This window comes from Perognathus longimembris, chromosome 2 (genome assembly GCF_023159225.1).
Source record: "Perognathus longimembris pacificus isolate PPM17 chromosome 2, ASM2315922v1, whole genome shotgun sequence".
Taxonomy (NCBI): domain Eukaryota; kingdom Metazoa; phylum Chordata; class Mammalia; order Rodentia; family Heteromyidae; genus Perognathus; species Perognathus longimembris.
In genome coordinates, this window is record NC_063162.1 from 118,194,284 (window position 1) to 118,338,462 (window position 144,179).

A 144,179-nucleotide genomic window follows, 5' to 3' on the forward strand; every position below is an offset into this window, starting at 1 on the left:
TGTAAGTTTTATCACCTGAAAAAAATTCTGCCTCATGAAACAATTGAAAAAGAAAGATGATAGCATTTCTCTGTGGTTTGGAAGCATTTGTGTCTTCCACAAAAGATGCCCAAATAAGTTTTACTCTGATATTTTAACTCAAACCCAAAATTACATAGTCCTATTTAAATTTGATTAAGTTAACTGTAAATGACAAACATATCAATATTTTTATTTGATTTGCATAAACTGGTTTGTAAACCATAAAAGTGGTAGATGATAGAGACACACAGGTAATTAAATATCACAAAACCTCAGGTAGCACCTTTATAATAGACAATAAAAACTAATGTATCAACATTTGCAATTTCTAGAGTGCCCCTCTCTTTAAAGTAGGACTTATCATTCTGGCTGTCTTACGAGAACAAGTTGGAATTTAAATTCTAAAGATAAAACTATATAATATTAAAATAGTACAATTAAAATTGAATTCATTTGTGCTTGAACTAAATTATATTTTATATCTGATTTTGTTAACGAGAATTGATGGATAAGAAGTCATGTTATCATGTATGTCAAATGTCTTATTTAAGAATTGAAGATACTTTCCAGCTACTTAATCATACAATTCTTCAGGGGGAAATAAAATGTTTAACAGATTTTTTTACCCTTGCTTAAGTTGAGATGAACCACTGTTCTCTAACCTCAGATTTTCTGAAACAAATTTTGTTCAGAAATTAACCATATAGCTCCAAAGCCATAAATGAACCATATAACTCCCAAAGTTGTTTGCTTGACCTGATTCTATGTAAATCTTTCTCTATTTCCTGAACCCAACTGTTGCGTTTCTGTGGCTAGCCAAAGAAATATTAGAAATTCACCCCAGGCCAGGCATTGGTAGCCTACACTTTCAATCGAGCTACTTAGGAGATCTAAGGATAATGGTTCAAAACCAGCTCAGGCTGGGGCTTGGGATATAGCCTAGTAGCAAGAGTGCCTGCCTCGGATACACGAGGCCCTAGGTTCGATTCCCCAGCACCACATATACAGAAAAAACGGCCAGAAGCGGCGCTGTGGCTCAAGTGGCAGAGTGCTGGCCTTGAGCGGGAAGAAGCCAGGGACAGTGCTCAGGCCCTGAGTCCAAGGCCCAGGACTGGCAAAAAAAAAAAAAAACAGCTCAGGCTGGAAAGTCAGTTAGGCTCTTATCTCCAAAAATCTGCTCAGTAAAAGGTGGAAGTGATACCGTGGCTCAAGTGGTAGAGCATTAGCACTAAGAAAAAGAATGTCAGAGACAGTAACCAGGCCCTGAGTTCAAGCCCCAGGACCAGCACACACACACACACACAAAATCACCCCACACCAAAATCATTTATTGTATCTACATGTTAGATCATATTCACTTTAGGTGCTGGTATTAAAATAACGACATCTGACTGTTTCATTGTGTTAACAATGGAAAATGTGACATTGTGACAACAGTGGGTCAATTTTTCCCTCTCAAATTATTTCAAGTTTCAGCTTATCTTGATAGAGCTTTTCACAATATCAACATTTCTTCTTATATGAAACCCAGCTCCCCAGGTGCCATGATTTTATTTCCCCTTCATCCTTTGTTCCCACTCTTCTAGTCTGTCTGAATCTAACTTCTAATCACATGATTTTCTTAATATTTGTTGCCAGTCCTGAGGCTTGAAATCAGAGCTTCATAATCTTGTTTATTTTTTTACTTACAGTTGGTACTCAACTATCTGGCCCATACCTCCACTTGTGCCTTTTTGCTGTTAATTGGAGATAAAATCATTTATTTTGATTTGTGCATCCATCTAGCTTTGAATTACTATCCTTGGCTCTCAGCCTCCTAAAGAGCTAGGATCGGTATGAGCCACTACTTATGTGCCCACCTTCTAACTTACTTTTTAAAAGTTGAATATGCAGTTCTTTTTTTTTCTGTGAAACCAAATACTTTATGCACTTTTAAACTAGCTAAATATTACTTCTTCTGGACCCAATGTCATATCTTACATTCCTTTGGTAAAATTACAAGTCCGGAGGGAAGGTATGTCTTTGAAGGCCATAGTGCACAAAGTAAATACAGAAAGCTTACGCCATCAGTAAGAATTTCCACCTTTATTTCTTCCATTCTTGGAAAACAGAATTCCTCTTTGCCCTTTTGCCCCCCAAGCTGATACTTCATCTATCTTCTACATCCCAAACAGCTCTTGTCAACACCAACAGGAACCTTCGTACTGCTATGTCCACCAATCATGTCTCAATCACCATCCTATTCCACCTGTGAGCAGCTTCTAACAAGGCTGCTTTTCTGCCTCTCTTTTCAGCTCATGCTTCTCCCTGCCTCTGTACCACCAATATTACCCCCACCCTCCTTGCACTTTGGTAAGCTATGTCTTTGACATCATTTGATCATTTCTTGACCTCTACACTACAATTTCCAAAGCTCAGTGCAAACTCCTATATATACCAACTCCTTAAATAGCTGAGGACTGCAAAAGTTATATTTATTTTGAAGATCTTTGCTAAAACTCAGACTCACCTATCCATCTGTTCACTTCATTCTATGAAGATATTCAAATACCTTATACTTTGGAAGCCTAAAGTCTCCTAAGCTGCCTCACACAGACAGTCTTCATCATCTTAGCAAATAGTAACTACATAGTTACTGTTTGGCCTTTTTGATCAAATATCATGTCACAGAGTTTACTAAATCTTACTAACTTCCTTTTCAAAATATGTCCATAACTTGGGTGCTTTCCAACTTTACTTAAATTTCCTCTTTTTCCACCTACTTTGCTGAAAATAATAAGACCATTCTTTGTGTGATTGAATAAATACACCATCATGTATATATGCAATGTTTTCATTATCCATTCATCCACTCATGGGTACCTAGAGGGATTACATACCTTGCTTATTGTGAATAGTGCTACAATACAATATGGTTATGGACACAAGGATATATATATATATGTGTGTGTGTGTGTGTGTGTGTGTGTGTGTGTGTGTGTGTGTACTGAATAGAAAAGCATAGAAACAAACAGTAGAAAATATATTAAAATAAGGTAATTTAGAATTACTAGAGAAAAATATTTTTTAAATGTAAAAAATTAATTTTCTGGGGGCTGGGTAAATGGCCTAGTAGCAAGAGTGCTTGCCTCGTATACATGAAGCCCTGGGTTCAATTCCCTAGCACCACATATAAGGAAAACAGCCAGAGGTGACACTGTGGCTCAAGGGGCAGAGTGCTAGCCTTGAGCGGGAAGAAGCCAGGGACACTGCTCAGGCCCTGAGTCCAAGGCCCAGGACTGGCCAAAAAAAATAAAAATAAATAAAATAAATAAAATAAAATGGCAACATTTAAAAATAATAATAATAATAATTTTTCTTTAAGTAGTTGTGCAAAGGTCTTGCCAATCAACAAAGCAGTTTATGAACACAGTGCCTCCATCAATATCACCCCTTTGAATGCTCCTACACTGTTGGTGGGGATGCAAACTGATACAACCATTCTGGAAAGCAGAATGGAGTTTCCTCAAAAGACTAAACATAGAACTCCTCTATGATACAGCAATCCCACTTCTGGGCATTTATCCAAATGCCATACTAAAGTTATCAGCACAAACACAAACATGTTCATTGCAGCACTACTTACCATACCAGATGCACCAAATCAGATGCACCTCAGTAGATGAATGGATCAAGAAGATGTGATATATATGTATATATATGTATATGTATATATACACATATGTGTATGTATATACATGTATATATATATCACATATATATGAATTCTATGCCTCCATCAGAAAGAATGACATTGCCCCATTCATAAGGAAATGGAAAGATGGAAAGATCTGGAAAAACTTATAATTAAGTGAAGTAAGCCAAATGCAAAGAAAAGTAGGTTGCATGGCTTCCCTCATCTGTAAGAACTAGAATATGCCTATGATATTCTCAACAGGGAATCTCAACAATCCAATTGCTTAATACACAAGGCTATCTATAATGAAGTGTCCCAACACGAACTCCCAAGATATGGAAACAAGAGATTCTTATTATGTATTATTCCTTACTTATGTAACTGTAACTCCCTGCCCATCACCTTTTCAATAAAGACAAAATTTTTAAATATAAATTAAAAAAAGAATTCAGGATTATGCCATAAGAACAACATTGGGAGGTGGTTTATAATATCTGTGCTTACAAATATATGCTTTATCTGAGCTACTATCCAATTTTGTAATTTTTAATAGAGCTTTAAATTTTTAAGAAGTAACTGAAAATGAAGTCCTTTATGAAATAAAATAAAAGCAATTTATGTCTCAGAAAAAAAATCACCCCTTTTTGAAAGGTGTAAATATTCTTAAATTATCCTGTGACAATTATGGAGGTGAAGCAGTAAATTCCCATTTCTACTCTTTATATCCAAAGAAATGTAAAATGATCAATAGATTCGAAGATACAGAAAAGAAAACAGAAGTAGAAAATCGAGTGAAAATCTCATCCCTAGAAGAGAAATAACCCATTAAAGATAAATCAAGTGGTAAAGCCAGAATTGCCACAATCCATTACATGAAAACTGAAAACTTAAGTATGCCAAAAGACAAATAGAAAAAAAAGACAACCTGGAAAGATTTAGAGCATGAATATCTGACAGAAATTTAATATCCTGAGTGTAGAGAGAGCTTTTATAGTCTAGAAGTGTCAAGGTGTTTTCCAAATTCCATTTGGTTCCTAATTCTGTACAGAAGGTCACTTCATTCAGACACCTTGATGTACATTACATAAATAATTTTACTTGGAAGAACTTCAGGAAACCAGAGTACCCAAACTAGGATTTCTATAGATGTTTGGGGAGAACAGGGGAGAGGAGGCAGTATTTCCAGTGACCAGTATGTTTAGTTATGCCTTCCTTAAACATTTTCCAGACTAAAATTAATTAAGACAGAGTTATATTGGGCAGAAATTTGGAACATAAATGGCCCATCTGTCTGTGTTAGTGCACAGATTTTTTTTTCCTAAAGGGAATCTTGACCTACCTTTTACTGTTAGACTCTTATTAATTTTCCCCAAAAGATGTCGCTCCTGTACCAGCCCAAAGTTCCTTTAAGTCCATGTTTTCTTTTAAAGTTCTATGCGGATTATTTAAGTACTCCATGTCTTAGATATACAGTGTTGACATCAGCTAGCTAATAATATTTATTATCTTGGATTTGGCTGTGGAAAACACTTTATAATGGAACTTTATAAATGGAACAACCATTTGTTGTTCATCATTATCTCAGATTCTTTACAGAGTATATTGCAGAACTAAGTCAGCACCTAGCAAAGATCGCCTGGACAATAACCTCCCAACTAATTCCTGGAATTTTTCTTGTGTTTACAGCCATGGGTGTGCATGGCGCAACAACCCACAAAACAGTCCTATGAAATTCATTATGTTGATTGTGTTACTTACATAATGAGCCCTTTTTGTGGGTTTTCAATTATATCATTCAGGTTTTATTGACATACGCATGCTGCTTCCACACAGTCTCTTTGCTTCTGTCTTATGAAGTCTGTGACTTAAATTTTTAATTTTCATTTAAAAACTAGAAAGAATCTTTCATCCCAAAGAACGAGACATTCTGGTGTTCGTTATATTAGCCTTATTCCTGGATACTCTTTTTCATCTACTTCAGATAATGTTGTGTGGCCCTACTTTGCCTTGTGTTTCCTTTCATAAAATGAAGCAGAGTGGTGGTTTTCAGTATTTCTTCATACTATTCCAGTCACGATGAGCCAAGGGGTCATATTATACAGACAGTATTTTCACTATATTTGGACACTTAATTCATATAGCTCCCTATTATCATTATGCTTGCCTATAAAACGTACCAAAAGCAAATGCTAATAGTTCTCTGAAATTCTCTTCATAAAAGCAAGCTCTAGAAGTTCTCTTTGCCCAGTTCATCTCATGTGTTCCTTCTCAGCCCACATTGTCCTCTTTTTTTTTTTTCACCATAAATTCTACTTGTATCTCTGCTTCTTTCTTCCAAATTGCCAACTCAACTTCGTTTGCAAGGTAGTTGTTCTGACGACCGGATGCCAGGTCCCTGCCTTGAGATGGTGATGCTTCCTTGCCCCACTGTCGGGTAGAGACCTCTGATCACTGCCACCTCTTCCTGCTGTTGCCTGAGAGTGGCTTTAATTTAGACCATGAGTCCGATATCAGTGGAATGTCATCCCAACTTCCCTTATTGCTTCACACCAGAGAATGCTTTAGGATTCAGAAAAATTCCTACTCTTGTGCCTTGTTTTCCCTCACCCGTCAGAGTTATATGACATATTCTAAGAAACTCGTATGATGGTGCCTGGGTTCAGTAAGGTCTTACCCCTGTTTGATCCTCCTCTACAAAGGGAACTTTGAAGACAGAATAGTATTGCCTTCAGAATGGTTCAAATCTCTGACTGTCCAGTCTATGACAGTGGCCGATGGCAGAGAAGATAGGAGTAAGAAAGAACATAGAGCTTGGAGGAAGAGTTGACGGGACCCCTCAAGAGGTTTATGCTGTTTAGTTTTGCAAAGGATTTCCCCAGTTGCTACTTGCCTTCTATTTTGACTTATTTTAATTTCTGACATGATTTTCTTGTTAATGTTTTTGTTTGTTTGTTATTTTCAGTACCAGGATTTGAACTCAGGCTTGAGCTCTAGCTAAGCTTTCTTGTTCATGACTAGCCTTCTATCACACAAGTCACTCTAGCCCAGTTTTTGCTGACTAATTAAAGATGGGTCTCATGGATTTTTCTGCTGAGGCTGGATCCCCCAAATTTCAGTCTCCTGAGTAGCTAGGAGGACAGGGGTAAGCCACCAGTGCCTTTCAAATTTTATCTTTTGCAAGTCTTTCCATTTCCTTATGAATACAGCAATGCCATTCTTTCTGATAGAAGCATAGAATTCCATTGTGTATATATACCACAATTTCTTGATTGAGTAAACCAACTGTACAACTCCAGGGTAGAAGGAGGGTGGGGAGTTGGGGAGGAGGGAAAAATGAGGAAGGAGGTAATAAGTTTGATAAGAAATGTACTCACTACCTTATTATGTAAACTGCAACCCCTCTGTATATCACCTTTTTACAGTAACAGTAAATAACAGTAAAATAAAATAATCTTTTTTAAAACAAGATCCCTATATATATTTCTAGAATGGCACAGCCCTTTTCTATTAGGACCCTTCAAAAGTCAGCTGCCTTTTCTTGTCACTTGATGGGTGGCTAGTGCAGTATCCATAGATGTGGAATGTGTGCCCTCTAGAATTCTTGACTTCCTTCTTTGTAGTAGAGAATATATCATGCACAGTGTGCTTCTCATTTTGATGGGCATGTCTGGGCACACCACTAACTTCTGGACTTCTAAAACATTTACTTAAGAAATTTATCGATTTTTTTTTCATGGTTTATTTCCTATACTCTAGAGTATATCTTTTTTTTTTTTCTTTTGGCCAGTCCTGGGCCTTGGACTCAGGGCCTGAGCACTGTCCCTGGCTTCTCTTTGCTCAAGGCTAGCACTCTGCCACTCGAGCCACAGCGCCACTTCTGGCCGTTTTCTATATATGTGGTGCAGGGGAATGGAACCCAGAGGCTTCATGTATGCAAGGCAAGTACTCTTGCCACTAGGCTATATTCCCAGCCTCTAGAGTATATCTATCTTACCAAGATCTTGAGTGTGGTAGCCACTTTGTCAGCATAATATCTTTAATGTAATAAATAAATGTGGTACTCCTTTGGTGGTTAGTCTAGAACTTCAGACTACCTAATGACACAGGGAAAAAGAGTTACCATAGTCCAGGTACAAATGAGTATTGTCACTCTTTTGTGAACCCCACCAGTTTCTAGTTAGGATATAAAGCACATACATGTGGGCTCTCTCGACTTCCCCTCGCTTGGGGGGGAAAGGGGCTTGTCCGCCCCTTCCTGGGTGGCCCTTTATGGCTCTCACGTGGGAGCGATGGCCACAGGTAGCCTCATCTCTCTCTCGACTTCCCCTCACTTGGGGGGGGAGGGAAGGGGCTTGTCCGCCCCTTCCTGGGTGGTCCATTATCGCTCACGCGGGAGCGATGGCCACGGGTAGCCTCGGTGGCGTGTGGTCGCAGGGTGCCCCAAGCCGCCAAGAACGACACGGACCCGTGGGTCCCTGGAGAAAACCTCCAGGGCTTCTGTTTATTCAAATGAGGAGCCTCCCAGATATACCCCAAAGGTGGGCACAAGAGAGGGGCCCCTGATTGGTCCCAAGGGGCTGTCCCTCAAGTGATGTCAGACTTCCTTCTCTTCCTGTTAAAGACAGGAAGGGGAGGGACAGGCTGAGGTCAGCTGTGGCCCCTTAAAGGTGCAGCTGACCCCAACACATACATATTCACCAAACCAGTGGAAATGTTGAAGCCTTACCAGTGGCTATTGTTATCGATCCAGCAATGAAACTGTCTAGCACAGCAGAGGGAATCCTAGTTACCAAATGGGTCATACCCAAGCCGTGGTTGCAGCTGACCTTAAACCTTGAAGCATTGATCCAGAAACCTCTAAGACAGCGAGTCAAATAAATCATCCTCTTTTAAACTTATTTACTCAAGTGTTTGTCACAGTGATGACAAGTGACTAACACAGAAAATATAGTCTCTGCACCCTGTGGAACTTAAGTAGTTGTACAAGTACCTGCCATCAACCCTGAGATAAGAAATGGCTCATTCCTAATTTACTATTCTATCCAGTGGAGGGTAAGTTGCTAATTGCCTTCAATTGTCTTCCACTTGCCTTGTCCTCTGTGCTCTTCCGCCGCCCCCCCCCCACAAATTTCTCAACTGGGGCTAACTCCAGCTTCCAGATATGTGCATTCCAATGGTTCACTCGGTGAAATGGATACCAGGTGGGTCTGTGGATGCAGGGAACTCATTTTAGGAAGGCCCTCATTTACTACATAACCCCTGGCTATGCCACCTCCAGAACCATGATGATACTTTAGGTCTCTGAGTAGCCCTATAATATAATCCTTAAAATTGCTAAACCTTTTTACATAGTGGCCAGCCCATCTATTTCCCCCCTAGGAACACTACGTTCTGTTATACATCTCTGCTACTGCTTATCAAGACTCTCTGGCCCTCCCTAGGACTTTGATGGTTATAGTAGTTTCTGGTAGTTGTGTGACACCACCTGGACTCTACTGCTTTGGAGCCAATAATCATTCTCATGTATAGCACGCGTACCTCTCTTTACATTTCCCTAACTCATATTTCAGGGTCCCAACTTTCCCATGCAGATCCTGACACGGTGAGTTCAGCTGAGCATTTTAAGATCCTAGGGGTTCTGTCACTCAAGTTAGTGAATCTTCAATGGACTCCTCAGCTGTGCTGCAGGATGTAGAACCTCTTTATAGGCTACCAAACAAGGCTCTCTGGTTGTAACCTCATGTCTGAGAATTACCCTCAGTTTCTCAACATCCACTGCAAAATGAATTCAACTGAGTATCAATCCACTACTCTGCTTTTTCTATAAGTGATATTCTTCTCTGAGTTTCATATTCCTCAATTATCACACTGGTATGGGTCCTTTCCTTTACCAGGTTATTTGTCCAAATCACCATGAATGAAAACCATCTGCAACTGAATCATCATCTTATGCCAAAGACTTCATTGTCTATACTGGACTTAGTATTGGATCCTCATTGCTAGCTAAGTAGAAGGGAACCAGCATTTAACATCATTTAATCATGTACATCCTCAGCTCACCTCCATGTGACAACTATATCAGTTTGGGGCCGCCAGAAGTAGACAGAATTAGGTATGAGATAGATGTGCTAGAGGAAGTACTTATGAAGAATAAAGGAGAAAAGAGGCATCAAATTCAGCAGATAAAGCCATTGGGCCACAACACAGGCCTGACATTTGCTCTCAGATGCCCATGTGGGTGTGGCATCTGCAGAAAGGAAGGTGGTTAAGGAATCCTTCAGATTGCATGTGGTGTTAAGGAAGTTGTGGCTAGGAGAATGGGAAACTTCAGAACTAATAACACCCATCAGAGATGTCAAGCATTGAGCAACACTACTAGGCTGGTGCTACTACTGCTGCTATGCCATTGTTGTCTGGGATCAAAGCCCAGAGAGAAGCAGAACATCTCTGAACACTAAGGCAGATGCCCAGTTCCATGAGGTGGAGATTGTCTATTGGTTCCCTTGTTCACAGTGGACATTGTGAAGGGAGATCTGAGGAGTGCACTTCCATGATAATCACAAGGAATAATGAAGTAGAACCCAGAAAGTTACAATAAATTCATATGCTTCATCAAAGAGGCAAAGGAAAAACTGGGAATAGGATATATGCATATATAGTCATAAATCATGTATGTATGAAAATTCATAATATAATGAGCATAGAATTTTAACAAGCAAGGGGAGGAAAGAAACTATATAATTTAATTCCAATTAATTTCTGATAGTGAAAGAATAGCTATGTATATAAAAAGAAAGCAAGAGGTGAAGTGGCTCAAGTGCTAGAGTACCTGCCTAGCAAGTATAGGGCCCTAAGTTCAACCACCAGTACTGCCAAAAATCAAATTAAAAAAAAAAGCAAGATGTATATGATTATAATATTCACTTATAAATGGTGAAATATTTTTCTTCATCAAAATAAATGCCATAAACAAACTAAAAGGCAAAATGACAAAAATGTATTGAAAAATGAGCAGACCTACTTTTAGTATCTTTACATGAGGAACTCTAACTTAAAAAAAAAAAAAAAAAAAAAAAAAGATGTTCCCAGAGAGCCTGCACTTGAAAGGGATGGGTAGAGTCAAGGGGAAGGGAAATGGCTGATTGGAGAGAAGAAGGGAGGAGAATGTAATTTTAAAAATCCAGTATAGGGCTGGGAATATGGCCTAGTAGCAAGAGTGCTTGCCTGGCATACATGAAGCCCTGGGTTCGATTCCCCAGCACCACATATATAGAAAATGGCCAGAAGTGGCATTGTGGCTCAAGTGGCAGAGTGCTAGCCTTGAGCAAAAAGAAGCCAGGGACAGTGCTCAGGCCCTGAGTCCAAGGCCCAGGACTGGCCAAAAAGAAAAAAAAAAAATCAAATATATTTCTTAACAGATTAAGAAAAGTGAGAGAAAGGGTATGTTAGGAAGGATGGGTGAGAATAGTGAAAGGGGTGACATTGATCAAGACTCAGAAACTGTTGAATAACCAAGAGTTGTTATTCTTTGTATAACAACTTAGAGATTGTGTCATTTTTTTAAAAAATTTTATTGTCAAGGCAATGTACAGAGGGGTTGCAGTTACATACAGAAAGTAGTGAAGAGATCATTTAACCTAAAAATAATATTTTAAAAAATAAAACAAAGTTTATGTTGTTCCATGTAGGTCCTCATTCAATTCCACTTCTATGTTTTTATTTCATAGTTTAACTTGGAGGATACATCAGGAAGTAACAGCGCTCACAGACAGTCATTTATGGAAACTGCATTGTGTTTTCTTTTTTTAATGTGCTATGGTGGGTGTTTTGGTTATACTTTCCTTAAACATTTTGTGGCATAAAATTATGGAGTTCATGCCATATGGAGATGAACTGTGATTCTTCGATGACCCATCTGTCTGTTATTAAGAACAAATTCTGTGGGGTTTTTTGGTGGGGGTGAGGGGAGATCCGATTAGCTCATCATCCTGTGACAGCCATGATAGCTTTTCTGGTAGGAGTTTTAATATAGAAAAATCAGAGAAAATCTTAATAGAGAAAAATCTTTCTCCTAATGCTGCATCCTTTAGCATCTAATGCCTAGATTTGCACTGAAAGTCAACAAAACAGAATAATTGTCTATTAGCTATTGGCCAGAGGAGATTTATATTTTAAATTTTATTCTGATAGCGATAATTTTTGGCCTTACTACTTCCTTTTAAAAGTATCCTTCAATTTTGTGATTTATGTTCTCTCTTTTATTTCCTTTTATTTTTGGCCATGCTGGGGTTTGAATGGAGGACCTTATGCTTGTAAGGCTAGTGCTCTACCACTTGCACCACACCTCCAGCTCTCCTCTTTTGTTATTTGTTTTGGAAACTTTCCTGCCCAGGCTTGCTTCCAACTACACTCTTCCATTTCTCAGCCTCTTGCACGGCTGGGATACCAGGCATAAGCCATCTGTGCCAACATAGTTTTCTCTTTTCTAACATGTTGTAATTGTGTAATGTGGTTTATTTTCTATTCCTTGGATCCTTCCATATTCTGCTTCTCTCTTACCACTTCTAATATTTTCTGAGCAGGATTATGGATAGAGAACAGCCATTAGGGAATAAAATTGTGACAAGCCCATCGTTTCCATGATGTTTGCTTCATATTTGGAAATAGCTTTGAAAATACCAATGGAGTTATATGGGGAGATGAGAAAGAAGCCACCACAGGGTTGGTAGCCTTCTTTCTCCCTCAGCATTCTGGTCATCCTTAAAATACTAGGAGAGCTATGCAAAGATAGCAGAAATAGGAATGCACACGGGCACATTTTTTTTTCTTTCAAGGGCAAGATCCTGACATTTCTTTTTGAAATACTTATTTTTGAACAAAGGATATATTTAGATGGTTCAAACGACAAAACTATTAAAGGTAAATAGTGAAAAGAATTTTATTTTTCCTTCACAGTCCCTCATCTACCTGGTTCTCATGACTGCCACCACTAGCTACATGTGCCCTCACAGACTAGGTTTTTGTATTCTTATAAAATTTTGTTATACACTAAGTGGAAATAAAACATCTGTTTGCTATTCATCCTTTCCTAGCACAAACTGTACCAGACTTCCCCCCCCCCTTTTTTTAAACCTACAGATATTGCTTGGAATCTTTCTATCTCATTGATTATCATCCATTTTTTGTCACCATTGAAATGGCATGTGGGATGGCTGCTACATTATTCAACAACAGCCTGGGTAGCACTTTGTCACCACCATTCCCTTATTAACAATACCAGTTCTAACCAAAAAATATTCAAAGTAATACTATACTGAGCACCCTTATTTTTTTACCATGTCCCACTAATATAAGTACATGTGTAAGATAAGTTACCATATCATTTTAATAGTTACAGCTAAACTGCTTTCTATTGGGACCCTAGGAATCTGTAGTTCCAACAGTTATGAATCAGTGTTACCTCCCTAACATATAACAGCTTCCCCCAACACTGTGTGCTATCAATTTGCATTTTGTCATATAGTTAAGAACTATCAATTGTTTCCTCTCTGTGAAAAACTATCCCATTCTGTTTTCCTCTGTTGTAGTACATTTGAGCTGCTACAACAAACTATTATAGACTAGTTGGCTCCCAAACAACACCATTTTATTTCTCCTATTTCCAAAGGCTGGGGAACTCCAGCATCAAAGCATTGGCAGATTCAGTGTTTGGTGTCTTGTTTCCTGGTTCCAGAGACAGCTGTCTTCCCACTGGGTTCTCACATGGTAGAGGGGGCAACAAGTATCTCTGGGGTCTCCTTTTATATGACCACTAATCCCATTAATAAGGGCTCTGCCTTTATGACCTAGTTACCTTCCAAAGATCTCCCCTCCTAACACAACCATGGTCAGATTGGGGATGAAAGTTCAACTAGGAATTAGAGATGGTACATATTTGTGAAATCAGCTGTGTGTCTAGAAGAAGCTTATGTTTTTACTCTGTACAAAAGAAAGAGAGGGACAGATACTTTAAAATATATAGATCAATCTTTTCTCTCATGATCTTCTGGATTTTGAATAGTTTTATATAAAGTGGATTTCTCTATTTCTAATAAATTAAAAGTCATATGAAAGCAACCCACATTTTTTGTGTACTTTCTTCAGAGAAAAATCCATTGAGGTCCTGCACCAATTTTTGCATTGTGGTTGTTAATACTTTTGTTGTTGAGTTGTAGGAATTTTTTTAATAAGGTACAGATAGATTATTTGCAAATATTTTCTCCAATTCTGTGAGTTTCTTTTTAGTCTCTTAATGGCGGCTTTTTATGAATATTGGAAATTTTGATGAAGTACAATTTTTCTAATTTTTAAGAACTGATAGTCTATATTTTAAGTTCAAGTGTGATTCATTTTGAATTTTTAAAAAGTGTAGTGCAAAATAAGAGCCAAACCTCTTTTTATTTTAGTGCTGAAGATTAAACCCCAAGACTTCATGTATACTAGGAAAGTGCACTGCTGCTAAACTCCATCTCTATCCCTTTAAAAATTTTATTTTGAGATCACATCTTGTTCAAGTGGCTAAGCACTAAAGGATTATGTATGTTACACACACACACACACACACACACACACACATACACACACACCCTTAGATTCCAAAGTTTTCCTTCTATGTGGCTTTGTTATGTTATTTACATTACAAATTAAATATTTGTATACTATGTAATCAACAGCATGGATTACCAAATAATCCTTTAAATCGTATAGGAATTAAAAAGTTGAGCTAGCAACCAAAGGTACAGCAGTACTGACTTTATATTTCCCTATGTGTTTATTGTCATTGGTGATATTTATTTCTTTATACGGCTTCAAATTACTGTTCTGTGTCAATTTATTGTAACCTGAAGGACACTAGTATTTCTTGTCGTGGCAGGTCTAATGCTCATAACTACCCCCACTTTTGACTTTGGTTTGTCTCTAGTTCTTACTAGGTTTTGGAGAATAGATTTGATAGTCACAGAATTCTCAACTAACAGGTTGGTTTGTTTGCTGGTTTTGGATTGCTGTCATTCTAAGGAATATGATAGAAAAAGACTAAATTGCTTTAAACTGATTTCTAGTAAAAAAAAAATCTGTGCTTTTAGGGACACTACTAGTGGTGAATGCTAAAAGTAGAAGCAGATTATTTGAAATGGTGGAAGTCCTTGTAATGGTCTGTCTATATATCTCCTGCTTCATTCCTAAACAAAATAACTTTCAGAAATTAATGTCCCTATTTCTCCATTCTGTGTTGAGTTATGAGAGAGGGAAAAATATTAATAGTTTTAGTATATGACTCCAAATAAGAGCAGCCACAATGAATAGACCCATTTAAAGCTGGTATAGCTCTTGTGTGATTCATGAGAATTTGGGGATCTTGATGAGATTGTAGGTGGGGAGAAATGAATAAGTAAAGCTAGTATACTATTTGTCAGTGATTACATCGATGGCTCCATTAATAAAATCCCCACATTCACAGTGTATAACTGTGTAACTCTATATCCCTTGCACTGCACTCAGATTTAAAGCTCAATCAGTTTACTTGATTTGGGCCCATGAGATACTAGCAAATAAAGACTTGAAAGAATACATACAAACTCTGCTTATCTGATATATGATGAAGTGTCTGAGTAAACCTCAATTCAGAAACACTTGGAAGAAATTAGGTTTCCACACTATCTCACCTGAAGCCATCCTACCTCAGTCAACAAATACAGTAGTTATCCAACCCCAAGACATACAAGGAAATGCAGCTAAGACCAGAAGGTACTTCTACATACCTTATGAAGAGCTGAGCCATAAAGTGCTCAAATGGTTATTATTTGAAGCTGAGTTCTAGGTGATTGTTAGATGTCAGATTTGTAGCAGTTGACAAGCAACATATCAATAAATACAGTACATATCATAAGCTATTTCAGAAATGTATTCTCTGTCTCTTAATTTTTTTTTCTTTAGTACTTGGAATTTCTCATGAAATACTTCTAGCCTTGTAAGCCACGGAGGAGCAGTCAGTAGGCATGGTGGGTTTCATTTCTTGTAGCAAAGCCATGGTTACCATCTAGCAACAATGCACCAATGTGCATTGTTTTGTAGCACCAGGAGTTGCAGGGACGACTCTACTTGGCTTCGGCTGAGAGCTCATGGGCTCAGCATTCACATATCTGAGCACAAAAAAAAAAGAAGCAAGCTTAACTGGTTTGAATTTTCCAATCATTTTCAGAAATGAGAAATCAATGGAGATGAATTAGCTCAAAACTATTTACTTTTGAAGTGTGTTTGCTCCTCTTGAGGTTTGTCTAAGATAGTCCTGTGTTACACATTCACCTGACACAAGACCCCTGGACTTCATTATCTTTAGCTACACAAGAACCTTTGGACACTGTGTTCTGATATGGACATTACTAAGTATTAGAATACATGGCTAGTTAATGTGTGACTATCTGTTGTAGCCCACAAAATTGTTTCAGAGGATTACCACAAACTTATATACACAAACATTTGGCATATGGTGTTGAAAACTCTTGAGATGACACGTCTACCCTTTCTTGTCCTAGAAAGATGTGGCCTTTGTAACTAAAAAAAATGCTCAAAACTAAACTCTTGATTTTATCCTTGAAAATTGTTCTGACTCTGGATTTCACAAATTGAGTACACGAATTTCAAAATATATATACCTAGGAAATAAAGCCATAATTCTTGAGAACATCTTGATTTCTCATTCTCCTTACATTTCCTTTATCTAATCCATTTTGTAATTTCTATCCAGTCTATATTCAAACTTCTTCTGAAAGGCAAATGTTTCTCTTCCTTTCTTCTTTACCACACTGAGAATAAGAGCAATGGTTCTTCGGCTTTCTCAGTATTAACTTCTTGTGTTTTCATCTATTCTTTATATTTGAGTTGCTATATTTTTTTCATCTTGAGATACCTTAACATCTGCAGGAAATTCAAATATAGTACTACCATCCCCACACAGATTTACAAAATCTGAGTGTTGTTTTGCATTGGCATTTATATAAATCCATCCATCTTGAAAAGTTATTCTAAAATAACATAGAAGTCACAAGCACGGTTTCTTCTGGCCACCAAATCTTTTTTGGTAAATTGTTAAAAAGAAAACCACTTTATTATATAATCTCAGTTGAGTGATCAAAGCCAAGAACTTATCATTGATACAATCCTATCATCTAATTTTCAGATCTTGTCCAAATTTTATGACTAGTTGTAATAAAGGACTTTTCCTGATTTAGAACTCAGTTCTAGATCACATATTGTCATGTGATGTCTCAGTGTTCTTTTTTTCTTTTTTTAAATTTAATTTTATTGCCAAGTTGATGTGCAGAGGGGTTACAATTACATATGTAAGGTAGTGAGTACATTTATTGTCAAAATTAATTCAGAGTTCCTAAGTTTGGTCTTTATGAGCTTTATCGCTTAGAAGATTCAGGCTGTTTTATAGACTGCCCTTAAATTTGACATTACTGGATATCTTCTTGTTCAGATGTCGTTAGGCATTTTGGGCAGAACAGCCACAAAAAATGATATTCTGTTTAGTGCATCTTCTCAGAAAGTACATGGAATCAGTTGGTCTCATTTTGTGTCATAGAACCTTAAACACTAGGTTAAATAATGTTTTCCAGGTTTCTTCCCAGTAAAATTAGTATTTTTCCCTTATATTAGCTGTAAGTTGAATTTTGTTCACCCAAAATATATGTTGACAGAAAACAAGCAGAATCACAATGAACCTCTGGGTTCATTGCAATGGCCAAGAAAAAGCATCCCAAATGTCCATAGACAAATGTGTTATTTTAGAAATGTGAAGAATGAATACACTGGAGTATTATGTAATCTGAAGAAACTCTGCTGTGTGCTAAAACATGAATGAACCTTGAAAACATTATGCTAAAAGAAATAATCCTGAAAGTACAAATACTGTATGATTTTATTCATAAGAAGATTTTAAAAGGGCAAAGTATAAAAGTAGTTAAAAAGGGTGTAAAGAGGGGTAATTTATTGCTTACTGGGTTTCAGTAATCTAGTTTCAGTTTTCAAAATGAGAAAGCTCTAGAAAACTATGTGAATGTATTTAATCATATTACAATAACAGTAATTATGACAACAAGGCTGGCTCTTTTAGAATGGTTAAGACAGTAAATATAATATTTTAACAACAATAATAATTTTAAAATGAGTAAAATGATATGAGAAGTTACTCATCCATAGTGGAAATAAAAGAAACAGTGATTGGAACCAGCACTTTCAGTGAATGATATCATTTTTGTCATCTTGCCAACCCATCTTCACATAGTTTAAAATTTGATGTACTATTACCTTTTTGAAAGCTATGTTACTAAGATTTTTTTTTTAACCACTGTAACAAATTCTATAGAGGAACAGTTTAGAAGAGGGAACAATTTATTTTGGCTCATGGCTTCAGAGGCTTGAGTCCATAGTTGGCTGGTTTCATTGTTTCTGGGCTTGGGGAGGCAGAACATCATGTAGATGATATTACAGAGAAAAGTTGTTCACCTCATTGCAGTGAGGATAAAAGAAGATTAACAAGAAAGGGCCAGAATCAACACATATCCATCTAAGACACCATCCCTAGAGACCCAATTCCTCCAACCAAGCCTTACCTTTCATAGTTCCACCACCTTCCAGTAGTCTATTGAAACGTTGACTTCATCAAGGAATGAAACCACTAGTTAAGAGCTCTTATGGCCTAACATCTCTGGAAATCTAGATGTATGCTTCCGTCTCCTAAGCATCTCAATCTAAGGAAGTTGGTAATCAAGAATAGTAACCATCACAGACTATTCAGCAATAATTTAAATGTGAAAAAATATATGAAGTCTTAACCTTTAGTACCTAAAAATATCAACTTATTTGGAAATGAGATTATCACTAATGTAGTTAACGAAGATGAAGTCCTATTGGACTTGGGTGTGCTCTTAGTCATGAGAAGAAGAGCTAAAAATGTACAAGAGATGAGCAATAGGAGAAATGTCATGTGATGTCAGATGAAGAGTGAAGTGCCTTAGATACAAGCTAACAAAAGCCAAGGGTTTCTGTGAATCACAATCCAGAAAAAGACAGGGAAGGATTGTCCCCTAGACTTCAGAAAAAAACACATCCCTGCTGACACCTTCATTTCAGACTTCCAGCTTCCATACTGTGATAACACACATACCTGCTGTAGGTATACCCTGGGAAATGAATGAGTGATATTTTGAGACTATATGACTAACCTATTTTGCACATGTACCATGTTACTACAATAGTGAAAGATGCATGTATGTATTCATACGCTTATATACTTTCTGGCTTTATCCATAAGGCTTAGAAATAAAATACCTCACAATACCTAGTACCCAAATCTTGGTTTATACGAAGCCAAAACTTAGAAGAAATGGGCTAATTTCAAGGCTGAGGTAAAGAAAATATTAGATGTGCCTGACATCTACTTTAGGAAAAGAAAATGCTCAAAGAATGGACATTTATCCATAGAACTCAGGAGCCAATCAGAAGGGGTATGCAATGGCCAAATATGTGATAATTTGATTAGTAAGATTTGAATAATAATGTATTATAAACTATAGGTAGGAGTACCAGCAAATATACAGATGAATGTCTGCACACATGCACACATCTATCAGTTGGTTAATAAAAAAAACCACACATAGGTTCACATTTGCAAGTACAGTCCAATAACAGAATTCATTTTAGTGTTTCTTCTTTCCATATTTGTGACCCCTTCACCAAAGGTGAGAAATGTGAATCCCACTGTCCACAAAATTCTTGCTTGCACAATCCTTAAAGGAAGTTTTAAGTATTATTAGGTAAGTATTTCAGGGAATGATTGCCTACAGAAAGACATGTACAGTCGCCCCAAGAGGAGTGAGTGGCTATTGACCGGACAGAGATTACCACCATCTACTTCCCTTACATAGCCTAGGGTATGGGCTCACACAGTTTGACCTGACAAGACTAATGTTAAGCATGCCTGGTGTGTGCTCATCCTTCAAATGCTATCATAAATGCTTTTTCTTCAGACAGACCAATGCTTATCCTGCAATTCTTTACTACAACAGTATTTTAACCTTCATAACCTTTAAATTAGAAATGAGGTTAATTCCCTACACAAATACTTATTTAACACCAACAAAGGCCAGACAGTATACTAGACCTTCTTTTTTCAAAGGTCTTTCACAACATGTCATACCTGTTTTGTTTACCACTGTATAACTCAATAAAAAAAAATCCAGTCCATGAATAAATGTAATGGCTCTAAAACTCAATTCAAAAAAATTAATTTCAGATGTTTTCAGAAAGAAAACAGGGGTCTATTACTCTGCTAGACCACTTTATTTTAACCATTCCTCGTCATGTTAACACTTTTAAAAAAACATTTATATACCCTCAAATTAAAGTAATGAGGATATTTAATCACACAAAAATTAAACAATATAAAAAGTACATAAAAACAAAGATGAACTGTACTCAAGTGAAGGTACGATCTGATCACAGAAATGAGGTAGATCATAAAATATAATGGATTTTTTTATAAAGAAGTAGGCAATACTATAGTTTTGTAAAACGTTAATAAAATACCATCCTGATCAAAAGAATCTGAAACGTATCCAACTGCACGTATCCTATCCTTCTGGCAAAACAACTATGGCCTGCTTTGGTTGAGCAACAGCCAAGGAATGTGCAGGTAACTGAGTATCAGTTTTCTCATCAATTCCTTTGGCTTCAAAGACTAGATGCCCCAAGTGACCCAGTTCAGACCTTTAATCTTAATCTGAAAATTCATGTGTTGACCTGTCTGCTTCTCATACCCGGAATATCTGGATTCTGTGTTCGAGTTTACGAAATCGCCAGGTCAAGGGCCGACTGCAGTCCACTGTTAAAAAGGTGGTTGGGAGGTCTGTGGAGGACTCAGAATTCACCTAAGGCTGGATAGCTAAAATAGAAATCCTCATCCTGTAGCAGAATCCCTATGTAAAAAACAATTAAAACAACAAAATAAGGACTAAGGGTGCAGCAACAACAGAGGGGAATTTATTTGGATTATTTCTTCTAAGCGAAATGTAAAAGGCAAATTCACTTGTTCAGAAGGATCTATTCAGACTAAGGCCATTTTCCTTGATTTGTGAGATGCTAGCCATTGATGTCATTTCCATTCAGTTCCTCGGTGTGCTCAGTACAAAAGCCAGAGCAAACTCCAAATACATTTTCTAGTACCCACCATGGTTATTTATTTAATAAAAGGAGAGAATTTCCTGACTCCTAATCTAATGTTTATCATCAACTGCTTTACTTTGTTCCTATTCATTTAGTTGACATGAACAATTCGACTTCACCTGGCAGAGGCCATATATTTATATTTTCTCTGAACCTGTATCCCAGTACAGTCATCTGGTCCTGACAATCTTTCCTTCCTCCTACAATAAGACCCTGGCAGATTACATTCACATCTTCAAATTGATCAACCTGAGAGAACAGCAAGTGACAATGTCCTAGCTGTCTTGAAGAGGAGAGAGAGACAGACAGAGAGAGAGAGAGAAAGAGAGAGAGAGCACTAAGTGGTGGGAGAGTTGGTAATGTTGGCACTTAGGAGGTTGGAGAAGTATGGTAGGTTCAAAGGCAGCCTGGAATATATGGTGAGACTTTTTCAAAGGAAGAGAAAGTAGAGAAGAGGAGAGGGGAAGAGAAAGAAAGGAGGGAAGGAGAAGAGAGTAGAGTGGAGAGAGGAAGGGTGGGGAGAGGAAAGGAGAGAGAGAGAAGGGAGGGAAGAGGAAAGGAGAGGAGGGAAAGGAGAAGAGGAGAGAGGAGGAGAGGAGAGGGAAAGAGAGGAGAGGAGAGGGAAGAGGAGAGAAGAGGAGAGAGGAGGAAAAGAACCAACATTCTGTTAGGTCTGAGAAAAAAGTTGAGGCAGAGTTTTAAAACCAGTCATTTTTGAGCATTCCTCCTAATGAAGACAAAAGCCAGCCCAAAGAAAACAATATAAGGTTTTCCTGCTGGTCCAGTCCACAATAAAGATGCCATGTCAACTGATCTGATGGGTACGTGGATCCAACAGTGCCCAAGATGCAAGAAACAGACCAAGAGAGGAAACTCTCTTAACTCTTGAACATTAAATTTAGCACATTTAGAGCCAAGTTATATCACTATTAATAACTACTCTCTTTCAGTGTAACAGTTTCTGGTTTGGTTCTAGGACCAAAAATCTGATTTTGGCTTCAACTCAGTACACAACCTGAGCTGTATGTACTACATGAACTGTGTGTTACCAGCCCACAATGCATAAACACTAAATGTACTCTAAAACATCCCAGGAAGCCTAACATAAAACAACAGGCTATACAGTCTACAAGACTTAAAATATTATTTAAATAGATATCTCTCTTGGAGCACAGAAGCTTAGACACTTCATTATTCATAGGAAGTGCTTAATAAAATCTTGTCGAATGACGATGAACATGTGAACCTGTTCATAGCAACTAAGATTTCTACCAAATAGGAGGCAATCAAGTACTTGTCTGAAGTAAATTTTACACGGCATTAGACTTCATTAATATTTATTTTAAAGATCACTTTTTATTGTAACAAATATAAAGTTATTAGTGTCTTACAAATTGTCAAAAAATGCTTTAAGTACAAAAGAAATACATTAGTAAAATGAAAATCACGTTGTATTATTTGGTATGTACTTAATACTGTCAACATGCATACTGTATGCCAGAAAGCTCATGCATTACTGGAAGAGAAAGGAAGTAGAACATGATTGTTGTGCCGCTTGATTATAAATTCATTGCTTCAGTCAGTTTTCTTTCTTCAGGGATACCATTTACCTGCAACATGGAGGAATGAATATGAGTGTGAGTTTGGGCAAGATTTAAACACCTTTAGATTTTGTGTATAAGTAACTATGGCAAAGAGAAATTTTCTATCTTTTAAACATAATTTAAAATAATTACATGCACTATTTCTTTGCGTTTTCTTAAAAAAAAAAAAAGAACAAGGGGCTAGGGATATGGCCTAGTGGCAAGAGTGCTTGCCTCGTATACATGAGGCCCTGGGTTCAATTCCACAGCACCACATATACAGAAAACGGCCAGAAGTGGCGCTGTGGCTCAAGTGGCAGAGTGCTAGCCTTGAGCAAAAAGAAGCCAGGGACAGTGCTCAGGCCCTGAGTCCAAGCCCCAGGACTGGCCAAAGCTGTAATGTTTTCTATTTCTCAAAAAGTATGGCCAGAAAAATCCCTCCCACCATAAACAAACAGAATGAAGTTGCCTGCAGGATATACGGCTGTACCTTTTAATCATGTCCTTAAAAAAAAAAAAAAAGAAATACCATGTGGGCTGTAAGGGCAGAGAAAATGAGAAAACCGGAAGGGGCATCAAACCTAATGGTTTCAGCTTAATCCAAAAGGTAGTGCTATTGTCTGCTTCTAACTGCTCTATTATCCTAGCTAGCACCCAAGCCCAGAAACACAACACAGTTAGTTCACTTAAACTTTTGATTAGAATTTAAAAGAAAACAACCAACCACAGGAGACAAGATTCAAATTCTACCCTCCCTTGATAAAAGTTTATAAAGGTAGCTACAAAAAAAACCCAACTTGCTTTCAAAGAGACAAACTCAGTGGCCCAATTACCTTTATAGGGCAAACATTTTGAGACACCAGCGCAGTAGTGGGGGTGATTAGAAAAAGACAGTTTCCATTTCTTAATAATCATGCACAAATGTAACTGAGTCTTTACAGTACTGGATAACAGAAAAGTTTAACTGTACTCATGAAAATACCCAAAGAGCACAAACAAAATTCATGCATGTGCAGATAAAACAGAATAATTTAGAAACAAGGAAACACCATTTCACATGTAAATGAATAGAAGGGAATAAAGAATAAAACTGTCCCTTCTCTCCCTCTCTAAGAAGCAGATTGGCAATAGTGTTAAATACAGTCAGAGGCAGAAGCATGACAATCTCTCATAATTATACCAAATGCTAGAGTAGTCTCTCTCCCTTTAGCTCTTAAGACATTCTAAAGACTCATGGATGACATAACAATAACAAAGCAACTAAGAAGAGACAGTGCATTTTTGTCAACAACACAATCCAAATAGTAGAAAAACTCAAGAAAACAAGAAGCTAATAAGCTACAGTACTAACTAGAAAAGGAAATCAAAGCTATCTTGTTTAAGCAAAGTTTCTGCTCCCCCAAACCTGTTTTTAGAAAAATAATTCCGGAAAATAAGTTGAACAGCCTAAAAGCCCCTGAGGGAAAGTATGTGGCTCTTATCACATCTGCTCAGGCAAGAATTCTCCTTGTAGGGAAGTTTCTCCATTTCTAAAATGCAGTAAACAAGTCTACTTGCTAAAAATCCATTTGACTATCAAACAGGTAACATCATCTATCACTGTCATTCCTAATATCATCTACTCAAGATTTCTATTTCTGTTCATGGGGAAATAAGTAAAATTTGGATTTAAGAAATGCTCAGAATGATATTTACAATATTTCTAGAAACTATCTCCCTTCTCTTAATTCCATACCTGAAACAATGAAAAATTAGAAGACAGACATCTCAGGGGAGATAGAAAGTCCACAAAATTAATGAGAAAGAGGTTCTTCCATTTCTATGGTAGAAATATTCCTTTAATTTTTTAACTTCCTTAAAAAACAGCAATGTAATTAATGACAAGTAAGGATTCCTTTTCTTTTTCTTCAAGTGACACATAGATTAAAAAAAAGTTTATTTCTTCATCAGTCTCTTGAATGAACAAAGAAGCCTTACCATATCAATATATTGAACAATCTTGAATCATGTCAGCATTTAATTAAAACAAGTAATCAAAATTGTGGGGAAAATGTGATAAACATTATCTCATAATTAAAATCTGATGAAAAGCTTCATTTATACTTGCCTCAAATCTTTGAAAAGTTGTCAAACGAAAATCTCCTTAAATTCCCGAAAGCAGCAATAGAGAAGATAATTTCCAAATGAAAACATCCAATATATTTCTATATGTGCCTGAAGTTTTTAACAGAATACTAATTTAAGAGATTCCCTACCACAATGCCCCTATTCATACTTAGAATTCCGTACCCAACTTACGTTTTAAAACTTCTCTTGCTTTTCCAAAAGAGCTACAAAGGCATTACCGGTTGCCTGGCAATTAGAACTAGGAATCAACCACTAATTAGAAGACAATCATGAATAAGTTATCTACTTGTTACTGACATGAATGAAATAATTGGCGGTGGAAAATTTTTAGGGATACTTGAAAGAAATAAACTTAAAGAAAGCAAGTCTTAGGAAAATAGAATAGCCTGGGGGAAATTGTCTACCATCTTGTTGTCACTGGTCATGTTATAACAGCTTTTTAAAGCCGCTTTAAAACCAGACTAACCATTTCTCATTTATCCCCCAGAAGCCTCGGTGATTAGTCACAATGGTTTCCTTTTGTAAGAGTCAGTTTCAAGCTGCTCACTTACTGAGACAAATCCTGGATGCATCCAAGCTAAAAATCTTTCATTTTAAGGGAAAGAATAGGGAGGTCCACCCAAGGAAGGAGATTTTATTCAGTCTTCCTTAATTAGACAGGACCTCCATGGGTGCTTCTGCACTAAGATCATTTACCCCATGTTTAACATTCTGATGCCAATCTATGCAATAAGCTAAGCTATTATTCTGAGGTTCTAAGTCTGATTAAGGAATGATACAACAGTTTTGCTTTCCTTGGTAAAGCTAAGGCTTTGTAACGTATACAATGCTATAATTATCTTTTAACCTATTAGCTTCCTCCATAAACATCCACTTAGTATTTTTAGTACTCACCTGTAGTCTGTTGTTGGGGAATCTGAGTCTGGTGTGGCAAGTTCCTAGAAATGATTAAAATTATTGAGTAAAACTGTGCTTAAACGTATGTAAATAAAGAACAGACATATTAGCATTAAAATACACACAACTTCATCTCCTCCTTTGTGAGTTTATGGATAAGGAAACCAGTATCTGAGGTGGATAAATAATAACCATGTTTGATAAGATTCATGGAATTCTTGGAGACTCACTGATGAAACAATAATAACAAAGCAGCTAAGAGGAGACAGTGCACTTTTTGTCAATAGCACAATCCAAATTACAAAAAAAGAAGAAAAAAAATCCATGCAAGAAAGGAAGACGCTAACAAGCTATAGTACAGAGACAGACAGACAGACAGAGAGAGAGAGAAAGACAAGAGAGAGAGAGAGAGAGAGATCAAAGTTAATCTTTCCTCAGCAAAAAATCTCTACTCTCCAGAACCTGTTTTAAAAAAATAATTCAGGAAAATAATTTGAACAGCTTAAAATCCCCCAGGGAAAGTCTTTGGCTCTTATGTAGGTTCAGGCATAAATTCTCCTTGTAGGGAATTTCCCCATTACTAAAACACAGCACAATAACAACTCTACTTGCTATGCTCTAGACTCCCTCACTACAACCCTGAGAGGCAGGTATTATTGTTTTTCCCACTTTACAGATGATGAAATTGCCTTAGAGATGAAGTCCACACAGCTAGAAGAAGGTGAATAAAGACGTGATCATGGTGATCACTTTTTCAGGTCTAGGTCTGCAGGAACAGATTGTCACTGCTCATGTTGTAACAGCTTTTTGGGGGGTGGGGCTGGGCTTTGTTTATCAGTAGAGAGTTGTACAAAGAGGTTATAATTACAGTAGTCAGGTTATGAGTACAGTGCATCTTGATCAACATAACAGCTTTGAAAAGCCTATCACTATATTTCCTCACTACTTCATAGTAGGGAATGGCTACTCATCCAACTACACTTAGGCAGAATGCAGAAGTCATCCTTGACTCTTCTCTTTCTATCTTCACAGTCTCACTTGGAAATTGAAGACATTTCTCTTCATTTTCAATAAAATCTGTCTTCTTCTCTATCTCTGTTGCTAACTTGGCTAAGCTTTCATCATTTCTCACTTGGATCCTTATAACTTGTTTGATTTATTTCCTCATTTACATTCTTGTTTCTTGATAATCCACTCTGTGTATTGCTGTCAGAATGATCTCCTAAGACATAAATCTGATTGTGTCATGAAAATAACATGTTTCAATATTTCCTGAAATCTATCTGAAAATTAAGTTTCAGGTGTGGCCTAGGCAGCTATCAATCTCTCTTGTCCCTAAATGGAGTACCCTACTTGCTACGAACAAAATAACCAACCCTTACAGCGACTACCTTATCCTACATTCAATGACTTTGTACTTGTCCTTGCAAACATATCTCCAAGTTCGTTACAAGCAACTTTGAATAAATTCCCACAAATACTGTTAAAGTTTTAAGTATAATTTTTAATTAAAAATAACATCTCGGGGCTGGGGATATAGCCTAGTGGCAAGAGTGCCTGCCTCGGATACACGGGGCCCTAGGTTCGATTCCCCAGCACCACATATACAGAAAACGGCCAGAAGCGGCGCTGTGGCTCAAGTGGCAGAGTGCTAGCCTTGAGTGGGAAGAAGCCAGGGACAGTGCTCAGGCCCTGAGTCCAAGGCCCAGGACTGGCCAAAAAATAAAAAATAAAAATAAATAAATAAAATAAAATAACATCTCATCCAACACCTATTCTATATTTCACCTCTCTCTGAGCATCCCCTCTCTCAATTAGGTTGCCGTTTAGCATGCAACAAGACACAGGCTGATTGTCATTGGTTTTCTCGGTATGTAACATTTAGTGGCCCCAAATGCCATACTAGTAAGAATTATCCTATTTTTCTTAGTATCTCCAACAAAGAAACATGTAGTATTTTCTTCAAAGACTTATCATTAACACACGTGTTCATTAACTTGAAGATGTACTCATTTCGCATTAGTATCAGTTTAGGAATATTTACAGTGTTAAGTTCTATGAAAAAAAAACAACTCTAAGAGTAAGGCCCTAGCTCCAAAGTAAGACTTGAGCCAAGTCAGAGATTTTCAGTCTTTTGTTTGTCTTTGGCAGTGGAATTCCTTTTCATTGAAAGTCTCAACAGAACTCTAATGTACAAAAGAGATAAATGTGAGGTTTCCTGGTTGAGACAAAGGAGCTAGAAATTCTTGCTTTGTTTCCTTTTCCCCACTTGCTGGACTAAGAAACTTCCAGGACAGAGTTTGAAAATCATTGATATGAATCATTTCAGCTAGGCAAATATTGTTTCAAATACAAGGATCTAACATGAAAAACAGTGCTTGTTAGTTGAATAGTGTTCAAACTCCTTATCTCACGTTAATGCCTTTGAGTAATTCAAAAAAATGCAGGTTTGTTTAAAATATATCGTTAAGAAAATAAACCAATTCTAAATCAGTTTAAATGAATTATTTATTTATTTAATAATTTGTCCCAATAATTACTTTTTTTGCTATTATGTATTAGGTAGGTTTATCTTCATTTGGCCTAAATTAGTATTTCCTTTGGTTTGTTCTATTTCATACCACATATTTATATTGGTTTTTAAAGCCATAATTAGGAGAAATTGAGTTCTAGCCTTTAATAAAGATAGAAAAGACCTTTGCTACAGAAATCAAACTGCATGGGCATTTGAAGTGGGATGTGGGGTGTGTTTCATTTTAACTCCTTAAGCATAACTGGCTGGTCTATTCCACATTCCAAACTAATGCAGGAGTTTTTCCACACGCCTGTACATACCACATAGAAGTACTTCCTCATTCTCTATCTCCTCTGTCTCTAACATGCCTCTTAACAGATTAAACCAATATATTTCCAAGACAAGATAAATACACAGGACAAAGAAAACATAAAATGTAGGTTATTCTGATATAGATGATGACTGGTATGCAAAGACAGTGGTTTCTCAAAAAAAAAAACAAAAAACAAAAAAATCCCCAAAAAACTAGATCAAGGATTTCCCCTGAGTACAAAATCAATACCTGGATGATATGACTGGAACCCTCCCCCCCTTTTTAAAAATCCTCTCAATGTGTTCTGTGGAGTTAAAGACAATTCAAGTCCTTGAGCCTCCACTTTTTTTTTCTTCCAGTACATTACCAACCTTTTAAAATCATAAATAGGCTTTCCTAGGAGATGAGAAATGGTTGGCTATGAAAGTGTCATAAGACACAATAGCAAGAAATTAGGAAAAGACATGAGAAAGTAATTGTGTATTACAAAGTTTGGGGGCTTTAGAAGTATCTGAAGTTGTATGTTGCAGTTGGCTAAGTTTAAATTAAGCATGTGCTCTTCTTGAGATTTCCAGTGAAAATTTAGATGAATTACAGGAAAAGTGCTTATGTGTGGAAAATAAAATAGTGCTAAACTAGAAAAAAATGTGGAGATTCAACTTCCCCCAAGTCTCCAAAATATATGCACAAAGCTCTGTTTTTGTGGCTGTCACAACGTTGATTACTTGTGAGCATTAGAGAGTTAATGATGGACATATTTAAAGTTGAGTATTCCACTGAAGAGTTCAATGGCGGTACCCATCAGGGCACTGCTTCAAGCATACTGGGGGAAAAAAAGCCTACAATGCACTGTGCTGGAGTTAAGATGCTGAGAACTCAGGAAGAGTGGGAACATTCCTGTCTCTGGTGAAAGCCAACCACTAAAGTCCACTAAAGGCAATTAGAGTGGGGGCAGACATCAAATGGAGAGCCCATAATCCTCCAAAGAAAGAACATTTATAAAGGCATAAAACCATTTAAAGTAATTAAGTTATTAATGGACTAACTGAAAGGTCAAAATGTATAAGCTATGGCATTATAGAGAAAATTAAGAAAAACTATTTCTCTGAATTATTAGCACTAATTATTTTCCAATTTTGTTGCCATTAATTATATGCATTTAAGTAGAAAATTGTATAAATTAGTTATTCCAAAAAGTTCATTCTTTAAGAAAGCCAAGGTAATAACCTGCAAATTAGTAAATAAGTGATTTGGGGGAGGGGAGTACAAATTATTTGTTATTTGTGCAACTCCTTCAAGGTAATTTAACATTCTTGAATGCCCTGTAGAGAAATTCTATAAGTAAGGTAGATGATTAATCAACTGATTATGCTGCTACTGCTTGAAGATTCAAAAGCAAAGTGATCTGCATAAAGCCAAGAATCCATGCCAGAGGTGAAAGAAAATGACATTAGTTATGTGGAATATAAAACAGTTCTCTTGAAACACTATGAGGGCATTTAACAATAAGAAATAGTGACACATTTTTAGAACTGTTCAGTTATGTCAGGCAAAAGATATTGCTCAAACCTTGAATTTTCTACAAATGTTTTTCTGCCAAAATAACTTGGATCTATAACTACTTTTGCTAAGGGATTGGGCTATGATCTAGAGAGAGGAAAAAGAAAGGCAAGGAAGGTCAGAAAGAAATCGGAAATGTCATTACCATTTCAAATATCCTCCAACTCTAATTTTAACCCAAATCAATTTAACATTGTATATGATATATAAAGGTGGAAGGAAGCACTGTCCACAAACAAATGTACTCCTTATCTAACTTATATAACAGTAACCCCTCACTTTTATAATAATAAAAAATTCTAATAAAAAGTTGGAAGGAAGTAGTCACTTGTTTCTTTTAATTTTTCTCTTTGCTCATATAAAGCCCAAAGTAAATCTATCACAGCTTTAAATTGAAACAGTACCAAGATCTATCAAGCGATATTACATCTATCACTTTTAGGGTTTATTTGCTGAATTAAAAGACAATGGGTCTGAAATATGGTTGGCTGCTGACAACTCTGTCAACAGGAGACCATCACCATGCTCTCCTGAAATAGTCTCCTCTGCTTTTTGTACCTTTTATTAAAACTTCATTTTTTGTGTATGGAATTTTACCATGAAGTTGGATCTCATTATCACCAAAGGAAAGAAAAGTGGAAAAACTTAAATAAAAGCTACAAATGATTAGTTATTATCTTTAATTATTAGACTTGATTCAACTTTTATACTTGCTAATTTGCCAAAGATTAAGTACAACCTACCTCCTGTTTTGATGGACACCCAATTATCCTGGATTAGGTATTATATTTAGTATAATGAATAAAGAAAATTTTTGTAGAGCCAATTAAAATCTTCCTGGAAAATATATGGGGCACTTTCCCATATTATTCATTATGTAAGGGTCCTCCATGAAGATGTTTCCCACTTAGGAAAATCAACTAGTATTGATGTAGTTATAAAAAAAAGAAGAATAAAGAGGCAGGTCTTCTGCCTAAAAGACAACATAACTCCTCACAAATCTCAGAGTACATTCCTTTTTAGAAAACAGAGTATTTGCGATCTTCCACTCAACTCCTGTTCCCAAAGGATAAGATTGCAAACTGCACTTTCTAAGTGGTTTTTAGCCTTTCAGGGTTTAACATTTTTCTGCCCCATTCAGACACTGCTTTCTAATCAGCACTAATCTCTGCTTTACACAGCATTTTTCTAAAGCAGTTTTAAGGAACTGCGGAAAGTTTACAGATTGATATGCACAAAAACTCACTAACAGCCCAAACTTTTTTAGATTAAACACAATGGGCCTACCCCTCTCTCCTACTTTCACACATATTCATCAGAGGCATTTAGGAAAAACTGTTCTTCGTTTACAACTCAGGTAGAAGTGTGGAAGTACAATCATCTCCCCTCCCTTACTACCTCCCCCTCCTCCATCCCCTTCCCATTGCTACTACATCCCTATGGAAAATACCAGAGATTCTGGATTGCCCAATCCTAAAACTTAAGTCCTGCAAATCACTAAATTAGGGATTCAAAACCTTTTACCTGCTCAGCTCAGCTTATAATGTACACTTCTATCAGCCTCCAAATCCCCACTGGACTGGAATCTGCATCCCAAGAGCTCACAGTGATTAGGAAAAGGAATGTAGTTGGGGAAACTACATTATACTTCCTCAAATTGAGGACCTAAAATTCTGAAACCAGGAATTTATTTTTTTTTCCATTGCAATGGTTATGAAGGTTTATGGCTGGGGTACATAAACAATATCTATAATAAGTTTTTATGGTTAAGCCTTTGTTCACAAGTATAATGCCCAATAACAATGATTTGTTGTACCCAGGCAATTCATATTTAATAGTTACTTTAAAATGTGATTGCCAGAAATGCATTGTAATAAGGGCACTGTCTGTATTAAAAAATCTTCCTAATATCAGTGATAACAGTTATTTATTGAGCATAGATGCAGAAATCCTGACTAGGTAAGGGAATGGGGTTCATGCTACAGAACACTTGTCTAAAGCTTATCAATACTCTCAAGGACAAGAGACATAAGGAAGGTACAAGAAACTGCGCAGACCGGGGGACACTAAGGACACATGAGTATTATCATGTTCTAGAACACAAAAAGAACATGAATGTTAAAACTGGTAAAATTTGGGGGCTGGGAATATGGCCTAGTGGTAGAGTGCTTGCCTCGTATACATGAAGCCCTGGGTTTGTTTCCTCAGCACCACATATATAGACCAAGTTGGAAGTGGCACTGTGACTTAAGGGCTAGAGTGCTACCTTTGAACAACAACAACAACAACAAAAAACCTGGTAAAATTTGGAAAAATTTAATGTACCAATTCTTGGTTCTTAATTGTGACCATGTATGTTCTATATAGTACTTATTGTAAGGTGTTAATAATGAAACTGTATGATAACCAAAAAGTATGCAGTATCATCCCTCTAACTTCATCCCCAAATTATGTGTTTATGTATAAGTTCATTAGCAAAGATCAGGTAGACTTCATTTCTAGACTTCATGTCTAGAAAGGCAAAAGGAACCTTTTACCAAATGAACCCCCTTCCTTCTGAGCATATGCTTTGCCTCCTATTCTTCCCAATTCAGTTTCTGCTAACTCATTCATTTTCCTTGTAAGCAGGAACACAGATCCATCTGAGGCCAGTGAGGACACCATCTATCCAATAGTAGATGTCAAAATGATATCAGAAAGAGTAAATAATCTAATTTGTTGATCAAATATAGGTCTGTCAGTACTTTAATTTATCATTTACAAGTGATTACATATTTTAACTGGATAATTTATGGTGCCAGCCTGAAGCCCTGTGAAGAATTTTATCAAAAAGGAAAAGAAAAGAAAGGAGACAAGGAGGACAGAAGGAGAAAGAAAGTATTTCTAAGTAACTGACAATTACCACATGACCATATTACACTGCCTTTCAAGTTCTTTCTTCCCCTGAGTTGAGTCAACTTGTTTAAAAGCCCATTCAGCTTTGAAAGAAAGCTTTGAATATTCCTGAATCTTGCTTAGAAGTCCATATTCATGTTTGGCCATATCTTCATGCCTGAATATTTCTGGTGTTAAGTTTGAAGAATAAACACGTGAAACTGTATAGATGACCGAATTATTTACAAATGGTATCAATTCACTTAGTATAAATATCTGAAGGTAAAGCGCATACCTTTTCAGGAAGAGTTCATTAGGAAGTACAAGGCAGCATTTTCCAAGCATATGCCCAGTCAGGAAGCACTGTAATGCTTCATCAAACATAATAACTTGTTTTAAACTTGAGAATTCAGTTCTAGCCAAATAACCAAAATATTTATATGTATCTATATGGTGTTGAAACAAAACTTTAAAAAGAGCTGTCTTTTTCAGTTAAAGTGAGAAGTTGAATTTTTGTAAAGAACAGCTATGATGAACCCTATACAACAAATTCTCTATTATCTAGCATGGTTGGAAAATGAGGTTAATCACATATTCTGGCTTATAGGGAGTTACCATAGAGACTGTGCACATATTATCCATTTCCAAGAATAAAAGAAAGATAATATACACTCAACACTGAAATGACACCAAATGTAATTTAATTTTTCTCTGATGAGTCAGATGCACTTGATGATACTGCAGTGCCTCAGAATAATCATTGGGAACATCATCAATTATCTATGCACCCTATTTATATAGGAGTGCTAGTTAATGGCGCTTTGCCATTAGCAGAAATCTGAATAATATAAAAGTTTTCTGGACTTCAGAACATACATATGTTGAAATTGTTGAAAATGTAATATAATAACCTATTGCATTTGCAAATAGAGAGCTCTAACCAACATAATAGTGGTTGGGTTGAGATTATGCATGGACCAGGCAGATGCACTTCTCTATAAACTAGACAGGAGATTTTGTTTTGCTTATATGTAGCATACATTAGTAGTAATGTTACAAAGTCCTGACCAAAAGGAACTGAAATAATTTTTAAGGATCTTACTCTCAACATATATGATAACAAAGGTTTCTTCAAAACTCAGAGAAGATGGTCTTTTCTTTCTCCCTTAGAGTTGATCAGAATGAAGTTTTACAGATTTTCAAACATACTCATTATATAATGAACACTGTTATAGCACTATGACTCTGTCAGTAGAATTCCCAAACTATGTTCTTTGAAGATTTAGCTATTTTGGTTTTCCCCCATGATTTGCAAAGTCTCTCAACACATTGAATGGACTGAGAACTCTTGTAGTTTGAAAAAGTAATCCCTGGGTTACAAGTATATTTGACCATTCCATACTGATCAACATTATACTAGAACACTAAGCAATGTAAGAAAGACTAGTTTCAAAGAGTTAAGTGCAAACCTTTTCATTTTAAAATGAATAATAAGGTTATCTACAACTGTTATCTCAGAAAACCAGGAGATATGTCAAATTGTATATTATTATGTTATTCTTGCAGTTGTACAATTTTTCCTCTTTGATATCTAATTTTAATACACAGAGTCTTGGTATGGCACATAACAAATGGACCAATGATTTTTATTGAGCATAGAAATCCATCCTTTCTGTTCACTACAAGTATATTATGTGACCTTAAATACTTTTTGTTTTGTTTTGCACCAGTCCTGGGGCTTGAACTCAGGGCCTGAGCACTGTCCGTGGCTTCTTTTTTTGCTCAGGGCTAGCACTCTACCACTTGAGCCACAGCGCCACTTCCGGCTTTTCCTATATATGTGGTGCTAAGGAATCGAACCCAGGGCTTCATATATACTAAGAGAGCACTTTATCACTAGGCCATATTCCCAGCCCTTAAATACTTATTTTTAACCCCTCTGTACATCACCTTGACAACAAAGTTTAAGTTTAAAAAAAATGACAAAAAATAAAAATAAAGAAAGAAATGTACTTTGTTTTTGTCAGTCCTGGGGCTTGAACTTAGGGCCTGAGCACTAGCCCTGGCTTCTTTTTGTTCAAGGCTACCACTCTACCACTTGAGCCACAGTGCCACTTTTGGCTTTGTTGTATATGTGGTACTGAGGAATCAAACCCAGGGCTTCATGAAATATGCTAGGCAAGCATTCCACCATTCCTAGTCCAATCAATGTACTTTTTACTGAACTTATATAACTGTAATCCCTCAGTACACCACTTCTACAATAACAATAGGATATATGTTTAAAAAAAAATAAAATAAATACTTATTTTTCTGTTTCAAATCCCCAAATTTTCCTGACTACTGAAAGAACCTGAATGAATTATTCAGGCATACATAGGTATACACATGAACATACCCTTAGCCTATAAAGCCCTGAGTAAAGGATGTTAAAAAGCTTTCAGAATATATTTATAATTCTTTTGGATTTTCCAAGTGTTTGGGGCAAACATATCTAGACTAACTGTGCATACTATTCATCTGCATTATTTTTAATTTTAAATTATTCCATGTACTTTACCTGGTTACACAATAAGTACTCTCAATGAGAAAATATTTGTGCCCATCAGGTTTCCCACATAAATTTTTAATGTGTGTTTTACTCCGATATAACATTCTAAGGTGTGTGTGTGCGCATGGGTACACTTGTGTGAAAGGCAGAATGTGACAGAAATATGATGTATATCCATTCCTTTTACTTTGAAAACAAAATGATTTTTAACATAAGGTTAATATGAAAAATGGAGTCACATTCTTAAAATTAAACAACAGTTTTAGCCACCATTTCATAAAGCAAAATCTAGCTTCTAGGCATATAAAACCCCTCAACTTCCTTCCCCAAACCTTTACAAGTCTTCTTCCAGGCTTTCTGATCAAAGTTCTTGCAACATTAGAAGGTTTGCATGAAGAAAATGTTCACAACCCAAATTGTAACTGTTCATTTAGATATACAAACAAGTTACACAAAAACTCCTTAAACCTTTTTATCCTAAAAATAAAACCTGTAGGATACATAGATAATAAAAAGGCTACAAAATAAAAAGCTATTTTAGCAGCATCTCTATAAAACAATCATCTTGTCATGTTTTAACATAAGCTTCCTTTTTCTCTGAGAAAACAGATATTGTGTATTATTAGTGCCAATTTCTTATACACAGCTACATGTTGCCTTATTTGGGTTAGTGAAGAAAACAAGAATAATTCTCTGAAAATAATTCTATTGTATTTGTATCAGGCCAGTGAGGTTGGGAGCTGTATTATCAACAATCTGTTTCTATTCTCTCCTCTGTTTATAAATGAACCGGAGCCACAATGCAAAGCCGTGATTCCTGTAAACATATTCATGCACATTAATGACTATGGATACTCAAGTGGATACTCACTGCTGTGTTTGCATCAATGGCATATTGGTGCTGTCATAGTTGTCTGTGTGCAGAGGAGGAATGATTTCCCCGGTTACAGGGTGAAACACAGGAAGCGTGGACAGGGGCCATGCTATCTCTCTATTCTTGGACATATCTCGAAGCTCTTTGGTAGATTTCTGAATAGCACTATGATGAACCAGTTGAATGCTATATGAAAGAGAAATCAACAACATATATTTAAAATTGTATACTAACCTGAGGAGTTGTCAATTTGAAAATGTTTTCTAAAAGTTTTCTTTATTTTAAAGGAGCCAGACATTGTTGCACTTGAACATTCTGCAAATTATCTCAGAAGGTGATATGTCTCGTAGACTTTTAACATAGCAGAGCTGAAAATTGTAAACTGATTTCAAAGTACATAAGGCTCAAGTTAAACTAAGTTATGAAGCATTGTGTTACTATTAAAACCCTAAGTCACAAACTAGTGTTCTATTTATTTTCTATGATTAAGACCAAACTACCATAGCTTTTATATTATTGCTACTGGTGGGGCATTTATAAATACTCACAGAACTTTCATTTTATGGAAGGTTATTACTGTAGGTTCAGGAAAACTTGTATGAAAGGTCTTTTCATCTGTTCTCTGGTTTATAGAAATGCAGATTGGGAAGTAACATGAAATAATTGGCAAGTTAATATTCTGAGCCTGGAATATTTTAGGTTTAATTTTAGGTCATCTTAGTTTTCAACCCCTTTTTATGTGTAGTTCCTCTCCCTCCTAAATAATTCTATTTAGAAAGCAGCTTTTACGTTTATGAAATAAACTACTATGAAAGATGATGAATGAAAAGATAGCATGACACACGTGGAGCACTATGGCAACTGAAGAGTGTGGAAAAACAATGACAAAGAAAATAACAGGAAAGAAGACACTTACTCTGGTGTTTGCATGTTTCTCTTTTCCCTAGAAACAAAACAAAATTTATGAATTAAATAATAGCATTGATATTTTGAACATTAAGACTATATGCTCATGGGAATCTTGCATGATGTGGAAATGCTGACGTTGTGACTTTTCTATGCAACCAGGCAGCATTTGCCACCAGGTTTATGATATTATTTGCATGAGGACACATACAGCGATGGAATATTGATGAGAAGCACACAGAAAATGGGAAAAAATGGAGATTGAGAATCAAGCTTTTGAGTGAAATCAATTCTATGACATAATGAAATCAGACTACATGTAAAAATGAGAAGAGTTTGTTACTTGCTGCTTTATTATTATTTTTAATCCCTGGCTTTGTTCCCCTGACTTCCAGGTAATCTTGGGAGAGTATCTTAACTGACATGGATGTTCTGAGTACTAACTATTCATGAAGAGAAGACTCACTGCTTGAATGATACCTTATTTTCTTTAATTTGCTCCTGTTATTTTTTTTATGTATTTTAAACATTTAGATTATGTTGTTTGACAGCTACAAGACTGCAAGAAGAATTATGGCCATCATTTCTGATCAAACTGACTAAGACAATTTAGATATTTAGAGTGCAATCACAATGTCAATAGAGCCCAGTTTCTGCTCCCCCATGATGCCTTGCATAATCAGTGTGTCTAGCCTTAGTTATTCTTGGGACTGATTTTGCCAGTGTGAATTTACATCTAGCCTTAAAAATTTTGGATAAAGTAATTATAGCCCCTAGTTTGATTTGCCACATTCAAAACTATTTTAATTCATTTTTAAGTACTGAGTTTGAACACAATTTCAATTTATTTATCAAGTATTTAAGAAACGAAGTGAAACTTGGCATTCAATGGAATCATCTATGTTATCTTAGCGGGCTCTCCAATTCGTTAGTAGTGTTTTAAAGTACTCACACTCCTTCCCGTCGGCAGCACATGATATACGCAAGTATTAGAAAAAGGACCAGTGCTACTGCCGAGGGCACAGCCAGGGTAATGAGGAAATCCGTGTAATAGTCTCTGCTTTTCAAAGAGTCAGAAGGGGGCTTGTACTCTCCACCATCAGGTAAAATCCCCTCTCCACGGATCACTTCCTGATACGTGGATACTTGCTTTGTTTTATCAACCTAATACAAAAAAAGACAATTACACATCCAATTATTAACTGCAAACATTATGAGTTTTTAAGATCTAGACACACCAGAACATTCTTTGACAAACTACCTTAAAAAGCCAATTACTTTTCCAACTACTTTACTTCTCTGGATATGTCATTATTTATTAGAGCTAGGACGAGGTAATGAATCAAAGTAATGAGGCTTCATCTTGGCCTGTTTACTCTGTACTTTCTGTAACATATACACCCCCACACACTTGTAAACACACAGAACATATGTGTTCATGATTCCTGAATATGTACAGCTACTCATATGAGTATACAGACATCCATTTGTGCGTGTACATGTAGAGTTTTTGTTTGTTTACTCCACAGCAGAAGTACTTTTCACACTACTACATAAATTTCTTTTTTCTTCATAACCAACTCTAGTACAGACATTAAAAGACCACAAACTGGCTAGTAAACAGATTTGCAGGTGTGGTTTGTAAGGTTGCTGGAAGGAGAAAGAGGAAAGAGAAAAGAAACAGTGGAACATTTCCAAATGCATTATTCTTAATCTTTCTGCCAAGTAATTTTTGTCAACTGACAAGTAATTTTTAGGAAAAATAATTGATGGAAGATGGAACCTATCTAAGGATCAAAAAAGTGTACACTTATAATATGTTAATTTATATCCACGTTAGCTGAATTGCATTCACTGAGTTGCATTTAATTATACTAAGGTTTTTATTTAAGGACATTAAACAGGTAGCCATGTACAATTTTTAAATTACAATTGCTATTACAAAAAAGTGTTAGGGAGAATTACCATTTGTGGCATTATTTAATATCTTCTCTCAAAACACCACTTGGTGCTAGTAAAACCTTTATTTTCTGCAAAGGAATTAATATATTGTCTTCTTCTAAAGAATGTGAAATTAAATAACTGATTGAAAATAACTTCATTTTATCTTTTATAATCTTGGATATTAGAAAGCTTGTTTGTCAAATATGAACTTAAGCATTTTTTTTTTAAGTTTTGGCCCCAAATTTTACATTTTAACATCTTGTTTGCTGTTTATTGTATGACTCTTTTGCTTATACCTCCTAAGATTTTTGTGGTAAAAACTGGCATATAAACATAGCTTAATAACTATGTAATATGACCATATAAGATGATGCTAAGCAAAATAAACTCCAAGATATGAAAATGAGATTTGTCTTTGTTATTGTTTTTACTGTGCTATGTGAAGTTATTTCTTTTTCCTTTTATTTTCCCCCCTATGGTTTATATCCTGTTGTCCCTGTATTTGGTTTTGGTACCTTGGGTATTGTATATATGTTTATCTGAAATAGGGAAGGGAAGGGGAACAACAAAATGGTGAAACAAAGGACAAAGGGTGAATCAATGCAACACCCATACTCACAAGACAATATGTTGGAAATGAACTTTACAACTGGGGGGATAGGATTGGGGGAGAGGGAAAGTGGGAGAAAAATGAGGAAGGGGTAACAAGTTTGACAAGAAATGTACTTACTACCTTACATATGTAATGCAACTCCTCTGTACACCATTTTGACAGTATAATTAAATTTAAAAAACATATATGTGTAGTATGTGTGTATTATGAAAATCCCCACCTGTTCTATTTATAAAACCTTACCATGAAAAATAAAATCTGAAAGCTCATATAAGTTAATTCTGAACTTTTAGAAATTAGAACACTATTCCTAAACATAAACTCATGTTATGGTTCAAACACAAGTAAAACGGTGATGGTAGGGCATATACTCTCTTGATTAGAGAGATGGATCTATTTAAGTTAGGATCACAGCTGTTCAGTCGTTCACACCCTTGTACAATTAGCACCATGACTGAGAAACAGTGAGTTTTAAAATTAAACATTTACTTATAATGTACATGAACAAATAACTTGACTTGTTTTAGGAGGGCATAGAAACAGCCTTATTTTTCTTAGAAGCAAAGGACATGAGGAGAGGAGTCCTAGGCAAAAAAGCCACATGGTTTGCTAAGCATTGTAATATGAGGAATGTGCTTTCCACTACTGGATCCTGGAAAGCTGTCTGCAATTGGCTCTCTATAAGATGTGTTTAAGTGTCAGTAACGTAGTTCAAATGTCAACTTTAAACTTAGATCTAATCCACTTACCATCTATCACAAAGAGCTGATATAAGTTAAATTTAAAGGTCATCAAAGAACTAAAACAACTTTCCTAGCTTCCAGATATGTGGATCAAACTATTTTATAAAGATACACAAAAGAAAATACAGTACAGTGGACATTTATATAAAGTATTGCAAATATACTACAAATACATGAAGTGACACAGCTTTTCCTAACTTTTCATCATGCAAATTAAATAGCAATTTGGAAAGCAATATTTAATGTTTATAAATTTATTTTTAAAGCTATGGGCAAGACACAATAAATTTTCTCATTAGGAATTATCTCTTAAGCTTTTCCTATGATTTCAGTTTCCAGACCTGTGAATTGTGTCATAAATATTGATTTGTTTTCAGATTTGTTGTTATTCTTGGTTCTTTCCTTCCAAAATCGGGGCAGTGGTGGCATATTTAAGACATTTTCTAAACAAATACCACATAGACTCCATAATCTGTGCTGATTTAACAGCCACCTGCATGCCTAAGGAGTTCATTTGGACCACCTGCCAAGCTAATCTAGCCTCAGCAACTAATCAAGGGTAGAATAAGTACAAAAGTGGAGATACTCTTTCCTAAGTGGATGCACTGCCAATGAATTGGCCAAATCCTAAAGTCAAGGAAGTCCATTGTAAGTTAACAAAGTAAACCCAGGATTTGTTTGTAAAAGCAACTCAGGTTTTAGTAAAATGCTATGTCCAGACACATCAGCCCCTAATAACATTTGTAAAACAAAAATAAAATACTCACCAATGAAATTTTGCACCAGTCAATGTAAAATTGTGTACGAAATTTTTTATCACATGTTATGACAGGCTCCATTTCTTGACTGCATCTCAGTTGATTCTGTGGATTTTCAACTTCTCGTAAACAAGAAGAAAATGGGACATCGGCACCAACCATGACATAAACACTGTAAAAATGTGAAACTCTCAAGTTATCCTTTAAGAAAATTGAAAACACTGAAAAACAATCTATCCTGAAAGCAGGATTTATCCTTCTGAATTGAGGGATTAACCACAATCTTTCCTAAGGTAGAGGCCTATGCTTTAAAAGCAGTGATTCATGGAGGCTTTTCTTTCATTCATTCCTTTATTCAGCCAATATTTACTGAGTGCATTGGTGTACCAGAGGCTGCCTCCATTCTAGGTTAATTTATAGAAATTTCATTTCATCATTTTTTAAATTTCATGCATGATTGATGTGTGATAGTCTGTTCATTACATTTAGTAAATGACTCACATTAAATTGTACCTTTATCATAAAGGTAAAACTTAAGAAAATAACCTTAGCACTGGAGTAGTAAGTAATTATAAGTAAAAAAAATTCTTTATTTGATTACCTTAAAATAAGACTGTGAAATTATATCTCTAGAAATATAGAGAGCAAGGGCAGACATTGCTATTTCATCCAACAGTTTGTCTACCAGGTTTCCTAGTATACAAGTCCACTGCACTTGGTCTCTCAGCAGAAGGCCTCTCAACTATTTTATCCAAGAAGTTATAGAAGAAAAAACTATGATTTGGAAACTACAAACATGTCAGATACACATAAATGTATGTGTGTGTGTGTGTGTGTGTGTGTGTGTGTGTGTGTGTGTGTGTGTGTGTGTTTTCTTGGTCAGTATCCTAACAAATATGAGGAATGAACTCTATTTAACTAGCTAACAACATTTCATCATATAACAGGGGCTCATGATGGAAGCATGTAAGTAGTCTTGGAGCAGCTTGAGAAGACATGAATTTAAAAAATATAAAAACAAAAAAATTACTCCAAGTAAATGTTACTTCTCCTCTTAATGACAATGCTATAGTTATTTATAAAAGGAAATAAAACCATCAATAATCCAGCTGCCTTCTTTGTAGAAATTAACAAATGACTCTAAAACTCATAGAAAGATTTAAAAAACCCAAAGTAGACGAAGAAAATTTTGACTAAGAGAAAAAAATTTGAAGGCTTATAATTCATGGTTTGAAAACTTACTGAAATCCTGGTTCTCACACACAGAACAATGGAATAAAGCTTTAAATCCAGAAAAAAACAGTGGGCTGGGAATAAAGCCTAGCGGTAAAGTGCTTGTCTAGCATGCATGAAGCCCTGGGTTCGATTCCTCAGCACCACATACACAGAAAAAGCTGGAAGTGGCAGTGTGGCTCAAGTGGTAGAGTGCTACCCTTGAGCAAAAAGAAGCCAGGAATAGTGCTCAGGCCCTGAGTCCAAGCCCTAGGACTGGCAAAAAAAAATAGTTATTAAACTGATTAGCTAAAAAAATTCATATAAACTGCTTAATTAAAACCAAACAAGATGAAAAGAAAAACAACTAGGCCCACAAATAAAAACTAGCAATGAAATATGGTAGTAATTCAATCATATCAACTATCACTTTAAGCAATAATAATCTAATGCACAGCATTAGAAAAACAGCAACTATAAGATTAAAACAAAAACAAGATCCAACTACACGATGTCTACCATAAATCTATGTTAAAAATAAAATAAACGTACATAAAAGTAAATGGATATAGAAACATGTACCATGCTAACACTTTTATAAAAAGTAAGTGAGAACAGGCTAAGGATATAAGTGTATAATATAGCCAGTGCTAGTATTCATGAGGCACTGGGTTCAGTTCTCAGTATACACACACACACACACACACACACACACACACACACAGAAGGAGAAATAAATTAATTTCAGAGCAGACTTCAGACCAAGGAAAATTTCCAGGGAAAAAAAGGGTATACTGATATGGAAAAAAAACTAAAAAGCATTATATACTTATTAATAAAATATCAAAATACATGAGTAAAACTGGAAGAAGAAACGGATGAATCTAATATTGTAGTTGGAGAGCTCAATATTATTCTATCAAATATTCTATCAATACTATTCTATCAAAAGAGATATTTCCAGTAGGTATATAATCAGTAACAACATAGTTGAATTCAACCATATCATTAATTAGATTAACAGACATCAACAGACCATATTACCAAACAAAAATAACAGACTATACATTCCTCCTGCACAACAAGGAACATTCATCAATGTTTTAGGCCAAAACACACCTTATTAAATTTAAAAGAATACAAAAAATCATGCAACATATGCTCAATGAAATCAATTAAAAATCAATATCAAAGAATAACTAGTAAGATTCCTAAGTGCTTACAAATTAAGCACCATCGAAAACACATAAAGGTCAAAGAAGAAATCTCAAGATAAATTAAGAATATTTTTAACTAAATGAAAGTAAAGTTGTATCTTATCAAAATTTGTAGCACATAACAAAGATACTATTTAGAGGATGGCACTGAATGTACATATTTTTTTAAAAAGAAGAAATATCTAAAAGTCAGCCATCCAAGTTTCCACTTTAGGAAACTAGAAAAAGAACTGCAAATTAAATCCAAAGTATGCACATGAAAGGAAACAACAAAAAATAGAGAGTAAATAAATGAAATTGAGAACAAATTTAAAAAGAAAGAAGTCAAGAAAATGCAAATTTGTCTCTTTGGAAAAAAAGAAAATTGATAAACCAAGGGAAAAAGAGAGAATAAAACAGAGAGAAACAAACTGCAAAAGAAAGAAACAGATATTTTCCCTCATTAGTAATAATTATTATATATCTAGGAAAGTCCTAGCAGAGGATCACAATAGCTCAATGGTTTTGTACATATGATCATATAAAATGATGCAAAATGAACTCCAAGATACGGAAACAAGTGGTTTTTCATTGTTGTTATTATTATTATTATTATTATATATATTTTTTTGGCTAGTCCTGGGCCTTGGACTCAGGGCCTGAGCACCATACCTGGCTTCTTCCCGCTCAAGGCTAGCACTCTGCCACCTAAGCCACAGCGCCCCTTCTGGCCATTTTCCATATATGTGGTGCTGGGGAATCGAACGGAGAGCTTCATGTGTAGGAGGCAAGCACTCTTGCCACTAGGCCATATTCTCAGTCTCATTGTTGTTATTTTTAATGTACTATCTGAAATGATTTTCTTACATCTTTCTTCCCTAAGGTTTAGCCTCTGTATTTGGTTTTGGTACCATGGGTATTGTATATACGTTTATCTGAATTAGGGAAGGGATAGGTAATATCAAAATGGTGAGACAAAGTATAAAGGGCAAACCAATGCAACAGCGATACTTCAAAGACAATATGTTGTACTAAATGTACAACTTGGGGGGGTTTGGGGAGGAGGGAAGTTGGGAGAAAAATGAGGGTGGAGGTAACAAGTTTGACAAGAAATGTACTCACTATCTTACATATGTAACTATAAACCCTCTGTATATCACCTTGACAATAAAATTAAATTAAAAAAAAGAAAAGAAACATAGAGACAACTATTAGTATCATCAATATCAAAGGGATATCATTAGAGATCTCATGGACATTAAAGGATAATCAAGGAATGTAACTACAACCACAAATTTGATAACATTGATGAAATAGAGAACAATATTTTGAAAGACCAATATGTCACAAAATTCATATAAGAAATACATAATCAAAACAGGCCTCTATCTAGCAAGGAGACTCAACCAATAATTAATAAACTTGGAAACAGGAAGCACCACGCCCATACACTTCAATTCAACCACCTATTTAAGATGAAATTATACCAGTGTTTTCTACAGTCTCTCTCAGAGGATAGAAGCTAAGAAATATAGTATTTTATGAGGTGTGCACCTTACTACTAAGATGAGACAGAGACATTTCAAGAAAACAAAAGACTAATACATTAAAATTGGTAAGAAAAATTCTCAACAAAATATTATCAAATTGAATTCAATAATATATAAAATTATAAATGATGACCAAGTAGGATTTGTCCCAATCAGGCAAAGCTAGTTTACTACTGGAAAATAAATAAATATATTGCATCAATGGGCTACAGAAAAAAAATATGACCTAATTAGCAAATGAAGAAAAGCATTTGATAAAATTTAACATGCATGAATGAAGAATTCTTAGTAAACAAGAAATAGAGGAAAACTTCCTCAATTTAATAAAGATTATCTACCAAAATAAATAAATCCTCCAAACCTTACAGCTAATATTTAACAAAACAGTGAGAAACGTTGCTACTACATCAAGAACAAAGATGTCACCTCTCACAATTTTGCTGTTCTATCCTGGAAATCCCAGCTAGTGCAATAAGAACAGGAAACAAAATGTATGGAGATGTAGAATGAAGAAATAAAATGATAACCACAGATATCACCCAAAAATGTGCAAAAGAAACTCAGAATAGACATAACAAAAACCACACAACTCTGATATAAACTGGATAACCAAATCAAAGTTGAGAAATTTCACCTTCACAGATAGGGAGACTTACTATATTATCAAAATGTAAGCTCTTTCCAAATTGATTTATAAAGTTAATTTCAAGTGCAATCTCAGAAAACTGTTTTGTGAACACAACAACTGGTCTAAACTTCATGTGGAAAGGCAAAAGACGAAGTGTATCCAAGCAATTCTGTAGCAGAAGAACAAACATGGAAGATCAATAGTGTCCCACCTCGAGCTATAGCAATCACAATCATGACTGTGTGCTAATAGAGTAATGAGCAAGATAGAGAGCCCCCAAATAGACCAAAATATATACCTCGTTAGCAAATACATAGTTAACTTAAACCTAATTAGCTAATAAAGATCAGTTAGTTGTGGAAGGAGCAAAGATAGTACACTCTGGGGGAAAGTAGTCATTATTTTCAACAAATAGTGCTTGAGTAATTGGATATATGTATCCAAAAATAAAAATCTATACCAACCTTATATAACTTACAAATATTTACTCAGAGTGGATCAGAAACAGAGATAAGTGGTCTAAGACTGTAAAACTCCTACAAGACAATACTAACAAAAACAATATGAAGATTTTAGATACAACTGTAGATGTATAATTCACAAAACAGAAATTGGTAAGGAAACTAAATGCTTGCTGTGAAAATTGCTGAGAGAAAAGATGTGCAAACCATGTATCTCATAAAAAATGTTACCCAAATAAATGTAAATAAACAAAAAATATCTGATTTAAAACTGGGTCAAGAGCTTGGTGCCAGTGGCCTGTAATTCTACCTACTCAGAAGGCTGAGATCTGAGGATCACCACTGGATCAAGCCATCCAGGGCAGGAAAAGCTGGTGAGACACTTATCTCCAATTAACAACAAACAGCTAGAAGTAGAGCTATGGCTCAAATGGTAAAGTCTTAGCCTTCAGTAAAAGAGCTCAGGGACAGTGCCCAGGCTTGGAATTCAAGCCTCAGAATGGCACATGCATGCACACACATGCACGCATACACACACACACGCGCGCGCTAAAGGTCTTAATAGCTAGCTACCTTGCTGAAATAAACATACTGACATCACATGTCACTAGGGAAATATATAGTAAGACAACAATAAGATACTATGGGAATATATCTTAGAATGGCCAAAATCCAAATCCAAATGGAAACTTTCTTTTAGAACTGGTCTGAAGGCACAAAATATGGTATTGGAAGAAAGCTAGGTAGTTTCTTAGAAAATTAAACATACTCTTACCCATAATTCTTACTATTTATTTGGTAGAAGAAATTGATCGTGGGAATTCTATGTACATGTGGAGACAGTAGGTAGATGCAAAACCTATGTATATTCTGTTCAGTTCTTTTCCTATAAGTCTAAACATTCTCTAAAGACAAATATACTTTAAAATATATAATGGTGACTTAGATGTAAGAGCACAAACTAATAAACTCAAAGAAAAAAAAAGCCATAAATCCTTGTGCCCTTGGATTAGGCAATGTTTTCTTAGCTATGACATCAAAAGCTCAAGCAATAAAGGAAAAAACTAGATAAGCTGAACCTTAACAAAATTAAAATATATTATGCTTCAAAGAACAACATCAAGAAAGCTATTCTGCAGAACGAGAAAACATTTGAAAATCATGGATGTGCTAAGATACCTCTTGAGAAATTCTAAGACACCTGAGAGAAAATGTAAGGGTGTCTCGTCACTTACCAAGATATGAATATACATACCTCCAAAGAAGAAATACAAATAAGTACTTAACGTATTTATTTATTGAAATTGAAATCAAAACCACTCACTTCATTCTTACTAGGATAACTACCATCAAAAAGACAGAGATCATACCTAGCAATGGTGAGAATTCTGACAGGGATGGGAGATGTCTGGACAACAGGCTGTACAAGGCCAGAGAAACCACTTGGTACATGACAGGGCAGACACCCAATAATTCTTGTGAAGCCAGTCTGCCTGTATTGGTACTTTATATGGCATGTAACGATGTTATAAATATCTAAATGGCTCTTGGCAGGAAAAAGGTTCCCACCCTCAGAACTGCAACCTTCCTATTCTGATTATGGGAATGTAAGATGGTACAACTGCTTCAAACAGTCTGGCTAGTCATCAAAAGGTTAAATACTGAGTTATCATGTGACTTGGAATTCTATTTATAGAGATATACCTCAGAGAAATGAAAACACATGTCTGCATCAGATATGAATGCTCATAGTAATATTATTCATAATAGTCAAAGTGTAGAAAGGTAGAATGGGTAAACAAAAGGTGGTGTAGTATACGTATACAACAGGCTACTCATTATACATAATATGTATGTATATTTAAATATATAAACATGTAATATATAATAGAGAAAAAATTAAATGTTGATGCACCCCATAACATGAATCAAATTTGAAAACATGCTATATGAAAAAGTCAGTCATAATGAAATTCTTCATCAATATGTGAATAAGCCAATATATAGAGACAGCCAGTAAATTAGTTTGCAGGAGTCAGGAGTGATGAGAAATTATTGTCAAGGGGTAAATCTAAGATGATGATCAAAATAGATCTGAGATGATCAAAAGGTTCTAAAATTATTGATAATTTGTGAATTTCTGAAGAATAACAAACTACATTTTAAATACGTGAACTGTATGAGATAAATTTCATCTTTAATGAAGCTATTATTTTTAAAAATGAGAAGAAATAAGTGTAGCACAAAAGTTCATAGCTATGTCAATGTAAGTATTAAGTCATAGCCAAGCCTAAGAACTGTGTTCTACAATTCTTTTTTTAAAAAGATGTGTGTGTGTGTGTGTGTGTGTGTGTGTGTGTGCAATTTGCCATTACTAAAATATGGAACCAACCCAGATGCCCCTCAGTAGATGAATGGATCAAGAAAATGTGGTACACATACACAATAGGATTCTATGCTTCCGTCAGAAAGAATGACATTGCCCCATTCATAAGGAAATAGAAAGACTTGGAAAAAAATCATACTAAGTGAAGTGAGCCAGACTCAAAGAAACACAGACTCTATGGTTTCCCTCATTGGCAATAATTAGTACCTGTCTACAATAGTCCTAGCAGAAGATCGCAATAGCTCAATAGCTATGTACATATGAACACATAAGATAGTGCTAAGTAAAATGAACTGCAAGTTACAGAAATAAGTGGTTTGTCATTGTCACTGTTACTTTCAACATACCATGTGAAATTCTGCCTTTTATTTTGTCTTTCTTCCCCATGGTTTTACCCCTGATGTCACTGTAACTGATTTTAGTACCCTGGGTATTGTATATACATTTATCACAATTAGGGAAGAGAAGGGGAACATCAAAGTCTAAAGGGCAAAATGTGAACCAATGCAATAGCAATACTTACAAGACAATATGCTGTAAACAAACTGTACAACTTGAGGGGTGGCGAGGGAACCAAGGAGCAGGGAAGGTGAGAGTAAAACGAAGGTGGAGGTAACAAGTTTGACAGGAAATGTACTCACTGCCTTATGTATGAAACTGTAACCCCTCTGTACATCACTTTGACAATAAATAAATTAGTTAAAATTTTTAAAAGTGTGTGTGTGCATGCATGTGTGCATACACACAGTTGTGGGCTTTAAACTCAGGACCTCATGTTTGCTAAGCAAGTACTCTACATGAGCCATGCCTCCAATGATTTTGCTTTAGTTTGCTTCCAGCTAGGAACCTCACTAACTTTGCCTAGGCTGAACTTGAAAAGAGGATCATTTTGCTTCTTCTACCATGGTACCTGGGACCAGAGGTATATGGCATTATACTTAGCTCATTTGTTGAGATAAAATCTTACTAAGTTTTTGCTGTGTTGGACCATAATCCTCCTGTTTCTAACTGACAAATAGCTGGGATTACAGGCTTGAGCCACAGCGCCAGGAAATAAATAGTAAATTGGTCTGAAATTGAAGATAAAATAAAAATTCAAAATAAAAATAGATACGAGAACCCATTGGAAAAGTATTTAGATGCTTGTGAATTAAGAAATATTCCACTTAAAACAAGTAACTTTTTTTCAAATTTTTATTATCAAACTTATGTACAGAGAGGTTACAGTTGTTACAGTTTCATACATTAGGCATTGGATACATTTCTTGTAATGTTTGTTACCTTGTCCCTCATACCCGCCCCCTCCTCCCCCTTTCCCTTTCCCTTTCCCCCCATGGGGTGTTCTGTTCACTTACACCAGTTTTGCAAGTATTGCTTTTGTAGTTGTCTTTTTTTACCCTGTGTCTCTCAATTTTGGTATTCCCTTTCAGTTTCCTAGTTCTAATACCAGTATACACGGTTTCCAATATACTCAGATAAGATTACAGAGATAGTGTAGGTACAACCACAGGAAGGTGATACAAGAACATCATCAATAATAGAAGCTACATATACACATGCGACATTGAAAGTAGTTACAACTGTGATATAACAATCGTTTCCATAACATGGAGTTCATTTCACTAAGCATCATCTTATGTGTTCATAAGGGTATAGCTATTGGGCTCTTGTGATCCTCTGCTATGACTTGCCTAAACCTGTACTAATTATTCCCAATAAGGGAGACCATAGAGTCCATGTTTCTTTGGGTCTGGCTCACTTCACTTAGTATAATTTTTTCCAAGTCCTTCCATTTCCTTACAAATAGGGCAATGCCATTCTTTCTGATAGAGGCATAAAATTCCATTGTGTATATGTATCACATTTTCCTGATCCATTCGTCTACTGAGGGGCATCTGGGTTGGTTCCAGATTCTAGCTATGACAAATTGCACTGTGATGAACATTGTTGTGCTGGTGGCTTTACTGTGATTTTGTTTGTGGTCTTTTGGATAGATATCCAAAAGTGGGGCTGCTGGGTCATAGGGGAGTTCTATATTTAGCCTTCTGAGGAGTCTCCATACTGCTTGCCAGAGTGGCTGAACCAGTTTACATTCCCACCAACAATGAAGTAGGGTTCCCTTTTGGCTACATCCCCTCCAACAATTGTTATTGTTAGTTTTCTTGATAATAGGACATTCTTACTGGGGTGAGATGGAATCTCAATGTTGTTTTGATTTGCATTTCTTTTATGGCGAGTGATGTAGAGCACTTTTTCATATGTCTCTTGGCCATTCTCATTTCCTCATCAGAGAAGTCTCTTTTGTAAGTCTTTAGCCCACTTGATGAGGGGTCTATTGGTTCTTTGCAAAAACAAGTAACTTTTAAGCTTCACATAAAATCAGTATCCATACCCATATCAAGTACTTGGTCAACACTAATTTTTCTTGATTATTGAGAATATGTTTGCAAATATAGAGACAAATGGATGTCTCTGACAACCAATAACAGCCCTCTTGTCTAAATAAGTCAGTGATTTGTATTTAAAATTACTAAGGTTTTAAATTAATTCATTTAAAGATATATAAATGGGCATAAGAATTTTTAGTGCTTTGAGAATTTTCCCCTTAAATTAAATAAAGTTGGGATATAAAAAACTTCTTTATATTACCAAGATAACTATTTTCATTTTCCAATGTACCTTTCAGAATATTTTTCAAATGCATATATTCTAACCTAATTGCAATCATCTCTAAAACATAATTTTGTATCTTGCTTCTCCATTTAATGCTCATAAGCATTTTCCATATTGTAGTCTTCGTAATTATAGTTTTATGGCAATATAATTTTAAGTTCACATGATTTATTCAGCAATTATTTCAGAATTGGACTGGTAGTTGCTTACAATTTTTTGATGTTATAAATAATATTGCAAAGAATATCTGTGCAGATTCTTTAGTGTTACTATCTTAAAAGTGATGCTTAGAAGTGGAAACATTTTTATGATAGTTGATATACACTGCCAAATTACTTTCATCTCTACTTGGACTATCCATAAAGTTCTCAAACTTAATATGTTCCACACTGAGCTCATCTTCACCCCACCCCACCTCCACCTGTTCCCTCTAGCTCCTTCTCCCAAGTGATTGGCAACCCCAGATGCTCAAGTCATGAACTCAAGCACCATCATCTTTGACTTCCCTCCTTCTCACTGCAGTTCAATCCATCATCAGTCTCTGACATCTACCCTGAAATAACTCATACACATGTGTCACAGTTCCATCACATTGCTACAATTCTAGTTCTAGTCACTAATACCTTCCACAGGAGTAAAGCAATTCTTCAACCATTCTTCAACCTACTCTTTTCCTTGGTCCTCAGGGAGCCTAACTGCTGAATGAATGAACAGCATTATAGCAGGTTAAAATTCAGCCCGAATGCCATATCAGAATAGTAGATTATTAGATCTGTGTATAGGTTTTTAAAAAGTGTATTTATTGTTTCTTTTTGTAGAATCAGTAAGTTTGAACATATTATATCTGTGATTTTTATGTGAGGTTTCATGTAAGAATAAAAATTTCATGCAATGCATACTAATGCTATGATTCTCATGTTTTAGTTTCAGCTAACTTTTTAATATGCAGAAGCTTATTAAATTATTTGTGAAGTGAAATGAGAATGCTCTTTACTTTTTTAAACTTATCATGTTTTCATATTTTCCAATGTGCACAAATTAATGAGATGTGGTGTGTAATTAAGGAAGAACAAGACTATTGATGAACAAAACATGGTACTTCAAGGTGTTAGAAATTAGTGTGTACTAGACAGAACTGTCTCTTACAATGAATTGCTTTCTTCTAGCTTTAACAACCGAATTTCCTTTCTTTGTGGTAAAATGTACTCATTGGGTCTGTTAAACACATCTTTCCACATATAACGTGGAAACCAAGTACCAGATAACTAATTTAATTTAACACTGTACCTCTACTTTTTCAACAGAAGCCTTCTACAATCCAATGTTCTTTTTCCTCAATTGTTCAACTCATTGATCTATTTTATTCTTTATTTATGCCTACAAGAGATTTCAGATAGCTTTGAAGAATTGTGTCATGTGTGTTACATATTGGCTAGGCTCTTAAGGTCTCACAAGCAATGGTACCACACTTTCCTTCTTTCTCCTCACCCATCTATTTTGTGTACATATCTATAATTCATCAATTAGAGAATAGGATGAAAAATAAAGAACTAAATATTTATTAGATTATAACAAGCATGCACAAATGACTAAATTACCAAACCAAAAAAAAAAACAAAAACAAAATTGAAAGATTGATGGAAGTAACAATTCCAAACCTAGAGCATTGAGTTTTGCATTGAACTTCCTCAATCCTAAATCAAAACACTGGTGCTAGTGGCTCATACCTTAGTTACTTAGGAGGCTAAGATCTGAAAATCACAGTGCAAAGACAGCCTGGGCAGACAAATCTGAGAGATACATATTTCTATTTAATAAGCAAAAGGCAGTAGTGGAGATATGTGGTTTAAGTGGTAGAGTGCTAGCCTTGAGTGAAAAAGCTATGCAAGAGCAGGAGGCCCTTTGCTCAAGTCTCAGCTACCAGGCACCAAACAAGCAAGAAAAATAGTTATTGAAAAAATAGATGTGGTTATTCTTTAAAGATTTAAGGGATTTAAAGGCTGTAAGAATTTGCTCATGTTTCTGCTCCTCTAATCCATTTCTACTTGTCAAGAAATATGGAATTTATTGGGTCACCTCAAATCTCAGTACCTATCCACAAAGTCCTCCTCTATGTAGGCTTCCCCTTAGTCTAAAATAAGTGTGATCTATTTAACTGAAAACTTTAATATCAACCACTTTTGGTAAAGATCCCCAGTACCTCAGGGTAAAATCTACATTTATTGTTTTTCTGGTATACAAGGCTGGTATACAGTATGGTTTGGTTTTTGCCACTTGATAGCTCTCATACTTCTGTGTTCCTTTGCCTAACGCTTTGTGGCAGGTTTTTGAATCTATCATGATTTTTTAAAATTTCTGAATTGGGGGGTTGAACACGGGGTCTTATGCTTGGCTCTACTTACTTTCAACTCATAACTCATATCAAGCTTCTTTTCCTCTATGAATCTTTTTCAGTCACAGGTGTGAACTCAAGGAGAAGCACTCTGAATACTTCAACTTTGAAATACAATACTCCTTTTAATGATTTATTTTCTTCCCTAGTTACATAGTATTTTTCCAAAAACTAACCTGGTGTTCTCCGATTTAAAAAAAAAAGTCCTTAATGCATCTGGGAAACAGTGGCTGATACCTATAAGCCTAGCTACTCAAAGGCTGGCATCGAGAAAAATCACAGCTAGAGGACAGCCCAGGCAGAAAAGTTCACTAAATCCCATCTCCAAAATTATATTTTTATTTTTGCCACTCTTGGGCCTTGAACTCGGCCAGAGCACTGTCCCTGGCTTCTTTTTGCTCAAGGCTAGCACTCTGCCACTTGAGCCACAGCGCCACTTCTGGCCATTTTCTATATATGTGATGCGGAGGAATCGAACCTAGGGCTTCATGTATACAAGGCAAGCACTCTTGCCAGTAGGCCATATTCCCAGCCCCCTCCATCTCCAAAATTATAGAAAAAAACTAAGCTGGAGGCATAGCTCAAGAGGTAGAGCAGGCCAAGAAAGTGTGAGGCCTTGAGTTCAACTATGATTCTGCCAAAAATTAAAAAAAAAGAAACTGATAAAAAATATCTAGTTGCATTGATTGAAATGTATAAAAATGGCCTGATAATGGCTTCCAAATTTTGTTTTAAAGACCTTTAAACAAAATCTCTTTCGATTGCCATTGTTCAATAAAAGGAAAAAATAGTTGCACAAAACACAGAAGGAATAGTATTTAAGAAAAAAAACCAAGGTAATCCTGGAAGTCATCAAAAGATGAGGACAATTTCAGACCCCAGTTTGGTTGAGGACCATTTATTTCCTTCATACCAATATGTGATAACCATTTACTTACATTCCCTTCATCCAGTATAACTTCTCATGGAAGATTATGATCCAGGGCAAAAATCAGACAGTTAATTGGAAGGAGGAAGAAATATTTTGTGAAATGATCTAGAGAATAAACTAGGATTCTGTTCCTGATTGAGGATGGATCAGCATCCTTCGGTAGACAGAGGATATGGTGGTAGCTTTGACAATCTCTTATGAAAAGAGAGTATATTCTTTAATCCTCACACCCCATCACTCCCTCATAGCCACCATTTACACCACATCATTCACCATAGTTGGCAGCTGTAACATGCCTAAAGTGAAATATGAACCTGTTCTTCTTTCTACCAGCTTTATCCCAGGCTAAATACATCCACGAGTCCTGTGCTTCTGGCTCTACGTCAGGAGCAAAAGCAACATCAAGTGTGTGCCCAGAGCACAGTTGCCTTGAGGTTATGATTCTGTCAAGTGAAAATGAATCTTTTTCGAGGGCTCAGCCTTCTTTTGTGGAATTTTATGACTTTGAAGTGCATCTTTGTAATTGTTTTTTGTGTGATTACAAGTTTTAAATCTGCTATTGAGTTCTAGAGATGTAATGAGGAGCTGAGATGCTGCTGAATAGGTTATTTATTGGTGATTAACATTGGCCCTTTGGGCTGTGGCAGAGTATACAGTAAGTTTACTATAGGAATCTACTACCCTTACTAACCCACTACCACATGGGGAAATCTGCAATTAATTTATTGTGGCTGCCATGAGTAAAAGGAGATAATTTCATGTACATCTTTCTCTTTTGAAGTAAGACCTATGCAAAATGTTAAGCAGAATATATGGTTAATTAATGTACTAATTCATTACATGCTTAATACATTTGAATTATATACATGTATTTAAAAATATGCGAAAAGCAAATAATCCAATTCCTTGACTGTCTCTGACTTTATATTTTAATGCTTTCAATATTTCATATTAAAAAGGATTGATGTCTCATGATATTTTTCAAAAGAAAATATAGTGAAAAAATGTACTAAGTAAATTAAAACCAGAAGGTACATCATTGAAAAGAAAGGCACCAAAAATGAGGTAGACATGGAATGTATGTCCAAATATAAAGCAGCAAGCTAAAAAAGTTTTTGTTACCATGACTTCATATGGCAACTAAAGAAAACATGCACAACCATTCTCTAGAAAACTTTTCTCCTGGAAGTATAATTCTAGCAGGATCCTATTTCCCTGAGGCTTGTATAGGGGTAATAGAGTTGGCACTGGGTACAATTTATAGAAACACTATTTTAAAAGACTTCTCATATGAATACTTTGTAAAGGTTAAGGCTTAACATTAAATTAAAACTCATGGAAAGCATTTCAAGTTGGGAAGGGATCTGAGACAAGAGTCTAAATAAATGCCAAAAGACTGACTCAAATAGCTGACAGCATATGCTGCCCTCAAGCAGGTGTGAGTGGCGGTCAGTCAACTAATGGCTGAACTCTAGACAAGTACTTGGAGGACAAAAATGTTCTTAATTTAGCATCACATGCTCAGGCCGAACCCTAGGCTCAGAGTTAAAATCTCCATGAGCCATTGGAGGCCAGAAACTTATCAATATTTTTAATAATGCTTTACTGGTGATTCTCAGGCTGGAGATAGTTGGGAAACACTGCTTTGGTCAGAGTTTAGTTTAGAGTTGATTTGACAAGCTTAATTTAGTTCAAGTTCTAAAATTATGGCCTACACTACTGATTGAAGAAAAATGAAAACCTGAAGAAAATATAACTACATAAAATTCTACCAGTTTTCATTCTGGATTTAATTCTGCTTCATCAACTTCTGTGTGTTTGGTGATTCTTTTAACAATCGTCATAGAATACAGTACATTAAGAAACTTGTTGAAAGGCTCCATATTTGGAGAATTTTTTCCAGGGGCATTCTACTGTTTCCTTTGTTCCTTGGTTCTGCTTTTTAAAATTCCTCACAAGGAAAGAGATTCATATTGCAACTCTAGTTGTGAAAATTTAAGCTCTCGAGTTAGGTTTTCGTATAGAAAGCCAATCAGCAGTCAAACAAGAGATAAACTATTTCCCTCAAAGCACTTATTCATGGGCTTGACTGACTTTGAAATCCATTGCTATAACATAGGAGATAAAAGTTAATTCTGAAATGTTTAAGTTGGACTTTACAGATCACTGCTTTTCCCTCCGCTCCCTCAGTCTACTCCCCCAGACTTCATCTGTTATTTGTGATCTTTTCTGTTATTTCTAACAAAGTTCTCCTTTAAAGCTGTTCTGAAATCTAATTCTTACTAATCCAGGTATCCTAGTTAATTCTAGGCGTCACCTGTATGAAAGTGATACCAGGATTAAGGGTGAAGGAAAAGTTAGAGAGGAGACATGCTGTGCAAAATGTGATTTACTCCACATATTGTCCTTTTATAGGATTGGAGGCAAAGCAATTCTCCATCAGCCTACAGATTAGAAATTAAAGATGAAAGTCTGGCTTGACATTGGCATTGCTGTTTTGCAATTTACTCAGGTTAGGAGTGTTTCTTGACTTCTATGAGGATACAGATCATACACTGTATATTTGAAACCTGACAAATCCTTCTCCAGTGCATTGTCTCATTAATCACTATAACAACCCTGAAAGTGTATCATCCCCATTGGAACAGAAAAGGAAGTTCAGACACAGGGAGGGTTAGTGTTTTCCAAGTGCCACCCAACTTGTGAGTGACAAGGCCAGGCTCTATGCTCTCCTGTCACAGGGATGGGTTTCAAAAGCACTTCAGCCATCAGTCACCAACACATGGTGGAAAGAATGTGAAAAGCAAAGAAATAGTTTCCTAGAATAAAGTTACAGCAGTCGGTACATCCTTCTACAGCTGATAACCAGGCATCAATTTCCTTTGAAATTCATGGCCCTAAATAATCAGTTTCTCTACAGAAGACACAAAAGGCTTTACTATAATATAATACATAATGAGGATCCTGACCCGCAGTTAGATCTTCCCAGGTGCTGGGACTCAGAACTTAGAGATCCATTAACAATATCTTTTTGTCAATATGGAGAATTGCTAGTGATCCTTTCGTTACAATATTTATTTCTTAATAAAAAGAAAATTGCAGTAGGTCAATCTTCTATCTGTAATAAGTTTGATAAGATCACTATTTATGCCAAAGAGATCAAACGTGTGCTTACCCCTCCTTCATGTCATTAATAGGAAGTGGTACCCTGCCGCCCCTGTCTAGGGCTGACGTGATGTTTATAGCGTTCAGACGTTCTGGCTGCCACACGTTTTTCACAGCCCCTAGAAAGTCTCCCAGAACCTCACTGGCCAGCATTTCTTCAACGTTCATATTTTTAATGAAGAATTCTGCTTGATACGGCAATGGGAAGTCTAATTTTGGAGAAACAAAGTACATATCTTAATTAAGTAGCCTTTTAAAAGGGAAACACAAGAACAATTTGAGGTTTATTGAGTTCTATTCTGGCAATAGGAAGTAATATTATAACTGTCACTCCTCATATCTATGGTTCTATGTCCTTGGGAAGGTGGGGAGGGGAAATATATTTAGAAAAACCAAACAACCTTTTTTTTGGTCATCATTTACTAAGCAATAAGGCCTAACAGCTATTCATATTGAATTAGGTATTATAAGTGTAGAAAGGATATAAATAATGAAAGTGTGTGTAGGCTATATGCAAATATCATATCATTTTGTGTAAGGGACTTGAGCATCCTCAGACTTTGTTATTCACAAAGGTCCAGGAATTAATCCCTGGTGGATAACAAGGGACCACTGTACTAACTTCAGAGGTTTTCTCTGCAAACAGAGGCTGTATCTAAAAACATAATATAGACACAGAACTTTACGTACAATATGATAAAATGAAAGGATCACCAGTGTAATTTGTCATTGAAGAATTTGGTCCAAAAAAGAAAATAAAAACTAAACCTTTTAAATTTATAATTACTGATATCATTTGGAGCATGAAAAAAATTTTATTTTTTGACAATAAAACCAATTATATATCAAAAAAGAATTCCAAAAATAGAGCAACTGTTTTATTTTGACTCTTCTATAATTACCCTAGAAAAATTATGAAGGCTCATGAAATTCCACATCTTGCATTATCAAAGACTTACTTCAATTTTTTCTCCTGAAATTTCACCAAAATTTTGTAAACATTTCAAGATTTGTACTTAAAATCAATCCAGTGTCAAATTCAGACACCACATAAAAATACTACAAATAAAAATAAAGATATTTCAGTTAGTCTTGAGTTACCAATCACATTTCTAATATTCGTATTTTTCCATTAAGAATAAAATTTAGCTTTAATTTTATATAATTTAATTTCTATAACAAATGTTAATTCAAAAATTTACTACAAAGCAGTACAAGCAAAGAGATTTGGCTAAATTATAACAGTGAATTCTCACAAGGAAGTGAGTAGTGTCTTCTTATATTTGCTTTACACTTTCATATGTGATGCTTAGTTTATTTGGGGTAAGGGAGTTGTACTGAGATTTGAAATCAAGGCCTAATGCTGCTTGACTTGCTTTCTCCATTGTTGCTGTACCACTTGGGCCTCTCGCCCAACTTTTTGCTGTCTAATTGGAGATGGAGTCATGTAACTTTTCTACCCAGGCTCTGGATCTCAGCCTCTTGAGAAGCTGAGATTACAGACATGAGCCATTGATACCAGGCTTAGGGAAGCTTAATTTTAGAGAGGTTAAGGAACATAACAAAAATTTGAATTTATCTCATATGACTTCTTTAAGCCACAGGAGATGGCTTAGAAAGTCCTTCGCAGACCCCAAATACACAGTAAGAATTTATAAAATATTACAACTTTAATTGTTATAATAATGTGAAAATTTGTTTTTCTAAATTGTTACTTTAAAAGGACAAGAAAATCTGAATAGTACAGAGTCAAAGTCTTGAACAATAATTACACTATGAATATCCTCTAATGTATTTCAATAGAATTCATGAATCTGTAAAGTTTTCCAGTCCTATTTATTAAAGGAAAAGTAAAAATTATATAATGAACACCAGAGGCCATATTTTTGTGAAGCCTCTTTGATAGTAAAAGACACCAGATGCCAAAGGTGAAGTCTAAGGAGAAATTCTGGCTTTTGAGTTTTCAATGTGATATTTAGAGTATGGCCAACTATCCTTAACAATCTATTTCTTCAAGGCCCTAATCACAGAAAGACCTTTACTTATCTCCTATGCTGTCATTTATTTTGCTTATGACACTGTGGACTTATTTAATACACAGCCCATCTGGAATCTTCTAAAATATGATCTATTTATTCTTTTTCTTGCAGATAAATTTTCTGGTCAAACAAATATATTTCCTGCGGGCTGGGAATATGGCCTAGTGGCAAGAGTGCTTGCCTTGTATACATGAAGCCCTGGGTTCAATTCCTCAGCACCACATATATAGAAAATGGCAGAAGTGGCGCTGTGGCTCAAGTGGCAGAGTGCTAGCCCTGAGCAAAAAGAAGCCAGAGACAGTGCTCAGGCCCTGAGTTCAAGGCCCAGGACTGGCCAAAAACAAACAAAAAACAAATACATTTCCTGTCTTATACAGATAAATAGTAGCTTGATCATGTGATATTTTCCCCTAGACCTTGAAATAGTCATGCAGAAGTGAATTATGAATAAGTTTTTTATGCTAAATAATATATTTAAAATAACATTGAATATAATTTTTGCATGTGTCAGAAGTCTGTAATTATTCATTTCCTTCAATGTTTTCACATCCAATTTCCCCAAAGCTGTAAAGCTTGTCTTTCTTATCCTGACTACTGCTTTCTGGAGAACTGTTCAATGGCTTTCCCTGGTCTATGTGACTCTGCTTTGTGGCTTCCATTCCAGGACTCACGAGTGCAAGCAGGGAGCTGCCACACCCCTTGGAGGCGCTGGGTAGTGCAGCTGCCTGCTGTCTACTGGGCCAAGAGCTGTTGCCAGGTCTCCCTGGAATGAATCACAGCAGCTTTCTAACTCTGGGGAAATCCCATGCCTGCTATATTTGGAAATCACGGAGGCCAAGAGAACAGTAGGCCAACAGATTGGTGGCAGGCCTCAGAGGCGTTAAACTCAATTTAGAGAGTCACTTTATGTGCTCTCCTTGAGCACCATGCTGTGTGAGTCTACATGACTAATTTCCCATTAGGGCGCTCAGAGAAGGAGACAGCTGGGCAGGGAGTCCATCTGACCATGATTACCCTGATTTACAACTTTGTTATTTCTTTCCCTAAACCTTATCTGGGATAAGCAGCATGAGTGAAGGCCATATTCAGAGATGTACATCCTAGTATGCATATATATTTCTGTCTAGACTAGAAGGACAAATGTGTGACCCTTTTAGTTCAATGGTTTTCAAACAGTTTAGGTCACTGAACCCTACATAAAAAGCAGTGGTGTAGCTTGCCTAAAGTCAAAGTTAGAGGCATCCAAAATTTATCCACATGTCCTCCCTTACCAACACAGCCACAAAACTCCTGATTTAGATAAATAGCCCCTAAAGCCAACTTTTGACCCTTCAGTTGTCTAGCAATCTTCCATTCATATTGACTTGATCATGTGCTCCCTACATCAATAACAAAACCTATTCAAAGGCCCTCTGTGAGCTACCTCTCTGGAGAGCAGAGTGGACTCTAAGACCAGACTGAAGAAAGAAGAGGTCAGGTTGTAGACAAGGCTTTTTTTCAGCTTTTTGGAATTTCCACATCTGAAAGAGCCTTGAATCCCTCTGAAAGAAAAACAGTAAGGTCCAATGACCCAAGGCCAGTGGAATATATCTGTGTAACTCCAGTGATGAATTGCCCAGGAGAAAGGAAGCATTGCGATTACTCTACACATCAAGGGCATCCCAATTCTATGGGGGCAGCTTAGACTGGAATCCAACATCCCATCTCACTTGCAGTCCATACTAGAAGTCTCTCTGACCCAAACACGAATACCTACTAAAAGCTCTGTGAGTGTGAGTGTAGACAGATAGTACTCTGTCCAGACCCAAAGAGTTGCCCTTGGAGCTGCTTTTTGTATCTTTTTATATTGTAAATTTGTACATTTTATTATCTTCAACTAATACTGCTAAAACATCTACAAGAAAAAAAGTCACTTAAAGAGGTTCAACTCTTCAAGAAATCTCTCCACATATGTATTAGTATTATAGAGAAACTGTTTTCTTTTGTATATTCAAATGCAATTGTTAAACCACCATTGTTGAGTTATCATGAATTCCAAAAATAGTAGGTTCTGGTTAAATATTTGCTTGCTTGATTTTAGTGGTACTGGTGAACCAAAGCAAGAATTCCTGTATTAAGAATACAAACTTGTATGTGTATGATTGTTTTGAGAGAGAAAATTATCTGTGTCTGTTCTTCTTCTGTAACCTTCATAAATGGTATCTAGAATAGAAAGGACTACCATAGATTTATTATAGGTTTTAGGGGTATATATTTTTCCTAGTCAATTGCAAAGTAAGATGGAAATATCTGATAGTATAATTCTTGTAACAGTTTGTCCCTAACCTTCAAAATCCTTAGGCAATCACTTATAATTTGAGCATATGTTACTTTAAATTGCTGATGGACTCTAGCAATCACTAACATACAATTAACTTAGGTAGAAAACTGTTCTCCAAGTTACAATTGGATTACTGCCTATTGTAAACTTTAAAACAAAACAATAAAACTAGTTCATAACTATGAACACACTCTATGATCTATGTTAAGCACATTTCAAGACTTAAGAATCCTTACTCCAGTTTGGAAATGTTATTCTTAGGACCATTTTACAGACCATAAAACCAAAGCTTAGAGAATAGACAGTCTATCTGTGTAGTTAGCTCTCTATCCTTAGTTCTTCACAGAATACATCACAAGATTTTATAACAAATTAGGTATTGTTTTGCTTTCACATTTTACTCTTTCATTAGTTATATTAGGTATGAAGTACTTTATAGTTCACAATTATATTTTGTAGAGTTATCAAAAATAATGGAATACTTCTTGTAAATAAAGAAATGATGAACATATTTTCAATACTTGCCTTCTGCTGACATTATATTAATTATCAAATTATGCCTTGCAGTCTCAAAGGTGCGCCTATTATAGGCAGTTATCTAGAAAAGGAAAATCATATTAAAGAAGTGAAATGTTATTTGTGAGACAAAATTCATTAAGGAGAAAAATGAAAACAAATGCTTGTTCTTTTCATTTTCATTATTTGTTGATATATGTAACCCAATATTCCTTCTCTTGGCAATAAGAAATCAGGGCTTTTAGCAATATTATAGGAAAATCAACAATTAATCAGGTCTATTTAACATGGCTAAAGCAAAAAGTTAAATGGAGAAAGACCTTTTCATAGAAGGCCATTAAGTATATAGGTAGCAATGCAGGTGCATCATTAGTAAATGAAAGACCTATTATGAATTACTTACCATTACATTCTAAGAAAGAACAAAGCCTAAACAATATACTGTGCTTTCAGATGGCATTTAAGGATTATAATGGAAACCACTCTTTAAAACAAGCACATCTCTGTGTTGTTTGCATTTAGTATGAAACTGCACAAAAATCAGTCAAAAAATGTTATAACTAATCCTGTAGAGAAGACAGTCTATAAAGCCAAGGCACATGCTCAAAAACACAGATGCATACATTCCTAGAGTTACATGTTAGTAAACAATTGCAGGACCAGTAAATTTATATCAAAGTCAACTCAGAAAAAGTCAATGAAAACCACAAACAAAGTAAAGGGTGATAGCAGGATAGGGCTTCAAAACTCAAGGAATAATTAACTTTACAACAGATATGAAATCATCAGACACATCTGTAGTACCTCAAAAAAACCCAAATGTGTCCAAGTCCTAGAATCCCAGCACTAGCCTTTCAGCAGTGATTGAACTGTGGGTGACACTGAGACAAAAGAGCAGAGTAAAACTGCCTCCAACTAGCAAGAAACATCTCCTGTGTTTAAAAACAAACCCAAAGACTTTTTAGGTCACATAGGAGCTCCAAAAGAAGTCAATTGTAATCTTTAAAAATACTGAGCATTAGAACAGAATCAGAATTTTGGACTAAGTAAAGCCTTAAACACTATTCTAGAAGGCACATTGTTTCTCAAAGTGACAAGAACTCTCTCCACGATTTGTCGAACTTCTATTGGATTTATCACTTCCCTACTGCTAGACATGTGGTCAGCTAGGCTCACATTAAAGATTAAAATTAGAACTAGTCACTAAAATGAAGTGGAAACATTTTCTAATGAAGGAAGAATAAAAATATAAAGTTTCAGTTATGAATCTTCATGATTTCACACACTTATTGTGTACTCATTATTTTGTACAATTATTATAAAATAATACAAAAGAATTTATCCTGAAAAAAATATTTTCAATGGAAAAGAAATACCAGTTTTCTCTTATGTGATAGATACTGAAGCTTCTGTTTAGGAAAGATATTTGGTATTTTCAAATGAATAACAATAGTTTAAAGTTAGCCTTTCCATATTCATCACAGATTCCATTACTGCAAGTTTCATCAACTCTAATAGGTTTCTTTTTTTAAATAACAGATTAATGAAAGGAATGAAGAATATTTCAAATGAAGAGGAAGAATTTTATTATCTGAATTTACATTTGATGTTTAAACAGCTACACATTTTAACAGCAAATACTTAAACTTAACTACTTAAACAAGCATTGTTAGAAAGCTTGCCTGTCTAAGTTCCCAGGTCAGCATCTATAAATGTGTCATAGCTAGAAGTATCAAAGTTTGCCACTATGGGAAAAAATGTGAGACACTACTCAAAATAACTAACATAAAACAATGTTGGGGGCATTGCTCTAGTGGTAAAGCACCTGCTTACCAAGTGAAAAAGACCCTGAGTTCAAACGAGGTAACAAACAGTACAAGTAATGTATCCAATGCCTAACGTATGAAACTGTAACCTCTCTGTACATCAGTTTGATAATAAAAATTTGAAAAAAAAATCCTAGTATCCCCCCTACTTCTATATTTTATTGTAATAATTGAAATTTTTGCCTTTCATAACTAATCCTTAATCTTCCTAGGTTCAAGTTCTTTATTTGGTAAAAAGAATCTAACATTATGTTTTCATATATGGCTAGTCAATTGCCTCAACACCACTTAATAACAGACATTGCTTTTTCCAGTGACCAGTACTGTCAACTCTTCAGACACGTATTATTGGTCCATATACACATATAATCGACTCTTGGCTCTTCTCAATTCTTCAGTTAATATGTTCATCCCTGCATCAAGGAAATGTCATGATAATTAACATGTACTCATATAAATGTTTATATATAGCCAAGGAGAAGAAACTAATCTCCCATTTTTCTTCTTTAGGGTTGTCTTGATTATTCTTGGCCTGTATTCTTCCCTACAAATTTTAGAACCAGCTTGCCAAGTTTCATTAAAAGAAAATAATATTCCATTATAATTTTTATTAGAATTGTCTTGAATCTATAAATTAGTCAGGAGAATATGATGCCTTTCATAATACTGGGTCTTTCTATTCTTGAGTAAAATACTTTTTCATTTATGGAGGTATTTCTTTAATATCAAAGTTTTACTATTTTTCCATAAATATCTACATCCTTGTTATATTTTTCTCCTAGTACCTTATAATCTTTGTTGCTACTTTAACACATTCTCTTTTAAGATATATTTTTTTAGTTTTGTTATTAAAGTATAGATTGAAACAAGTTTTTTATATCAATCCTAAAGATCATTGATAGCCTTTCCTAAGATTTGTATGTCTGTGTGAAAGAGACAGAGACAGAGACAAAGAGACAGACAGAGAGAGAGAGAGAGAGAGAAAGAATGAGAGAGAGGGAGAGGGAGGGAGAGGGAGAGAAAGAGAGGGGGAGGGAGGGAGAATGTGTATGCTGGTCCTGGGGCTTGAACTCAGAGTAAGTACTTTCCCTGAGCTTTTCTGCTAAAGGCTACCATTCTACCACTTGAACCACATCTCTACTTCCGGCTTTTTGGTGTTTAACTGGAAATATGAGTCTCATAGACTCAGCTTCCCAGGATAGCTTCAAACTGAGATTCTCAGAATGCCACCTCCTGAATAGATAGGATTATAGGCATGAGCCACCAGTATCTAGCTTCTTTCCTAAAATTTTTAATCATCTTTAAGTTACTATGTAATTGCAACTATGAAGACAATTAATGTTTTTCTCCTTTAATTTTTCTTTGTGGGAATACTAGCATGTAATCACCTGAATATTTGTGGCTGAAAGTATAGAAAATAAGTCACCTAGGACCTGAACAAGCTCTTGTCAATTCTGCTGTCACTTTCTATAGTACTTTCTGCTGCCCTGCCTACTACCAGTAAATGCTGTAGGACTCAAGAGTTAATTTGGATTACAGGATACTAAGTCAGCATCACTTACTAGATTTACCCTCAAAGATTTGCCCCTAAGAACACCGATAACTTCAGTTTTTGTCATTTGCACAACCAAGATACATGTACAATTGTCTGAGACAATACAGCTTTCTTACTCCTCCATTTTTTTTAAACAAGGGTGATGCTTGAAACCAGTTCTTTGTATATGCTAGGGAAACTATCAGTAACCTACATCCCCAATCTCTACCTCCCAGATTCTGATGTTCCCTTGACCAAGAAAGCTTCCTTTCGGCTTCTTGTAGGGACTTCCTCAACACCTTCTTATGAGTGGAGTTAAGACAGTGTTGACTAAATATGAGTTTTTATCTCAGTGCCTCAACCTCTCACCCACTCCTCATCTTCCACAACGTTTGCCTCAGAAGATGTCCGATGAATGACTATTGCAATGAACATAAAATTTGAATTCAAAATGTAAAACAAGTAAATTCTTCTTTCACATCCATTTTCCTACACAGAACTTAAATTACTGAAATCTTTCTTTCAAATGTCATGTAATTCTTTTTTCAAATTTAGACCATCATCTTTAAAAGTTGAAACAACAGACTTTATAGAACAGAAAGGAATGTTACATTTCTAGATGGTTAATGTGTTTTTGTTCACAAATTGTTAAACCAATGACCTATGACTTATGTTTCAAAATTTAAAATTCAAATGATCATATATACACATTTATGTATGTGTATATAAATTTTGATCTTTTAAAAGGAAATTACCTCAATGACAGTTGGCTTTCCCACATTTTCAGCTGTTGGAGACCCATACAGGACTCCATCACTATATGGTGTTCTTTGGATATATCGAAGCCATCCAGGTCGGTCTGGGTAACCCATTAAGTTTGTGTTAAATGTTATAGGATCATTACTAATCTCGCCTAGAAAAGACATAGAAGACAGACACAAAAAAGTTATTTGCACACAATTTGCTTTGGTACTTTCTATCAAAACACTGTCTTTAAAAAAATTCAAAGCAAACTAAATACACAAACAAAAAAATCCCTTTGTGAATTTAGATTAAGGCTCTGTGGAATAAAAGAATTTAACTGATGCCATAAATAAAGCAGATTCATACAATTTTCTTGAAAGCTTTTTGGTGGGAGTACATTAGAGCAGGCCAGTTCTAACAGTGACTCAAACAGTTTTCAGTACATTCTCCTCATCTCCATTAATCATATTAATGATTTCATGCTTTGGAGAAGCATTCCTTTCATGAAGCTCTAGATACTTTCAAACTAATATTGAGGGAGTTAAAAAACTAACTACAACAATATCACCAAAATCAAAATAATATAATTTTAAAACTTTGGAGGGTGGAATGAAAACAACTATGTCAAATTCAAGACAACTGTGTTAATGACTATATGTATGGATAACAAGCACGAAAGTCTTGGCATATCATGCTCAAACATATTTCATACATTTATTATATATTATGTATATAAGTGTGCTATTCTTAGCCCTAATTTTATTGATGGATTATGTAATTTTCCATGGTTTTGCTAAGTGGTGAAACTGAAAGTCAATATTGATGACCCTAGAAAGTATACTCACCTCCATATTCTTCCTCACAGAGCTGCTGCTCACTATGTTGAGCTATTTAGTTCTGCAAACATGGTCTAGCTCATAAGAAAACATTCTAAAAATCACTGAGGAAAAGAGTACTTTTTGCCTGAAAATGATTAAGAACATGTCTACTTTTATTTTAGAAATATTTTCAAATTCACTATTCATTATATATAATCTACAAAAAAATCTATATTCACTCCAATGTTAAAATTTTTATTCTTATAAATGATGTCATTGTTCAGAAAAGTCATTTTTATTTTCTGCTTAAGACATTTACAACTTAATATGTTTTTTCCTGCTATTCTTTCTGTATCTTCATTAGTGTGATGGCATTTGTGATCATTCAAAATAACATATTTGAAACCAAACTGAATTAAATAAGAATCTATGATTGGTATTAGTTTGAAGAAAAATTAATTTCTATTACATTATTAAGAAGTTTTATCAAATTATGTCATTTTGTAAAAGCTTTTAAAGAACTCTTACTTAATATCATAGTTCATTTTCTTCTACTATATATATAGTTTTGTACTATGCAATACTTAGTATAAAATCATAATTGTATATCTATAATTATATCCGTAACAAAGGTGGATCATCATCAGAAGCATAAAACTCAAGACTCAGAATTGAGAAACATTTTTTTAATTCAAATATGAATTATTTCTTTCTGCAATTAAATTTCTAATCTTCAAGAGAGAAACATTCTGCAACCCATTTGTTATATATCTAGACTATTTTAAAGGACATTAATAACTGATCACGTACCACCCAGATTGTGCACACTGAAGAAACGATTTGTATAAACATATAGTAAACCAACCCTTTCCCTCCCTACAAAAAGAACCTACCAGGTTTGGGGTAAGGAGGAAATTCTCCCTTAAAATATTCTCTTTCCAGAACATGAACAAAGAGGACACCTGCAGACGGGTATACATTCCGATCAGAGTGCACCTTTGAGAAAATAGTATACACTGAAAAAAAGGGACAGACAGGACACAGATAAATAATGACTACTGTCTCTGGATAATTCAGCTTCAATTGTAAACAAGTGTTTCACAATATAGAAATCTCTGATCAAAGTAAAGCAACACGCAAGAGAGCTGTTAATAACAATTTGTGTAAAAGAACGATGATTTTAAGACAAAACATGGAAAACTCTATTGACTTGTGTTTAGAACATTTTCAAAGACTATGTAAATAAAATTAAACATATGCAATATTCTTAAAAGTTATTCAGTAGTCAGGTACTAGTAGCTCATGCATATAATCCTAGCTAGTCAGGATGTTGAGATCTGAGATTGTAGTTAGAAGCCAGCCTTGGCAGAAAAGTTTGCAAGATGCCTATCTTCAATTAACTACCAAAAAGCCAGAAGTGGAGCTGTGGCTCAATGGATAGAGCACTAGCCTTGAGCAAAAATATGGTCAAAGACAGCTCCCAAACCCTGAGTTCAAGCCACAGACCAGCATACATATACAAAAGTTATTGAGTAATGAAATGTCCACATTATGTTACTGGAGATTATTAGTAATAAAATATGTGATGAGCATTGACCAGCATAATAACTACAGTTTCCTTCCTTCCTTCCTTCCTTCCTTCCTTCCTTCCTTCCTTCCTTCCTTCCTTCCTTCCTTCCTTCCTTCCTTCCTTCCTTCCTTCCTTCCTTCCTTCCTTCCGCTTGAATTTATGACCTGGGAAATGTCCCTGAGCTTTTTTTTTTTTTTTTTTTTGCCAGTCCTGGGGCTTAGACTCAGGGCCTGAGCACTGTCCCTGGCTTCTTTTTGCTCAAGGCTAGCACTCTACCACTTGAGCCACAGCACCACTTCTGGCCATTTTCTACATATGTGGTGCTGGGGAATCGAACCCAGGGCTTCATGTATAGGAGTCAAGCATTCTTGCCACTAGGCCATATCCCCAGCCCCCTGAACTTTTTTTTTTTGCTCAAGTTTAGCGCTCTACAACTTGAGCCACAGCTCCACTTCAGTTTTGTTGGTAGTTTTTGGAAATGAGTCTCACAGACTTTCCTGCCTGGGCTAGCTTTGAACTATAATCCTCAAATCTCAGCCTTCTGAGTGGTTAAGATTACAGATCTGAACCACCAGCATCAGCCTCTCAGTCCTTTTAAATTAAGCAGTAACATCTATAACATACTATTTTCCAGGAAAAGCAGACTAATATATACATATGTCATATACTAATATTAGTACAAATTAAAACCAATATTAAACTTAATTTATGTTTAGAAAACTGTATATATTTAGGAAAATGTACGGGGTACTGTTTCTGAGTACTCAGTGTTCATCTCTCTCTTAAAAGTAACTAATATTACTCTTCTATTCTTGACATTTAATAATTCTTAGGGTACTCTGTTATATTGTGTTATATTCTGAACAAGCAACAGCATATTATATTACATAATTCACTGCAAATAATTCCTTTAAGTGAAATGAGACCAATTTCATGATTCATGGTTGCTTAAGAGATCAAATGTGAGTACTTTAAAACGGTCAGATTGGTTTGATTAGTTTCCACCTATTGTTTTTCTTCTGATACCATCGACTCCACTAGCACATTATTGCCATCACATTTGTCACCTCTACAATCTTTTCTGGGTTTCCTGATTGGTCAGAAACTGCATTTTTTTAGACTGAGAATCCCTATCTGGTCAGATCTTTCTTGCAGTCACTGATGGATTGGTAAATGTGGTAATTAACCTTAGGAACCCCAAGGCTGTTCACACCAAGCTCATAACTTACTAAAAACCCTGCACAGCAATATCATGAGTAAATTTTTCAGTATAAAAATAAAAGCTCCTACAAAATGTTTCTTTTCTGTGAAAACTTGTCCCTGCAGTTCTATGGATGGCTGCCAGAAAAAAAAAAAAAAAGCAACCGGAATGAAAATATTTGGCTTGTAGCTTCACATATCTATAATTTGACTACTAAGAACACAACTTCAGAGGCTATACAAGTAGAAAAAAGGAAGCTACAAACTAGTTTAAAATAAGTTTAACTAGGTATGGAAGGGGATCCTTTGCTTACTTTTCTGGAACTAGTATATAGGAAGAGTCTTTACAGTGCTCAACTTCAACCTAAGAACTACTTACCTGCTAAAATGATTCCAATTCAAACAAGAAGAAAGACTGAATAATAGAAAAAATAGAAAAAGGCTTAGAATTTGCAACCTGAATATTAGGTGCTGTGGAGACCCCATGCATGTCTTTCATGAGTTCACTATCCAGTTTGGGAGACCAATACTTTCCTAAGTAAATGCTATCCTGAAGGCACGAAGTGCTCTAGCAATGTGGGAGGGGGAGAGGAGCAAATGCGGTTGGAAAAATCTGGAAAACAGTTACCGAAGGAAAACTCAATACGGCTCTTAAAGCATCAGTAGGTTTCTAGAACTCAGAGATGGGGAATTCAGGCATTCAGCAATGAACACATGTGCAAGACACAATAGTGAGATGCTGTGCATATCTTCAGGGAAGGCCAGTTATACTGGATCCTGGATGTTTTATTTGTTGTTGTTGGGGTTCTTTTTTTGAGGGAAAGCAAAACTAGGAAGAAGAATCTAATTATAGAAAGCTTTACACTCCTTCTATGAAGTTATTTTACTCTATATTAAAGGCACTGAAATTCCAGAACACAAATCTTACATACAAACCATAAGAACATTTTGAATAATCTAAATGAATTGCTTCTGAATTCATTCTTTCTAAAGATTAAAAACATATTGAAAGTGCAGTATTGAGTTCTGTTTATGCTGTCATTTTTTTAGCATCTAAAAGAGTGTCAGGCATATCTGAGCAAGTTCATCAGTGTTCATAGAATGTATGCATACATTCTAATACAAAGCACTGTAAAGGCAGTCACAATTTTCAGTCCAGTGAACTAAATATATCTTATCCTCAATTTAAGGTGTAACATTTTATAAATTACTATTCCCCATATACATCATAATTTAATAACCTTCCTTAGTTTTCATTACTATGAGTAGTAAAAGTTAGCTTATAAAGCAAAAATAAAAACAGGCTGTTCACATTAAATAATAGTGAGATGATTCTACTTTCTGTTCAAGGCCTAACATGAAATAATTATAGGATATCTGGCACTCCATATCACTTTCTTTCAAATACTATCATAGAACATCTCAGGTTCTGCCTTCATAAAAAATTATACCCGCAATCTACAACCTACCATAGCCCTCATGGGTTTTAAGATGACATGCACATTTCTTTATTCATGTGTGCTCAATTGCCTTTCTGCAATCTGCTGAACTACATACTTGCTGGTCAGTTACCTTGGCAACTCCACAGTAAAGCCTGCTTCACGTTAAGTATAGTATGCCATTCACATTGAGAAAAACATGATACAGATGTATGACATATTCATCATCCAGAAATGGAAAATGACTAAGCCACTATGTTTTGTTTGTGAAAATAATACGTCCTTTCTGTAGCATCAGTTTAAATTATGGGCACCCACACAACATTTTAGAGAAGAGCTCTTTCCCTTTCCCTTTCTTATTTGTTACTTGCAAAATAAATAGCTCTTCAACAAAGGCTATTTGGACAGTACTTACACCTATACTTCCTTGCAAAACCAACAATGACACAGAGAATCTAAAGCCCTAGGCTCTTGTTCTAAACATGGACTATTTCAATAATGCTGATAGGGTCTGTGCCAACACCCACAGGGGCTATTGTAAGAGTTAACATAAGTTGCAACCACATATGCCTAGGTAGTACCCACAAACCATAAACTCGATACATATTGTTTTCCCTAGGAGCAATTCTTAAAAAATCAAATATAAACACTGTAAGAAGCCACAATACAAAGATCTAATAATCTCTGAAATATACATGTGTACAGTGCCTTGCTAATCAAGCCAAGGTCACAGGGTCTGGCCTCTCTGTGTACGGCATGGTTTTGCAATCTTATGTAGCTGCAAATCCATTACCTCTGTAAACACATGCCACTGGATACAATTGAAACTGGAAACCAGTGTGTGGCTAAATCCCGTGCAAATCTAACAACATTAATGGGCAAAACAATTAAAGCAAACCTGAGCCCACAGGGAACCAAAATATCATCTTCAAACAGCAAAAATAGATAGATGTGCAAAGATTAAAGACTTCTGAAAACATGCTGCCATAATAGATTTTTTTTAAAGAAAAAGTTACATATCTGAGTAAAGAGAGCTAAAAGGTTATGTCAGCAAGTAGCCAGATTCATGAACTCACCCTCCCTAAATTCTGATGTCTCTTATTCCTATGCTACCAAACTCTTGTTCACAGAACTATTCTCTGTATGTTTTAGTCATGGGGTAGAAAAACTACAGACTGTTTCAACAACTGCATATTAGGTGACAGCACAGAACCAAGAATCAAATAATAGAGCAGTGGCAATAAAGTGGGACCTCATGCTAGCAAAATTGAGTCCTATCTTCCTTTACTAAGAGTCCATTGCAAAATTTCTCTCTTCACAATGAAAATATAATGGTGTGCATCTGTGTCCTTACTTACAATAACCCCAAATGCAAAAGCATATTGGGGTGTATTTAGTAAACATTAATAAACAATTATAAAAATAATTGTTAATGAATCTATGACACAGAACTTCACAATAACTGCAATGATTATTTTTAATGGCATGTTTATGTGTACAGGCACAATTCAGTCCCTTCTTTACAAAATATCCAGACCCACTTACCAAATCCTTTTCTTCATCACCAAGAACAAATACATGGCTACAAAGATAAGATATTCTTTTAAATGTGGAGACTTTGAAATTTCCCATTAGACTTAAATCTTAGTTGTCTCTCTTTTGAAATCTTTGAGAAGTCATAAACTGTTATTAATATGCATGTTTAGTGGCTTTTAATAGATATCATTTATGTGTAGGTGTCTCTTATAGATAGTTTATTAACAAGTTAATCACTTCAATAGGGGAACTTATATCCTCACTGTCTAATTTTTAAGGTTCCCAAGGCTAGGACAAAATCTAAGTTTACCAGGAACTCCACAGAATGAATCATTCCAAAGAGCTGATTTTCTAAAGTACTCAGTGGTCGATTCTTTTTTATGATGGTATAAGATCATCATTTTCCACATCAATTACTGCTCTCTGCTCCATTATACAGCGACGCCCTTATGGGCTGTTTGGTTGCCTTGTCATTTACCGATCACACTAGCAGGTCCCAGGCTGCTAATGCTTTTTAAGGTTGTATGTTTTATAGATTTTCTGTTTTCTCCTCTGTAGACAAGTTGTCAGCTGTCATTTCTCATTGCTATCAGTAGTTTCCTATAGCACTTTCTCTATCCCCTCTAATTTGCTGTTATTAATCGGCTGTAGGTTTAGAAACCAGACTACTAAATGAGGTGAGATTGCACGTTAAGAGCAAATACGTGCTATTTTGACACACACAGTGCTCTGCTAGATGCACAAAACAGTCTGCATTTGCTGCATCTATTTTGGCTGACCAAAGACCCTTTTGTGGTATATTTTCTGATTCTTACTTGGGGCAGTATACTGTTGAATAAATTATCTAATTGCAACTGGGAAAAAGCCACTACTTGAAGCAAGACCTTTACAGAATCCATGTATTAAATACGATTCAGAAATAAAAAGTGTACAATTAAAAATATTAATTCCACTTGTGTGTTATATGCACATGAGTTGTCAAATCAAAGTGGATGTGCTGTGTTGCATAAAATAATTTCTTACATGGATATATGGAAAATAGATTGCCTCACTTAAACAAAGAAATATATAGACTAAAGAAGATATTACCCTTAGCACTAATTAAATCAGTTTAAGACTATTACAACATGCTTCAATAAGTAACTTTCTAAGGAAAAATTAGTCTATTTCTGAAAGCATTTCAGTTTTATCAATTTGCTTCCCATAATCAGAGTTTTAAGATATTAAAGGACCAATTAGGAACCATCACAAAGGTGCTTCAAGACAAAATTAGTTAAATAAGGTGTAAGTAATTTAAATACCCCAACTGTCCATAAACATTGCTTTATAGGTAGGTATTACCTGAAAAAAATTGGAAAAGAATGATGGAAGGTATTTTTAATTTTGCCTTATGAATAGTACTGAACATCCACCTAGTTAGCATAGCTTTTAAAATATTGTTGTACCAGTCTATTTTTTTAGTGTGTTTGTTTTAATCTATTTTTGTTTTAGTCTAAGAAGATAAGCAAGATCATTCTGATAATTAAACATTTGAAATACGGACAGGAAAAATAAAACTTCGTGTCTTTATTTTACTGTTTGTCTCTTTATGAGACTCAGAGCTCTTGAAATACACAGCACTCGAAGAAGCCGTGACCAGTTCATCCAAAATGATTACAAGAGATGAATCCCTTTTGCTGTCTCTGCCTCAAGAGAAATCATTTCAGGGTTTGCAGAGCCTTACATACTTATGATTTTCTTCCTCGTTTATTTTGTGAACATATTACTAAATCAAATTAAAATTAAATTATTAAAACGGATGATTACAGAGAAATATTTTAAGATATCTTTATATCCAGCCAGGTATGCAACTTGCTTTTATTTTGTGTTTTATCAACCTAATTTAATAAAGACTGGCTTAAACTCAACAGCTTTTCTCAGCAGTGTGCCCTTCACCTTTGAGTTTACACGACATCAAAGTACTGCCTGGCCATTCATTTGGGGATGGCCAGCTATTGTTTTTGTTTTAGTCACAGGCAGTCCCTGCCAACCCTGTGCATTTGAGCCCAAGGACAGCATCAGATTGGTTTTTATCTCTAAGAGATATGATTATTTCGCTCTCTTTACAAGAGAACTATTGTTTGGATCTTTTTTTCCTCAAAAAAAGAAAAAGAGCTTCTTGATTATTTTTCCCCAACCAAAGACACTTAATCTTTTTAACTGGAATTAAATATTTGTTTTATTATTGAATGTAATTTTCTCTTCCTTTCTTAAATGCCAATGGAAAAGGAGTTGTACACCATTCAATAAATGATCAATAAAACACTGGTCTCATTGAACACTGAGAAGATGAAAAGAGTTTCAGAGTCATCCTGACTGGGCATGAAAATATGCAGATCAGAGTATTACTTCCTACCCAGAAAAGGTTGAGTCTTTTGATCAACCTAGAATTACTAATCATTAGTACCAATCAGACTTGGCATATGCTTGCTCTCCAGAGGATTCATTCCTCCATTGTAAGGCAACCCAGAGGAACGAGACAACTCATTCAAACCTAAGCCAAACCTCAAGCCTAGCAAGAATCAGTTCTTGAACCAGGTAGTCAAGTCATTCATCAATTTGAAAATACAAGAAAATACATTTGATGGTTATATATTCTACTATTACATACCACTACAGCAGGCCAGTTGTGCTGCATACCTCTTTAATTTTTTAAATTATCTCTCCCTTTTGAATGAAAAACTAGAATCTCACCAGATAATCCACATTCATTACTTCATAAAGCTATCACAGTGTAACTGTACACAATATAACTATACACTGTATACTTTAAAACCATGTGAGATGTTGATCACAATTTCAAACCTACTAGTCTACAGGAACAAGCAAATCTGAAGGTTAAAAAGAAACAGTTCAGCCCATTTAGGCAGTTTCTCTTGCACATAGTCCACAGAAGACCTAGAACTCTGTGATCCTTCTTGACTTCTGTCACCCTTCAGAAGCAAAGAAGTACTTTCGACACTGGGGACATTTTCCATTCTTCTCTAACTGGGAGGGAGGAGAAGAAATCATCTATTAAGATATTCTTATGTTCATAACACATTTCTTGATTGTCAGTAAGCCAAGAAGTCTCGTTCAAGAAGGCAGATCAACTTATCTAAACTCACATACTACTTTATTCTCACAAATATTCAGTTAGAATTTAACATATAGGTTGAAAATTATTAAGAAATATGAACACTATCATACTGACTTTGCTTTAGTTTCTAAAGTTGATTAGTAAATTTAAGGCTGTGCAATTTTAGAATGAGAGTTTTCCCAAGTAGGAAAGGAGAATATGAAAATGTTTAAGAAAGGAGAATTCAAAGATATTTAAGTGAACTCTCTATAAGCAAAGGTCAAATTCGTTTATTTCAAGGGAAAATTGAAATTCTCTTCCCAGGAAAAAAAAGAAGGAAATCTATAGAGTGCAATTAATGATTTTTATAGCCACTGAATGTATGTCAGCAAGTAGAATGATGTCAGAATGTTGGTCCAAAGCAAGCTCTTCAAAATCTTATTTACAAAAGAGATACTATCTCATTCTTGTAGTTGAGACTATTATTGTAAGAGAAAATTACATTAAAATATAACTGTTCAATTTCTTTTACTATTTAAACGTTCTTAAAATCTCCTGTGCTCCCTTTGAAATTGCAACAAAATGATGACTGAGATTCATAGTCAAGAACAGAGCAAAGAACATTTGATGACTGATATGCCATTTACAATAGCATCAACAATACCATCAACAATAGATTGCAATATATGTTACCATTGTTAAAGCTATGAAACAATTTCCTTTACATAATTGGTAAAACATAGTGCTTTCTGTACAAGTTATCTTGGTAATTCAGAAATATAAATGGGTGACTTATATATAGGATGAGGAGACCAGGAAAGGATCAAATGAATCAAATGAAAATAAATAGGAAAGTTTTAAAAATCATGACAATTTAAACTGGTTACTCCAATAGATTTGAGGAAGATTGTTCATCTCTAAGAAATACAATTATTTCTCAAATACCAAGGAAAAAATAAGTTTGAAAACCATGAAATTTGGGACATAGGAAAAGATGGGGACTACTTAAAGAGATTCAGAAGGATGATCACTAAGAATAGCACCAAATAAGGACAATTCAGCTAGTTATGACAGTACTCTTGACAAACTGGACAGGAACAGGAGTATGTCCAGAGGGGAAAACAGTTCTACATATAAAGGTGAAGACAAGATTTACGTATTTTTTAAAGGGTAAGGATATAGAATAAAATGGTGTAAAGCTGAGAGGAAATCTCTGAGGATTCTCTCTGTAGGTTCCAAGAACAAAGGCAGGTCCCAATTCCTCTGGAGATGACAGAGTACACGTATATTACGGATAATACTGAGGGACACCTGGGTCCCCAAACTAGAAAACAGAACTATAGAAAAACAGTAAGAATGGATGTGCCAAGATTGCTGAAGGCTCTTAGCTTGGTCAAGCCACCAGCCAAAAAAGGAAATCAGATATGATTCCTTTGAAAGGACTAAAGAGAATTCACTAGAAATATCTAAGCAACATCTGGAGAAAAGAACTATGGAGCTATAGGTTTAGATTTTGGAACAAGTTCATCTAGTGATTTTTAAAAGAAATGTTTGTGATCTTTTCATTGGAAGTTGCTGTCATGAAACACTACTTACTGTAGATACTAACAATGATTGAGTTTGTTTCAAGATAGCAGGGAAAGAGATATACTGGGAAACTTTGTTGCACTGTAAGGCTGATCTGGAGGTAGAAGATTTCAGCTGAAGAGTAATTTGGTACCAGCTACCAAAGGTTAGTGACCTCAACTTAAGAGATGTATGGAGAAAATAAAGTAAGCCAGGAAACACTTCTATAAGTACTCAGTAAATTTTTATCAGAGAGTAAGGTCATTTTTCACATAGTATTAATGTTCTTATAAAATTACTGTAACACTGCTATTACTTTTAAGGACACTTTGGTTTTCCAAAGTTAATGAAAGAAGGATACTATTTGCTAACATTCATGACCACATATAGCCAAAATCTGAGGGGGAAAGGAAGATCAATGAAACTGAATGATCAAGAAGTATTAGGTGATAACTAAAATGATAACTGAAATTTTGAAAATAACTAATAATCGATTATAAAGTAAGGCTTTCTTCCCCTAATAAAATGCATTATCTCAAGGGTTAAGAAAAAATTTATAGATAGGAAATAAAAATTTAGAAGGTCAATATCAAGTCATCTTTCAACTAATTGTTAAAAGCAAAACATCAATTTGGTTGTGAACAAAAGCCATTCCAAATCACATAAAATATTTTATGATTTTTTTCTAAGTTTACATAAATACTACTTTAAAATATGTCTTAGTCGTGATTTTTAATGTTCTTAATATTATACATAAACTGTAATAGCCATACTTAGACAATTTGAATAAGTGGCAAGTAAGTAACTGGATCAGGGGCAACATAGGTTAAATCAGGAATGATTTTTAGTTTTTTAAAAAGTACAAAACCAACAAAAGAAAAATAATAGATTTAATACATAGGATCATAAGTTTTAGAAGATTAGAAAAACAAAATTTTATTTTTCAGATTTATTAAACACACACACATACAAACAAACACACACAAACACAAGCCTAAATTTAGAATGAAAGGAGTACTGGAAGTAGACATTTGACTCTCCAAAGGGGATTTATAAATACAACCTAAACTCACCATGTTTCTTCCCAGCAGCCATTTTTCTGCTGATAATAAAACTGTTGGCCTGTTTGGTCTTCCAGTTAACTGTTCCATTTATGCCATCAGCACAGCTTAATAAAAATGCTTTTTAGAATAAAACAAATGCACAAAAGATAAAATTAATGTCAAATTAAAATGACTATCATAGATCATGTACTATTAACTGGGATCAGGTCACTTCCAGCCAAACTGTTTAATTCTAGTCAACAAATGTTTGGTGCATGTCAGATAGATAGAACATTGTTCCTGGCCCCCAAGGAGCTTACAATCTAGAAGAAAGGATAATTTAGGTACAGAGATGTGTATTATTCAATAGTATGAATAATCACAGTGGTGGAGAGTATAAATACAGCAAGAACAATTCTTTGAGGAGAACAAGAAAGAAAGACAATACTCTGGCTAAGAATGGTGCATTAAGTAACTTCACAGTTGACTTGGAAAGCATTAAACTAGAAGCAATGATTAGGTTTCAGAAATACTACATAGGGCCTAACTCATTACGTTAGGGGAGCAGTCAGTTTGAAACTAAAGGGAATATAAAGGTGTCACCAGTTACAAAGCACCAAGGAGATATACTGACAATACTTTTTTTCACAATGTATACTGATACAGAGTTAAAGGAGAATGAAAGATGGCTTTGAACTTTTGATGTAGAATGAGCAAAATCAGAACATATTAGGAAGCCTAGAAGAAGAGTCATCTCAGGAGAAAGCTGATGAATTCAATTAGGGATATGTTAAATTTAGGGTACCAGCTAGGCATCCAGGTAAAACCATCTAAGAAGATGGGAATAGAGCTGTGTTTCAAAAGAGAATATAAGGGTTCCCATTGAAATTGTTTCCAGAGAAATGACTACAAAAGCTGAAGTCTCAGTGCAATTCCTTGGAGACACTATGTACCCAGTTAGCACAGCTGAGCCTTCATGTACAATGTAATCTCAAGCACATACACATTTATTTTGCTGATCCATTCACTCTGTACCTCTTTATCCAAATTGTTAATCATACTTCTCACTCTCTGAGTTTCTTTCCTTACCTTTCATATTGTATATATCTGCACAACATTTGTCTTACAACATTGGCCCTCCCTCCTATTCTCCATCCCCCAACCATCCCAGTTGTTTCCACTGGCTCTCTCCTATTTTATCTCATAGATATTTTCTAATTTCTACACCTGAAATGTAGTATTAAAGCATGTATACACAGTAGAAGGGACAAGTAAATGCAGAAAATGCACTAATAAACATACTGGCATAGCAAAAGCCAAAAATTATTCGGCAAAGAAATCAGAGGTGGTCAGACAAGAGGACAACTGACTCTACAGTCATAAATACCAGTGGAAGAGAGACTAGACGCCAAAGAGAGTGTGATCAACATCTTTACTTACTGCAAAATGGTGAAAGGAGAAGGGAGCTTGGGGGAAAATGTTTTTGATTTGAAAAAAAAAGTTACTGGTAGTTTGTTGAAAGTGGTGAGAGAAGTAAATTACAAAACGTCAAGATGGGGATGCTGATACTCAATTAGAGTTTCAGCACAGTGATCAGATAGACTGAGGAAGAAGTGGAAATAAGAGTTTGTTATTTTATAGTATAGGAAAACTTACATTTTGTACATAAGTTCTAGAGAAGATGTGTGTAGAAAGAAAAAGATCAAGGATAAAGAAAAAAGAGTATAACTAATGTAACACAATCCCCCCAAAATCAAAATGTGTAGTATCAAACATAAAGATGACAAATTAAAAAAAATTCTTTCATGTGTGAGAAAGTAGAGACAAGTGAAGACAAAAACATAATTCAGTGGGACACAGTAAAGTTACTGCTAAAAGAGCTCCCTACTTTAATAAGTTAGAGACTAAGTATGTTTCAAACTGAATTTTCAGGACAACCATTAACTTAAACTAAATGAGAAATGTCAAATTCTCTTCTAAAATGAAAAAAAAAAGACAATTCAAATCCCACATTATTAAAAACAAACAACAAAACATCAGGTGATTTATTTCACTGACAATGACAAGTGGAAATCAAGGGTTCTAGCACACCAACAAAAAAAGCTGTTTAATTGGTACTCATTTTTAAACTGTTGTAGCCTTAAGAATACTAGTTTTATCTATTAAATGACCAATCATATGAATCAATGGTTGATTCATTTAATAACTGAAATTGTTCAGTGATTCAAATCTAATGAAAATCGTAGGAATTTACTAGTACTTTAAGCTAACACAAGATCAGAAATGTTTTTGTCTAGGCTTTTCCTGATTGTTGGGGGTCCAAAAGTAACATGTTGGTAATACAAGAATCACCTGAGTACTCCATAAAAGCACATATTCACAAGTACCCTATAAAGGTACATGATAAATGTAGACACATATTCATGGCTCCACTATGGAGTCTAGATAGGTGGGTTACACAATTTCATCAGGTGATTCTCACATATAGCTATGAATTCCAAAAGATCTACATAACACAAAGCGATATACATATTTGCCTGGTTCACTTACGTGTCACAAAGGTTGGGCTGACCTTAGGACTGACATTCCTACCCTCCCACCTTCAATCACTCTAGACAAACAGCCAACATGTGACAATGAGCAAGTCACTACCAGACAGCAGGAAAGTTCGGCCTAGGAGAGACAGGAAGCATGTGGCCAAATTCTTCTCTGGAAATTTTCCAAAAATCATTATGTATAGGGATCAGACAAGATACATTTAGATTTAATTGTTTCATATTATTACATCCTGAACAAGGTGCTTTTATGTAATTGTGTAATTCAATCCTTACATGACCAAACAAATTGATTGACATGCTTGATGATTACAGAAGCCTAATCCTAAGGCAAAAAGGAGGAAGTCCTGCAGGCAAGCAGATATCTGTCCTGGGCTCTCCAGTTCTGTGGACTAGGTCATCATCGTAAAGATTGACAGGTCAGCGTGCCCAGACAGCTACTCTTTCAGTCCTTTATTTATTCTAGCACAGGGATTCTCAGACAATGTTGTATATAAGAATTATTATTCAAATTTTTATATACAAAACTACTAGTATTCAACTTTAAGGATGATTTTAAAGGATTTATTAGTATAACCTTAAGTCTATGGAATTTTTGTCTTGCACTCTGCTTTCAGAACCCAATTAAGGCAATGTAAGATTTAACATCACTGCATGTCTTTACCTATGGAACACATCATTGTTGTTCTATCCTAGTCCTATATAAGAACAGCCTAGTCAGCTTGTGCAGGATTTAAAACACAAATCTGACTGGTGTCTCAGTTTTTTTTTTTTTTAAATAAGGTAGGGTAAAATAGTTTAAAAACATCTCAAGTAATAATAAATAACTTGCTTCAAGCACATTCATTTTTAAAAGTTCACATTGATTCATATAAAACCTGACTGACGACAAGAAGACTGAAATCCAATAAATCTAAATTAAAGGATAATTTTACAGCTCTACTCACCAGGCAATGTTACTAAAGGCCTGGCACAATGCTATGGGTAATGTATCTACTCAACCATTCAAATTTTATATGGTGTGAGAAAAATTTCAACAATATGGAAATATTTATTTGCTTTTAATTGTGCCTAAGATCACAGATGTATTTTCACTAACATCCTATATAGAAAATTACTGTAATCTGTACAGTGACAAATAGACAACATTTGCTTTTAAAAAGTAGTCATTTCCATTTTCATTAGAGGACTATTTCCTATGAGAACAAATATGATTCAATTTTTAAAATATTTGTCCTGTATACAACTTATCAAGATTATACCTAATGTGTAAAAAAAATGTCAACCTAATAGACTGATAAAGACTGGCTCTTGGATTAAATCCAAAGATAACAGAACATCCTCAGAAATCTTAAAAGGAAGTGAGAGAACTCTACTGCACCCACCACAGTTTGTAGTTATTCATGCTGAATTTATACCCAAGTGAGATTTGCTTTAATTCATAAATGCGAAAGCAAAAACAAATAAACAAACCACCATGTGTCCTGCATTTACAGTGGCCATACTAAGAAAACATTCACACGATTTAGTGGAATATCACTGTATACAATTTAACCGCCCTTTCAATGCTTCCTCTCCAAAATAAGCAAAGCCTAAAAGAATACAGAGGTGGCTGGCATGGCCTCAAGTTCCCTAGAAACCATACCATAGCTAAAGTTTGTCTTAAGCTTCTGTGTTTCATTTCAAGTCTTGTAGCAGCACGAATACATTTCATGTGGCCTCAGGCAACCACTCTTGGAAGAGATATTACTGTTTCACAAACCTGAATAATTTGCAGACTGGGGGAGGAGAGGGGTGCTTTTTAATAAAAAGCAATTGAAGAGCTATGAATAGTGACTGATTGCTGATGAGCTAATCAGAATGTCAAGGGATAGAAATAATAAATAACTTGCTCAGACATCACTGTCCAAGTAAACAGCAGGATATGCCAAATGGAATTTAATCTGATTAACACACTCACCTTAGAACCAAACTGTCAAATCTTTCTCTGTCCACTGCTTCATTTATCTCTTTTTATATTCTACTTAAAGAGGAATCAACAACTGACTTTGTTTTCAGAAGTTGGCGGTGCAGTTAGCATCTCCCAAATTCTCTTCCCTTTTCTGTCATCCCCTACAAGTGGCTGGGTTGCTCCTGTGCTCCTGACAAATTTCATCATTTATTAACCATCTGAAGTAGGTATTGTTAGTTCCATTTCACAATGAGGATAAGAAGTCTTAGGAAATTATATACCATGCCATGGATAACGTGTTTAGAAAGGAGCAGAGTTGGATTCTGAAGCCATTATGTGACAGACTATATCACCTGCTCTAACTCTACTGCTAAATATTTAATTAAAAATGCAACTTGTAAAGAATGTATTTTTTAATTTGAAATACATTATTGTTGTTACTATTGTTGTTGTTGCTACTGTGTTATCTTCATCTATTTCACTATCTGGTAAAAAAAAATACATTGTACAACACCTGACTTAGAAAAACCAACTGACAGCATCCTACTGCAGTGCAGTAGAAATTAACTACATGCATGCAAAAATCAAAATAAAAAAACAATGCATAGAAAGAAAAAAAGGTAAACTATTAGTAAAAATCTATGCAGAAATAAAGCTTTCCTAAGAACTGTCCACTAAAACTACTGACAGCAGGAAAAATGTATTTCAAAAAGAAGTAACAAAACTTCAAATCAAGAGTGTGAGAAGAAACACCTTCCAAAGAGTTAAAACAGAAAAGTCTAGTAGGGAAGAATATAAGTAGTTATTTAATACAACAAAAATTCTGAGAACTTTATAATTTTTTTAGCAAAATTAAGTTAAGATATAGAGATTTCCATGTGAAATAAAATTATAGTAGAGAAAAGGAGTGTTTACTCCCTGAAGGCAGAATATCTGAGTTTAAGTTCCATTTTTTATACTTTTGGCAAGTTAGTATATGCCTCTGACTCAGTTTCCTCATCTGGTAGGGAGAGAACAGTACTCATATCAAAGAGGTATTATGAGTATTAAATGAGGTATATCTTGAAAATGAGGTATATTTTCTGACATCCCTAAAGAATGGATCTATTATATTTAACAATTTGAAGAATTATTGAGGAAAAATTGGGATTTCTTCAAATACGCCTTAAAAGAATAAATCTTCAAATAAAAAAATTGGAGATGGCATTATGTGCAACTCTTTTTCGTAATCACAACACATGAAAAATTATACTATTTCTATGAAAAAAATGAGGCAAACATTGGAAGCACCTTGGTAGCAGGACCAGGCTCCAACTATACCAAACTCAGTCATAAACACAGCCTCCAGAAGGGCTGAGAAGATAACATCTTCCTGCACTGAGTCAATGCACACTAGTTAGGAACTACAGTTCAACCTTTTTTGAAGAAAGCCAGGTACTAAGAGAATTCTATTGACATGCTTACTCTGTTAACTCTCTTAAACTCTTAGGTATTCATTCTGCAAAAACAATGCTACCAAATAAAAATGCAGAGTGCACAACACCCAATTTTGCACTAAATATAATTTTATTTATTTATTTATTTATTTTGCCAGTCCTGGGCCTTGGACTCAGGGCCTGAGCACTGTCCCTGGCTTCTTCCCGCTCAAGGCTAGTACTCTGCCACTTGAGCCACAGCGCCGCTTCTGGCCGTTTTCTGTATATGTGGTGCTGGGGAATCGAACCTAGGGCCTCGTGTATCCGAGGCAGGCACTCTTGCCACTAGGCCATATCCCCAGCCCAGCACTAAATATAATTTTTAAGAACTGAGTGAAAAAGTACATGTCCAATGTAGGAAGTGTTTATTTGATAAAATAGTTAGTGGAGAAGGGATGGGAATTAATTTCTCTAGTTAGTCTTAAGTCCTTTGCTCAAATAGCTGGGGAAGAAAAGTTTGAGTTTTTTCTCCCAGAAACAGTACTATCACAGAAATGTTGGATGAAAAAGATGCTTAATAAAAAGGACATACAATATATTCGGCAACCATATATATCATTAAAATTTAATGGCACACTCACCAAATGTGGGGTTGTTAATAAAATTAGTAAAAAGTAGAATACAAAACAGAACATACTCTTTGAAGCCCAGCGTAATAGTGCAATCTAGTGGAAAAAAATTAAAAAGCAGTGTTCAGATGAGATACTGAATTAAGACAGTAGAGAAGTAGAGCTATAGGAAACATTTCTGTTCAAACTAAAATATAAAACGATGCCTATATGATCTTTCCAATTGAACAACAAGCTAAAAGAAAAATATTTTCCCATTACATGTTTAACTTAAAACATCATCAATCATCAATTTTCTTTACCACAGAAACCATGCATTCTAGTTGTAAGACAGTTCTACAATATAAAAAGTGCTCTCTCACATCTGCATTGTCATGATACCAAAACCACTGCCTGTGGTTAATGATCTTTGCATCTTTCAATAGTCTAGGCATATGCAACATGTATTTGGTACACAGGAGTACATACCCCATGCTTTTCTTTACATAATGTGATTCATACTGTTTTACTTACAATATATCGTGAACCCGTTTAAGAGATTATTAGATTTTAAGACAGTAATGCTTTCTGTTGTGCATCTCAATCATAATTTATTTCCTATCACCTTGAATTCAGCCTGATTTGATTAAGATGAGATTTTTCTTACAAAAATCTCACTTTTTCATCCTGTGAATAGCATTAAACTTATTCTCATGCAGATTGCAGATATCTAAAAATCATCCTTGACATCTCCTCCTAGTAAACTCAACTGCAATTGCAATCCAATACCTTCTGTCATTTTTCCTCCTCAAAATGTCCCTCCTGTCTTCATTTATTCACTATGGCAGCCCACAAAGTTACCAACTCTATCTTAGATGAGGGTAGCCTTCAAACTGTGATCTCTTCAGATTCCATCTAACCTTTTCTTCACAAAGCAGCAAAAGTACTCTTTTTGAAATGCAAATCAAATCTTGTCCTGCTTAAACCCCTCCGAACACTTCCCATTGGTCTTAGCATGAAGGTGGCCTACTGGGTCTGCACAATTTGCTCCTTGACCTCTCTAGCCCCATTTCACACTGTCTTCCTCCTTCTTTTTCTCCTTTATCCTCACTAGATTTCTCGCAGTACTTTTTATTTGACATGCTTTACCTGCCCCAGGGCCCCTGTACAGAAGTTCTGTTTGCCCCAATATACCTTCCCCCTTTTCCCTCATTAATATTTACACATCCTTCACATCTGTGTGCTTCCAAAGAACATTCCTTCCTAAGCTCCCAACCCCACTCTGGCAAAATCAAACTCACAGTCCTTATGTTTTTTAATTTCTGTCGGTTATGGGGCTTGAACTCTGGGCCTGGGCACTGTCCCTGAGCTCTTCGGCTCAAGGCTAGTAGTGCTCAACCACTTGAGCCACAGCACCACTACCCAAACTCAGAAGTTCTAGTCATGTTTGTAGCGATTAGCATAGTTCTAAGAGCACACTTACACCTGTGATGATTTGATTAATCTTCACAAAGATTAGTCTGGAAAATATTATTTGATATTGTCAACATCACTCCCATAATAAGTTCTATGAAGACTGGGACCATGTATCCCCTGGCATCTAACACAGGATCTGAAAAACAGTCAACATCTCCAAAAATACAGAAGTGAAAAAAATCATTCATAAAGATGACTGATACTTTTGCAGTTTTTCATTACTGCTACCAATGCTATAATAAACATCCTTAGCTGTATCTTTGAGCCCTGTCATTAGTTTATCTATAAACTAAAATTTCAGAAGGAAAATGACTAGGCACAAAATAATGTGCCTCTCAGATTTTGATAAGACACGTAGCAACCTTTTCTCTGCAGCCCCAGTCTCAGATTAGAATCAGCTCTGCGGCTACAGAAAATAAGAGATGTCAAAGGTACTATGTTGATTAACTGTTGCATAGGGGAGAAAAGCTGGTATCATTTTACCACATAGTGAGAAACACTAATTTGTTAAAGAGGAAAAACATAAATCTTTGGGGATAATTTTTTATTTTCTTTTACATCCAGAGCCAAAGGATCAACTATATTTCTATGACTTATACTGAAGAAATAGAGAACTAAAATCTTTCATTTTCACAATAGGAAAATTAACTGTGATCTCTTCTTTTAGTGTGCCAGTGAACTTCCTCATCTCCATAATAATCAAAGTGGTGACCAAATGAATGAGTGAGTAAAAGGCTAAAGAATGGGGAAAGAATTTACACCAATGCTGCCTGACTCCTAAATACTTTTCTTTTTTAAGGAGCACCTTCCATTTATCAGCAAAGAAAGTCTGTCTTTCTATGTCATAGCAGATGCTGTGGCGATTCCCGAGGCTCGGCTGCCAAGAATCTATTCTAAAAATCTGATTAGTCTGAGATAATTAGATAGAAAGTGAGATGTGCTAAAGATGAGTGGTTTTTAAATAATAAAATGCATGTGAATCATTGTTGTATAAACAATGCAAACAATCCTTAGAGAAAGACATACACACAAAAATTAAATGTTATCAGAATGACCCTAAAGGGAGAAGAAAAACACTTCAACTTTTACTAATGTATTAATGTATCTGTGAATATAACAATAAGCATGCCAGCATGAAATTTGTGAAGCTACTATTTATCAGTATAACTTCTTTATTTTTTAAAAACTTAAATGATGGGGGATTACTGCATCCCAAGCACAGGAGAACATTCAAGCAATTTTAAGTAGCCACCTGCCCATCAGGTATGTGTTGACAAGCCAGAAACTCACTTTGAGTATTTCTCTCTGGGAAATATGAACTCGACCCAAGAATGCCTGTGGCATCTCCAACAACTGAACAACTGGGAAGCCAGCCATGGCTACTTGCCGTGTGTATTTATTACAACCTCACATAAGTGCCTGGCACTTATACAGAAAGGTCAAATAAAAACATGAGAAAGTTGTTCTAATTAAAAATACACTTCACACAGTCAGAGGAAGAATAACTCAAATTCTGACCTAACAATTGGAATGAAAGAGAAGGTTCTGGGTGTACAGCAGGAGTAAAAGCAGCAGGAAAATAGTTGGTAAGAAAAGATGACAGAATTGTGAAATATTTTTTCCTTCCTCATACTTCTCATCCAAGACCCCCTAGTGTGCAAAGCTCCAGGGCATAAAAGGAGGACAGAAGTGCTATACAGAAAGGGGGTCCTACAAGGAGTTCTCTATCCTCCACAGATTCATTTTTTAATTATTTAAAAAAAATCTTTAAGTAGTTGCACAAAGGAGTTATCATTCAACAAATCAGTTTATGAATGCAGTGCATTTGATCTATGTCACCCCTTTGAGTAAACATGTTTTCAAAGTTTGACATGACAGGCAAAATAACAGTCAAGAGTCAGATGGATAGACAAGAAAAAAATCTGCTCCAAGTCATGTTTGAGACATTAAGAAAATGTTCCTGAGGCAGTCAGAAACCAGGCTCCTGTGTGCTAAAGTTAAGGAAACACTGAGGTAGAAGCTACTGTTGATCAGAAGGTTGGTTTTTGCTATTAAAAAGAAATTGTAATTCTATTACAAGGAGATCCTCTATCAATCCCTGAGAAGCAGATTGCTGAAAGAAGAACTTACCCCCCCCCCCAACCATTTCCCCCTTGGGAAGAGACAGTCACGCACACTCTGCTGCCCCGTCCAGTGGCAAGCATCTAGCCTGCCCAGTAACCCCAGGTAGCCCAGAATCCCCCCAGCCACTTTGCCTAAGAAGCCAGATCCCAGAAAGAACAAGAAACACCAGAAAAAGTGACCCTAGGAAGCAAGTTAAGATTATGACACTTTACAGGGGGAGGGAGGGTGGTCTGGGGTCTGGGGTCTGAGAATCTGTCATTTTCTTCTCAGAGTTCTACATGTGACATGAAATGGGAAAAAAAGAGAGCATGTGTTCATTTACCCTGGTATAGCTATTTTCTATTTGTAAGAGATCAACTAACAACACATAGGATCAGCATTTTCAGTTTATCAGGAAAAAAAAAAGAGAAGTGTTTCTACCACAACTATCTATGTTGGTTACATGAAATGTTGCTTGTGGGTTTCAACTTAAATATCATGAACAATTCTATCATTTTAAACAACAGCAACAGATGAGTAGATTTTCTTGACCTGCACTATTAGAAAGGTCTCAAGTTGCAATCTCTCTGTACCTTCTACTCACTAATGTGGGTTCTGCTTTTCAAAGCAAAGAGAAGGGAGTTTATGTCTCCTCCTCTGCTCAAGTTGAACACATTCAGACGCCCTCACTGTCCCTACGGATTGTTCTGGAAGTTGTCTAATTTGTCAATGTCTTTTTTTAAATGTGACAGCCAGAAATGGACAGACAATTCTACAGATGTGGTTGATTAGAGCAAAGGACAATTAATTGTTGTGACATAGGAACACTCTAGTATTATCAGAGTCTAACTCTGATTGAAATTTGTTTCCAGTCACATCATGCTACTGGTTCATATTAACTACCTTTTTCCTAAAGAACTGCCAGTATACCAGCTCATCTCTTTTCCTGCACCACTGTGTATTATGCTGTGCATTTGCTGCTTTATCTTTTTATTCACGGCATAACAATGCACGCTACTTAAAATGGTGTTTAACTCTAAATTCTGTTATCTGTTTGTAGCAGCTATACTTTTCTCAGTCATCCATGATTTTCAGGCAAGCTTCTAAGATCTTTGTCAAAATCATTCACACAAATGTTAAGCAAGAAAAGATCCTGGGCAAAGGTCTGTGACCCTACCACGGCTACCCCCTGACTCAAACCCAGTAGCCGACACACCTGGCCAGTGCTAGCTGCAGCCTATCTTCCTCGTAACCATTCTACTAGTTAGCTTATATACCATTTCTCATGTAAGAGCAGCCTGAAGCCTTAACAATGCCTCCACTAAAAGCAAGACTGGCTTAGCCTTCAAAGCAAAGTATAAAACATCCACAATATTAAAATTATGATACTATCCAAAGATGCACACACAGAGCAAAGTATGGGAGGGAAAGCGTATCCCTGAACATGTGTTCTGCTGTCCAGTTGTAGAGACTACGGGTGTTTATTGTCTAATTCAATATTGTCTGTAATATAGTTTACATTGGTAAAAAATTGTAAACACTAGAAATTATGAAGAGAGGTTTTGGTTTGGAAGAAATCCATATGAAAAAGCTTTACAAGGACCAAATGCCCATCTGCTCAATCAACCTGGAAACCCTAAGTAGAAAAACAGTCTTTCAAAAATGACTTGTTGATCTCCAGAAACACTGGCTTCTTCTTTCTTCCCTATATCTCTCTCCTCTTTTAACTTTGCATTGCTGTTTCAGATTTAATATTTCTAGAACAATAAATAGGTAGAAACTGGAGAACTGGATTCTAAAGTTTAGCAGAAGTCTAGATAGTACTTGTGTCATCTGTCTGTCGCTGTTGGAAAAGTCGGGAAAGCATGGAAGGAAAAAATCTTTCTGTGAAGCTCCAGACCAAAAGAGAGTAAAGTGTAAAGGTTCCTTCTTAGTCTAGAAATTGCAAACGGACACATAAACCCACATCACCTATTCACCTAGCATACTTTTTCATACCACGAGTAGAAAACAAGACAAATGATAAAGTATGAATGTAGACATTTAAAGTAGAGAATAAAGCTGGGTAAATTTTAAGGAAAGGGATCACCTAGAGCAAGTGGGGACAACTAGTTTTTTGTTAAAAAAAAAAAAAGAAACAAAGTGGCCAATTTTTTTTTTAAAGAAAATTCAATCTGTAAATGCTGAATTCATCATGGTTGCGTCAGAATATTTAACTTAAAAACATTTTTTAACAAGCTAAGATTTCTTCACTGTTTCAGTATTTTGTTTACAGAATGACTTTCATCAATGGAAACCCGGTGTTATAAACTGGGCACAGTTATCTCCTTGAGGTTATCTCTAACTAGTTTTTATGGTGTTTTTCCTTATGATTTTTAAAGTCTGTGAGACAAGTGAAATTTCCACTTGGCTTAGATATGCAATTTGCTCACCATGCTAGAAGTTATGTTCAATAAGTGTGGTAAATCAACAGCTGTTAGATTTATGGCAAAGAGTTATAAAAATGGATAAAATGAGCAATAAAAATACCAGCTACTATCTGACAACTGAAAACTCCACTAGGCTTAGAAATTATTTTTCCCTACCACATTAGAAACTAAGTCAAATACAGGTGGTATGTCATCACTATAGCAAATTATCCTTTAACAATGAATAAAATGTCCAGTTACGATTTGACATGAGAAAATCCTATTTTGTTTTGAAATACAATTTTCCCACCTCTCTAAGACATACCCTAAATGCATGAAATAAATCAATGTCTTCAGAGATATATGACAAAATTTCATCAAAAACAGGTTAGATGTCCAAACAGAATGACTATTAATATCTGAAAATGAAAATTCCACTTTGTATTGAAATACAATTTTCCCACTATACTGGAAGTTAAACACAGGTGTATATATAGCAAGACCTTGATAGAGCCAGAATCCAATGCCCAAGCAAAAAGCCAAGCTATCATTCAGTAAATTAAATAATGCATACTAACTCTTGCTTTATAGTTAACATTCTGTAAAAGGGGAAGGAAACAGTCAACATCGGGAACAAATATTTGAGAAAAACCTAAAACTCACTTAGACACTATATGTCAAAACACTGGCTAGGATTTCTATGTACTAATAGCTGTTACAATTCTATTTGGTTTTTCAAGTTGTTTTCATTAACACACAAAAAAATATGAAGTGTCTCTTAATGTCTGTTAATTTTTTATATTTTTTGTTGTTTCAGAGAGCAAAAAGTGTTACTTATACTAGTTACCTATTGATATTGGTTTTTTCCCACCTTTAAACATCATGTTTCTAAGTGAAGGGATTTTTATATGTAGAAGAATAATTTAAAAATTCCAAGGAACTATATACCAAAGTGATAACTAAGTATATATGTTATAATAGTGAGACTAGAGGAAATTCTACACATTCTCTTCTAAATACTTCTGTGCTGAGGTTGTTTAAAATTTTAAGTAGAAAAATTAATGCCATTTATTTCCAAAGAAAACTGAAATTTTCATATGTAAAGGCTAATTGGAAAGAAAACAATTGGGGACCATTAAGTTCACTCCATTTCCAATTTTTATAAAGTATATCCCATTAAATATATTTTTTAGCTATCTCCGTAAACATAGACAAAGTCTGAAATACGAGACTATATATGACCAGCATCATTGCAGGGTGAAAAGATTATAGGTGATCTTGATTTTGTTTACAGTTTGCTGGGGTTCTCTGGAATTTAGACAATGACTTTTATCGTGATAAAATAGTAATGAAGTCTTTTAATTTTATTTTTATAAAAAAATCTAACATGTTGAAATTATTAAATTGGTCCAAAGTTTGAAAGTCTTAGGTGGTGGATTATTAAACTTGAATTTTCTTTATTTTTATCCATTTAGTTTTAATCTGACTTTTTAGGGGAAAAGGGTGTCTCTTAATTAACAACTAGGTGGGGGTAACTTTAGATTTTTAAAAAGATGCTAAGAATCAAAGCGCGGCAGTGACCAGAACAGTATTCTAACCAAACATAAATGTCCCAGGATGTTTCTATCTCGTAGACATGGCTCAACATTTGCAGATTAAAATGTACAGACACTGGCAAAAAAAAAGTATAATTGTGTTCGTGTTGGAAACCCGCACTACACTCATTCATATTTCCCATTCTAATAAGCTGTAAAATCTTGGCAAATTCACTGAGTTTTGCTCACTCCTAGGCAGGCTCGCGTTCTAAAACATGGTTCTTCCCAACTTGTCATGTACAAAAAGTCAAATTCTCACCTACCCTCTTCAGTATATATATATATTTTTTAAATCTACAGCAACGCTACTGAAACACGCTCAGATTTGGTCTCCACCGAGAAATGTGTTTCATCTGTGCTTTAGGAATCTAACTCAGTTGCAGACAATTTGATTTCCCATGTTTAAGCTCAGTTTCTTTTCACTAAGATTCGCAAGAGATTGTCAGTTTTCTTAGCGCCTGATACTCCGAGCGGCTTACGTGGAAATGCTTGTTTTTATAGCATCCTTCATCATCAGTATCTTAAGAGTCTTGTAACCCACTGTAATATTGTATATAGTGATATGTATATAACTATACTTTTAAATTCACGCAAATGTTTGGGGTCGTGTCTCAGCAACCTGCTTCCAAGAATTAAATTGGCGGCTGCCGTGACTAAATGCATTCTTTGACCCTACAACATTTAGGAAAACGTATTGTTGAAGGGAGCAAGCCCAGGTCCCTCACTTAAATGTGGTAAACACCACTGCAAGTCCGTGGCTGGGAGCCTCCAAAGCCCGCCAAAGGAGGCTGGAAGCATCCACAGCTGTTTTCAATTGTTTTCGCGTCCTCAAAATAGTGCGTTTGGTGGGGGCAATACGTGCCTCGTGCAGCATCTCTGGCCCCCAACCCGGGTTGACCCTGACCTGAGCGCCCCATGTTGGCTCCCAGCCTTTCAAGACCCCGCTTGCCTGCCCGGTAAAACCTAAGAAAAATGGGATTACGGACACCCGAGAAAATGCGTTTAGAAAGAAGGGGGTGGGGGGGGGGAGAGATTTGGTCTTTTAAATGTCACCTTTTAATGCTTCCCCTCCATCAAATGCAAGAAAAGGAGAGAAAAAGATGCACTGGTGTAGATAGGGATGAAGCTTGACACCCATTTCCTTTTGCCAAGGAATCACAATCGAGGGGTAACACTCCCCTCCCCCGCAAATGGGGCAATGACCCCCAAATCTTTGCTGTGGGGATCGGGAGAGGTCCATTACTGGGGGGGGTGAAGGGGGGAAGGGTGTTGGAAATGGAAATTTTAGATAGAAAATCTGTACCCGATAGACAGGGAGGGGCCCAACGGGGCGGGGTGGGGGGGGAGTAGAAAAAAAAAACGGCCAGGGGTCAAGCTTGGGAAGGGACCCACTGGACTCAGGAGATGGGGTGTGGGGCATCTTGAAGGAGGGGGTTCAGTGGGGCCTAGGGGCATGGAGAGAGGCTAGCGCCCAAAGGGCGAGCCCGGGTAGCTGTAACCAAAGTGGGGGAGGGGAGGCGGCGGCCTGTCCGCCCCAGGACCTCCACATCGCGCGCAGGCCACTAACCTGTCAGTAAGAACGTGCCCGTGGTCGCGGGGCTCATCCTGCGTGTCCCCCGACCCTGTCCCGTCCACGCACAGGGGTCTCCCAGCTCCCACCACCGGGGCAATTGCATTCTTGGCCTGGTTAGGCCGGCTGTCCTCGATTCTCCCCTCCCCTCCCTTTCTTCCCAGCTTGGCCAGTTCAGCATCAGCATTCTGCACCCCCCCTCGCGAACCCCGCACTCCCCCTAGCGGCGGGCTGCGGAAGCGTGGCCATCGCCCCCACCCCCATCCCCCCTTCCCCCCTCCCCATCCGCCCCCGCACTCCCCCCCGGCCCCCCCGCCCGCAGAGCACGCTGGGATTTGGTGCCCCCCCTCTGTTTTCAGGCTATATAAGGCTAGCCGTCCGGGCTCCGGGTACACGCGCCTCAACTTCGGTTGGTGTGTGTCGAAGAAACCTGACTGCAGCCCGAGAGCAGCCGAGAGGTCCACCGAGCCTCGCGAAAGGTCCGCTGAGCGGGCTCGAGTCCGGAGCTACTCCGGGCTTCGAGCTGCCCAGCGGATCCCACGCCTGGCCAGGTGTGGGACCCATCCTTCCTGTCCTCGCAGAGGGGTCCTCGCGTGGTGAGTATGCGGTGAGGATTTTTTTTTTTTTAACATCCCATTCATTACGGTCCCGTTTTAATGGGGAGCCGCGGGAGATGGAGTAGTGTCCCCCTCAGAACATCTCCACGCAAATCTTGTCATGCCTTCACTGGCTGGATTGCCCACCAAGATCGTGGGGAAAACGAAGCCTTCACGGCTTTTGGTCTTCAAGACCAAGTACGAGTGATGCGGTCTGTGGACAGACATGAGCTGCGGACAGTCATGAGCTGCAGACGCACATGAGCTACAGACGGTTCACAATTTGCTCTTCAGATGCGCTATGGAGTGGTATGCGCTACAACTAACTGAAGCTTCAGTGCGCTACAAACGGAGGCGCTTGGTGCGCTACCAACTGATGGGCGCTTCACGTGCTGCAAACGGAGGCGCTTCGTGCGCTGCACACTGATGGGCGCTTCAGGCGCTACCAGAAAAGCGCTAGGAGCTCCAGACTCATTTGCGCTTTCAATGCGCTACGAAGTCTGAGCTGCGCGAGATTCTCACTATGAAAGCGCTACGGGAAAACGAAAAGATCTTGCACAGCGCTTCATTGCGCTGAGCGAGGTGTGTGAACTGCAGAGATGCGAGCTGCAGAACAATTTACGCCTAAATGCGTGCTACAAACTAAGAACTACTGCAGAGGCACTGAAGCTACAGTTTTGCGCTACAGACAAGCCAAGGAGAGAAGAGCAGGGTCTACAGAGTACAAATATTCTTGGTTTCTGGGAGGGGGACCCACTCTCACCTTTTGGGATGGCTCGTACTTAATTTTTCTGCAGGACGGATTTCTCTTGCATGCTGGTGCTGGTAGACAAAATGGAGCCCCGGGCAAAAATTAGTGTTTTAACATTCTGCCCACATCATTCCTGCTCTGGCAGTGGAGTGGAGGGGCGCTGACTTTTGGCAGAACGGGCTGCCTAGTCGTGATTGATTCCAGTGGCAGGGTAGTTGCCGTGGTGGCGCGACTTGGCATACAGCAACAGTTTGTGGAAATTGGTCGGTCTGCTGAGCTTAGGGGATGGGCGCGTATTGGGGCTGGGGGTGGTTGCTCTTGCTGTTCGAAAATGCTAGTTGTTGGAGGTTGATGGGAGGGGGAGGAAGAAGAGGAGAAGGGTCTGGGGAGGGGGAGGATCTCGGGGAAAGCGGGGAGACACTCTGCGGCCGCCTAACAGCCAGTCTCAGACCTGCCCCGCCCATCCTAGCGCGCCTTCTCTGCAGTCTCTGCTCAGAGCGCGCTTCGCCCCCTCCCCTTCGCGCCTCCTCGCAGCGCGCCTCCCCTGGAGCGCGCCTCCCCTGCAACGCGCCTTCCCAGAGCGCGCCTCCCAAGGCCCCGCCTCCCCAGGCTGGCTCTCAGAGCCCGCTTACCCCAGCCCCGCCTCCAGACCTGCCTCCTCAGAGGCGGCCTGCCCATCCTGCCTCCCCGAGCCCGCCTTCTCTGACGTGGCTCCTCCTGGCCCCGCCTCCCCTGGTTTCCCTCCCCTTGAGGTGGCCTGCCAGCACCCCGCCTCCCTTAGCCCGCCAACTGTGACGTGGCCTGTCCAGATCCCACCTCCCTCGGCCTGCCTCCTCTGAGGCGGCCTACAGCCCCGCCCGTCTCAAAGCTCCTGCGCTTGCGCAGTGTGAGCCTCCAGATTCCCTACCCCTCCCTTCAGGTTCCTAGACTGTGCGCATGCGTACTTTAGTTCTACCAGTCTGAGCCTGGCTGTATAGCCCCGCCCCCCTGCGGTTTCTGTGCTGCGCGGTTTTTGCTTTTTGTCCACTGGTGTCTAATAAATCTAAGAGTAAGAACAATTAACAACTATTATATCTGGCATTCATAATCACTTTTAATATGTGCCTTTAATATTATACAACAGAATCTGACAATTTAACACTACTGATAGTGGGTTATGATGGGAACATCTAAGCTTACCTGGCTGGTGCCTCAAGGCAATTGAGCCAGCGCTTTTATTTCATATAATAAAACAAAATAAAAAGAATATTTTCACATTTAACTTTTATTTTCCTTTGAGACACTCGTGGACCTACTGGAATTGGATGCTTTGATGAATACAAAACAAGGAGCAAGTTAAACTTTGTTTCAAAGAATTTAAGTGACTGATTAGCATTGCTAGCTTGGACTCAAAGGAGGATGAGGCATTTTGTGTATAGGAATCAAGGTGGTGTTGTTTTATAGTTTTGTTTTGTTTTTTTCCTTAGGCTCTGTGTATAGGAATCAAGTTGTTGTTGTTTTATAGGTGGTTTTTTTTCTTAGACTCTAGAGGATTAGTCCTGGCCAACCTGCCTACATATACTAATGTGCACTTGGCACATGTAGGCATTCATTAATTACTTGTTAAGTGACCAGGATAAATTGGTTTATTATTGTGTTGCTCAGGTCTGAAGTTTCTGGTTTCTGAGTCCTGTGTCTTATGGCACTTTGCTGTGTTGGGTTGTACTAGTGCCTTAACTTTCTCACACCCAACAGTTTCTTCTAAAGTTTTTGGTTTATTTTTATTTATTTATTTTTTTGGTTTATTTTTAAAAAGAAGAAAGTATATGTTTTTGAATTGCAATCATGTGAGCTGTAATTATAATGTAAAATTAAATTAATTTAAATTATCCCAAGTAATTAGCTTTTTTCATAAAAAGCTAATTATTTGCTATCCCAAGTAATTAGCTTTTTTCATAAAAAGCTAATTATTTGCTATCCCAAGTAATTAGCTTTTTTCATAAAAAGCTAATTATTTGTCATCCCGTGTAATTGGCTTTTTTCATAAAAAGCTAATTATTTAAGTTTTGGGCAAGTGGGTTATTACTGCTACATATTGGCATTTAAAATTTGTGTGATGTAACATAAACTGGTTACATTACAAAATAAAGATTGTAATTTTCAGCTGGCATAATTAAACATCTGTATAATTTACAGATGTACCAAGTAAAAAAGCTTCTAACCGAATGACGAAATTTAAAAACCTGGTTCCTTATATTACAAACCATGAGCCAGGATTTTATTTGGGGTGGGGGGAAGGAGGCTTTGCCTCCCACAAATCAGTCACCCTACTAATTCCCCTCACTCCCATTGGAAAATATGTGATTATAATTACTACTTCCTAGTTTGGGAATTTTATATGTGCATATTTAAGAGTTCTAACACATTGATAAAGCATGCACATACTAATTTGCATTTCACAAGTAATGCAGTACTCAAAATATTTGGACAATATTTGAAAGTTTACAACACTGGCATTTATGTCCCATTTCATAATGGGACATTTATACATGGTGCATGGGGCTTCTTTTTTGCTTTTTAATATGTTTGGAATTTTAAAAAGTTTTAGAAGTCATTTGTCCCAGGCAGCTAGGCTTTATGCAGTATGACCTCTCAGTTTTCAGGAATGGGACCTCTTGACTCCCTCCACCCCCCAACTCTCCAATCTAGTCCCCACAAAGTGGAACTTTAAGGAGCCAATATTTTATAAGTCAAATAAAGTTAAAATGCTCCTTGCCTCACATTAACTTTGCTTTAAGGTAAAGTCCCACCCATAAATTGAAAACCTTCAAGTGAAAGACAGAGGCCTTAAACTGGTGACCTCACAGGCCAAATAAGGCTTTGAATATGTTTAATTCACTGTATTAAAAAGTTTTAAAAACAAGTGAGGGGAGGGGCAAGTTACTTAGATAGCCCCTAGTTATTAACTTAAACCCAGGCCCTTTTCACTTTTAAATTTTGCTTTCCTAAATAACATTTGATTGTTTACTGATTCCTAATGTACTTTCTACCTCTTTATTGTTTCTTACAGGTGTGAAAGACACCATACCTAAGCTTCACTAATGTCCACCCTGTATTTGTGATTGGCACATCAGTTGTTGACCTTCCTGACCTGGGTCACACTGCACTAGGCCTTACTGGCAATGCTGTTTGGGAAGTCTTAAGTCTTTTTCCAAAGGGTTACTATCTACAGGACACAGTGGTACCTAAGTTACCTGTGGTTACTAGACTTTTTAAATGGGACATTAAACCTCTTAATTTAATATATAACACATTATGCTAATGACCTTATAATACTGTTACCACAAATACAGTGGTCTTCAAGGAGGATGAGACTAAATGTGACAGGTTATGATGTGTTTGTTGTGTCTTCTGATTTTCTAAGCCCGAATATTTTATCCTGAATGTCAATAGTTGAATTTTTAATAGCCTGGGATATAGGTAATTAAGAAGCAGGGTTAAAACTATTAAAATAGTACACTAAATACCTGTCTTTAAGGACAGATAGCCATTCCTTGGAGAGTCTTCACCAACTACACCATTATGGCCACTGGTAGTGAGTTGGACCAGCAGAGGGTCCTAAATAATAGTTATTTCCCACCTAACTTCTCTAACTAACAAATGTTTACCATTTGAACTTTACATAATATAATTATGGCGCATTTTACCCTGATGGGTCACAAAGAAACAAGTTATTTTTAAACTTTAATTCAAAGTTTTCAGCTTTTCAAACTTCAAAGTTTTAAACTTTTTAAAGTTTACACATCATGGTTTAAAACTTTGGTTAATTAAGACTTTTGTTTCAACTGAGTTCAAAACTTTCCAAAGTTTTAGACCTTTAAAATAAACTTAGGAATTTTAAAACTTAAGATTTAGACTTCTAAAAAGAAGTTTTTCAAACTTTTAAAAAGTCAAACTTTTAATTAAAAAGTTTTTCAAAACTCTTGTAACTTAATTTATTAAACTTGTAAACAGTTCATACATTTACATTTTCCAGATTTGGGATTTGAGATAACTGAAAATACAAAATAATTAAATCACTTCAAATTCACTTAATGTTAGGTTCAGGAATAACACAGACCCTGTGTTATGATTTATGTGTATGATGTATTGTCATCACATACATAATTCAAACAAATCCCTCCCCCCACTCCACACACATCCACTCACCATGCCCCCTCCCCCAGGAATGTACCCTGTCCCATTGCAGCTATAAGCTTTTGGGTGGGGCTATGTTGACAAATTTGATTACATACTGCTTACCTGCAGAACAAATAAAGCCCTGGATTTTTTTTTTAATAATACAATAATAAAAAATAAAAACATTGAATATATTTGGATGCCCAGGTTGCTATATTTGCAGCCCCTTCCCATTTATATAAAATGTTACATTTCTCTTACCTAATAAATAGCTTTTATTAGTATCAGTTAACAGTTATTGGACATTCCCTGCTTTGTCTACGTTATTTAATAAAATCATAATATGGCTGAGGGTTTACTATTACTGGGCATTGAATATATTTGGATGCCCAGGTTGCTATATTTGCAGCCCCTTCCCATTTATATAAAATGTTACATTTCTCTTACCTAATAAATAGCTTTTATTAGTATCAGTTAACAGTTATTGGACATTCCCTGCTTTGTCTACGTTATTTAATAAAATCATAATATGGCTGAGGGTTTACTATTACTGGGCATCTTAAATGTCTCACTTAGTTGTTCATTTTTTCCAAAGAGGTATTAATTAGCATTCGTCGAATGATTATATAATGAAGAGGGAAATAGACACCTGTTGTTGTGCAGTGCCACGTCTGTAGCACAGAGAATTCTCTTGTGGAATTTGAATTATGATCAGAAGTGTAATTAGACAGTCTTGTGGTTTTTGTGATGGTGATGGTTGTGTTTGATTAGATAATTAGTAACTTTCTCTGTAGAGATGGACTTGAGTGTGGGACAGTTAACCCCACCTTTTCAGACTTGAATATAAATGTGATTTTACTGCCCCCTCCTTTTTGTGTGGTTTTCTCATTGATTGGAATATTAGCTGGTTTTTTTGCGTAACTTCTCTTATAATTAAGGTTATTGTTTTGAAATAGTTTTGCTCAATTATTTGGTATTCATCTTTGCTTTGAAAGTTTGTTGCTGTCTTCCTGCCCTACAAAGTTTTTGTTTGAAAATGTAAGGATGCTGATGATAAAGTTTCTGTATTGTTGAATCATAATGAGCAGGTGGTTTTGAGGGGGACAAGGTCATTTGGACAACCAGAGTCATATGCTTTTCACTGTGGTTGGAACTGATTGACAACTGGGTTCTTTTTTAGTTTTGCGGGTGTGTTTTGTTTGACCACTAATTAATATGAGTAGCTAGAGCAAGGGGGAAGTTTAAATTGCTGAATCTTTGTGTACATGGTGCTGCTGTGAATGTGTATGTTGAATATATAATTTTATCTTCATTTACAGAAACAAGCGGGTCCTGAAAACAAAGCAGCCACGAAGAAGGGGAGCAAGGGGAGGCCAGGATCCAGGCCTCCAACCCCACAGGTGTGAAGACACACCAGGGAGGTCCCCTCCCACCCACACAGTTGCCATGGGTCCCGGAGGATCCGGAGCCGGAGCAGCTGGGGCTGCTGGAGGGTCTGCCGCCTGCCCTCCTCCACCCCCTCCCCCTCCCCCCAACAACAACAACAACAACAAAGGCAACAACAGCCCCTGCGTTCCCAACATGACCGAGCGCCGACGGGATGAGCTGTCTGAAGAGATCAACAACCTGAGAGAGAAGGTCATGAGGCAGTCCGAGGAGAACAGCAACCTGCAGAACCAGGTGCAGAAGCTCACTGAGGAGAACACCACTCTGCGCGAGCAGGTGGAGGTGGAGGTGGAGCCGGTCCAGGTCCAGGTCCCGGTCCCGGTCCCCGTCCCCATCCCCATCCCCGTCCCAGAGGAGGATGAAGAGGATGACATTGAGCTCCAGGGTGCTGCGGCGGCTGCCGTCCCCACTACTTCCATTGAGGAAGACTGCCCTGAAGACCTTCCAGAGAAGTTCGACGGCAACCCAGACATGCTGATTCCATTCATGTCCCAGTGCCAGGTCTTCATGGAGAAGAGCACCCGCGATTTCTCCCTTGACCGTGTCCGTGTCTGCTTCGTGACAAGCATGATGACCGGCCGTGCTGCCCGCTGGGCCTCAGCCAAACTGGAACGATCCAATTACCTGATGCACAACTACCCAGCCTTCATGATGGAAATGAAGCACGTCTTTGAAGACCCTCAGAGACGAGAGGCTGCCAAGCGCAAGATCAGACGCCTGCGCCAGGGCTCGGGGACCGTCATCGAGTACGCCAACACTTTCCAGATGATTGCCCAGGACCTGGATTGGAACGAGCCTGCTCTGATGGACCAGTTCCAAGAAGGCCTCAATGAAGATATTCAGGAGGAGCTGGCCCGCTCGGAGGTCCCGAAGACCCTGAATGCGCTGATCAACCATTGCATCCACATCGAGAGAAGGCTGGCCCGGGCTGCTGCTGCTGCTGCTCACAAGCCCAACACCCCACCTCCACCCCGGGGGGCCGCGGCTGCGATGCCCAACCCAGGTCACCAGGTCGACCCGACCGAGCCCGTGGGAGGTGCCCGCATGCGCCTGAGCCAGGAAGAGAAGGAAAGACGTCGAAAGCTGAACCTCTGCCTCTACTGTGGGAATGGAGGCCACTACGCCGACAACTGTCCTGCCAAGGCCTCCAAGAATTCGCCGGCGGGAAACTCCCCGGCCCCGCTGTAGAGGGACCTTCAGCGACCGGGCCAGAATTAATAAGGTCCCAAGATGATGCTGTCTCTGCGCCACACCTGCAAGCCATGCTCCAGATCCATCTCCCGGGCCGGCCTACTCTGTTCGTCCGGGCGATGATTGATTCTGGTGCCTCTGGCAACTTCATCGATCAAGAATACGTCATTCAAAATGCAATTCCTATAAGAGTCAAGGACTGGCCAGTTCTCGTGGAAGCAATTGACGGACACCCCGTGGCATCCGGCCCAATTGTCCATGAGACTCACAACCTGTATGTCAACATGGGTGATCACCGAGAGGTGCTGTCATTCGACGTGACTCAGTCTCCGTTCTTTCCCATCGTCCTGGGGGTTCGCTGGCTGACACTACACGACCCCAGCATCACCTGGAGCACCCGATCCGTCGTCTTCGACTCCGAATACTGCCACTACTACTGCCGGGTGATCTCGGCCTTACCTCACCCGCTCCCACCATTGGGACGGTTCCCCCCGACCGTTTACTACCCAGTAGAAGGCGGGTACAGAGTTTACCATCCAGTGAGGTACATCTATGTCCAGAATGTGTACACCCCAGTGGATCACCACCACTACCCGGATCACCGACAGCCTGATCCGAACATAGAAAGAATCCCTGGAGCACACAGCATCCCCAGTGGACATGTGTACTCCCTGTCTCAATCGGAAATGTCTGCTCTCCGAAATTTCGTGGCGAGGAATGTCAAGGATGGGCTCCTCACCCCCACCACCGCACCCAATGGAGCCCAAGTTCTCCAAGTGAAGAGGGGATGGAAGCTGCAAGTTACTTACAATTGCCGTGGCCCACAGCAGGTCACCATCCAACATCAGTACCCTCGCATGTCTATTCCAAACTTAGAAGACCAAGCGCACCTGGCCTCTTACTCTGAATGCGTTCCTCAAGTACCTGGATACCAGTCCTACCCAACCTACACCACCACGTACCCGACGTACCCCATAGTGTTCGCATGGTACCCGGTGGCACGAGATGGGCATGGAAGATCAATCTACGTACCTGTCATCATCACTTGGAATCCACACTGGTACCGCCAGCCTCCGGTACCCCAATATCCTCCGCCGCAGCCGCCACCCCCACCACCACCGCCACCCCCACCGCCGCCTTCATCATCCTACACCATGTAAACACCTGTCATGTCCTCCAGGATCTCCTCCCTCAAAAGTTTATTCCTGTGCAGCTTCTCAATCCCACTACTGGACTGTCACCTCAGCCTGTCAGAGGAGCTGATGCTAATGCAGGAAATGTTGATTTCTTTACAGAGGGGGGAGTAGAGGGGGGCCAACATGACCATTCTTGGAGTTTCGGTACTCTCTTTACATCACGGGAGGACCGATGCCTTATAAGGAAGCCACAGTTATTGGTGCAGTATGGACAGGCTTCCGTGATCCTCTTGCTGCACCCCTTGGAAACTTCACCATCTTGGAACTCCATTGTCACGGTTCCGTTAACTTTCAAGGAGCAGCAACTTGACTGGTTCTCCCAGAAGCAGGCAACAACCCCTGCTACATGTAACACCTCAAGCCTGACATGGAAGTGCTCTCAGACTGACTCTTGTGTGTTAAGAGTGTGCCTTCACATCCTGGTGCAAATCACACGTACCCAAGAACTCTGGCTTTGACAACATCTTACCATCACCATGCCAGTAATGGCAACACCTCTCATCATCTGTGAGGGCTAAAGAGTAGCAAAAGGACACCCGAATCCCGTACCCAACATGTAAGAGGCTCTGAGGTCATTGGTACCAACTCATGCTGGTACTTTAGAAAGCATTTTCATGAGTGGCCATGTGTCTGCCTCCATATGCACCTGGGCATCCCATCATCCCCTCATCTGACTGTACCAGGAGGATGCTTGAGAGGGGAAATGATTTTGCACCCAGACCACACTCTCGGAAGAGGAGGAATTAGAGCACTGGGCACGGTCTTGAGGACATGGACTTGTAAAAGATCAGAGTCCGACCTGAAGCTGCCAATGGATGGAAAGCCTCAGCTCTGTGCTAACCTGGGGCTGCCTGACTTCTTTAAGCCTGGTCCCTTGCTACTACCTTGAACCATTTGTCTAACCTCTCTCTTTCTGTTTTACTACTGCCATTTCCTGCTGCAGGATTTGCCACCTTCCTGCCTGGTTGCTGAGACTCCATTTTGCTGCCATGCACGGAGATTGAAAGAGCAGGCTTGAAGGAGCATGTGTTTCAGCACACAGTCTCCAGTTGCCAAAATACAGTTTGAGCAGTAGGAAGCAACATGGTTTATATTCCAGAATACCTGTCATGGAGTCTTAATGGTGAAGTTTCCTTTTCCATCAACATTATCTTTCATACCTTCATTATCAACCCCCTCCCCCACCTTACCCCCTTGCATGTTTACTTAATTTTTAGCTATAGTAGTATTCTTTAGGTGTTTTTAAGTGATGACTATGCTTTCAAGTTTCCACTGATGAATAAAGAACTATCTAATTCTTATAGTAAAATTAGGTAACATAGTATATTTCTGTGAACTTACTATACTGTGAATTAGAGTCTCTGAAGTACAGACTTCAACTTTAATTTTATAATTAATCTCAGTTCTATCAATTGGGCCTTTAAAACTCACACAATTGGCTGTTCAGTTGAGAACAACTTTATCTTGTTTTCCTCAATGGAATCAGAAAGCTTGTCAATCACTCGTGTTTGTTAGTTACTTTTAAAATGGTGCATTTGTGCTTATGGACTATTGTGAAGTGTCACTCCAGTTTACCTCAACCTCAATTCCATTCTCCATACATTTGAACTCAAATTTCAATTGATCTTCAAGCTGCAGAAGGCTCAGTAATGAGACATTATCTGCAGCCCTGGCATGTACACACGGACATTTGCCACCACTGCAAGCATAAGTCTGGAGAAGTTGGCCATCGATAGAAGAGTCAGGACAACATCCCTGACACTCTTTGGACTGTTTGTTAAAGCTTGCCATTTAACTTTTTGGCAGTGTGTACCATGTTCTCTTACTCTCTATACTATCTATAGCTGTTAGGTAAGATAAGTTAGATAAGTTAGGTAAGTTAGATAAGTTAGGTAAGTTAGATAAGTTAGATAAGTTAGCTGTTAAGATAAGTAATCTTCTATAGTACTACAATTTGATTAAGTTTCCTTTCTCTCATCTGATTTATTTCTGTTAAATCTTTTTTGGCATTTCTAACACAAATGCCTTCATTCATAAGAAAGGAAGAAGTTAGAAGGGGAGCAAAACTCAAATTGACATAAAATTAGTTAATTGACTCTTGGCCAAAATTAATTAAATCAATGAGGCAAATTATCCAAGAGCCCCCATTGCTAGTCAAGCCTGAAAAGAAAGTAGTGATGTTGAAATGAAGAAAGTTGACATACATTTATGAAGGGTCAGTTTAGTTTGAGCATGGAGGTATCTGTCTTACTAATTGGATTAAATCTTGTAAAGTAGTACAGTGAACTTGTAAGTGCACAAAATAAGAGGGGCTCCTCTATATAGTGCAGTCTGGAAGTTTGTTTTAAGTTTGCAGGTATCTCTTGGACTCCTGAGTTGACCCGGCTGTCACCCACCACGGACATCTCACTTCAGTACAGTTCGAGGATTGGCAACAGAGAACACCCTGCTGGAAAGGCCTGAGCGGATGAAGGACCACCTGTGGATAAGAAGAGACCCGAAGGATCCATCCCACGTTTTCATCTATGGGACTGAAAGTTCTTTGTTGTTTAAGATTGCGGAACAGTAATGAATTTGTCTGTGGAACATTTCATTGTTTTTATTTCTTTCTCTTTTAAGTTTTAGGTAATCGGGGATATATGTAATCATAGTATTTAGGCTGGGAGGGATTATAATCTTAAGTGGGTGGGATTCTTTAGGAAGTTAGGATCATATTATGTATTAGATAGCTCTATAAGTGGACGCGTTTACTTACTTGTTATCCTCTACCCTTTACCTTTCCTTACCTTTACACCTCAAACTGAGAGGGAACTACAGGGACAGGAATAAAACTCTAGTGAAAGTTCAAAGGTGACTGGATTGAGAGTTTAATAAAGGCCCTAGGTATTAACTCCTAGGATCAGATTGTGAGAAAGTTTTTTTTTAAAGAAAGTGATTAATGAAAGCCTTTACTCTTGTCCCCTGTCAGAACCCATCTCTTACCCTACCTCACCCTATACCTCCCCGCCCAGCCCTACCTCCCAACCCTACTCCTCCAAATTATTACTGTATTCTCTTTACTATATTACTATGTATCTACTAATACTACATTGATGTTACTACAATAAAAATTCAATAAAGATTTAGTGGTTAAGTGCATACTGTGTCCCCATCATTTCAGCGTCCTTCAGGGTCAAAGGCAGAGGGTGGAGCAGGGAATGGGGTGAAGACCTGGAGTAAAGGTAGTGGGAAGGAAGGAAGGAAGGAAGTAGGAAAGCAGAGGCTAAGAGTAGAGAAGGGAGAGGGATAAGAAGGTGTGTGATGAGTGGGTAGAAGGCTAGTAAGGAGTGTAGAGGGGTAGTTTGGAAGGGAGAGGGATGAGGAGGTGGGAAATGAGAAGTGGGTGGGGGACTAGGAAAATGGGAGGGGGAGGAGGAGGAAGGGAAGGGGATGGGAAGAGATGGGGAACTAGGAAAAAAGTAGGAGGAGGGGTAAAGGAAGGGAGGAGGATAAAGAAGAGGTTAGGGGAATGAATGGTGGGGAACTAGGAAAATGGTTGGGGGACCAGGGAAGAACAAAGGTGAAGGGGGTGGGAGACTAGGGAGAAGGGATGAGTTAGTAATAAAGAATGGAGAGAGATGAGAGGGGGTGAAAAGTAAGTGGAGGACTAGAAAATAGAGGAGGGCAGGGGATATTAGGGAAGAGGAGTTGAGAGGAGGATGGCATGAAGAGTGGTGGGGGACTAGGAAGAAGTGGGGAGAGGGTAGTGAGGGTTGGGGTGATGAAAAGGTGAAGGACCAGGAAGCAGGGGTTGGGAAGGAGTAGTTAAAATGAAAGGAGGAGGATAAGGAGTGGGGGTGAAGAGTGAGTAGAAGACTAAGAAGATGGTATGAGAAGGGGTAGGAAGGGAGGGGGATAAGGGGGTGAGGATGAAGGGGTGGGGGACTAAAGGGATGAGAGATGAGAGGGTGGGGCTGAAGAGTAGAGAGTGGAGGACTAGGAAGAAGAGGTGAGGAGGGAATAGTAAGGAAGGGAGAGGGATGAGAAGGATCAAGAATGGTTGGGGAACTTAGATGAGGTGGGAGTAGTAGAGGAGATGGGTGAAAAGGGTGGGGGGAATGAGAAGAAGGGGTGGGAAAGGGGAGTGTTGGAAGGGTGAGAAATGAAGAATAAGTAGGGGCTACAAAGAAAGTGAGGAGGGTATGGTAGGGAAGGGAAAGGATGAATGAAGAGTGGGAGAATTTGGGGGATGAGTAGATTGGGGACTAGTAAGGGGCAAGGAGGGGTGACTGGGTGAATGGATGGAGGATTAGGAAGAAGGGGTGGAGGTGGGGTAATAGAGAAGGGTGGGGGATAAGGGATGGAGGGTAGGCGGAGAACTTTGAAGAAGAGGGGTAGTAGTGAAGGAAAGGAGATGAGAGGAGAGGGTGGGACACTAGAAAGGAGGGGCAATAGGGAAAGGAGAGGCATGAGAAGAGATAGGGGTTGAAGAGTGGGTGGGGGAACACAGAAGAAAATAAGGAGGAAGTAGTGAAGGGTGGGGCAAGAGATGAGAGTGAGAGGATGAAGAGTCCCTGAGTGAGGAGGGGGGGTGAGAGGGAAGGATGTGGGGGATAAGCAGATACGCTACTAAGAAGAATGAGGAGGGGTAGGGGAGAAGGAAAGGGGATGAAGAGGGTAGGGGATGAAGAGTAGGTAGGGGACTAGGAAGAAGGAGCAGGGAGGGGGTAGTAAGGAAGGGAGGGAGATGTGGAGGGTAGGGAATGAATGGGGGGACTAGGAAGGTAGTATGAGAAGTAGTAGAGGGGAGTGGGACGATAAGAAAGGGTTGGGATGAAGAGGGTGGGTGACTAAGAAGGGTCAGTAGGGAATAATAGGGAGAGATGGGGGTTGAAGAGTAGAGGATGAGAAAGAAGGGGAGGGGAGAGGTAGTGAGTAGGAGTAGGGGTAAAAAGTGGGTGGAGACTAGGAAGAAGAGATGAACAAGGGGTAGTAAAGAAAAGAGCGGAATGATGAAGAGGTGTGGGAATGAGGTATGGAAATGAGGTATGAGAAGAAAGGGTTGAAAAGGGTGGGGTATGAAGAGTGGGTGGGGGTTAGAAAGTGAGGAGGGAGTAGTAGGAAAGGGAAGGGAATGGCATGAGAAGGGTAGGTAATGAAGAGTAGGTGGGGGATTAGGAAGAAGGGGTAGGGAGGGGGTAGGGACACAGAAGGCGAAGAGGGGTCTGTAGTGATGGGTTGGGCAAGAGAAGAGAGGGTGAATGGCTGAAGAGTCCATAAGGGGGGCTGGGGAAAAAGGGTGAGGAGAAAGTAGTAGAGAAAGGAGAGGGGCTGAGATGAGAGGGTGAGGGACTAACAAGAATGGGTAGTAGGGATGAAAGGGGCATGAGAAGATAGTGGGGGGATGAAGTGTTAGTGGGTACTAGAAAGGAGTGAGGAAGGGTAGTAGAGAGGGTAGTAGAGAAGAGGGGTGCATGAGAAGGGTAGAGGCTGAAGATTGGGTGAGGGACTAGGATGAAGGGGTAGGGAGGGGGTGGTAGGAAAGAGAAGGCAGGGGCATGAGAAAAGTAAGGGATGAAGAGTGGGTGGGGGACTAGGAAGAAGGGGTAAAGAGTGGGTAGAATAGTGGGGAAGCAAGAGGGATGTGGAGGGTAGGAGATGAAGAATGAGTGGGGGCTAGGAGTATGAGGAAAGGTAGTATGAAGGGATTGGGGATGATAAGAGCGTAGGAATGAAGGGTGTGGGGACTAAGAAGAAGGGGTGAAGAGGGGATAATAGGGCAAGTACAGAGATGAGATTGTGGGGGTGAAGACTAAGTAGAGGACTAGAAAGAAGGGGAGGGAAGAAATAATAGGAGTGGGGTAAAGAGTGAGAGGAGACTAGGAAGAAGGGATAAACAGGGGTAGTAAGGGAGGGAGGGGGATGAGGAGGATGCGAGATGAAAAGTGGTGGGGGGACTAAGAAAATGAGATGTGAGTAGAAGAGGATAGGGGTGAAAAGAGTGGGGGGATGAAGAATGAATGGTGGCTACAAAGAAATGAGGATGGGGTAGTAGGGAAGGGGAGGGATGAATGGGGAGTGGGGGAGTGGATTAAGGAGCCAGCAGTGATGAGGAGGAATACTAGAGGAGACGGATGAGAATAGAGGGTGGGAGATGACCAGTAGGTGAGTAGGAAGAATAGGTGAGGAGATGAGTAGGGAAGGTAGGGGGATGAGAGGAGAGGGTGGGAGTGGAGAGTGGATGGAGGACTAGGAAGAAGGGGTGAGGATAAGTGGGACTTGGAAACTGAGGGGTAGTAGTGAAGGAAAGGAGATGAGAGGAGAGGGTGGGAGACTAGAAAGGAGGGGCAGTAGGGAATGGTGAGGCATGAGAAAAGAGGGGGGTTGAAGAGTGGGTGGGAGAACACAGAAGAAGGTGAAGAGGGCTCAGTAGTGAGGGCTGGGCAAGAGAAGAGAGGGTGAAGGGCTAAAGAGTCCTTGAAAGAAAAGGTGAGGAGAAAGTAGTAGAGAAAGGAGGGGATTGAGAGGAGAGGGTGGGAGACTAGAAAGAAGGGGTAGCAGAGGTGAAAGGTGCATGAGAAGAGAGCGGGTGAATGAAGAGTGCCTGGGGAAGTTCGAAGAAAGTGAAGAGGGGGTAGTAGAGAAGGATGGGGCAAAAGAAGAGAGTGTGGAATGAAGTGTCCTGTGGGGCACTATGAAGATAGGGTGAGGAGAGGGGGATGAGAGGGAAGAATGTGGGAGATAAATGGATAGGGGAATGGATAAGAAAGAATGAGGAAGGCTAGTAGAGAAGGTAGTAGGGAAGGGAGGGGCATAAGAAGGGTAAGGGATGAATATTTGGTGAAAGACTAGGATGAAAGGGTGGGGAGGGGGTAGTAGGGAAGGGAGAGGCATGAGAAGGGTAGAGAATGAAGAGCGGGTGGGGGACTAGGAGGAAGGGGTAAGAAGGGGGTAGTAAGGAAGGTAGGGGGATGAGGAAGTTAGGGGATGAAGAGTGGGGGGGGTTAGGAAGATGGTATGAGGAGAGGTAGTAGGAAGGGAGGGGGATGATAAGAGTATGGATGAAGGTGGTGAGGGACTAAGAAGAAAGGGGTGGGAGGGAATAGTGGGGAAAGGAGAAAGATTAGAGTGTGAGGGATGAAGAGTGGGTGGCGACTGTGAAGAAAGGGAGGAGGATGTAGTAGGGAAGGGATGAATGCAGAACGGGGGAGTGGATTGCAGATTAAACAGGGATGAAATAGAATAGTAGAGGAGAAGAATGAGAATAGAGGGTGGGGGTGATGACTGGGTAGAGGAGTAGGAAGAATTGGGTAGGGAAATGGGAATAAGTAGGTAACGGATGGGGAGTGGGTGGGGAACTTGGAAGATGAGGGGCCATAGTGAAGGGAAGGAGAGGAGAGGGAGATTTGAAAGGAGGGGCAGTAGGATGAGGCATGAGAAGGGAATGGGGGATGAAGAGTGGGCGGGGGAACACAGAAGGTGAAAAGGGGTCAGTAGTGATGGGTTAGGCAAGTAAAGAGAAGGCGAAGGGCTGAAGAGTCTATAAGAGGGGCTAGAAAGAAAGGATGAGGAGAAAGTAGTAGAGAAAGGAGGTGGGGGATGAGAAGAGAGGGTGGGGGACTAGCAAGAATGGGTAGTAGGGGTGAAAGGCGCATGAGAAGACAGTGGCAGGATGAAGAGTGAATGAGGAAATTGGAAGAAAGTAAAGAGAGGGTAGTAGAGAAGGGTAGGGCAAGAGAAGAGAGGGGAATTGTTTCTGGAGTGAAGGAGTGAGAAGTAGAACAGGAGGGGGATGAGAATAGAGGGTGGGGGTGCCTGGGATGTAGGAAGGAAAGGTGGAGAGGGGGTAGTCGGCAAGGGAGGAGGTGAGTAGTGGATTAAAACTTGGTTGGTGACTAGGGAGGAGTGAGGACAGGTAGTATAGTAGGGCAAGGAGATGAGAGAGGAAAGTGTGGAGGAAGAAGAGTGGGTGGGGACTATGAAGAAAGGGTGAGGGAGTAGCTGCACAGGTAGGGGCAAGAAGGGAAGGATGAAGAATGGATACAGATAGGATGGTAGAGAAGAAGGGTGATGGGAAGAGAGGGTATGAAGGTAGGAATAGGGTGAGTTTGGGATGAGGGTGGTGTTGAATCATAAGCCCAAAGATCACACTAATCATGTGCCCAGTATCAATGATAATATTATGAACACTCCAGGAAATCAAGTCATGTCTTCCAACTACAAAAGGATACCATAAAGTGACCAGTTAAAAGTGATTCCAGTTTAAAATTTTTCAACCTCTGTAGGACTTGTAATACTTGAGATTTATTCATAAGAGGGTGGAAAATGTAGAGAGGAAAGAGTAGGAAGAAGAGAGGAATGGGAGGTAGAGAAAGAAAGCCAAGGATGGTATTCAAAAGAATGCATCAATCACTCAACCCTGTGTCAATTATATGCCCAGAGTACCCAGGGAACCAACTGTTGTTTTATTTTTTTCTTGCAAAATATTAACATAGAATCAAGGAACCAATTAATAACAACTCAAGTGACATCACAAACATCTTTAATGTCAATATTTTGAGGATAGTTGAAATGTGTTCATTGGAGTGTGGAGGGTGGGACTGTAGAAGATAAGGAATTGGTAAGTTTAGGATAAAAGTGATGTTTACAGACAGCGCACATCAATCACCCAACCCAGTATCAGTGATTACTAAGAACACTCCAAGAGATCAAATAATGTATTTTAACTGCAAACATAACATAAAACCATTAATTAGGGGCTGGGGATATGGCCTAGTGGCAAGAGCGCTTGCCTCCTATACATGAGGCCCTGGGTTCAATTCCCCAGCACCACATATACAGAAAACGGCCAGAGGTGGCGCTGTGGCTCAAGTGGCAGAGTGCTAGCCTTGAGCGGGAAGAAGCCAGGGACAGTGCTCAGGCCCTGAGTCCAAGGCCCAGGACTGGCCAAAAAAAAAAAAAACAAAAAAAACAAAAACCATTAATTAGCAGTGACTCCAGTAACAACAATCTTTAGTATAATACTAATATTGCTTCGAACAACTAACATTTACTAATTAGGTTGGAAAGGGAGGAATGATAGGGAAAGTGAGGGGAAGATAGGAGGATATAAAGAAAGAGAACAGTGAGGAGGGAATGAGAAGAATAGGAATGGGAGATGGCTTCAGATAAAAGGGTAGTGTAAAAAGAATCAACTACATGTCCTGGTATCAATTATAAACCCAGAATGCCTTAGGAAGTCTATGAATTTGTTCTATCTATAAAATATTAACATACATAACAGTAAATCTAGCAATGAATAGTGACTTCAGGGACATAAACTAATATCAATGGATAGGGGGTGGGGAACTTGGATGAGGAGGGGTAGTGGTGAGCTTGGAATATATGTTGAGATATATTAATTGAAGTGGAGAGGGAGGGACAGGAGAGAGTAGTGAGTGTGGGCAATGAGCGACTGTAGATAGAAATACCCTAATGACTCAAATAATATGTTCCAATTACATTTAACAATAATAAATGATAAATCAATTAATAGTGACTTCCATGACACACAAGCTATCAATACCAGGTTAGTGGTTTTTTTTTTTAATCCTTTTACTGTCAATAATAGTTGAGATTTGTTTATAGGAGAGCGGGAAAGGAGTTAAAGTGAGGAAGAATGAGAAGAGCATGGGTGTCGGGAAAAGTGAGGAGGAAGTTGAACAGTTAGGAAAAAGGGGAGTGATAGGAATAGGAGTGGGGTTTGAGATAGAAAGGAGTAGTGTATAAAAAACACACCAGTCACACAGTCCAGTGTCAATTATATGTCCATTATACTTCAATAAATCAATTCATTACAGCAGATAAAATATTAATATATAAACCTTCAATTACAGTAAAGCCATCAATCACCAGTAACTCCAGTAAAACAAAATTTAGTTTTCATATATATATATGTTGTGTTCTTGAAAGGCTCTTATTGGGGTGGGGAAAATGGAAGAGTGGGACACCATTATTGAGGGACATTATGTGAGGAGTCAGTGGGAAGGATAGGGTGAGTTGGGGATGGTGATGATATTTAAAGAGGGCAACAGTTACATGGCTTAATATCAGTGCGAGGCTGAAGATAATCCAGGAAACCAGCACAAAGATTCCGACTGCAAAACATTAACATATAAAATAAAGCCATCAACTAATAGCAACTCAATGTCATGACACACTATCACCAGCTTTATCTTTAATATCAATATTACTTGAAATACTGGAAAGTTAGTAATTGGAATGGGAGTCAAAGGGAAGAGTAGACAGTAGGATGAAGGGGGAAATGGGAGGCTGAAAGTGGATGGGATGATTTTAGAAGGAGTGGGTTTGAAATAAAGGGCAATGTAAAAAGAACACATCTCATAACTCAGTATGAATTATACAGTTCATATATTCCAGCTATATGGCATCATCCAGTGACAATGAAATGCACATTTAATATCGATACTACAATTGCTGAGATTTATACACTAGAGTAGGGGAGGGTGAATTGTGGGGGAAGGTAGGTTGGTAGGGAGAGAAGAAATGGGAATGAGGAGGGAGTGGAGGGTGGAAGATGGGAAGAGTGTGAGTGGGATGAATTTGGGATGGGATGGTATATATAACATATATCAACCACAAAACTATGTGTCAATTACATTTCCAGAATTGCCCCAGGAAATCAACTTAACTTGATTTCAGTTGTAAAATGTGAATATATAAGACAAAAAAGAAACCTGCCAATAGTGACACTAGTGAATAATAAAACAAACTATGTGGATGTTGCCAAATTTTCTTGGAATATTTGAGATTTATTAAAAAGAATTGAGGAGATAGAAACAGTGGGGAAAGTGACAGTACAGGGTAGGAAGCAGGGTTTAAACAGTGGAGAAAGTGACAGTAGAGGTAAAGCAAGGGACACTGAGGAAGATGAGGACATGAACAGAGAAGATGAGAGGCCAGCATGTAGGTGGCACATATAGGTCACATCAATCACAATCCAATGTCAGTGTATATACCCAGTATGCCCCAGAGGAGATCTAATTATGATATTAATTTATTTAAGGTACAAACTTGATCATATAAAGTAAGCCACCAATTAATAGTGGCTTCAGTAAATAGAACAAATTTTAATATTAATGTTGCTTGGAATACTTGAGATTTATTAACAGGAATAAGGACAGTGGGACATATTGGTAGGGGAAGATGAAGGAGTGAGTGGGAGCTATGGAGATATGATGAGTTGTGTGTAGGATAACTCAATAAACAGGTGGGGGAAGGTAAGGCACACAATCCAGTATCAATGAAATACCCTAGAATATAAAAAAATCATTACAGCTAGAAACAAGTTAACATACAGAATAATCACCAATCAGTAATGACTGCAGTAGTGTAACAAACTTAATTTTTAATATCAAATTTACCTGTAAAATGGAGTTAATAATATAAAGTTATAAAACAATAGTGAGGACATTAAGCAAGACATACAAAAATGCGATAAATGAGATATACAGAAAATAAACACTGAGGTTTATTTTTAGTGCTAATTGACACTAAAATGCCATCACCAGGACAGTAATAGCCATGAAAAAGGGACAAATGGGATTATGAGACATATACTAGATTTTAAAACAGCGACAACAATCAGAGCTATTGAGTGATATTTCATATAGAAAATCTGAAAAAGAACTCTTAGTTTGCCAGTTTCAATGACTTACTGGACACATATAATGTGGTAATCCCAAAAAAGTTGAGTTTTATCAGGAAGATGATGATTAAAATGAAACTTTGAGATTAATGGCAAAGCATAGAACTAAAAGCAGTCTCCCCCAAGAAACAGGCTACCATAGATAGCTGCCTACCCAGCTAGCCCAGCATCAGACCTCCACAGTATTCTGAGGGGAGTAGGAGATATTGGGAGTGGAGATGATTGGCTGAGAACCACACAGCTATCAAATACCCGTTTAGGAGTTCAATAATGATTTTAATTACATGGTATCAAAGTGATAAACAAATCACTTGAAAAGGATGTTTTGTTATACTTAGATTGCTTCCTATCCAGAATACCATTACTCTTCATAAGCCAAAAGATTAAACAAAATTGAGCTTCTGAGCCTCAAGATTACATTAAATGAATGGTTTGCAACTGAATCACAGGGCTACTCCAGAACATTAAAACATAAAATTCCATAACATTAAAATCCAGAACACTGAAACTCCAAAACATTAAAATTTCACACAGCAATCATACTACTTTTAGAAATATTTTAACAAAAGAAATCCCTTTTATAGAATTTAATGGATACTAATCATTAATCAAAATGATTTTAAACAAGATAAGGACCACCTACACTAAAAACAATATGTGCGTTCACTAGTTAATCTTGTTAGAGGCTTCTTACTAATTAAAGTTTTCAGTTGCTTTTTCAGCAAATTATGTCAAACAGGTGTAAAACAAGGAATAGAAAAATTACTTAAAAGCTTCTTTCTTGCATGTTTCATCATTCTTTCTTTGCTTCTGTGTATTTAATGGTTTAATTATACTATGCCTTGGACCATTTCCTTTCTTGTCTTGTTTGTTTGGAATCTTAAAAGTCTCTTGTATCTGAATGATATCTCTTTCTCAAGATTTGGGGAATTTTCTGCAATTACTTTATTATGTTTTCCATGTTGTTCTCTCTCTTCTATGAGCATGATTTGTAAGTTTGGTCATTCCTATCTTTCCCATATTTCTTATATTTTCTCTTTATTTACTCTTTTCCTTTACCTTTACTTGAATATCCTCATATGTTTGACTTGTCTTTAGGTGCTGATATTCTGTATTCATTTTGATCCAATCTTTTTTCAACTGAGATTTTTTTCATTTGGCTTAAGCTTGTCATGTTCTGAATTTTAGTTTTACTTTTTCAGATTTTTTATAGCTTGATTTAATTTCTCTATAACATCCTCTGTTGTTTTACTTTAGTACATATTTATTCACTAGCATGAGGTGAACTGAAGAACCCAGGCTCTCTGCCAGCAGGTCGCTGTGCTTTCAATGTTTTCCCCCCTCAAGGGTGGAGAGGAGGATGCAAAAATTATATTTCAACATATCTGGGTTGAGTGTTCTCTGCCCTACCTTGCTTCCAACACACACAGCCAGAGTGCTGGTACTTAGGGCTAAGTACTCTGTCAGCTACAGCTCTAGTTATTTGTCTGCTGTGGCAGTAGGGACTAATAACGAAGGAAGGTGGAGAGTTACATTAGTCCAGCATGCACTGATAGAGCTCCTTACTGCTTAAATTTCTCACCTTCTTACCAGGAGATAAAGGATGGCTTTTCTGAAAGCACTATAGACAAGAAGTAGATCTTCAACCTATTAACCTTCCTCAAATTGTAAAATAGAGAGAGATTTGCTGTGGTCCTGCTCATCTCACATGTAGCTACATGTCCTTGTTTATTTCTTCATGTTCATTTTGAGAATCTGACTTTACCTTTTTTTTTAAAAATCATACTTCATCCCAAGAGGGCATAGTGAGTCTCAATTTTTCACGTCTCAGAACTTCCAGTTTATTTAATGCTCCTAGTGGGACTTAGGCTGTATGCTGAAGAACATTCAAGTTGAGGCTGTCCAATAGTTGCACCTTTCATCAATAGATGTTTCACTGTTTGATGGTTCACAGCTGATGGTCAACTCCCATTACCAAGCCCACTGACTCAATGCTTTGCATTCCTCTGAGGTCTCTAGCATTTACTCTGTTATCCACTGTGTATTTCCAAGGATTTGTCAAATTCAGATATGACCACGATACTCTGTTTTCTGCCCAGAAGCTGGTCTATATTGATTCTTTGGTGTGTTGAACACATTTTTTTTTGTCATCACTGAGTGAATAAACCAGTGAGTATAATTAGAATTATCAGGCTAGCTGAGTCTGAGTAAACTAGACAAAGATGCCTGGACATTCAACTTTTTCAGTGACTATAAAAATTTTATGTTCATGTCAATATTCTTGGACCTAAGAGCTTTTACTGTGATAATTTAAAATGCAAATCATATGATAATATAGACAGTAACATGATAATGTGTAATATATAACAATATAGACAATCAGATTTTACAGTTGTAAATTTAAGATATAGAAAATTCTAAAAGCATAAACAGACTTGTACATACTCATGTTGTAGTCTATGATAGTCTAGTATGATAAAACATGTAAGTTTAAAACTTTATGCATTCTTCCTTGTCTTCTTTTCCTTCCAGCTGCTGACCTTCAAAACAATATATTATTGAGATGAATCATGAGAGTCAGTGTGAAATAGAATATACTACTGCTGATTTTTTCCTCTTTTTAGCCAGCTGTTTGGAAGTACTGTATAAAGGGAGAACAAAGTTCTAAAATGATTAGAAATAAATCGTGTCAGCACACTTAAAAGAACTATAATTTTGTTACTAATGTGCAACAAAAGAATCAATATTAACTATTCATTTAACAATAACATTTATTATGCAGAAGAAATAATACACTACCAGAATTTAAAGATGAGAGCTCTTCTAAGTCTTCCAAAGGACTCACATGGCAAATACAGAACTTTGTGAACTTCAACACAATGTCTCTCAAAGGTCCTATTAAGCTATATGAAAACTTTATTTAAAAAGATTCATTTGTGTAAAAATAATAGCATTAAAATGTTCCTCTTTTTCAGTAGTTGCAGTTTATCCTAGAAATGTGCCTATAGAATCAGGGACAGAAATGATCCTAAATATCAAAATAATGTAAGGTTACAGTTTCCATGTTCAGGAAAATTATGAATATAAAATATTGATCTTTTTTATTTCCTATGGAAAAAACAGGCAAATTTCAGAAGTGGAGCAGAAAAGAAAATGGAATGCCATATTTCTTTTACGTTATGTTTGTATGACAGCTATTCAAGGATTATCTAACATGGATTCAGAATAGGACTGAATAAATCATAAATTTGTTGAGCTCCATCTAGAATTTCTAATTCTTCATAGAGCTTGAGAATGTTTATTTCTAACACCTTCCAGGTTATGTACCATGATACTGATTTTGGAACTACAGTTTCACAATTGTTGATAGAATAAGATGCCTACCTAGACTTACTGCCCACTGTACAGGCTTCTAGGCATTTATTTATAGGTGCTTGTTTAATAGATGTGGAAATAAGTCCTCCTAGGGAAAGCGATGACTACTTTCCCTCTAAGACATTAATAGTTTTGTATCTTACCCAACTATATTATTGAAATATTCCTGTGTGTTCCTCTGTGTGCATATGTAAGTATGACACTAGGTTTAATGCTTGTGGAAGGCATGGGATTTATCCGTTAGTTAGAATTTCCAATCAGTTGTTAAGGTTATTTTGCAACCTTGTGATTGTGTTTTGGCTTTCCAGCCACTTCTCCAGGACCCAAGGCTTAGAACTGTTTGCTGTTTTGCTCTCTTTGCTTCTGTTTTTCTGTGCTTTTTCATTGTCCTGCTACTTCTTTCCTGATTTCTGATGCTCTTCCTTTTTCTCTCTTCAGAATATAGTCTTATATACTACTTGGATCTTCTCTTTTATAGGACAAAAAAAGAGGATGCTTCTAATCTGCCATTTTGTTCTACCTCTCTATCTAAATAGCACTGTTTAAATAGTAAAGTACATATTTTGTGAAATTCTTACAGTATATTAGTATCTTTCTTTTCTCAGATTATTTATATTACTTTTACATTTTATGAAAAATCTTTATCAAGAAATGTAGTATATGAACATTAATAGTTAGAAATCATTCTCTTATTCTTTCATTGAAGAACCATGGAAGAAAATATTCATGTTAACATTAGGAAATATACAACATGGCTAATGTATATTCTTCATAAAATTGGATGGCATCCATATTGGGTAGGAAAAATAAATTTTTCATAAGAAAAAAAAATAACAGAGGATCACCAGATCAGTCTGGACAGAAAAAAGTCTACAAGAGCCAACCTCAATGGGAAAAGCTCAGTGTGATTCATGTGCATATCATTTAAGCTAAGTTGTAAAGCCTAAAATAGGCAGATCACAGTTCAAGCACATACCTAGACAGTGTTAGGTCTTTCCAGGAGAACAGCCTCTTCCTTCCTCCTCTTTACCAGCCAGAAACCAGTAAGCACCTGATTGTCAATCACCTGACTATGAGTCAGCAAAGGACCCCATAATCTGAGGTTATTTCTTCATCCCTTGAGGTCATTTCCTGAACTGCCCCAGTCATGCCTTCCTCTGACAGTGAGAGGGAAATCACTGAAATCACTTCCCCATCCCCTATAGTCCCACTTTCACCCTTTTCCTATATAATCTGGCTCAACACAAGTTTCACGCTAATTTTTCTTTTTCCTTCCCCTTTCTCTCTTTCTGCATGCCTTCATCTCCTGCAGGCTGGCAGTTTGCTCTTCCCTCAATTAACTCTTTTCTGTCTGAGCCATGTGGCAATTTCCTTTTGGTGAGCCTTACAAACAGAAAGCAAACATAATTACAAAAAATAACCAGTATGAGAAAGGACTGGAGGTGTGGCTCAGTGGTAGTCTGCCTGCCAAGCAAAGAATGAGTCCCAGAGTTCAAACCCCAATACCTCTTCTAATTCTCAGTATTTAAAACCATAATGAGGTATTATTTTTAATGCCATCTAATTGATACCATCTATAGGTATGGATGTGTTTCTCTGTCAGGTAAAGAATTAAAAGGTGGTGGAGTACTGAAGTATAGTAAAACAGCAAGTGTATTCAAGGTAAAGGTAGGGTGCAGACTCTTCACAAAGAGCAGAGTCCCTTCTCACGGTATTCCTTTTATTAATGTATTTTTGTGGTAGTGTAGTTGTTTGTTCTGTTTTTATTTTTTGTTTTAGAAACCATGACTCCTTATATAACCCATACTGGCCTGGAACTCAGGATCCTCCCACCTCAGCCTGGGATATTCTCCATACATAGCCCATTTATGTGTCTTATATGCTACCTTTGGAATATCGTTACTGTGGTTATGATTATGTATGTTATATTCTGTGTTGCAAATAATACTAATATAATGCCTTTTAACCAATGATTTACATTTTTAAGGATATTTATGACAAATTGTTAAAAGTAAGTTGTGCTAGAGTATGGAAGGACAGGACAGGACATAGCATTTGGGAAAGGAAGACCCAGAGCAGTGAAGCCTAGTTACTTACTTCAAATTTAAAGTATTTAATTCTATATCAGGCCTGAAAAAATATTTTCTCTCCCTATTTCCTGTTGTGCTTTAGGGAAAATAGCTGTTACATTGAAAAGAGACTCTATAAGTGTAACCTATGCATTCCTTTCTAGGGTAGGGACAAAAGAGACATTGTGAGTGAATTACTTTCACAGCTCTTTAACTTCAGTCCATTAACATGCTCAGTTTCCCCTTTTTTTTGTGAAGTTAAATCCTTTATTGACTGTTTCTTCTCATTTCTACATCTTCCATTAGTTCAATGGAGAAATTGTTCATTATGATTATTACAAAGAGACCAAAAGTGTCAATCCATTTTAAAATTGGTTCAAACATAGACCACTATTCACCTTTCATCCTTGGGATATGAAACTTACTTCAGGAAAAACCCGTTCTTAATTTTATGATTTCTTTATACATATACCAAAAAAAAAAAAGTGGTTACCATGGAAACTTGGGAATAAGTCACTTGGTGACTCTAACAGAAGGGCTTACTCACTATTGCCAAAGTTGGAATAACACTATTCGCTTTCCCCAGAGGAATACAGGACCTCTCTTGTAAAATTGGCTACTTCTGCTTACCAGGTGCTCCATAACCCTTCACATGTATTCCCAATATGGGAGCAATATTTTTTTAAACTAATAACATAGGATCATGTTTGTTATTTGCCTAGTGAAAAACTTAAATTAAGACATGATTTATTTCACTTTATGTGTCTGCATCTCTCCTTCTCTCTTGTTTGAAGCTCTTGAAGACTTTGTAGTCTTTCTGGATTCCTTTTATTTTTAATCAAACATTTAATTCATTTTGTAAAATTTGAGAGAAGGGCATCAAAATGTAAAGGGGAAAAAAACCCATAAACTCATTGGTTTGACTCAATCTTAGTTAGTTTGATCTATTTTCTTCTGTTATATTTTTCCTAGACATGTTTCAAATAGATAAGAATATTGAAGTCTTCAATGGCTTTTGTAAAACAACCTCATGCCCCTTGCTTAAGTCACTGGGGCACATATTTCTTTGCTTCTATTTCCAAGAATTTAGCTAAGCCATCTGACATTTAGTGTAACATGTTAGTATGTTCTCAGCTCTTCCACAGACTTTTTATTTTATTTGACACGAAGGCTTTGTGTAATTTGGGCATGTGTTTAACCAATACACACTAGTGGTAAGGGAAAAAAAATCAAGAAATAACCTTTGGTGTTGAGGTGCTAAGATCTGGACCTATTTGGAAAATACTCACTGCTGAGAGGGTATACAGGGGTTAGGATGCAAAAAAGATTTAAAATGATGATGAGATAGATGTCCTAGGTTATGATGGGGCAATGTTTGAGAGGGGACACCTCCTCCATTCTACACCATTGGGTTCATTGAATGGGTTCTCATTAATTAAACTGACCAAAGACAGATTAATAAGGAAATCAGTAGAAGTTGATTAACATAAGTAGCTCCTTCCTACAGGAAGGACCACTCAAATGGCTGGTTGTCATGTGAGCTTGTATAACACTGGAATAATTAATTTTAAGGCAGGAACTTTTTGAGATGTGAGGAGACAAAGGGAGAGGATCAAATGTCAAGGGCAGCAAATTGTAGAAAGGTGAAGATGCTAAAGGCTAAGGTGAAGGTAAAGGTAAGAACTAAGTTAGTAAGGCTATGTAGATTCCTCTGGTGCTATGTCAAACTAATGATTCTGTATTGTCACCAACAATTAACTACTATCTTTTCTGGTGGAGAGGATAAGAGGGCAACTTTACCAATTTAAGTCTTGCTTGTAATGAAATAGGAGATAGAGAGCTTTTCTTTTATTTCTTTTTTTTTCTTCATTGCCTTGGGCTGGAACTAATCAGTATGCCACTGATTGATTAGTTCTACTCTTGACTTTCATTTTGTTTCTTAATACCCCAAGGTGCTGCTGGTGCACTTGGCTCTTAAAGTTGAAACAACTGAGGGTGTGTGTGAGACTGAAAATCATAAAGAACTGGGAAATGCTGCAAAAAAATAAAAACACCTGTTACATTTACATGTACATCCATCAAAATGTACCCTTTACAAGGAGACTGGCAACATGAATAGTCAATTTCATACTTAATAATGGGAACAGCTGCAATGGAGTAGTAAGGAAATATTAGGACTTGGAAGGGCTGCTCTTCAGGAAGGTGTCTGAAATATAGTTTCAATGATACTTCTATTTCTGATAAGCCCCTTACATTAAAAATCTTACATCCTTTATTTTAGCAATAATGTAAAAGCCCTTGCACCAGAAATTGACCTGACTTTGCCTGCCCAGTAACAGCTTCTTTCTACTCTTCTACCTTTTCTTTTTCTTTTTCCTTTTGTACCAGTCCTGGGGCTTGATCTCAGGGCCTGGGCATTATCCCTGAGATTCTTTTTCTCAAGACTTGTGCTCTACCACTACAGTCTACTTCTGCCCCTTTGTGGTATTTTATTGGCGATAAGAGTCCTGTGGACTTTCCTCCCCAGGCTGGTTTGGAACTATGAGCCTCAGATCTCAGCCTCCTGAGTAGCTAGCAGTACTGAGTAGCTGGCATGAGCCACTGGTGCCTGGCCCACTCTTCTGTTTCTTTAAACATTCTTTAGTTTTTTAATGACACTAAATTTGCTCATTACCTAAAGCTCATGGTATATGAATACTCAAATTCTCAAGCCCAACCCTACTACCAAGTTTATGAAAGAAACACTTAAGTGGGTTACTATCTTTTATTAAGAAAATCACCCATAAACTACTACATAGTTGTAACATCTCCAATATTTTCTAATCTTTTTTAGTTTTTTAAAAATTTATTTATTTATTATTAAAGTGATATGTAGAGGGGTTACAGTTTCATATGTAGGGCAGTGAGTACATTTCTTACCCAACTTCTTACCTCCTCCCTAATTTTCCTCCCTTGCCCCCCTCCCCACCTCCCCCCCCCCCCATTGAGTTGTACAGTTGGTTTACAGCATATAGTTTTGTAAGTATCACTCTTGCATTGGTTTGCCTTTTACCCTTTGTCTCTCCATTCACTTCTGAGTCAAACAAGTACTTATCTCTCCAGCTCTCAGACTTGAGCTCTAACTTCTATTTGGACCAACCAGGAATGTTCAACCTCCCAGACTGGCTCTATAGTACAGGTCTTGAATGTCCTAGTATAACATACTAACTATACCATAATACTTACTAATCCTTACTTAACAAGTCTGAGTGATGCAGTATTCCTTAAGGACACAATAAATTATCCCTATTTCAGTAAAACAAGGGATTTGCAGGCCTGAGAAACTGCAAATAAAAGAATACCAAATGAGTCACAGCTTTTGTGATAAGAACATTACCAAGTGTAAATTAATGTTATAGAGTGAGAATTGGATAAATGTGAATAACATTTTAGGGAGATTAGGAAAAGGCAGTACAAAAAATGTCTGAGAAATGAAAACATATTATTAACATATTAGCTAATAGGCACTTTTTTCTTACCAAGGGTAAGAGGTTTCAAAGTTGATCAGATCATTAGAGGATTCCTAAAAAAGACTCATCATTCTCAGGACACAAAATAAACTCATATTAAAGTGTTTCAAAAATATATTGCATTATAGGGGAAGATCCATTAAGGATGAAGTTTAAGAAATCTTGAGTTGATGTATAGTTTCTGAGCAGAGGGCTTTGAGCCATAGCAACAGCGGATATCAATTATACCTTGGGACTTCCAAGATTGTAAATACTCTCTTTTCTAAATATCCACCTAATGAATCTCTTCATCAAGAAAAGTTAATGTAAGGTCTACCTCGTGAGGGCTCCATACAGATGCCCCCCACCTGGTTAAGTCTCCACCCAGGTACCTGGGTAACCAGGGTTACTGGACATGGTAAAATGATGTCTTACAAGTCTTAGTATCTCAGAGGGAGACTGCAAGGAATAAATGCTATAGGACTTGAGGAGCTGGTTGTAGCTTATAGGGTAAGTCTTTCATGGTGTCCACCTGAATAAAAGAAACAGAGAAAGAATACCTAAATAATAATGATACTTATTTGGAAATAACAGAACATTGAGATAGGAATAGGCATTTCATGGTATTCTATCAGGTAGTTGAGGCAAAGAGAAAAACTTTAAAGCAAAAATGAGGAAGATGGGTCAGGCACCAATGGCTCACCCCTATAATCCCTAGCTACTCAAGATGCTGAGATCTGAGATTTGCAGTTCAAAGCCAGACCAGAAAGGAAAGTCCATGAGACTCTTTTTTTTTTTTTTTTTTTTTGCCAGTCCTGGCGCTTGAACTCAGGGCCTGAGCACTGTCCCCAGCTTCCTTTTTGCTCAAGGCTAGCCCTATACCACTTGAGCCACAGTGCCACTTCTGGCCGTTTTCTATATATGTGGCATACAAGGCGAGCACTTTACCACCAGGCCATATTCCCAGCCCCCATGAAACTCTAATCTCCAATTAACTAGCAGAAAATGGGAAGTGGCACTATAGTTCAAAGTGGTAGAATGCTAGCCAAAAAGCTAAAGAACTCAGGGTCGGTACCTAGACCCTGGGTTCAAGCCAGGAGGACTCAAGTATTTCTTCTTGGCTACAGGGATTAATTATAAGGTTAATAACAGGCTAAGTTTGAAGAGATGATGATGGAGATGTCCATGTTGAAATGCCTATTTCATAGGTTATGGCATCTACTATACAAACTTGTGGTTCTTGAAGTGTGTTGTGATAACTACTTTCAGGCAACTATGAGGAAGAAGAACTCTTGCTTCAAAATCTCCTGGCTTTATATAATTTCTGGAAAATAACTGACTATGAAAGGTACAGTTTTTATATAACTTGTGATTGGTGGACTCAGAAAGGCATTTTGATGACCAGAACTGTTCTTAAAGAAGCAAGCTCTCTGCCCAAGGAAACAATTTGAGGATTTCATAGTCATCTGTACATGGACAGTGTTTATTCCCATGAACACTATTATTGCTGGAACAAAACTAGTTTGCAGAAATTCCTCAACTAAACAGTACTGTTTACTGGTTTATAATGTTATGCTGTGGGCTACAATCTTCTAGAAGCAACTTTTGCATCGATAGCACAAGTGATCTGAGTTCTGAGAACATTACCAAAAAAAAAGTTGTGACTTATATAACTTGCCCAATGATATGGCTCAAAAGTATATTGCCTTATGATTATTTCCCACATTTAAAAAAAATCAAGTAATGTTTTCCATAGGACTGGGTTTCTTCTGTTACACAGGATGTAGCTTCTTTAGAATTGTTTTATCTTTTCATTGATCCAGTAATGTTTTTATTTCATCATACAAAAAGGGAGGTATTATTTTTACATTAGAGTTAAAGCAGGGTGGTTGGGAACCCCGATTCTTCTTTTCCTGGATGCACGGTCCTTCCAAAGGGAGCAATTTTCTGTTCTACATGTCCTCTACATGTCCTCGCATATTTGCACTCATATCTAGGGAAAATCCATGAAACTGCTAGGACTCACATGGCTTTGCCCTTTTTTTTTTTTGCTGTTAATAGTTTTATTATTTCCTCAAGAATCTAGATTGAAAGAGATTAGACAGCATGCCCTGAAAATCCTTTTGAAAAGAAAACAAGTGGAAGATCTCTTCTAATGTGACTAGTAAAAGATAAAAAAATAAGATTATAGGTGAGAATTAACTTGATCACTTTGTACAATGAACTCAATTGTTTTGGACTATAGAAAAATGTTTTGCCAATGCTACTTAGTAAAGCAGTTTGAATGAAAGCCTTACTTCATACATGTATTAAAATGGATTGATTAAATCTTAAAGCTATTAGATACTAAAATTTTTTCTCATTGATCCCAAAGGACCTTTTAATTTGACAAGACAAGTTAATATGTAAACATAGGCAAAACAGATATATAAAGAGAATAAGTAGACTTAAGTGTTATTAGAAAAATCTTACTAGTCAAGAGTGTAAAAACCAGACAAAGTTAGGAGGATGCCAGGAATTTAGTTGATATCTTCTGGTACTTACAAAAAATGTAAATTTGACAATGCAAAAATTTATCCTTTATCCAATATCTCATCAAGCCAAAAAATTTTGTACACTCTTTTTTTTTTTTTTTTTTTGCCAGTCCTGGGGCTTGGACTCAGGGCCTGAACACTGTCCCTGGCTTCTTTTTGCCACTTTAGCGCAGTGCCCCTTCTGGCCATTTTCTGTGTATGTGGCGCTGGGGAATTGAACCCAGGGCCTCATGTATATGAGGCAAGCACTCTTGCCACTAGGCCATATCCCCAGCCCAAGCCAAAAAATTTTGGAAGCTGGAAGGAAGTATTTAAATGTCTTGGAGGACAAAGAAGTAAAAATACAAGTGGACAGCAAAGCAAATTGACAACAGTCACAGTAGAGGCTGCCCACTTCTTTTTGAAGACAAAAGGTATGGCATGCTTAATGTCAGAAAATATTTCTTCAGGGTCAATCAACACTGGACAAAAAGTTTTATACAGGATCCTTTATCTAATTGTTTTAGATTGAAAAACTTACAATAGGCCTAGTAATGAACGCAAAGCCTCTGAAAAATCTCCCAAAATACAAAATGAGTTGCATATAAGTAATAGACTCTACCATTAGGGTGTGAAATTGTGATAAGGAAATGTGTTCTAGACCACAATGCCTGTCTTTATACCATGGGCTGCCTAAGTGTCACATCCTTTTTATTAGTACTATGGAATGCTTGTCAAGCTTTCTGACTGACTTTGTCATTCTGTCAATTATATTTGGATCATAGCTCAAAATGTCTCCCCCTCCTGTCATCATTTTGATAAAAAATTATTGCATTGAGCTTTGGAGACATAAATATACATTTCTCCCCACATACACCCCAGGCTAGAACAATGCATTGAGAAGCAAATATGTTTATGAAGTTAGAGGTATTAAAAACAAAGAGGCATCCTATGGGGAAAATCTTAGTAGAGGAGGGACTCAGAAGTTTATACCTATATTAGGAAATATATCATTCAAATGTATGGATTTGAACTGTATTAAACTGTTCCCCAACTCCCTCTTAGAGCCACAGCAATTTTAAGTAAGAGTTTTAGCTTCTAACTGTGTTTATTGAGCCTTACAAAGAAAGAAAGCTCAGATATGTGCCTTGCGGACATCATGCTAAGTGAAATAAGCCAGCCATGAACAGATAGTGTATGATTCCCTTTATATGAAGCAACCGTAGTAGTCAAATGGATAGAAAGAACAAGTAGAATGATGGTTTCCAGGGTCTGGAATGAAAGAGTAATGGAGGAGCTATTGTTTAGACAGTACAACTGTACCTGGTAGCTCTTGCCCTGCCATGCCAGCTACTAAGGAGGCTGAGATCTGAGGAATGCAGTTCAAAGCCAGCCTGGACAAGAAAATCCATGAGACTATTATCTCCAATTAACCACCAGAAAGCCAAAAGTGAAGCTGTGGCTCAAAGTGGTAGAGCTCTAGCCTTGAGCTAAAGAGCTTAGGGACAGTGCCAATGCCCTGATTTCAAGCCCCACAACCACCAACAACAAAAAGTTATGAAAACTGGTTGCACAGTATTTGAATAAATTTAATCCTACTAAACAAGTGAATTCTTTTCTCATTTGGAAATGGTGACCATAGTAAGTTTCATGTTAGTTTTTTTTTCACAATAAAAAGAGAAGGGAACCATTCTAAAGCTATTTGCCTGCAGTGATCATGGATCTTGTTATCCAGGAAGAATGAGCCATATAAACAAAAATTTAAGAGAGTAAAACACATAGTATTAATATTTTACATGAAGCAATCCTGTTTATTTGCTATTATATGTTTCTTATGATACTGATTAGCCTTGAAATTCCATTTTCTAGATGGCAGTTCACTAGATAATTGCATTTACTAAAAAGAAAACTGAATATTTTAATGTAAGTTGTTAAAATAACATGTTCAATCAACTTCATATCTAAGGGTATTTTAAGAGGTTCTAAAATCTTCCTTAAAACAAACTATAGAAATTTTCTAGAAGAAGGAGTTTGGAAATATTCATTCAAAAAAAATCCATCTCCACTTATTGGAGGTCTCTGTACATAAAGACTATGCTTGTTCTTTGAGACTATCAAAAAGAGCCACATTAACCAGGTATGGAGGTACATGCCAATAATACCACTACTCAGGAGGCTAAGGCAGATGGATGGCATATTTGAGGTAAGACTTTGTCTGGGTATAAAATGAAAGGTTTCAGATGAAGCTCCCATGGTAGAGTGTTTGTCTGGCATGTGCAAAGCCCTGGGTTCCATCTTCAGCATGGTGTGGGGGTAACGACTCACTTTAACACTGATGATAATACTAAAGATAAAGATTTCCTCCTGACTGAACTCTAGCCAGATTCTTCTGAGCCTTCTCAGTTATCTTATCTTGGCCTGTAAAACTTTGAAAGACACCCTCAAAGTCTCCACCAGATCAAGCCCATGCCCTTAAGATGATCTTAGCTGTGCTTAAAGTCATTGCATAAGAAACCTCAAGGCTGCCTTCGGTATTCACTGAAGATAAAAACAAAATTGTCTCACGTCCAAACCTGAAGATGGGACCCCTATTTCCCAATATCTGAGGAAGGATAAGAGCCAGACTTTGATAACCTCTAGTTACTAGGTACAGCTGGCTTTCATGTGGACCATTCTTTTCTGACTCCGTAGTTCATCTCACTTCCCCAACTCCTGACCTCCAGCTGACTCCCCTCATGAAATGCCCAGGCACCTTTGTCCAGTGCAGGTTGGACTCTGTGCTGACCTGTTTTCCTTCTTTTAATAATACGTTGTTTCGTTAGCGTCTAGCTTGGTTTATCTTTGAAAAAGAAGAGAATGAGAGGCTACTGAAAACTAATAAATAATTGATAAGTGCCACTGACATAGTATGAGAAAGTTAGATGCCCTAAAGTATAGGAAGAGAACTCAATTCAGTGTTGGCAGAGCTAGAGCTAAAACAGGAGAACGGTTGTCTCTCTTTTGAAATAATGTAAAGCCCCACTTGATACTTTTTAACCTCAGAGCCTTTACTTAGTTCTCTGTCCTATAAATGACATACTAACAAGCATTTTGGAAGTTCTGGGGTAGGTCTGGAACTGTGGGACCAGGACTACAAGGAGCCTCAATAATGAGCGGACTAATTCCCTCTTCTTCTGTGAAGCAGAGTAACTTATAATTTTGCTCAGGTGCAAAAGCAGTTTGAAACTAACTCTATCTCCGGCTCTTAAAGATTTTCTCACAATCAAAAATAGATTTTTTTTCTTTTCTTCTAAAGTAATCTGCAAAGCACCCTACTCTGCAACATGTACATTTAATAACTGGGGGTGGGGGGGAGATAACAAAGATGACCCGGTGTGGTACCGTTTTAATGAGCTGTTTCTCACTGAATAAGCTCGGGGCTTTGGTGCATCTGAGGTTCTTTTTAAAATGAGTCAGAACCGCTTATTGATCACCCACTGTGTGTAGATTGCTGTGTTAATATTATTGACAATTCAAAAGAGGAACAGAAGGGAAACACTTGGGTTTCTGAGTTTCTAACAGTCTTTTTGGAATACGGAACATGGAGGTAGGCAGAACCAGGATGACACACTACAGCCTGGCACCAGCCTCGGGTGGTAGGTCACTCCATAGGAAAAGAGGAAAGGAAATGAGAACTGGAGTATATACTATAAAAATGAAATTGCCTCAAACTATCCTGTGACCACTGGTCAAACAGAATATATCAAGCAAGGACTAGAGAAATCCATCTAAAATTATACCTCTTACTAACTACAGGTTTTGATCCAACTATCAGCACAATGTAGAGTTTCAGATGAAAAGAAAAACACCGCTACCCTCCTTGAGAGACTGAAAATATAGACAGACAATGGCTAAACCATCTGTGATGAACCAACTCTGACCCACAGCTGCTGCAGCAATCAGCCCTGAACAATCAAGACTTGGTTAGTGATTGACAGTTTCCTAAGATTGTACCTCAGCCTCCAACTCTGGACCAACCAGAGAAAGACAGATTTCCCCCTTGCCCTCATTATCCAATCAAAGCATACTGAGTTGTTTCCCCTTGGGTTACCTTGGAGTCAGCCACATGCAAGTGATGGAAGATGGTGGCTGACCCTTTGCAATGGCAAAATCTGAACAAATAGACTTCTGAAATTTCAGTCTTATTGGAGGCACAGTAAATACATTGTGCTCTGCTTGTTTCAGTGGGTCCCACCTGACTTTAAATGGGGTACGGCACCAAGAAGGTCCTTTGTACCTTCTGTCTTTTGGATCAGTCAGTTGGGGTTTGAGTCTAATCACTTTGTCTTGAATGCCTAAGTTGTCATTTTGATCAGCAGACTTGGTGAATGGGTCCTATTTGATTGACTTCCATGATGAGATCAGGCAAATCCATTTCACTATTTCTGTGTTTCTGTTTCAGGCTGTGTTGTCTGCAATCATTGTTTGTCAAGTAGAAGATTAGGTAGAGGTACAGGCCCAGCAAGGCCTTACTTTTTGCTCACAAAAAATAGTTTAACTAGTAGGCCTTCCTAATCTTGCCTTGCAGCTGCCTCCTATATCCAGCTCCTCCTTTCCTCATTATCCTGATTTGTTTCCTTCAGTACCTCTGTCTCATACCACTAACTCTACTTATATAGTCCACTGCCTTGTCTTTTTTTTTTTTTTCCAGCATTGAGGATTTGGGAATTAAACCTATGGACTTATTTTTTTTTCAAATTTTTATTGTCAAAGTGATGTACAGAGAGGTTATAGTTTCATACATTAGGCATTGGATACATTAAACCTATGGACTTATAAAAGCACCCTACCACTTAAGACCCACCCCTGACCTTTTTGTTTTCATTTTGGTTCTGTGATAGTTTCTCACTAATTTTGCTGATACCACAAACTCAGTCTTCCTGCTTCTACCTCACAAGTAACTAGAATTACCGATGTGGGCCAACACACAGGACTCAAACTTTGTCCTTTTGCTGACAATTCTTTCATCAACAACAAATACCCTGTTTCTAAAAATGAAAAGATCTAGTACTGCGTAAGGCTTTCTCTACGCAAATGCAGCAACAGTTCATGAATGAATTCACTTCTTTTGGATGCTGATGATCTAGATTATCTGACTTGTATATATGTTGGTCAGAATTTCAGATACTTAATCCTAGCTGGCAGAGTTGACTGGATTAACACAGAAAGAGACCTACAGGATTGCTCTTTATATGCTAGTCCTGAGAGACTAAAAAAGGCTGATAAGAGAAAGTCAAATTCTCAATGCCCAAAACATTTCTAATAAAAATTGATAGGACCAGGGCTGGGGATATGGCCTAGTGGCAAGAGAGCTTGCCTCGTATACATGAGGCCCTGGGTTCAATTCCACAGCACCACATATACAGAAAATGGCCAGAAGTGGCGCTGTGGCTCAAGTGGCAGAGTGCTAGCCTTGAGCAAAAGGAAGCCAGGGACAGTGCTCAGGCCCTGAGTTCAAGGCCCAGGACTGGCCAAAAAAAAAAAAATTGATAGGACCATGATTGAATTATATAAAGAGAAAAATGATGAAATTGTAGGAAACATTCAAGACAAACTAGAAAAAAAATAGAAAGCTGGAGAAACTACAGCTGGAAAAGCAGCCTTTCTTCTCAGATTGCCAATGCAGTTAAACCTGAAATTGGAGACCTAACTGAAAAACATAGATTAGAACAGGAAACAGCCCATTCCTTGAACTACAACACCTCGCAGAACATTCTGAAAAGATTTTAGGACAAAAAAAATAGAAAAAAAACTAAACAACAACCACTTGGGACCTAAAGTAAATCTGACCCTACAAATCAAATAACTAAAACAGTAGAGTATGCCCAACCACTCCCTATTGATAAGGACAAATTAACATTGGGACATGAGGGGGAAAGACTGCTCTGTCTTCCAGAAGAAAAATTAAGACAGAAAATTCTAGTTCAGATCAACAAGGCTTCTCTAAAGCAGTAGAAAGCTTTATCCTTCAACCCTCAAGGTGAAAGCATGACAAAACAGGTGGCTAAACGCATTAATTCCTAGGATATGTAGCTGCTTCTATTCCTACACCAAACCAACAACTTTGTTCAATCTCTTCCTGAGAATAATTATAGCACACTGTGGTGAACACTTCAAAGACCCATAGATTCCCCTCCCACCCCCCCGACCCCCACTTCCCATTCCTTAACTGTAAACATGTCATTTAAAGCATGACACCAATCTAAGGGGGGAAAGGTTTGCTATTTATCTCAGATTAAAGATTACTCAGATGTATCTTTCATTATTTATAAAATGTAAATTTAGAGGATTTCTAAATTTAACAGGATATTGTTGTCTTTAAGTGACAAGTGTTTCTGAGCATTATATTCCTATTTATAAATGGAAGATCTTGCAATACAGTGAACTACAGAAATGATTGAATAATCTCCTGTCAGTGAAGATTTGGGCCTCTGGCCTTCCCTGGTTTGGTTAACCTTTTACAAGTGAGAGAATGACCAAAGAACAGAAAAAGACAGGGTATATACCAGTAGACAGTGGCCTAACTAAAATCTCTGCTATGATCAGAGCTCAAAACAATCAGAGCTTAAATAATGGCTACCAATTCTCCTGAACTTTTGGGCTGGCTTTTAGAATGCTAAACAATTTTTTCCAATCAACCACATAAGATGCCAGTTTAATTTAGCCTATTGTACTTTCCATGTCAACATCATATTATACCAGAAGCTTTCCTTTCCTCACTGCAGAGTTTTTGAACTTCTCCACCTGCCTTCAAGTCTCTCCTGGGTTGTCTCTACATCTTCTGCTAAAAGTATTCCCATTTGAACAATTTTCTAGCTATGGTAAATTCTTAAACACCATGCACACAGTGTAAGTCTCACACCTCAGAGTAAATACATCTAGGCAAAATTGTCACTAAAGAAACAAACAGACATATGCCATTTATCTGTGCCCCCAAATTCATGTGTATTTTGAGTTCATCCAAATTGAAAAAGTTTTCACATCAAAGGTTTTTGAGTCACACTGACCGTCCTATGCTCCTCTGCCTTATTTTTCATTTAAGCCAGGTTATAGTTATCTTATCTTCCTAACTGACCTCTGAAAACTGACCCCCTAGCCATAGACCCGGACCTTGAGCAATAGTGTCCTTGTGACTACATAATCACTAGGTTTTCTGGGTGCAAGTGTCTGGCAAAGACTCATTCTGCCTTTAACCAGTTTCTTTCTGTTCTTTTTTACTTCGTATTCAAAAGGAGAGGCTGCTGAATTTCATCAATAGTTCCTTAGTATCAAATGACAATGTCATGTTTTCACCTTTTGAAATAGTAAATATGTTGATAGATCACCTAACTACAATTGCCTGTCTAGAATAAATCCTACTGTCTTTGAATAAAATCTGGACTTCTTCCCAACATCTGCAGGATCTGGCTCACTCTTACCTCCAACATTTCCAGAACAATTTCTTTCTGGACACTTACTACTATTCCTAATGTACTATTCCAAGTCACTAGTCTACTTACTTTATTCTGTGCAATTGCTAACCTTTTCACTTTTCTTTCCTTCTTTGTTTCTTGCTTGCTTTTCTCCCTTTCTTCCTGCCTTTCTTTCCTTCCTTCCCTCCTCTTTTCCTTCCTTCCTTCCTTCCTCCCTCTCTTCCTCCTGCTCTTTTCCCCCCTTCTTCCCTCCCTCCCTCCCTTCCTTCATTCTTCCCTCCTTCCCTCCCCTCCCTTCCCTCCTCTCTCTCTCTCTCTCTCATTCACTCTCTCTCGTTCTTGCTCTCTCTCACTCTCCGTTTCTTTCTTTTGACAACATCTTACTATAAAATCCAGGCTGGCCTTGAATCCACAATCCTAACTCTACTTCCTGAGGGTTGAGACTACAGGTATGCACCATCATACAAGTTAAACTTGTTTTCATTGTTGTTGTTGTTCCTTTTACCAGAAAGAGACCTTCTCTCTCTAGTTCTTCATGTTAGTCATGTCTCATCCGCTGTCTCCTCAGCTGAGCTTTTCAAAGGATTCTGTCTAAACATGATTCTGGGTGTTCTTCACTTCATTTAGCCATGCTTTTTTGCTTATTTTTTTTTAAGCCTATATCTTGTTCTTTGTTTATGGTCTGGTTCAGGGTCAGCAAACTTTTTCCATTAGAAAAAAATGCACTGTAGGCTCCAGTGGCTCATGCCTATAATCCTAGCTATTCAGGAAGCTGTGATCTGAGGATTATGGTTCAAAGTCAGCCTGGGTAGGAAAGTCTGTGATACTCTTATCTCCAATTAATAACAATGCACATACACACACACACACACACACAAAAGCTGGATAGGATGCTTGGCTCAACTTGAGTAAAAGGAAATCAGGGAAAGCACCCCAGGCTCAGAGTTCAAGCCAAGAACTGGCAAAAACAACAACAACAAAACCCACAGAGTGAATATTTTCAGTTTGTGGTCCATATGGTGTGTGTCCTAATCACTCAGAGCTATCACTGTTGTATGAAAACAGATATGAACAGTACATAAACAAATGATGCAGCCATGTTCTACTGTGTACAGAAAGCAAGCCAGATTTGACCGGTCTGGTCTCCAGACCTCCTCATCTCCAGTAGCTGAGGAGATGAAGACACGCTGTAGACTCAGCTCCCTGCTTTATCTCCAGTATCCAGACAACTGTTTGGTCCACAATCATGCAGGGCTTGCTGAATAAATGAGCATTTGCTTCACTTTGTAACTTTTAGTACATTTTTCATGAATTTGTACATTTTTACAAGTAAAGTTTTGTTTTTGTTTTTAATTTCCAAACACTTATTTTGAGCAATTCATGGCATTAGATATAGTTGAGGATAAGGAGTTTTTCCTTATTTTTTTTTATATTGTGGCTTGTTCAAGAACAGAGGATATTTTATTCTTTGGAAGTTAGGACTTGGATCTAAAATTATATGAATTATTATCTTTTTTGTGATGTTGGTGTTTGAACTCAAGCAAACATTCAGTCATTTAAGCCATTCGTCAGCCTTTTTTGGTTTAGTTTTTTTCAAATAAGAATCTTCCATTTTTGCCCAGGTCAGCCTCAGATCACAATCTTTCTATCTGTATATTCCAGGTAGCTGGGATGATGGCTATCAACCATGATGCCTGACCTGTTTGTTGAGATGGAATCCATCTATCTTTTTTAAAAATCGGGGCTGGCCTTCAGTTGTTTTGCTTCCTATTCGCTGGGATTGCAAACATGAGTCACCATGCCCAGAAGTATTATCTTTTTAATTATAGCTTTTCATTGTAAATCTGAGTTTCTCATTCTTCTTGGAGAAAGAATTTAACCTTATTTTAATAGACCAGAGTCTAAAAATTATTTTGACAAAGGAGCACAAAATATAGTTACTATGGATAGCAAATCAAGCACTTTTTTGCAGCCTTCTTCTATCACTAAAAAATAAAAGAAAGAAAAAAGATGCCTCTGTGATTCAATTTGGCCTGTAAAGTAGGCATAAAGGTTGTAGACTGAGTTCAGCGCTTGGCCTTCAAGATCTGTGTGCTTTAGAACTTCTAGAAGAAGCCCAAGTAGATAAAGGAAGAATAAGGATCCAATCTGAAAAAGGCCTCAGTCACTCCACCCAGGTCCTGGAGAGCATCATAAACCACTCAGTATCCATTGGCCAACTTGCTTTGTTGAACATACCTGAGCCCATCAGTATTCAGATTACAGTCAGAATTGAAAAAAAAAAATAAATCCAGTTGAGCCTCACCCAACCCATCAGGCCAAGTTGCTGACTTGCTAGCTAAAATAAGTGTTTTTGCTTTCAGCATTTGAACTTGATATTTTTTTTTGTTAATAGAAACTATTATACTTTTTAATTAATTTCAAATTTTACCTGCAAAAGTTTTCTTCTTTTATACTGTAGTTTACTTGTTACTTTATTTTCTTTTGTGTTCTCTTTCAAGTTTACCAAACTGAATACTTATTCCATTCAATTTAGTATTTTATACTCAATAAAGTATCAAGCCTCTCAAGACTTCTGCCTGAAACATTTCCTTAAGTGGAGCTTAGCCATATTCTTTCAGTTGTTGTTTTTTTTAAAAAATCTTTTCTATTACTCTTTTTGTGCTTTTATATTTCATTTGAAAAGTTCAATTTCATTTTGAGATCATCTTAAAGGGTGTTTTTCATAAAGCAAGGAAGTTTATATTGTTTTCTCTGTTATTGATTTTGGTTTTGCTCACTTTTGAAATGTGAAAGAACATTCATTTTAAAGTTTTCCACTTTTTACCAGATCAGATTCAGATCAATTTTTATAATGTTCTGTGAGCTGAATAAGAAAGATATACAGGGATAGATATACCATCTAAATATTTAATTATGTTGGTAAGTATTTCCTGTTCTTGGTTACCTGGTAACTATTGAGAATTATATCATTTTTACTTATCTCTGAATTTATTTAATCTTTGATATATTCCCTTTATTTCTTCTATGTTGAATGCTTTTCAATTTCCTTATTCTAAGGTCAGTCTCTATTGTTTTACTGTGGATTTGCCTGATGTATCTTTATCCTTTTATTTTCATTCATTAGTTCTTAAAGTCAGTATAAGAGTAGATTTTATTTCCTCAAAAAATGTGAGAATCTATCTTTTCATAGGGGAAGTTAAATAAAATAAATTAATTAGTTTTGCTTTGTTTCATTCAAATTTTCCACTTCTTTTCTAGGTATTATGTATGCTGATTTTTAAAAATTGCCTTTCCCTTAATAATGTATTCTTTTACCTAGACCTTTTACAATCAACCCAATTTAAACCTCTAGATGAAATACCAAGAGAAACAGGAATTATTGTGCTCTTTTTCAAGTCCCTCTTCAACCACTCTTCACTCTTCTAATGCTGGAAATTGCTGGCATCTGAGTTCAAAAGCAAAGCTGCAGAGACAAGGTATCCATTCAGATAAAACTTTGGGTCTTTTAGGTATCCTAAAATGAAAGTACAATGAATGGGTTAATGAGGGGTAGGGAAAAGAATTTCCTTCCTCCAAAAGTATCTGCAAAAAGGTGTTGTCCAGCCAGTTTCCACATTATTGACCCTCTTCCTGTCCATTCCCTATTGCACTATTCCAGGGCAAAAGGTCAATCATCCATGGGCTATGATTAGAGTGGTTTAAATCTGAGCATCTGCTTGTAATTAGGGTATATCCTTCCAAGATTCTGATATATGATGAATTCCAGTCCTTCTTTTCCACAGGCACTGCACATGTTTTTCCAATTTATGTTTTCATAGATATTTCATAAGATTTATTGAGGGTTTTTTGTAGCTAGTGAAAAAGTAACGCACATTTGGAAAATGCTGAAAACATCCCCCAAATAAAATACTTAAACTATCTACATGAATGATTCCAAATTTGAATATTATATCCATTTTCATAAAGCTAGTGTAAACTGTTCTATGTTTTTTGACTTCTGTATAATGAACATTTTCAATCTATTTAATCTACTTCAACAGCATATTTCATTTTTGTTGCTATTAACATCCAATCTGTAATTTCCAGATAATTATCTTTCATATCTGTCAGGAGAGTTGTGTTGGTATTTTCTTCTGGAGTGTATAGGTGAGCACTTTCTCATGCTTACATTCATTGGTCTTTAATTCCTTTTGTCTTGCATTAAATTATATAGAGAAGTTATTATTTCTTTCTGTTTTTGTCTGTCAAGCATTGAACACTTTAAAACTTAACTGGGAATAAGCCAGATTCCTAAAGACAGCTATCACATGTTTTCTCTTGTGTATGGAATCTGGTGGGGAAACAATGAACATGACAATGGAAAAGGGCCTACATGATGAAGAAGGGATGGATGGGAAGCAGAGGAAGGCTTAGTAAGAAGGTAGTGAAGGGAAACCGTGATCAAACACAGGATATGCATGTTTGAAAATATTACAACAAAGCCCATACTTTTGTATGATTAACTGATTTTAGTAAAAATGTTTCTAAAAACCTTGCCTGATAGAACTTTATTCAGCAGTGGGTAGGAAGGCCTGTGTGGTCTATGCCTCCTCTACCTAGCCACCCTTTTTATTCTCTTTTCTTCTTCTTTTTTTTTTTTTTTTGGCCAGTCCTGGGCCTTGGACTCAGGGCCTGAGCACTGTCCCTGGCTTCTTTTTGCTCAAGGCTAGCACTCTGCCACTTGAGCCACAGCGCCGCTTCTGGCCGTTTTCTGCATATGTGGTGCTGGGGAATCGAACCTAGGGCCTCGTGTATCCGAGGCAGGCACTCTTGCCACTAGGCCATATCCCCAGCCCCATCTCTTTTCTTCTTGATTGCTTGAGTGTTAAGCTACTTTCTTGGTGACTGAACTATTTTAATATCATTTATAATTTAGCTCTCTCTAGGCCTGGTGTTTATCATTTCTCCAAGGAAATTAGACTCTTCATTGTGGTAATAGTATTTAGATACTAATATTTTCCTGTTAGGTATGTTCATAGCTATGACTATGAACAAGGAACTACTTGTTACTCCTTTTCCAAAAGGAGCTAAAAACCATCTATATTACCTATCTATCATTATCTATTTATCTATCTATATCTATAAACTATTTCTATACTTATTTATAAGCTAAATAGCTATGAGTTTGAAATACAATCCAATGTCACAGAAATCATTTGGATTTTTTTTTTTTTGCCAGTCCTGGGCCTTGGACTCAGGGCCTGAGCACTGACCCTGGCTTCTTTTTGCTCAAGGCTAGCACTCTGCCACTTGAGCCACAGCACCACGTCTGGCTGTTTTCTATATATGTGGTACTGAGGAATTGAACCCAGGGCTTCATGTATACAAGGCCAGCCCTCTACCACTAGGCCATATTCCCAGCCCGTGGATTTTTACCCATGAAAATATTTTTATCCCAGGCTCAGAATGTGGCCTAGTGATAGAATGTTTGTCTAGCATGCATGAAACAAACCTTGGGTTTGATTCCTCAGCACCACATATACAGAAAAAGCCGGAGGTGGCGCTGTGACTCAAGAGGTAGAGTGCTAGCCTTGAGTAAAAAACAGTGCTCAGGCCCCAAGTTCAAGCCCTAGGACTGACCCAAAAGATATTATATATCATATATAATATGTATATATTATTCCTCATCCTTAGCAGGGAGAAAATTGATACCAATGACATAATATTTTTGCTAATTTTCTCAAGTCTGGGATATACAATAAGTCTAGTTTTAAAGTTGTTTAACCATACCATAAGAAAAGCAACCATATGAGCACAAACTTTGCTTACTAGTTTGTTTCTAGGTAAATTTTATGTACAATGAGCTTCATAAAATCTGAGTGTAGTATGGATTCAGTTTTACAATGTACATACTTATAATCTACATCCTAACAAAATAAAGAAAATTTCTATCACTGTAGGAATCCCCTAGGTGCTCCTTCCCAGTGTAGGGCAAAGGGAAAGGCTTACCTTCCTCCTCAGAAGTTTCTCTTGAATTAACAGATTCAATAGGAGAGATACCACACAAATAAATTACATTTGCAGAAACAAAAGCACAGCATAATTGCCCACTAGTCCAACATGATTCACATGTCAGTATACCCTTTGTCCATAGGGAGAGAGAAAACAAGGAACATATCCAAATTTTAGGTGAATAGTCAATGATTTTTAGGGAAATTCATTGGACTTGAAGAAGCATACAATAATCCAGGTTATACAGAACAGACAACGGACTGTAAATGATTCTCTTTAGAATATGAAACAATGGTGTATGAGAAGTCTGCTCAGCTACGTTGACAGACTTCTGTCTCCCCGAACTTATTTAATAAAACCTCAGGAAAAGGACTGGAGGAAATTGCTTTCTTCCTTGGCAGGTCTGGACTTTCAGCAGATTGGAGATATTAGAGTAAATTTCTAAATTCCTTGGACTTAAAAATGACCAAACTGGCACATTTTGGAGTGATGATCCTGGGACTCCTTTGTGAATCAACACCCATACAGTCAGGTCATGTTCTGATTTTTTTTTTAGCATCTATTGGCTTGGATATAAAACTTTGATAAGTGTAATTCTATAGCATATGTTCTTTCACATTCAGAATAATAACTGTCAGATTTACTAGTGTTGCCCTGTGTGAATACTGAAAGAATAACTCAGACATGTTTGACTTTTCTTTTTTTCTTTTTTGTTTTTGCCAGTCCAGGGGCTTGGACTCAGGGCCTGAGCATTGTTCCTGGTTTCTTTTTGCTCAAGGCTAGCACGCTACCACTTGAGCCACAGTGCCACTTCTGGCCCTTCCTATATATGTGGTACTGAGGAATGGAACTCAGGGCTTCTTGTATACAAGGCAAGTACTCTACTGTTAGGCCATATTCCTAGCCCCTAACTTGCATTTCTTATAGATAAATATTGTCTTTTACCTTTATTAAGTTCTTTCTTTCTGTCACCTTTAAATTTACTCTTACTTTTTGAACTTTAAATTTGTTGATTTTTGCTGTGTCAAAGTCATGTGTAGTTTTGTTGCTATGAAGTCTGCCCCTGAATTTCTCTACGGCTATTTTAAAGAAAAAAGTATCTTATCTTTGATGTTTTCATCAGTGCTGCCTGCAAAATATTTTTAGTAACTTTTTAATGTTTTCTCCACCCCTACAGAAATTATACATGACACTCACTATCTATGACATAAATACATACATGTTCTTCAAAACTGAAGTCTAGAGTCCAAGTGGAATTCATCATGGTTTCTTCTTCTTAGTTCCCAAATACCATACTCAATATCTACCTTCAAAATTACCCCATTTTGACATTATTTGGAGAAATTGTTTTATGTCTGTGGAGCGAATACATCATTATCCCCTAGTTTCAATTGTGTGACCTGTCTCTTCAGTTCTTGTACTATTCTGGTAAAAGAAAAATGGAGATTCCAAGTCATTAGTGTGAGAGCTAAGTTGCATTCACTGCTGGACAAAGCAGAGAAAATATAATTAATGAACAAAAGAATGGGGCTCTGAGACAGAGGGCCTTTTCATTATCAAGCAAAGGATAACTCTAACCAATCAGTTCAGCTAGCTAGAAATTAATTTATAAATAGGTACATAAAAAGTTGTGGGGAGTAGTTTCTGCCACAACTGTTTCACCAACAAAGGGTGAAGTGTTTCTATATGCAAACCCAAAAGGTTTCACCAAAAATAAAGTGACTAGTGAGCTGAAGTGATTCACTTGGCTTGTTACTTTCAGATTTGGTGAGTGTGGTAGAGCTTACTGTATACCAATTTCTGTGGCCCACTTCTGTTTGTGGGTAATATGAGTTGTTGAAAAATCAGATCCATTAAGTAAAATCAATATAGTACAATTGAGTCAAAATGCAGCAGGCTTGTTTTCTTCTGCTTCTAGTCAGTCAACAAGAAAAAATGCCTTATCTGTTCTATTCTTGAATCACATGCATCCTCAAAGCCAGGGTTATGAAGTAAACAAGTCTGTAATCTGAACATCAAAGCTTTGCAGCAGTCTTTCATTGCATTGCTTCTATGGACAAGACTTAGGAAGGGTAAGTTCAGTGAACTCAAGCATCACTGTCATCTAAAAATGTCATCATGTACTTTTAAACAGACTTTGAAGATAAATGTCATCATGGACTTTTAAACATACTTTGAATACATAGCAATCGCTAATTGTTACCCCCATTACTTCTGCTTTGTTACGAATCCTCATATTTTAAATACTTAGCTCTTTCTCCATAGATCATTCTTTTGGATTAGAATTGCTCTACAAAATCCCTCCTGGCACAAAAATCACATGTTCTCTCAGTTAAACTCTTCAGCTATTTTCTGATACTTGCATCCAAATACCTTAAACTAAATCACTTTTCAGTGATCTTCAAAAATGCAACAAAAGAAATGGTGTAGGTATAACCCATTCAAATTTTGTACAGTTCTTTTTCCATTGAGCCATAAATTAATGTATTTTGTGTTGTTGGCTATAAATTTTCCCATACATTTTTCACTAACAGTTTTTCTTAAATTCTGAGGACTCAATCAAGGCCTCCTACATGCTAGACCACAACTCTGTCATCCCTAGGCCCCAGCAAAAATATTTTAAATAAATACCTTAAGGAGGTAATTGTCCATCCAAGCTATCACTTTGGAGTGTCTCTTTTTCTTTTCAGTGGTAATCAAATTAAAAATGACAAAATTATTGTATCTAGACATATTATCTACCTAGAAGACTAAAGAGTTTCCATCATTTATCAACTAAATAATACTAGTTCAAAAATGTTTACATAGATCTACTGTAATAATTTTTATAGCAAAACAGAAATATTGAAGTCTACAAAATTGTAGTTTACAGAGGTTTAAAATGAGTAATTCCTTTATGTGAGAAAGAATGCCCTGTATAAAACATGTGCGTTAAAACAATCAGAATTGAAAATCAGTATAGACTCTTGCTTAGCTACTAGAGATACAGATAGTTTCATGTAGAAATATTTATAGATTCGTGTATACAGTAGCTGATGAATGAACATATATTTCCTTGCTCTGTCAGCTGAGAAGGCTAAGATCAATACCACTTCTGTAAGAACTCTTAGGACCTAGATCTTGTTTTCTTTTTTGTTGGTGGTGGTGTTGGCTGTAGGGATTAAACTCAGGTCCTGAGCTCTGTCTCTGTGCTCTTTTCCTCATAGCGAATGCTCTACCTTTGAACCACAGTGTTATTTCCCTTGTTTTCTTTGTATTTTTTTTTCTGCTTGTACTCAGAACTTAGATTTCCAAATGGTTGCTTCTTGCGTATGCCTTAGTAAAAAATCATAATCCGATCATTTTCAGTCAAGATCAGAACTTCAGCATCACCACAAGGGTCCTCCATGTTGCTTTTTGTCTTGATGCCCTCTTCCCACAACCTGTGATCTGGTCAACCATCAACCAGAAAAGTGTTTTGTAATAACAATCTGCAACAAAAGAAACCAGAGCTCCATAGAGAAACTACTGAGCAGGAAACAC

The 144,179-nt window shown here is 37.2% G+C and overlaps 2 protein-coding genes across 6 annotated transcripts; one reads left to right on the forward strand and one right to left on the reverse strand.

The window, feature by feature from the left end:
• Positions 1-22,282: 22,282 nt before the first annotated feature.
• Positions 22,283-94,942, reverse strand: Sgce (sarcoglycan epsilon). Of its 5 annotated transcripts, XM_048340044.1 has the most exons (12): positions 94,741-94,942; positions 79,093-79,200; positions 68,505-68,627; positions 66,805-66,962; positions 62,699-62,771; positions 57,825-58,023; positions 41,230-41,392; positions 38,115-38,326; positions 37,173-37,199; positions 36,254-36,442; positions 25,567-25,610; positions 22,283-22,572 (listed from the first exon to the last, which is right to left on the reverse strand). In XM_048340044.1, the coding sequence occupies exons 1-12, from the start codon at positions 94,928-94,930 to the stop codon at positions 22,556-22,558; spliced, it is 1,503 nt and encodes a 500-aa protein (XP_048196001.1). In that variant the 5' UTR covers positions 94,931-94,942; the 3' UTR covers positions 22,283-22,555. The 5 variants fall into 5 exon arrangements, with proteins under 5 accessions (XP_048196001.1, XP_048196004.1, XP_048196002.1 ...); XM_048340047.1 differs by lacking the exon at positions 79,093-79,200; XM_048340045.1 differs by lacking the exon at positions 37,173-37,199 and having other exon boundaries at positions 94,741-94,911.
• Positions 94,943-95,150: 208 nt separating this feature from the next.
• Positions 95,151-107,212, forward strand: Peg10 (paternally expressed 10). Its single transcript, XM_048340050.1, is given in 3 exon segments — positions 95,151-95,350; positions 101,568-102,853; positions 102,856-107,212. Coding segments are annotated over 3 exon segments (2,481 nt in total). The 5' UTR covers positions 95,151-95,345; the 3' UTR covers positions 104,046-107,212.
• The last annotated feature ends 36,967 nt before the right edge of the window (positions 107,213-144,179 follow it).

Excerpts from the sequence above, each read along its gene's own strand:
- Sgce (XM_048340044.1), bottom strand. The coding sequence starts at position 94,930 with ATGCTGATGCTGAACTGGCCAAGCTGGGAAGAAAGGGAGGGGAGGGGA. Across the intron at positions 58,024-62,698 it reads TAATATAATGTCAGCAGAAG|ACTTCCCATTGCCGTATCAA; the intron begins GCAAGTATTGAA and ends CTCCAAAATTAG. Across the intron at positions 41,393-57,824 it reads ATTAATGACATGAAGGAGGG|TGTTTATGTCATGGTTGGTG; the intron begins GTAAGCACACGT and ends ACATTTTTACAG.